This window comes from Rana temporaria, chromosome 5 (assembly GCF_905171775.1).
Source record: "Rana temporaria chromosome 5, aRanTem1.1, whole genome shotgun sequence".
In the NCBI taxonomy this organism is placed as follows: Eukaryota; Metazoa; Chordata; class Amphibia; order Anura; family Ranidae; genus Rana; species Rana temporaria.
Genome location: NC_053493.1, coordinates 23,815,388 through 23,959,566, shown reverse-complemented (window position 1 = coordinate 23,959,566; position 144,179 = coordinate 23,815,388).

Below are 144,179 nucleotides of genomic sequence, written 5' to 3'. Positions count from 1 at the left end.
TCTTCAACACAGACACCCCCATTCCACACAGACCCCTCCATTCAGCACAGTTGGACCCCCCTCCTTCAGCACAGACCCCCCCCCATTCAGCACAGATGGGCCCCCATTCAGCACAGACCCCTCCATTCAGCACAGATGAACCCCCCTCCAGCACAGACCCCTCCATTCAGCACAGATGGACCACCTTCCTTCGGCACAGACCCCCCATTCTGCACAGACCCCTCCATTCAGCACAGATGGACCCCCTTCAGCAAAGACCCCCCCCTTCAGCACAGATGGACCCCCTTTAAGCACAGACCCCCCTTCAGCACAGATGGACCCCCCCTTCCGCACAGACCCCTCCATTCAGCACAGATGGACCCCCCTCCTTCAGCACAGACCCCCCCATTCCACACAGACCCCTCCATTCAGCACAGATGACCCCCCTCCTTCAGCACAGACTCCTCCATTCTGCACAGACCCCTCCATTCAGCACAGATGGACCCCCCTTCAGATGGACCCCCCCTTCAGCACAGACCCCCCCATTCCGCACAGATGGACCCCCTTTAAGCACAGACACCCCCTTCAGCACAGATGGACCCCCCTTCAGTAAAGACCCCCTCTTCAGCACAGATGGACCCCCATTCAACACAAACCCCCTATGCCATTCAGTATCTCAGATCAGCCATCAGTGTGGCACAGGCACAGCAGGTTCACTCCCCTGTGTACACATAAACACTGGAGGGAGAGAAGGCTTCACTCTGCTCGCTGTGCCGGTGTGACATCCGGGGTATCTTCACTCTTCAACGCCTTCTCGGTTTTCCAGGGGGGGTCAATTGCCCCCCCTTGCCTTATGGAGCGGACACCCATGGACATTAATGTATGCAGGAAAGCCCCCTATCCTTGTGAGCAAACCAACAGTGGTGAAACCTGTCAAGGGAAGTTGGCTTTGAGTAGAGATATCAATGTATGCAGGAAAGCCCCCTAACCTTGTGAGCAAGCCAGCAGTGGTGAAACCCATCAAGGAAGGTTGGTTTCGGGTGGAGACATCAATGTATGCTGGAAAGCCCCCTATACTTGTGAGCAAGCCAGCAGTGGTAAAATGAATCAAGGGAGGTTGGTTTCGGGCGGAGACATCAATGTATGCAGGAAAGCTCCCTATTCTTGTGAGCAGGCCAGCAGCAGTGAAACCCATCAGGCAAGGTTGGTTTCGAGTGGAGACATAAATGTATGCAGGAAAGCCCCCTATCCTTGTGAGCAAACCAACAGTGGTGAAACATGTCAAGGTCGGATGACTTTGAGTGGAGATATGGTTTTGGGTGGAGACATCAATATATGCAGGAAAGTCCCATATCCTTGTGAGCAAGACAGCAATGGTGAAATGCATGAAGGAACGTTGGTTTTCAGGTGGAGACATCAATGTATGCAGGTAAGCCCCCTATCCTTGTGAGCAAGCCAGCAGTGGTGAAAAGAATCAAGGAAGGTTGGTTTGGGTCGAGACATCAATGTATGCAGAAAAGCCCCTTAACCTTGTGGGCAAGCCAGCAGTGGTGAAACCATCAAGCAATGTTGGTTATTGGGTGGAGACATCAATGTATGCAGAAAAGCCCCTTAACCTTGTGGGCATGCCAGCAGTGGTGAAACCGTCAAGGAATGTTGGTTATTGGGTGGAGACATCAATGTATGCAGGAAAGCCCCCTATCCTTGTGAGCAAGCCAATAGTGTTGAAACACGTCAAGGCAGGTTGGCTTTTAGTGGAGACATCTTCGTATGCAGGAAAGCTCCCTATCCTTGTGAGCAAGCCAGCAGTGGTGAAACTCACCAGGGAAGGTTGGTTTCGAAAGGAGACATAAATGTATGCAGAAAAGCCCCTATACTTGTGAGCAATCCAGCAGTGGTGAAACCCATCAAGGAAAGTTGGTTTTGGGTGGAGACATCAATGTTTGCTGGACAGCCCCCTATACTTGTGAGCAAGCCAGCAGTGGTAAAATGAATCAAGGGAGGTTGGTTTTGGGTGGAGACATCAATGTATGCAGGAAAGCCCCCTATCCTTGTGAGCAAGCCAACAGTGGTGAAATGCATCATGGGAGGTTGGTTTCGGGTGGAGATATCAATGTATGCAGGAAAGCTCCCTATCCTTGTGAGCAGGCCAGCAGCAGTGAAACCCATCAGGGAAGGTTGGTTTCGAGTGGAGACATAAATGTATGCAGGAAAGCCCGCTATCCTTGTGAGCAAACCAACAGTGGTGAAACATGTTAAGGTCGGTTGACTTTGAGTGGAGATATCACTGTATGCAGGAAAGCTCTCTATCCCTGTGAGCAAGCCAAGAGTGGTGAAACACGTCAAGGAAGGTTGGTTTCGGCTGGAGACATCAATGTATGCAGTCTTTTTTTTGACAAATCAATCATAGAAAGATCTAAGTTCCAGAGTGCTGCTTATATTTTTTATACTTTTGGCTGATTATCCAGAGAATTAATTATCCCGGTGTATATAGCAACAGCTGGCATACGGTTTATCATATATTTAAAATTCTGCATAGAGGCAGTATGATTCATGCCCTCCATGTCGAAGATTTCCCCGCATTCAGAGCCTGCCTTTTGATCACACAGAAAAGATGCCAATTAATAAGGATGTGATACTTAAATGCAGAATTAAAGCTGAAACCACAGGGATGAATGGTGAGGAATAGGCAGGAACCCCTCTGCTCTCCTGCAGTGACGGAATACAATTATCGTCTTATAAGAGAGCTGCTGGAATTTGTCATGAACATTCTCTCTCCTTCCTTCACTCTTACCACCGTCTATTGTCCAAGAGAGTAAGCCATGGAGAAACATTGGCCCGGATTCAGAAAGGATTTACCACGGCGTATCTCCAGATATGCCGTCGTAAGTCCAAATCTGCGCCGTCGGATCTATATGCCTATTCAGAAAGGCATTTACGTTAGAATTTCTCCAAGATACGACTGACGTAAGTCTCTTACGCCGCCATATCTTGGGTGCATATTTACGCTGGCCGTTAGGGGCGCTTCCGTTGATTTACGCGTTGAACATGCAAATGAGGTAGATACGCCGATTCAGAAACGTAATTGCACCCGTCAGATTTAGCTACGTCGTTTACGTAAGGCGTCGGTCCGGCGTAAAGTTACCCCTGCTATAGGAGGCGCAGCCTATGTTAAGTATGGACGTCGGAACAGCGTCGAATTTTACACGTTTCACGTCGTTCGCGTAAGTCGTCCGTGAATGGGGCTGGGCGTAGGTTACGTTCACGTCGACTAAGCATTGAGCGGGCGTAATTTACTTTGAAAATCGACGTGATACTGAGCATGCGCGCGCATGCGCCGTTCGTAAAGCGCGTCATTTACGTGGGGTCACCAATCATTTACATACAACACGCCCTCTACCAGCCTAGTTTGAATTAGGCACGCTTACGCCGGCCCATTTACACTATGCCGCCGTAACTTAGAGTGCAAGTCCTTTCTGAATACGGTACCTGCCGCTGTAAGTTACGGCGGCGTAGTGTATCTGAGATACGCTACGCCCGCCTAAAGATAGGCGATTGTTTCTGAATCTGGGCCATAATGTTTTTTTTTTCCATGAATTGATTTAAGATAGTGATGTGAAAATCAGGGCTTATCAGGCCTTTTCTGGCACTTTTTGTTCACAAGTAAAAATCTGCATTTTTTGCTTGAAAAATATTTCGAGTCCCAAAACATTATACAGTTGCAATAAAAAGTATGTGAACCCTTTTGGAATGATATGAATTTCTGCACAAATTGGTCATAAAATGTGATCTGATCTTCATCTTAGGCCCCGTACACACCATAGAATCCATCCGCAGATAAATCCCAGCAAATGGGTTTCAGCGGATAGATCCTATGGTGTGTACACGCCAGCGGATCTGTTTCTGCGGATATTTCTCCCCTGGGATGGATTCCAGCAGATCGAATATTCGCTGACATGCAGAACATATCCATCTGCTGGAGTCCATCCCAACAGATGGATCCGCTGGTCTGTACAGACTCACCGGATCCATCCGTCCGAAGGGATCCCCCGCATGCGTCGTAATGATTCGACGCATGCGTGGAATTCCTTATATGACAGCGTCGCGCACGTCGCCGCGTCATAATCGCGGCGACGGTGCGACACGTCATCGCCAGAGGATTTCGGCGCGGATTTCAATGCGATGGTGAGTACACTCCATCGCAGAGAAATCTGCTGAAATCCTCGAGAGGATTTATCCGCGGAAACGGTCCACTGGACCGTATCCGCGGATAAATCCTCCCGTGTGTATGGGGCCTTAGTCACAACAATAGACAATCACAGTCTGCTTCAACTAATAACACACAAAGAATTAAATGTTACCATGTTTTTATTGAACACACCATGTAAACATTCACAGTGCAGATGGAAAAAGTATGTGAACCCATGGATTTAATAATTGGTTGAACCTCCTTTGGCAGCAATAACTTCAACCAAACATTTCCTGTAGTTGCAGATCCGAAGTGCACAACGCTCAGGAGTAATTCTTGACCATTCCTCTTTATAGAACTGTTTCAGTTCAGCAATATTCTTGGGATGTCTGGTGTGATTCGCTTTCTTGAGGTCATGCCACAGCATCTCAATCGGGTTGAGGTCAGGACTTTGACTGGGCCACTCCAGAAGGCTTTTTTACTTCTGTTTAAGCCATTCTGATATTTATTTACTTCTATGCTTTGGGCCGTTGTCCTGTTGCAACACCCATCTTCTGTTGAGCTTCAGCTGGTGGACAGATGGCCTCAAGTTCTCTTGCAAAATGTCTTGATAAACTTGGGAATACATTTTTCCTTCGATGATAGCAATCCGTCCAGGCTCTGACGCAGCAAAGCAGCCCCAAACCATGATGCCCCCACCACCATACTTCACAGTTGGGATGAGGTTTTGATGTTGGTGTGCTGTGCCTTTTTTTCTCCACACATAGTGCTGTGTGTTTCTTCCAAACAACTCAACTTTGGTTTCATCTGTCCACAGAATTCTTTGCCAGTACTGCTGTGGAACATCCAGGTGCTCTTGTGCAAACTGTAAATGTGCAGCAATGTTTTTTTCTTTGGACAGCAGTGGTATCCTCCCATGAAATCCATTCTTGTTTAGTGTTTTACTTATCGTAGATTCGCTAAGGCCGCGTACACGCGGTTGGTCCATCCGATGAGAACGGTCCGAAGGACCGTTGTCATCGGTTAACTGATGAAGCTGACTGATGGTCTGATGTGCCTACACACCATCAGTTAAAAAAACGATCGTGTCAGAACGCGGTGACGTAAAACACAACGACGTGCAGAAAAAAACGACGTTCAATGCTTCCAAGCATGCGTCGACTTGATTCTGAGCATGCGCAGGTTTTTAACCGATGCTTTTGCATACTAACCATCGGTTTTGACCTATCGGTTATCAGTCCATCGGTTAAATTTTAAAGCAAGTTCTCTTTTTTTTGACCGAAGAATAACTGACTGATGGGGCCCACACACCATCGGTTTGGACCGATGAAACGGTCCTTCAGTCCGTTTTCATCGGTTTTGACCAACCGTGTGTACGCGGCCTAACAGGGATATTAGCATATGCCAGAGACTTTTGTAAGTCTTTAGCTGACACTCTAGGATTCTTCTTCATCTCATTGAGCAGTCTGCGCTGTGCTCTTGCAGTCATCTTTACAGGACGGCCACTCCTAGGGAGAGTAGCAGCCGTGCTGAACTTTCTCCATTTATAGACAATTTGTCTTACCGTGGACTGATGAACAGCAAGGCTTTTGGAGTTACTTTTTTAACCCTTTCCAGCTTTATGCAAGTCAACAATTCTTAATCGTAGGTCTTCTGAGAGCTCTTTTGTGCGAGGCATCATTCACATCAGGCAATGTTTCTTGTAAAAAGCAAACCCAGAACTGGTGTGTGTTTTTTATAGGGCAGGGCAGCTGTAACCAACACCTCCCATCTCATCTCATTGATTGGACTCATGGACACAGTTGGCTGACACCTCACTCCAATTAGCTCTTGGAGATGTCATTAGTCTAGGGATTCACATACTTTTTCCACCCGCACTGTGAATGTTTACATGGTGTGTTCAATAAAAACATAATAACATTTAATTATTTGTGTGATATTAGTTTAAGCAGATTGTGATTGTCTATTGTTGTGACTTAGATGAAGATCAGATCACATTTTATGACCAATTTGTGCAGAAATCCTGATCATTCCAAAAGGGTTCACATACTTTTTATTGCAACTGTGTATATATATATATATATATATATATATGTGTGTATATATATATATATATATATAGATAGATAGATAGATAGATAGATACACACTGTATATACAGTATATTATTTTCTTATTTTTTCTTTAGCAGAGACCCTAGAGAATAAAATAACAATTGTTGCAGTTTTTATGCCACACAGTATTTGCCCAGTGTTTTTTTAACGCATTATTTTGGGAAAAAATACACTTTAATCAATTTCAATAAAACAAAACACAATATATAACCACATTTTTGACAAAATATAAAAGATAATGATACGCTGAGCAAAAAAAATAGCTAACATGTCACGCTTTAAAATTGCGCACGCTCGTGGAATGGCGACAAACTACGATACTTAAAAATCTCCATAGGTGAGGCTTTAAAAACTTTTTACAGATTACCGTTTTTGATTTACAGAGGAGGTCTAGTGCTAGAATTATTGCTCTTGCTCTAACGTTCATGGCGATACCTCACATGTGTAGTGCAAACACCATTTACATATGCATTAGAGTTTCACGATTAGTCGTTAAAAAAAATCGCGATCTCGATTCAACTCCCCTCTCGATCTCTATGCAGCATTTCCCTGATTTTGTAACATTCATGCATTCATGTAACCAGTGAAAAGAGTTCTTTGCTCACTCAGCTGTCGGAAAAAAACTGCAGTCTGACAAGTTTTTCACATTTTAATATCTTTTTGTATTTTTTGCACAGTATTTATTTGTACTAATATTTTTTGCACTTTAATTTGCATATTTGCGCAGTAGATATTTACTTTTCAGTAGATCATTAGTTATGATATATTCATAGTATAGCACTGAATATTTTGTATGGTGAAGAGGACTCACGCTTTTTTTTTCTAATTGCTTAGATGTGCGACAACTAAAATTAAATAAAACAGAAAATAAAACAAGTGCAAATAATATTATGCCGGAAGAAAACTGCTTTAAAAGAAAAATATGTTTTTTTTTTCTTTCTTTTTTTTTTTTTTTTTACTGGATTATTCTGTATGACTGAAACATCAAAAAGAATTGTTGATAGAAGCACAGAGTCGTATCCCTTAGATGTGCAATATCACACAATACGCAACCCGTGACAGGTGGAGGAAAAATGTATTCTGCCAAAATAATTGTACAGCGCAGATCCCTGAAGAGCTCGGCGGAAAGCCCAAGTATGGCGGAATCTGTGCGAGGAATGCAGGAAAAATTCCTGACTACAGCATAACATCTCTGCTTAGAGCTTAGTACACCTGTAGAGTTTTTATTATTTTTTTTCTAACATTAGCAAATGAGTGTCCATTTATAAATGGGTTAAATATATCTAAAGCCACTTTTATTTTTTTTTTATTTTTTTTATTATTATTGTTATTATACAGGATTCATATAAAGCCAAGAGTTTGAACAGTGCTTTACAACATGAGGGCAGACAGTGCAGTTATAATACAATTCAATTAAGGAGAAATCAGAGGGTCCTGCTCATCCATACTAGTAAATGAGTGTCCATCTAAATATGGGATAAAATACTGTGGCCCAGATTCTTGTAGAATCGCGCAAAACTGCAGCGGCGTAACGTATGTCATTTACGTTATGCCGCCGCAAGTTTTACAGGCAAGTGCTTTATTCACAAAGAATTTGCCTGTAAAGTTGCGGCGGCGTAGCGTAAATCCCCCGGCGCAAGCCCGCCTAATTCAAATGAGATGGGTAGGGGGCGTGGATCATTTAAATTAGGCGCGTTCCCGCGCCGAACGTACTGCGCATGCGCCGTCCCTAAAATTTCCCGACGTGCATTGCACTAAATGACGTCGCAAGGACGTCATTGGTTTCGACGTGAACGTAAATGGCGTCCAGCCCCATTCACGGACGACTTACGCAAACGACGTAAATTTTTAAATTTCGACGCGGGAACGACGGCTATACTTAACATTGGTTGCCCCTCATATAGCAGGGGCAACTTTAAGCGTCGCAAATCTAACATAAACGTCGTAACTTCACTGCGTCGACCGCGCGTACGTTCGGGAATTCGCGTATTTTGCTTATTTGCATACTCGACGGGGGAAACGACGGAGGCGACACCTAGCGGCGAAAAAAAATTTGCATTCAAGATCCGACAGCGTAAGAGCCTTACGCCTGTCGGATCTAATGGTTATCTATGCGTAACTGATTCTAAGAATCAGTCGCATAGATACGACGGCCCAGATTAGGACTTACGACGGCGTACATTGCGTTGCGCCGTCGTAAGCCCTTTCAGAATCTGGGCCTGTATATCTAAAAGCAAGGATTTTATTTTATTTTATTTTTTTAATGAAAGAAATTGTCAAAAACCTGTCTACTGTTCCTATTTATTTAAAAAAAAAAAAAAATTGGTGAATGGGCCGGGGTACAATGTACCACATACTCATTCACAAAGAGGGGACAGAATCTGGGGGCCCCCTTGCTAAAATAATATTTATGTATTGATACATGTCCCCCAGGGTAGTATTCGGGCCCCCATACCCTTTTTTTATGGCCAATTACTTGCCTATAAGCTTTTAAAATGGGGACTGTTTATTTCTCGCGTTTGGCTCAGTAGAGTTTGCGGCTCAGGGCCAAACTTTTGGGTTCGGACCATCTCTACTCCTGACCCACCAAATGAAAAGAAAAACATAACAACAACAAAAAAAAAACATACTCCAACCCACTTCTGATAGCTCTGGTAGATAATAGCTGAAATAGATAAAAGGGTGGGGTCTCCTGGGTGGCGTAATTTACCATATTTGGTCAGTGCTTAGATTGAGTGTTTTTTTTTATTATTATTAATTCGTTTTAGCCAATGGAAAGCTAGTTATTAGACAAGACAATGTGTGTTTTTCAGGTGCTTCCATTGAAGTTTATTGGGGCCAAAACTCACGACTCTAACCCAAAATAATCTCATTTGCTCTTCTGAGCCATACAAGCATTACTGAATATCAAGGAAGCTTCAAATAACTCTTCAAACAACTCAGGTGTGAATGGAGCCTAAGGTGACAAAAGAAGGAGCAATTACTAGGAAGTAGCAATTGATGGTCAGATTTTGGAAGCAAGACGGGAATATATAAAAAAATATCCATTTTATTACAAAAATAGAAATTTAACAAAAAACAATAAAGATAATAAAACCATATAAATTGTATAGTATATATGGACAGTATCCTCTGTACATCGTCTACGCGTTTCGCTGTTGGACTTCCTCAGGACGAGCAGAAGGAATTTAACAATGTACGATATATTTCATTGTCTATAGCATCGTAATGGATATAGCCATCCAGAGTATCTCAGAGCATTCCAAAAAAGATGTATTGATATATCAAGAAGTAGTGTAGAGAGGTCAAAATATAATCGGAAAGTCTCCAAAAAAACATGGGGGGGGAGGGGCACCAGCAGGTACACAGAAGGAAAGAAAAACAAATCTGAAAGAAGTAGCCACAGAGCAGACAGTACAGTCTATGGAGCAGCAAACACATGGATGCCTAAAGGACGCAAAGTACCCCGTGGTAATAGCCTGTGCTGAGGAGCCTAAGGTGTTCCTCTATTTTATCTCATCGTGTTGGAAGGTATGGGTAAAGGGTTACAAATCCAGATGGACCAGGAGGAAACCTTCAGAAAAAAGCCATTCCCAGCCGATATAGAATTCAGCTCTCAGAATATTAGTGGATGGTTTAAAAAATATTTTTCCCTTGGCTGGCAATATCCCAGAGGTGCCCCAGTTGACCCTGTCTATTGGAGTTAGCTTGACTATAGCTTAAGAGAATGAGTGCACCTGACACCCTCCTCTGTGGAACAGAACCTGGACCCTTACCTTTTTCGAATAGTGGGCCAGATTCACATCAGAGATACGCTACGCCGCCGTATCTTACCTGGCTCTAAGTCGAATCCAGGAAGATTTCGCGCTGTAAGTTACGGCGGCGTAGTGTATCTCTCGGCGCGTATTTCAAATTGGGCGGGTAGGGGGCGTGATTCATTTAAATGAAGCGCGTCCCCGCGCCGATTGAACTGCGCATGCTCCATTTTGAAATTTCCCGCCGTGCTTTGCGCGAAATGACGTCGCACCGACGTCATTTTTTGAACTTCGACGTGAGTTACGTCCTTTCCTATTCACGGACGACTTACGCAAAAAAAAAAAAATCAATACAATTCGACGCAGGAACGACGGCCATACTTTAACATGGCAAGTCTATCTATACGCCACAAAATAGCAGCTTTAACTATACAATGGGAAAAGCCGACTAGCGACGACATAAGAGAATGCGACGGCCGCGCGTACCTTCGTGGATCGACGGAAAAAGCTAATTAGCATACCCGACGCGGAAAACGACGCAAACTCCACCCTGCGGGCGCCGAAGTATTGCACCTACGACCTGAAGGCGTACGAAGCCGTACGCCTGTCGGATCGAAGCCAGAAGCCATCGTATCTTGGTTTGAGGATTCAAACTAAAGATACGACGTGGCAAAGTACGCCGGTGTATCAGTAGATACGCCAGCGTACTTGCTCGGAGAATCTGGCCCAGTATTTTTAGCTGAGGGAAAGCTAGTTATTAGACAAGACAATGTGAAACAAGTGCTCATAACGTGTGTTTTTCAGGTGCTTCCATTGTAGTCTATTGTGGCCAAAACTCACGACTCTGTCCCAACCATTGAAGTCTATTGAGGCTAAATTTCACGATTCTGCTCCAAAAGAACTTCATGTGCTCTTCTGAGCCATGAGCTTCAAGCAACACTTGGCTCAGGTGTGAATGGGCATCATTGAATGTCATGGAAATTCTGATGTACTGTAGCTCTTCAAACGGCTCAGGTGTGAGCTGGGCCTAAGGCATTCCTCTATCTCAGTGGTCATCAACCCTGTCCACAGGGCACACTAACAGGCCAGGTTTTATGTATTACCTTGGGGAGATGCAGACTAGAATACTGCAATCACTGAGCAGCAAATGATATCACCTGTGATCATGGGCGTTCGCTGAAATTTTTTCAGGGGGGGGGCACTTCCGCAGCAGCGATACACATTTAACCCTTTCTTCAAACGCTAGCAGGGGTTAAAAGCCCTCCGCTAACGGCCGAATAGCGCAGCTAAAACGATGGTAAAGCAGCACTTTTTAGCGGCTTTACCAATAACGCATCCAGTTGGCAGTGTGAAATAGCTCTTGAGATAGTTCAGCCTCACCCCATGCCCATATAAATATAGCCTAGAAAATGTACAGACCCCCTTTCAGCACAGACCCCTCCATTCAGCACAGACCCCCACTTCATCACAGATGGACCCCCATTCAGCACAAACCCCCTCTTCAGCACAGACAGACCTCCCCTCCCCCCATCCCATTCATTACCTCAGATCAGCCATCAGCATGGCCGGGTCACAGCAGGTGTACACATAAACACTGGAGGGGGAGGCAGCTTCACTCTGCTCGCTGTGTCTGTGTGACATCCGGCCCGGGACCACTAAGACAGCCCGTGGCCGCGAGGCTCTTCAACACTTTCTCGATTTTACAGGGGGGGGTCAATTGCCCCCCCTTGCCCTATGGAGCGGACGCCCAAGCCTGTGATGTATTTCAGTTATCTTGCAAACCTGGCCTGTTAGTAGGCGCTGTGGACAAGGTTGATGACCACTGCTCTATCTTATCTCAGCATGTTAAAAGGTACAGTATGGATAAAGGGTTACAAATCCAGATGGATCAGGAGGAAACCTTCAGAAAAAGCCATTCCCAGCTGATATAGAATTCAGCTCATATTATAGAATTCATCCAATATTATTGGGTGGTCTAAACACAGATTTTTCCCTTTATCCAGCAATATTGGAGAGGTGACCCAGTTGACCCTTTCCATTGGAGTTGGGTGAAGAGTCACAGATGTAGATCTAACAGGAGGAAACCTTCTGAATAAGCCATTCTCAGCTGACATAAAATTCAGTTCTCAGAATATTATTGGATGATTCAAACACAGATTTTTCCCTTCACTCAGCAATATCGGAGAGGTGACCCAGTTGACCCTGTCCATTGGAGTTAGCGTGGCTCTAGCCCAGGAGAATAAGTACACCTGACACCCTCCTCTGTGGAACAGAACCCGGACCTTTATCTTATTAAATGTTAGGCAGGAATCAGACCAGAGGGCTCCCACAAGCCATCTCCTTTGGAATGCGCAGCCCGGAATCTTGTCATCTATACCTCCTCCATGCAGGAGTCATTAGCCCAGGGACAGAACATGATGCCGGAACACAGGGAGGGGGGTAATGTCTGGTTGTTAGCAAAGCAACCGTTACTAGCCCAGGGGCTCCCTGAATAATAATAATAACAATAATGTGCTGTGCTTACAATAGACAAATGTGCACAATCCTTTATTCCATCCTGCCCGGAATTCGTATACATTTACTAAATGGACTCCATAATTTATAAGATCTATAGCGTGAAAATGGAAAACACTGAAATGCTGGGTGATAATCATTATAATCCATTTGCAAGGAGATGAAGGACAATTCTCCATATATTTATCCTGGCCTGGATCTGAAGGGCTTTCTGGTATATCGAAAACACCCCACCCCCGCTATAATGGTGGCAGGCAGCTGAAAGAAGATGTAAATCTCCCATAATCGTCAGCATGTTAATCGCATTTCAAGAGTCATTTTTAATATTTATACATCTGCTTTTTTTATATAAAATAATACAGATGATCCTGCCATGAAGGTCCATGTGCAGACACTTCTTCGTATGGGGTGACAACGATCCGTCCCCGTCTCCCAATTGTTGTCTGCATTATAATTATTTTTATATGCTCTTCCGTTGGAGAGTACCAATGCACTATGGGCCAGATTCACAGAAGAGATACAACGGCGTATCTCCTGATACGCCGTCATATCTCTGTGTTCCGGCCGTCCTAACTATGCGACTGATTCATAGATAGCCAGAAGATCCGACAGGTGTAATTGTTTTACACTGTCGGATCTTAAGGATGCAATTCTAGGCCGGCCGCTAGGTGGCGAGGCCATTGCGGTCGGCGTAGAATATGCAAATGACTAGTTACGGCGATTCCCGAACGTCCGCGCTGCCCGTCGATCTAACTTTACGTCGTTTCCGTCGAGTTGCGCCGCGTAAAATTAGGGCTGAGCCCTAGTTGTTCTAAGCCATGTTAAGTATGGCCGTCGTTCCCGCGTCGAAATTTAAAAAACCATGTCGTTTGCGTAAGTCGTCCGTGAATGGCGCTGGACGCCATTTACGTTAACGTCTAAACAAATTACGTCCGTGCGACGTCATTTAGCGCAATGCACGTCGGGTAATTTACCCGACGGAGCATGCGCAGTACGTTCAGCGCGGGAACGCGCCTAATTTAAATGGTGCCTGCCGAGCGAAGTTTACAGGTAAGAGTTTTGAGAATCAAGCACTTACGCTGTAAACCTGCGGCGGTGTAACGTAAATCAGATACGTTACGCTGCCGTGGAGCAATGTAATTGTATCTGAATCTGGCCCTAAGAGAGGTATGGTCTACTGTTGTCAACATCAGGAAACCCGCCTTGAGAAATGTTATGGAGCCATTGCTGGAACGCATGTAGACTGGAAGTGACTGCAAAGAGGCCGCAGAGAATCAGCAGCTATGGCTAGGTTTAGACTGTAACAAAATTGTCACACCTCTGAAAATCAATCTGTGTTCGCATTGCTTTTCAGAGGTGTCTGACAGGGGGCGAGGAGGCTGCAACTGCAGCTGCAAGGCAGTTGTGACACTTACCTATTTGCTTGAATTGGTCGGATACAGCATCTGCACTGCACGCCAAACACAACAACAGGGATAATTTTTGCTGCTCCACAATGCTTTACCCCCATATGGCTGCCTTTGCAAGATAGGGGGAGCAGTTGACTATGCACTATTTAGAGACATTTGACCAGAGGTGAGGAGGTGTCAGGGCTGGGCTCAGCCCTTTCTTCTCTGAGCTCATCTGTTGATGATTTCCTGCTCGTCAGATCTTACTTAAGCCGTCCAGCCCAGATGATCTCTGCCTTCACCTGGTCAACATCACAGAGACTTTCTCCTGCATTCCTGTTAAAGACTTGCTTTGCTGACGTTCCTTCTGGCTCAAGATTCTGCTTGCTGTTCCACTACGCTGATTCCTGGCTTCCTGGCTTGTCTGACTATTCGTTCCGGTTACAGAACTTTGGCTATGTTTTGACTACGTTTGTTCTATTTACTTTTATTATTAAACAAATGTGATTTAACTGTACTTCTGTTTCGGCCTGATTCATGGTTTCTGACAGGAGGCTATAAGTCTCCTCCTGTAAAACACAGAGGGGTGCCAGACTAAGTTCAGTAGTAATATACTCCAAGTTATTGAAAGTAAGACAAAGGGCGACTCACAGTTTAATAGCTCAAATAGGCATGTCTCTGGACTCTCACAAGTGGTTCCGGTGGAGTAGCAGCATCTGGCAAAGGAGCTGTATGGATGGAAGGCTGTAGGAAGGGGCCACTCGTCAAATGAACCAGCACGTAACACAAGATGGTGCCGAACATGACGTGACGTCACTACGTAGTCCTTGCTGACGTAAAGGGTCGGTAACGAGTTTCAAAGCTTCTGCTTCTTTATCAGACCTGGCGCCATCTTGTGTTCCACGCTGGTTAATGCGGCGAGTGGCCTCTTCCTACAGCCTTCCATCCATACAGCTCTTTTGCTAGATGCCGCTATGCCATTGGGACAACTTGTAAGAGCCCAGAGACTGACCAGAACAACTCTTTACATGCTTATTTGACCTATTAAAATGTATGTTGCTCTTTGTCTTATTTTCAATAAATTGGAGTATATTAATACTGCACTTAGTTTGGCGTCCCTCTGTGTTTTTTGTGTGTACCTACAGAGCTGCTTGCTTCACTCTAACGCAGTTCAAGCATACCTGTCTAAGTGCATTGACACAACCACTGGTGCTTTTACAAACATCATCTGATACTATTGATTTTGAAATTATGGACTTTATTGTTCATGTTGTTATGCTTTTCTGATCAGTACTCTATGGCCCGGATTCACGTAGCACTTACGCCGACGTATCTCGAGATACACCATGTGCGTATGTCGTATCTATGCGCCGTGCCCATAGAACTAGATACGCCTGAAAATAGGCTTCCTCCGACTGATGTAACTTTCCTACGCCGGCGTATCTTGGGTGCATATTTACGCTGGCCGCCTCATTGCAAATATGCAAATGAGGGAGATACGGCGATTCACAAACGTAGTTGCGCCCGGTGCATCATATATGCGGTTTGCGTAAGGCTTACGTCCGGCGGTATGGACCAGGGAACAGTCGTCGTATTTTACGTTGTTTACATAGTAGTACGTGAATAGGGCTGGGCGTAGGTTACGTTCACGTCGTAGGCAGTGATTCGACGTATCTTAAGGAGTATTTTCGACGTGATTCTGAGCATGCGCACTGGGATGCTTCCACGGGACGGCGCATGCGCCGTTCGTTCGGCCCATCATTTGCATGGGGTCACGCATCATTTAAATGGATCACGCCCACTTCCACCTACTTTGAATTAGGCCGGCTTACACCACAGAATTTACATTACGTTGGCGCAACGTTGGGAGCAAGTGCTTTGTGAATACTGTGCTCGCCGCTCTGCGCTGCGTTGTGGATCACTGAAGGCCATACATAGGGGCTTTGATTGTAGATGGAAGAGAGTCATAGCATTGGCTCCTCCCGAGCCATGTCCACTGATATGTTTCTCCCCACCCCCTGGGCTTAGTCATAGAGGACCTCTATAACTAAGCCTAAGCACCAAACAGATTCTGATGACTCTTGGATAAATGTCCTGGATGCCAGCACCTTTTTTTTAGTATGGATCACTGGAGGCCATACATCAGCACTTTGATTGTAGATGTAAGACAGCCCCAACCTCAGCTCCTCCCAAGCCATGTCTACTGACGTGTTTGGCCATGCTCCCTGGGCTCGGTCATAGAGGACCTCTATGACTAAGACTAAGCACCACACAGATTCTGATGACTCTTGGATGAATGTCCTGGATGCCAGCACCCCTTATTGGTGTGGATCACTGAAGGCCATACATAGGGGCTTTGATTGTAGATGGAAGAGAGTCATAGCCTTGGCTCCTCCCAAGCCATGTCCACTGATATGTTTCTCCCCACCCCCTGGACTTAGTCATATAGGACCTCTATGACTAAGCCTAAGCACCACACAGATTCTGATGACTCTTGGATGAATGTCCTGGATGCCAGCACCTTTTTTTTAGTATGGATCACTGGAGGCCATACATCAGCACTTTGATTGTAGATGTAAGACAGCCTCAACCTCAGTTCCTACCAAGCCATGTCTACTGACGTGTTTGGCCATGCTCCCTGGGCTCGGTCATAGAGGACCTCTATGACTAAGCCTAAGCACCACACAGATTCTGATGACTCTTGGATGAATGTCCTGGATGCCAGCACCCCTTATTGGTGTGGATCACTGGAGGCCATACATAGGGGCTTTGATTGTAGGTGGAAGAGAGTTATAGCCTTGGCTCCTCCCAAGACATGTCCACTGATATGTTTCTCCTTACCTCCTGGACTTAGTCATATAGGACCTCTATGACTAAGCCTAAGCACCACACAGATTCTGATGACTCTTGGGTGAATGTCCTGGATGCCAGCACCCCTTATTGGTGTGGATCACTGGAGGCCATACATAGGGGCTTTGATTGTAGGTGGAAGAGAGTCATAGCCTTGGCTCCTCCCAAGCCATGTCCACTGATATGTTTCTCCCCACCACCTGGACTTAGTCATATAGGACCTCTATGACTAAGCCTAAGCACCACACAGATTCTGATGACTTTTAGGTAAGTGTCCTGGATGCCAGCACCCATTATTAGTGTGGATCACCGGAGGCCATACAATGGTGCTTTGATAGTAGATGTAGGACAGCCATAGCCTCGGCTGCTCCCAAGCCACGTCCACTGATGTGTTTTGCCCCACTGCCTGGTCTTAGTCATAGAGGACCTCTATGACTAAGTCTCAGGGGTGGGATGAAACACGTCAGTGAACGTGGCATGGGAGGGTACAAGGGTAAGGCCGTCTTCCATCTACACTACACCTGCCCAAGTTGTAGTGTAGATAGAAGAGGGCCTCAGCATTGGATCCTCCCATGCCACGTTCATGTCTGGAGTGTAGCGCCTTCACACCACACACATTCTGTTGCACACAGTTGCGCCACAGCCCGTTCATTGAAATAGATTGCATTTGGCAACAGTACTTCCCAAACTGCTGGACTGGATACTTTTTGCTGCAGCCACAAAGCAAAGCATTACGTCTGTCTTGGCTTAAGGGGGCCAGCTGAAGGGGCAGTAAAAATGCAGCTTAACCATTTTGTTTTTACTGCCCCTCATTGCAAGTCCAAATGAGCCCTAAGGAACAGTCCACACCTGAATCACACAGGAAAACGTGCCGCATTCCCGTGCATTGCGATTTTGCAGCCTGTTCATTTGAATGGGCTGCAAATCACACCAGAACACATAAAAAGTAGTGCATGCACTACTTATAAAAACGCACCACACCAAATTATATGGTAGTGCGGTACCACGCAATCTGGTGTCTGCAAATGTCCTGCGCTTGTGATCTTCTTTTGGGGTGCCATTAACCAGTGCCGATCCTGACCTCCCTGGGGCCCTAAGCAAAATGAAATGTCACATTAAAGTTGAGAAGCGGGGGGAGGGGGTGTTCTGCTGACATCTTACATTAAAGTGAGAAGCGGGGGGTGCTGACTTCTTACCTCTTCTCCCTTGCAGCCAGCGATTTGAGAAGCGGGGTGAGGGGCCGAAAATGACTTCTCACCAGGCGGGGGGCCTCTAGTAATATGGGGGGCCCTCCGCAGCTTTGCGGGGCCCTAAGCGGCTTGCATAGTGAGCCTATAGGGCGGATCGGCCCTGCCATTAATATTACATTGGAACTCGCAGGACTCACAAGGGTGGTGAGTTTAGGCGCGGTGCAGGAAACGCACACAGAACGTGCTTTCCCCGCACTGGGTTCTGGTGACCTAAGAGTTCCTAGGCTTTTTCCTCATCAACTTAGGGCCAGATTCTTAGAGTAGATACGACGGCGTATCTCCAAATACGCCGTCGTATCTCTGCGTCCGGCGGGATCTATGCGCCTGATTCTTAGAATCAGTTACGCATAGATATCTGTTAGATCCGACAGGCGTAAGTCTTTTACGCCGTCGGATCGCAACTGCATTTTTAAGCTGACCGCTAGGGGCGTGTATGCTGATTTACGCGGGAAAATATGTAAATCAGCAAGATACGCGAATTCCCGAACGTACGCGTGGCCGACGCAGTAAATTTACGGCGTTTACGTTAGGCTTTTCCCAGCATATAGTTGCCCCTGCGGCGTACCAATGTTAAGTATGGCCGTCGTTCCCGCGACAAAATTTTAAATTTTTGCGTCGTTTGCGTAACTCGTCCGTGAATGGGGCTGGACGTAATTTACGTCCACGTCAAAACCAATACGTCCTTGCGGCGTATTAGGAGCAATGCGCACTGGGAGATTTTCACGGACGGCGCATGCGCCGTTCGCGAAAAACGTCAATCACGTCAGGTCACAGAAGATTAACATAAAACACGCCACCCTGTCCCACATTTGAATTAGGCGGGCTTACGCCGGCCGATTTACGCTACGCCGCCGCAACTTACGGAGCAAGTGCTTTGAGAATACAGCACTTGCCCGTCTAAGTTGCGGCGGCGTAACGTAAACCGGATATGTTACGCCGCCGCAAACATACGCGCTCCTACCAGAATCTGGCCCTGAGTGTTTAGGGATCTGTTAAAGTGAGATTGTTTTGTATTTTCTTTTGTTGCGCTCTGCAGATATGTGATAATAGGTAAGTACGATATTACATTTGCATTCACCATCCACACCTGCCGCGCATTCATGTCATGATTAGAGATGAGCCGAGTGATTGAAGCTTAATTGATTTTCTTACAAAATGACGGATTTTACTGTGAAATTTCACTGAAGCAGAAACTTTTCGTTTCGCTCTCTTAGCCGCTTAGGTGGGGAGAGCAGAAATATTCTTTAATTAATATAGTGTGTGATGTGAGTAATGAGATTAAGGAGCGCCATAAGCCTGGATACATCCCCTGGAGCTGGCTGACTGTCCTGTCACTTGTCTTCCCGAGGCGCTTCCATTCACACGCATACAGGGCCGGTGCTACCACAAGGCAAACTAGGCAGCCGCCTAGGGCTCCCGGCCACTGATGTTCCTACTCTCTTCTTTCTGCAGCAAGCAACTAAGTCTCAGCATCAGCAGGCAGCCGCCACTCCATTCGCACATAGTGTGAGAGGCGCAGTGGTGGAGGAGGACTGTGTCCTGACTCTTGAATGAATGGAAGCAACAAACATAAAAAAAATGTGAGCGCTGGTAGGCTGCATTGATGGGAGCTGGAGAGGCTGCATTGATGGGCGCTGGTGAGGCTGCATTGATGGGCGCTGGTGAGGCTGCATTTGACAAACATTAATTGATGGGATCATTTGATACGGTAAGTGGACAATTTTCACACATAGAGCACAGCGGTAACACACATTTCCATTGTGGATTATTTCAGTTGCTCCACAAACAGTTTGTTGTATTTGCATGTGGGAGACGTTGGAGTGTCATCTTTTCATTAAACACACGGGGCCAGATTCTCAAAGGGCTTACGACGGCGCAACGCCATTTGCGCCGTTGTAAGTCCTAATCTGGGACGTCGTAGCTATGCGACTGATTCTTAGAATCAGTTACGCATAGATATCCATTAGATCCGACAGGCGTAAGGCTCTTACGCTGTCAGATCTTAGATGCATTTTTTTCCCCGCCGCTAGGTGTCGCCTCCGTCGTTTTCCCCGTCGTCTATGCAAATAAGCTATTTACGCGAGATTCCCGAACGTACGCGCGGTCGACGCAGTGAATTTATGACATTTCCGTAGCTTTTGTAAAGTTGCCCCTGCTATATGGGGGCAACCAATGTTAAGTATGGCCGTCGTTCCCGCGTCGAAATTTAAAAAAGTACGTCGTTTGCGTAAGTCGTCCGTGAATGGCGCTGGACGCCATTTACACTAACGTCGAAACCAATGACGTCCTTGCGACGTCATTTAGCGCAATGCACGTCGGGAAATTTTAGGGACGGCGCATGCGCAGTACGATCGGCGCGGGAACGCGCCTAATTTAAATGATCCACGCCCCCTACCTGGATCTTTTGAATTAGGCGGGCTTGCGCCGGAGAATGTACGCAACGCCGTCGCAACTTTACAGGCAAGTGCTTTGTGAATCAAGCACTTGCCCGTAAAACTTGCGGCCGCGTAGCGTAAACGATATGTGAACCATCTCATAGACAGCAATGGGAATTCTCCCCTCCAGCGGCACGAGCGTCCGGCGTCGGGCGTTTTGTCGCGGAGATGTGAATGGGGCCTAAAATAATTTTTGATGTAATTCACTTGATTCATCGCTCTTGGCAACAAGAGTTTCACTTATCCACACTTTGCCATCTGAACATTCACTATTGTTTGATTTTGCTTGATGCATATTGTTGCATCTGTTGCCTAATTATTTTTTTATAATTTTGTAGATGCTATAACTTTTGCGCAAACCAATCAATATACGCTTATTGCTTTTTTTGTTTTTTTTACCAAAAATATGTAGAAATATACATATCGGCCTAAACTGAGGTATAATGTTAGTTTTTTCTTATATATTATTGGGGAATATTTATTATAGCAAAAAGTACAAAATATTGTGGGCCAGATTCCCAGTACAAGTACGCCGGCGTATCTACTGATACTCCGGCGTACTTTCAAATTTCCCGCGTCGTATCTTTAGTTTGAATCCTCAAACCAAGATACGACGGCTTTTGGCTTCGATCCGACAGGCGTACGGCTTCGTACGCCTTCGGATCGTAGGTGCAATACTTCGGCACCCGCTGGGTGGAGTTCGCGTCGTTTTCCGGGTCGGGTATGCTTTTTAGCTTTTTCCGGCGATCCACGAAGGTACGCGCGGCCGTCGCATTCTCTTACGTCGTCGCTAGTCGGCTTTTCCCGGCGTATAGTTAAAGCTGCTATTCTGTGGCGTATAGATAGACGTGCCATGTTAAAGTATGGCCGTCGTTCCCACGTCGAATTTAATTTTTTTTTGCGTAAGTCGTCCGTGAATAGGAAAGGACGTAACTCACGTCTACGTTCAAAAAATGACGTCCGTGCAACGTCATTTCGCGCAAAGCACGGCGGGAAATTTCGAAACGGAGCATGCGCAGTATGTTCGGCCTAATTTAAATGATCCACGCCCCCTACCCGGATCATTTGAATTAGGCGGGCTTGCGCCGGAGGGATTTACGCTACGCCGCCGCAACTTTACAGGCAAGTGCTTTGTGAATCATTAGGCGGGCTTGCGCCGGAGGGATTTATGCTACGCCGCCGCAACTTTACAGGCAAGTGCTTTGTGAATCTTGCAAGCCCGCCTAATTCAAATGATCCACGCCCCCTACCCGGATCATTTGAATTAGGCGGGCTTGCGCCGGAGGGATTTATGCTACGCCGCCGCAACTTTACAGGCACAGGCTTTGTGAATCATTAGGCGGGCTTGCGCCGGAGGGATTTATGCTACGCCGCCGCAACTTTACAGGCAAGTGCTTTGTGAATCATTAGGCGGGCTTGCGCCGGAGGGATTTATGCTACGCCGCCGCAACTTTACAGGCAAGTGCTTTGTGAATCTTGCAAGCCCGCCTAATTCAAATGATCCACGCCCCCTACCCGGATCATTTGAATTAGGCGGGCTTGCGCCGGAGGGATTTATGCTACGCCGCCATTTGTGGGGAAAAAAAGAACGTTGATTTTGTTTGGGTGCCACATCGCAAGACCGCGCAATTGTCAGTTAAAGCGACGCAGTGCCGGATCGCAAAAAGTGCTCTGGTCTTTGGCCAACCAAATGGTCCGGGGCTTAAGTGGTTAATATTAAAATTAAAATGAATATTAGATTTTCTATACATAGTTTGAGACCATTTTTCCACAGCGTTTCTCACAGATGAGTGGGGAAGGGGATGCAGACGAGACAGGCTACTATTATTCAAGTCAGACCATCGCTGGTGTCAGGAGTTCTGCGTCCTTCACATAACGCCATTCCTATTAGCAGATGTCCTGATAACACCACAGAAAAAAGAAAGTCTCGCTCCTCGTCTATTGTGTAGATGTCTGCTGCCCGGACAGCCCATCCATTGCTCTCAGGTCAATGGAAAACACACAAACACTCCCTCCTCAATGCACGCTCTTCACACCCTCCCTGTTTACAGCCGTCATTGACCTCAATTTGTATTTTACTACTTATAGCGCCAATAAAAAAACGAGAGAAAAAAATCAATTTGATCCTCCACTATTTGGCCACTTAAACAGCCAATAAACCTAAAAACGGAAGTCACAGTTTTCAAAAAGCAATTTATAATAAGATTCAAGAGTGTAAAGGTGGCCTAAAAGAGGCAGATGTCTCGCCGGCAAGACATCTGTCTGTCCTCACACAAGACGCGCTCCGCCAAGAACCGCCATGACCTTCTTACCAATTCAACGGATGGACAGAATTCAGCGCACACATGGAAGAAAAAACCTTTTGTTGCACAATGGCTTAGGCCAGACTTTCTCAACCTTTTCAACACAAAGAATCCCTAAAAATAACTTTCCGGTCTCCGGGGCCCTTCTTAAAAAGACCAGGGGGTAGATTCATGTAGGAGATACGACGGCGTATCTCCAGATACACCGTCGTATCTCTGAGTGTGCGGCATCGTATCTATGCGCCTGATTCATAGAATCAGTTACGCATAGATTTGACTAAGGCCGGGTACTAACCAGCAAACATGTACGATGAAAGCGGTCCGTCGGACCGTTTTCACCGTACATGTCTGCCAGAGGGCTTCTGTACGATGGCTGTACTAACCATCGTACAGAAGTCCGCGTGTAAACAATACGCGGGGCGTGTGCGCGTCGTCGCCGCGACGATGACGCAGCGACGTGGGCGGGCCTGCCATTTAAAGGCTTCCACGCATGCGTCAAAGTCATTCGACGCATGCAAGGGACGGCGGGCGCTCGGACATGTACGGTAGGTCTGTACTGACGACCGTACATGTCCGAGCGGGCAGGATTCCAGCGGACGGTTTAAAAACACGTCCAGGAATATTTGTCTGCTGGGAAAAGGCCCGGCGGGCAAATGTTTGCTGGAATTCGGCCCGCTCGCGCCTACACACGACCAAACATGTATGCTGAAACTGGTCCGCGGACCAGTTTCAGCATACATGTTTGGTCGTGTGTACGGGGCCTAAGATCCAACCGGCGTAGGTCTCTTACGCCGTCGTATCTTATTTGCAATTTTAGGCTGGCCGCTAGGTGGCGCTTCCGTATATTTACACGTCGAATATGCAAATTAGGTAGATACGCCAATTCAGAAACATACGTTTGCCCGGCGCATTTTTTTACGTCGTTTACGTTAGGCTTTTTCCGGCGTATAGTTACCCCTGCTATATGAGGCTTATCCTATGTTAAGTATGGACGTCGTTCCCGCGGCGAATTTAGAAAATTTTACGTCGTTTGCGTCGTTCGCAAATAGGGCTGGACGTAATTTACGTTCACGTCGAAAGCAATGACGATTTGCGGCGTCATTTCGAGCATGCGCACTGGGATTCTTTCACGAAAGGCGCATGCTCCGTTCGTAAAAAACGTAAAATACGTGGGGTCACACTACATTTGAATAAAACACGCCCACATCATCCACATTTGAATTAGGCGGGCTTACGCCGGACCACATACGTTACACCGCCGTAACATAGGGCGCAAGTTCTTTCTGAATATGGAACTTGCGTCCTAATTTACGGCGGCGTAACGTATCTGAGATACGTTACGCCCCGCACAAAGATACTCCATTGTATCTGAATCTACCCCTAGATCTACAACTCATGATACATGAGTGTGATGGTCAGTGGGAAGAATGCTCCTTATGCCGCGTACACACGATCATTTTTCAGCATGAAAAAAAAAAAGTTTTTCGGCATGTAGAAAAAACGAAGTTTTTCCAACTTCATCATTAAAAACGACGTTGCCCACACACCATCGTTTTTAAAAAATGCTCTAGCAAAGCGCGGTGACGTACAACACGTACGACGGCACTATAAAGGGGAAGTTCCATTCGCCTTGGGGCTGCTTTAGCTGATTTTGTGTTAGTAAAAGACGATTCACGCTTTTCTGTTTGTTACAGCGTGATGAATGTGCTTACTCCATTATGAACGGTAGTTTTACCAGAACGAGCGCTCCCGTCTCATAACTCGCTTCTGAGCATGCGCGGGTTTTTAACGTCGTTTTAGCCCACACACGATAATTTTTTACAACCCGAAAAACAACATTGGGCTAGATTCAGAGAGAATTTACGCCTGCGTATCTATAGATACGCCGCGTAAATTCAAATCTGCGCCGGCGTATCTTCTTTCTATATTCAGAAAGCAAGATATGCCGACATTAGCCTAAGATACGACTGGCATAAGTCTCTTACGCCGTCGTATCTTAGGGTGCAATCTCACGCTGGCCGCTAGGTGGCGCTCCCGTCGTTTTCGGCGTAGAGTATGCAAATTACCTAGTTACGCCGATTCACAAACGTACGTGCGCCCGGCGGTAGTTTTTTATGTCGTTTGCGTAAGGCTTTTTCGGCGTAACGTTGCTCCTGCTATTAGGTGGTGCAGCCAATGTTAAGTATGGACGTCGTTCCCGCTTCGAAATTTGAATTTTTTGCGTAGTTTGCGTAAGTCGTTCGCGAATAGGGCTCACGTCGAAACCAATACGTTGTTGCGGCGTACTTGAGAGCAATGCACACTGGGATATGTACACGGACGGCACATGCGATGTTCGTAAAACACGTCAATCACGTCAGGTCATAACACATTAGCATAAAACACGCCCCCCCTTCTACATTTGAATTACGCGGGCTTACGCCGGCCACATTTACGCTACGCCGCCGCAACTTACGGAGCAAGTGCATTGTGAATACTGCACATGCTCCTGTAAGTTGCGTCGGCATAGCGTAAATACAATACGCTGCGCCGCCGTAACTAGGCGCGCAGGTACCTGAATCTACCCCATTGTTTAAAACGTCGTTAAAAAATGCAGCATGTTCGAATTTTTTTTTGTCGTTTATCAGAACCCGAAAAATTATGTGAAGCCCACATGCGATCATTTTAAATGCCATTTTTTAAAAACAACGTTTTTTTCATGCTGAAAAATGATCGTGTGTACGCGGCATTACACTTGTGGTCTTTGGGAATAATTACCACTCCCCCCCCCTTACAGATAGCTAAAAAGATCATTGGTGTAAGTGGGAACTTATTTGAGAGGCAGAAATTGCTCACTGCTCAAGGAACCCCTAGCAACCCTTGGAGCAGTGTTCCTCTACTCCAGTCCTTAGAGCCCCCAACAGGTCATGTTTTCAGGATTTCCCTCAGATGAAACAGCTGTGGTAATTACTAAGGCAATGAAACTGATCAAATCACCCGTGCAAAATAATGGTAAAGAAAACAGTAAGGGTCCTTTCACACTAGCGGACCGTTCGTCCGCTCATTACAAGTCCGTTAACGGACTTGTAATGAATCCCTATGGGGACGCGTCCGTTAGCGGATGGAGCATCCGCTAGCGTCCGCGTCAGTCGGGTTCCGCTTTTCCGAACGGAAGAAACCCTATTTTTCTTCCGTTCGGCGGAGCGGAACTGATGCAGACGGACAGATGGTCCGTCTGCATCAGGTTCCCCATAGGGGACAGCGGAGCAGAGACAGGGCGGTCCCTGCACTGTGTGCGGGGACCGCCCTATCCGCCGACAGCTGAGCGGGGATCCCCGCTGAGCCGACGGAGACACACGGAGCGGACCCGGAAACGGTCCGCTCCGTGTGAAAGAGCCCTAAAGGCTGCGCTACAAAGTGAGGAACCAATACTGTGATCAGCCCATCATGTGGCAGAGTGCATACATCAATAATGAAACATGTGACCATAAATAAAATATTAATATTAAGATCAAAATTTGTGCACTTAAAATAATAATTGAAAGTCCATATTAAACTAGTAGAGAACATTTTTGAAAAATTGGAGAAAGTGTAATCACATTCAATGATGGAAAAAATGAAAACAGTCCCAAATCTCAAAATCAAGGAAATGGTGGAATATTGAGGGGATGAGACTCAAAGTGACCATGAAAACAATGCCATCTGAATGAACCGCTTACCAGAGGCAAAAGGATGTCAAACCTATCAAGAAGTCTGCAACCCTCCAATCGATCAGTGACATCCAAAAACATCCCAGAAGATCACCAGTTATGTCCCAGAATATAAGAACACTCAATAGTGTAATACAGTACCAAAAGGTTTATTTAAAAAAAAAACATAAAATCACGAATAAATCGTATCCATAAGAAAAGCCGGCCGGCCTGCAGACGCCTGTCCACTGGTGATGACGTCAGTACGTCAACCTCCCGACGTACGTTTCGTGTCAGATACACGTCGTCAATGGGGCTATATACAAAATAATGGTAAGCCTGAAAACATAACCTGTTGGGGCGCCTTGAGGACTGCAGTTGAGAAACACTGCTCTGGAGGAACCCTAGTTAAGAAACCTCGGCTTAGGGGTTAGCACATCTGCCTTGCTGCTTTGTTCTTGCAGGCACTGGTGTCCTAAGTTTGAATTCCATCCAACCAAGACACTACCTGTATGTAGTTTCTACAGACTACAGTGCCTTGAAAAAGTATTCATAGCCCTTGAAAAATTTCCACGATTTGTTACAGCCAAAAACGTAAATGTATTTTATTGGGATTGACCAACACAAAGTGGAGTGGAAGGAAAATAATAAATGATTTTTTTTTTACAAATATGTGAAAAGTGTGGGGGGTAAATTTGTATTCAAAGTCATTACTTTGTAAAATCCCCTTTTTCTGTAATTACAGCTGCAAGTCTTTTTGGGGATGTCTCTACCAGCTTTGCACATCTAGTTAGGGACATGTTTGCCCATTCTTCTTTGCAAAATAGCTCAAGATCTGTCAGATTGAATGGAGAGCGTCTGTGAACCGAAATTTTCAAGTCTTACCACAGATTCTCAATTGGATTTAGGTCTGGACTGTGACTGGGCTATTCTTTTATTTTTTTTTCCTTTTTTTTTCCTTTTTTTTTTTTTTTCACTTCAGACTTCAACCTTATAGAGTATGCGTTTATACGCTCATGTTCCGTTAACCAGCCCTTAGCGCCTCTAATCGGGTTTCGCATCATTAGTGTGGTCTTTTTTCTTAAGTTGCTTTTTCTCTTACAAAAATATGTATATTGTATATTTTTATACACATATATATGTATTTTTTTTTTTTCCCTTTCTTTTTTTTTTTTTTGAGATATATGGCCCGGAAAATAAACAAAACAAAAAGACAAATAATTTTACAATTCCTTCACCTTATCCCCGTTCCTCCCTCCCCCCCCTCCCCCTATCTCACCATATACATTCCAAAATGACTTCTGATGCCTTCATCTAATTATAATTTGTCTTTAGGTCTCAGCCCTTAGTTTTTCTACATAGCTCCAAGATCTCTTAAATTCCCTCCAATTATCCCACTTCTTATCTTGAGCTATGTTATTGCCTTCTACTCCTTCTCTCATTTCTTCCATTCTATAGGTCTCTTCCACGGAGTCTATCCATTCCCAGATTGGGGGACATTCTTCCTCCTGCCATTTTCTCGGTATTATCCTTTTCGCGGCATTTAGTAGATGTGGGACTAGGGTTTTCTTATAATTTTTAGTTTTTTCCTCTCCCCCATGGAACAGTACTACCCAAGGGTCCAGTTTAATTTTTCCTTTTGTAATCTCTTCTATGCATCCCAAATTTTTTTTCCAGAATACCTCTACTTTAGGACATTTCCACCACAGATGGGCCATGGTTCCCGGGGTCCTACATCCCCTCCAACACTCTCCCGTTTGTTCGTCATTAAATTTGGATAACTTATCCGGGGTCATGTACCATCCAGTCAGGCATTTATAGCTCATCTCGGCTGTACGGCTATCTACTGCCGAGGAATGAACTAGTGTCAGCATTTTATCTATTGTGATCCTATCCCGTTTTGATCCTAATTCCCTCTCCCATTTTTTGACGAAAGGGGGGACCGTCCGCTCGTCCACCTTTAGCAGAATCTTATATAATTTTGAGATGGTTCCCTTGACCTTCTCTGATGTGCATAGTTTTTCCAAAACGGATAGCTGCTCCCCTGACCTCAGTGGGTGCGGCAATCTTTTTATAAAGTGGGCCAGCTGATGGTATCTCCATTCGTCAATTTCTAAAAAAAAAGTTTTTTTCTCTTTTAATTCTTGTAGTGTTGCAATGTGCCCATCTTTTATTACGTCTCTTAATTGAGTCGTGTCCTTTTTTATCCAATTTCCTCCAATCTGTGATTTACCCGGTGCAAAATAATCATTATTTTTAAGTGCTAATAGTGGTGAATTAAATTCCTTTTCTATTTTTTTATACATAGTATCCCAAATTTTTAGTGCATTTTTAGTGATCTCATGTGTATTCTTATCCAGTGTCCTATATTGAGGTGGGTTCCAAATAATCTTATTGAGACTTGCCTTTGACATTTCATTTTCGATGTTGACCCACCTCTTTTCCTTGCTGGCCCTAGCCCACTCCACTACCCTTGACAGGATCACCGCCTCGTAGTATGTTTTAATGTCTGGTACTGCTAGTCCCCCCTTTATTTTAGGTTGTCTTAGAGTCTGGAAGGATATTCTGTGTTTCTTGTTTCTCCAAATAAAATTCATAATCTGTTTTTTAAGAGCTGAGAAGAGTATTCCAGGCAAACGTATAGGTATCATCTGAAACTTATAGGTAATCTTTGGTAAAATTACCATTTTACAGAAATTTATTCGTCCTATCCAGGATAGTGGTCTATTTTTTATCCTCCCAATTTCCTCGACTGGGCTATTCTAACACATGAATATGCTTTGATCTAAACCATTCCATTGTAGCTCTGGCTATATGTTTAGGGTCGTTGTCCTGCTGGAAGGTGAACCTCCACCCCAGTCTCAAGTCTTTTGCAGACTCTAACAGGTTTTTTTCTAAGATTGTCCTGTATTTGGCTCCATCCATCTTCCCATCAACTCTGACCAGCTTCCCTGTCCCTGCTGAAAAAAATCATCCCCACAACATGATGCTGCCACCACCATGTTTCACAGTGGGGATGGTGTGTTCAGGGTGATGTGCAGTGTTAGTTTTCTGCCACACTGCGGCCCGGATTCACATACATTGGCGCATATTTATGCCGCCGTAGCGTATCTTTTTTACGCTACGCCGAACCAGCGCAGAGAGGCAAGCACAGTATTCACAAAGCACTCGCCTCCCAAACTGCGCTGGGTTTCCTCGGCGTAAGCCAGCCTAGGTGGAAGTGGGCGTGAGACATGCTAATGAGGCGTGACCACATGCTAATGATGGGCCGAGTGCCAGACAAGTACTTAAAATGAACGGCGCTGTCCCGTGGACGCATCCCAGTGCGCATGCTCAGAATCACGTCGGAACTACTCCCTAAGATACGACGGATCACTGCCTACGACGTGAACGTAACCTACGCCTAGCCCTATTCACGTACAACGTAAACTACATAAAATACGACGGCTGTGTTCCCTGGTGCAGCCATTTGCATGGATGCTGCTGACTTACACCTGCTTTATGGGGCATAACTTTACGCCGGACGTACGACTTACTACGACATATTATGCGCCGGACAGACAGACTTTCGTGAATCGGCGTATCTCCCTCATTTGCATATGTGAATAGAAAATCAATGGGAGCGCCAAATACGTCCAGCGTAAATATGCGCCCACGATACGCCGGCGTAGGAAAGTTAAGTCGGTCGGATGAAGCCTATTTTCAGGCGTATATAGTTCTGTGGGCACGGTGCACAGATACGACGGCGCATATTTACACTTACGTCGGCGTAAGTGCTTTGTGAATCTGGGACATAGCGTTTTGCTTTTAGGCCAAAAAGTCACATTTTGGTCTCATCTGACCAGAGCACCTTCTTCCACATTTGCTGTGTCCCCCACATGGCTTCTCACAAACTGCAAACAGGACTTTTTATGGCTTTATTTCAACAATTACTTTTTTCTTGCCACTCTTCCATAAAGGGCAGATTTGTGGAGGGCACGACTAATAGTTGTCCTGTGGACAGATTCTCCCACCTGAGCTGTGGATCTCTGCAGCTCCTCCAGAGTTACCATGGGCCTCTTGGCTGCTTCTTTGATGAATGCTCTCCTTGCCCGGCCTGTCAGTTTAGATGGACGGCCATGTCTTGGTAGGTTTTGTGAAGCCCTCGGGCTTTCACATTGAGTCTGCAGTGAAGGAGTTTTTCAGGCGGGATAGCAGCGCTATTTTTAGGAATTTTTAGCGCTGTACCGCCTGAAAAACTCCTCAATGTGAAAGGGGCCTTAGTCTTTGCATTGTGTGTCTGTGTGTAACACACTAAGCATGGACAACAGAAAGAGGAGAAGAGGACTGTCTGAGGACTTGAGAACCAAAATTGTGGAAAAATATCAACAATCTCAAGGTTACAAGTCCATCTCCAGAGATCTAGATTTATCTTTGTCCACAGTGCGCATCATTATCAAGAAGTTTGCAACCCATGGCACTGTAGCTAATCTCTCTGGCCGTAGACGGAAGAGAAAAATTGATGAAAGATTGCAACGCAGGATAGTCCGGATGGTGAAACGGCAGCAAGTTCCAAAGAAATTCAAGCTGTTCTGCAGGCTCAGGGAGCATTAGTGTCAGCGCCAACTATCCGTCGACATTTAAATGAAATTAAACCCTATGGTCGGAGACCCAGGAGGACCCCTATGCTGACACAGAGACATAAAAAAGCAAGACTACAGTTTCTCTGTTTTGATGAGACCAAGATAGAACTTTTTGGCCTTAATTCTAAGCGGTACGTGTGGAGAAAACCAGGCACTGCTCACCACCTGTCCAATACAGTCCCAACAGTGAAGCATGGTGGTGGCAGCATCATGCTGTGGGGGTGTTTTTCAGGTGCAGGGACACGATGACTGGTTGCAATCGAGGGAAAGATGAATGCGGCCAAGTACAGGAATATCCTGGACAAAAACTTTCTCCGGAGTGCTCAGGACCTCAGACTGGGCCAAAGGTTTACCTTCCAACAAGCACACAGCTAAAATAACGAAGGAGTGGCTTCACAACAACTCCGTGACTGTTCTTGAATGGCCCAGCCAGAGCCCTGACTTAAACCCAATTGAACATCTCTGGAGCGACCTAAAAATGGCCGTCCACCAACGTTTACCGTCCAACCTCACAGAACTGGAGAGGATCTGCAAGGAGGAATGGCAGAGGATCTCCAAATCCAGGTGTGAAAAACTTGTTGCTTCTTTCCCAAAAAGACTCATGACTGTATTACATCAAAAGGGGCTTCTACTAAATACTGAGCAAAGGGTCTGAATACCTAGGACCATGTGATATTTCAGTTTTCCTTTTTTAACCCCCTTAGCGGTATTCCCGAGCGTGACTCGGGGTGGATTTTCAATGCAATTATCGGTAACCCCGAGTCACGCTCGGGGTAGATGTGCAGAGCCTGCAGCGCGCGCTGGCTTACCTTTTCCAGGCAGGTTACTGTACTTACCTTGTCCCTGGATCCAGCGATGCATCCCCGCTGTGTGAGCGAGCGGCGTCCTCCATTCGATTCACACAGTGCCCGCGTGCCGCCAATCTCCGTTCCCTGCGATGTTACGACGCACGGGGGCGGAGACCGGCGGCAAATTCAAAAAAGTAAACAAACACATTACATACAGTATACTGTAATCTTATAGATTACAGTACTGTATGTAAAAAATACACACACCGCTTGTCCCTAGTGGTCTGCCCTGTGTCCTGCATGTACTTTTATATAATAAAAACATTTTTTTTGTGCCTGCAAACTGTATATTGTCCATAGCAACCAAAAGTGTCCCTTTGTGTCAAAAGTGATTTTAGAGCAGCTAGAAAACAGCGATAATAAATTATAATCACTTGCAGAATTGTGTGATAGCGATTTGTGGGGAAATACGTCATAAAAAAAATAAAAATAATGACAGCGACAATTCTGCAACTCAGCAAATTTCTGTGATTTTGATTTGATTACATTATTGAATAATGTTTATTTTTAATTTTTTTTATTTTTTTTCTTATTTTCCCCCACACTTCAGACTCAACCTCATAGAGTGAGCGTTATATGCTCATGTTCTGCGTGCCAGCCCATTGCATCTCTATATTGGTTTTGCATCATTAGTGTCGCTTTTCTTGTGTGGTGTTTTTTTTTTAATATATCTCCTTTTACTAGAGAAAGCATAAAGTTTACATTTACATAATCCCCCCCTTATCCTTCCCCTCCCTCCCCCCCTATCTCACCCAAAACAATCTCTTATACTTCTACTTCACTCTAATTTTCTTCTACTATATCTTTTAAGTATCTTCCCTTAACTTTTCTGCGTAACTCCATGATTTCTTAAAAGTCCTCCAGTTATCCCATTTCGTATTTTGTAAGATGTTGTTCCCCTCTAAGCCCTCTTTCAATTCTTCCATTTTATAAGTTTCTTCAACCGCATCTACCCACTCCCAAATTAAGGGGCACTCCACCTCTTGCCACTTCCTTGGGATAAGTCTCTTGGCGGCATTGAGTAAATGTGGTACAAGTGTTTTCCTGTAACTTTTTATGCCTTCTTCCCCCCCATGAAATAGGACGACCCATGGGTCCATCTTGATCTTTTTCTTTGTAATCTCTTCCACACAATCCAGTATTTTTTCCCAAAACCTCTTAACCTTGGGGCATCCCCACCAGAGGTGTGCCATATTTCCTGGTAAACCACAACCCCTCCAACAGTCTCCTGTCTGTCCTTCCTTAAATTTTTTGAGCTTATCCGGTGTCATGTACCATCCGGATATGCATTTAAAGCACATCTCCGCTGTACGGCTATCTACCGCCGAGGAGTGTGTCAGAGCCAGCATTTTGTCTATTGTGACCCTATCCCGCTGTGTCCCAAGTTCCCTTTCCCATTTTTTAATGAATGGAGGTACACTTTGCTCGTCCATTTCCAGTAGAATCTTATATAACTTTGAAGTGGTTCCTTTAGATTTTTCTGTGGAGCACATTTTTTCTAATTCTGTTAATTGATCTCCCGATCTTAACGGGCGTGGAAGGTCCTGAATAAAGTGTTTGAGCTGCTGGTACCTCCATTCATTGATCTCCATTAAATTATTTTTAGATTTTATCTCCTGCAGTGTTATTATGTGCCCATCATTCATTATGTCCCTTAATTGTGCGGTGTCCTTTTTGATCCAATTACCCCCTACCTGTATTTTACCTGGTGCAAAGTAGTCATTATTTTTTAGTGCTATAAGAGGTGAATTATATTCCTTCTCAGTTTTATTATAAACAGTGTCCCATATTTTAAGTGCATTTTTTGTTATTTCGAGTGCGTTTTTATCTAGTGCCCTAAATTGAGGAGGATTCCAAATAATCTTGTCCAACCTCACCTGTGATAATTCATTTTCTAAACTTACCCACCTTTTTTCTTTATTGGCTCTGGCCCACTCCACCACTCTTGTTAATACCACTGCATCATAATATCGTTTGACGTCCGGGACCGCTAATCCCCCCTTTTTTTTTGGTTGTTTTAGGGTCTGGAGTGATATCCTGTGTTTCTTATTTCTCCATATATAATTCATAATTAATTTTTTAAGTGCTGAGAATAATGTCTTAGGGAGGGCTATGGGGATCATCTGAAATTTATATAGAATTTTAGGTATAATAACCATTTTACAATAATTGATTCGTCCTATCCATGATATTGCTCTATTTTCCACCCTTTTTGTTTCTATTTTAATTTCATTTAGTAAGGGTATAAAGTTTATCTTATACATTTTTTTAATGGAATTTGCTAACAAAATCCCTAGACATTTGAGTTCTTTGACCCATGTGAAGTGGTACTTCGCTTTCAGGAATTGCTCTTCCAGTTTACTTGTGTTTATACTCATAATCTCCGTTTTGGTAATGTTTATTTTGAAATTCGAGATTTCCCCATAATCTCTACATAAATTTAATACGTTTGTGATTGATGTTTTAGGTTTCTCCAAGTAGAAGAGGACATCATCTGCAAAAGCAGAGAGTTTATGTTCCTCCTCTCCAATTTTAACCCCTTTTATTTCTTGGCAGTTACGAATCCTGGCGAGGAGAGGTTCCAATGAAAGCACAAACAGTAGTGGCGACAAAGGGCACCCCTGCCTTGTGCCGTTTTCCATTGAGAAGGTTTGAGATAGACTACCGTTAATCTTTATTTTGGCCGTGGGGGACTTATAGAGGGCTGCAATCCAATCCATCATTCTTAGTCCAAACCCCATGCCCTTTAGAGTGAGCAACATGAGTCCCCAGTCTACCCTGTCGAACGCTTTTTCTGCGTCTATCGACAGGAGTAGACCTGGGGACCCCATTGCCTTCATTCTTTGGAGTATCAAGAGTGTTCTTACTCCATTGTCTCTCCCCTCTCTACCTTGAACAAAACCCGTTTGATCCGGGTGTATCAATTTTGTCATTTTCTGTCTAACTCTTCTGGCCAGTACCTTTGCAAACAATTTTATATCTGTGTTTAACAAAGATATCGGCCGGTACCCTGAACAGCTTCCCGTGTTTTTACCTTCCTTTGGGATAACAGTGATAGTTGCCTCTGATGCTTCTTTACTTAATTTATACTCTCTTCCAAGGCCATTAAAATATTGGCATAATTTTGGGAGGAGAATCTCCTTGTACTTTTTGTAATACATCACTGTGAAGCCGTCCGGGCCCGGGCTTTTACCTACGGCTGAGTTTGTTAATGCTAGTTTAATTTCATTTTCTGTAATGGGCCTATCCATCCCTTCTGCCTCCATTTGACCAATTTTTGATATTCCTGCTTCTTTTAGGAATGTTGTGATCTTGTTTTCTTTCTCGCCCTTTTGCCAGTTCTTTTGTTCTACTGAGTATAATTTTTCATAGTATAATCTGAAGGTTTCTGCAATATCTTTTGTTGTATATAGGGTCTCGCCTTTTTCGTTTTTAATTTTGTCTATATAATTCCTTGATTTCTTTTTTGTACCATCCGAGCTAGGTGTTTGCTTGTTTTATTACCCCATCTATATCTTTCCCTGGCTATCAAGTTGAGTTCCCTTTTTGTTTCCTTATCTAAGAGTTCTTTAAGTTCGTTTCGCTTGCTTACTAGATTCAGATATAAACCTCGTTGCTTTCCCATTTTCTTGTGTTTTTGTTCGAGGTTAAAGATCTCTCCTATAAGTTTTTCTCTATTGCTACTCTCTTCTCTCTTTCTCCTTACTCCTTCGGAGATCAAGACCCCTCTTATCACCGCCTTATGGGCGTCCCATAGTGTTGCTACCGAGATTCCATCTGTCTCATTTGTCTTAAAATACTCTTCCAATTCTTTTTTAACCCTTGAAAAACTTTCCTCTTCGATTATTAGTTCCTCATTGAGTCTCCAGTTTTGGTAAGGCCTTTGATTCCCTGAGATGTTTATGGATATGCTAATGGGGACGTGATCCGAGATCGTCATGGTCTCTATTCTTGTCTCGACCACCATCTCCAGCATTCTATGAGCCACCAGAATGTGGTCAATCCGAGAATAGCTCCCGTGAACCTGAGAATAAAACGTGTAATCTCGTTGGCTTGGATTAAAAATCCTCCATGTATCCACTAATTGATTTCTATATAAACTTTCTTTTACTTTTCTTAGTTGTATGTCTTGGGTTTCTGGTGTCTGGTGAGTCTTATCTACTTTCGGATCCATACAAAAATTAAAGTCTCCTCCTAATATTAACTTTCCCCTTCTAAAGTCTTTTAATTTCCCTAATATTCCCAGCAAATATTTAATCGGGGAGGTATTCGGGGCATATATATTTACTAGGGTATATTCCAACCCCTCCAGTTTTCCTCTTAAAAAGAGGAATCTCCCTTCCGGGTCTGTCATTCTGTCTGTTAGTACAAACCGCGTCCCCTTCGCTATTCCAATTGCTATCCCTCTGGCTCTTTTGGAAATAGTATCTCCATAGTACCATCTGGGGAAGTCGGGGGAGTATATCTTTATGTTTGATCCTAGAGTAAGATGGGTTTCTTGTAAAAAGGCAATGTCTGTCCTATACCTTTTCAATTCCTTTAGTATCTTATGTCTCTTGGTTGGGCTATTGAGGCCTTTCACATTATATGATAGACATTTAATCACTGGCATCCTTGTTTTCCTTTCCTTGGGTTACGCTCTCTCCTGATTGTTTTGGTGAGATAGGGTTTCTTCCCTCCCTCCAACCCATCCCTCCGATACCCCCCTCCCTCCCGTCCCCTCCCTCCAACCCATCCCTCCCATCCCCCCCTCCCACCCCCCCTCTTTGGCCTATTAAAGACCCCTGAACCATCTTCCATATCTTGGTTCAGATCGCTCCAGGTGGGGCCCGAGACCGCCTCCCCCCTCCCGGTTTTCCTCCCGGGAGAGGGGGGGTGGGGCTGGACCCAAGCCAGAGATCCGAGAGAAGGCCAAACAAGCCAGAAAAAGAAAAAAAAAAAAGGAGAAAAAAAAGAGAGAAAAGCCAGCCGGAGGCATCAAGAGGAGCTCAAAGAAGACAAAAGTGTAACTAGAGAAAGCAAAGCAAAAAAGGGGGGGAGGAGGGGAGTTTCCATTTCCTCCCCTCTCCCTCCCACCTCCGCTTCCCCTCCTACCCCCAACCTGGTAGGTCAGGGACCTGAATATCCAATTTCCTACAGAATTCGTTTAAGTCCTCAGGAAATCTTAGTGTCGCCGATCTCCCCTCCTTTGTTCCAATTAGGCAAGCAGGAAACCCCCAGTTATACTTAATATTCAGGTCTATCATCTGTTTTAGGAGCGGTTTTAACAACCATCTCCTGGCCAGGGTTTCTGGGGCCACATCGGTGAATATCTGCAGCTCCGTCCCTTCAAACACTATCGGGGGTTGTCCCCTCAACTTCTTCCAAATTGCTTCTTTATCTTCATAGAATCTGAACCTTATTATAACATCTCTTGTTCTCTCGGAGGTCACTCTTTTCGGATTTCCTACTCGATGGACCCTTTCGATCCCAATTGGATTGTCTGTTGTTCTTTCCAATAGTGGATTAAATAACGTCTGCGTTATTATCCTGAGGTCCTCACCCCTCTTCTCTGGAATAGACCTTATCCTCAAGTTTTGTCTCCGGCTTCTGTTTTCTTGGTCTTCCAATTTGTAAAGAATATGCCTCTGTTGTAATTGAATCTGGTCCATCTGGGTTTTTAGCATAATTGATTCCTGTTCTTGTTTCTCTATTTGTTCCTCTACTGTTTCTATTCTGGACAGCATGTGGCCGAAATCGGTCCGTAAGCTCTGTATTTCACTTTTTATCACGTTTTCCAATCTTAACAACATCTCTGCCATTTCTCCTTTTGAGGGGGACTGGGTGTCTGCACTTCGTTCATCCATCCTACTGCTTTCCATTCCACTTCCTGTGGACCCTTCCTCCCTTAGTTCTATGGATGTTTCTCTGGAATTATCACTCTGGGGTTTCTTATTTTCTGCCTTTTTGACTTTATTTGCTTGTTGTTGCTTTGTTACCCCCTGGACACCAGGGACACGCGGACTTTCCCCTCTAGTCACGAATGGCCTTATTGAGCTTGTTGCTGTAGTATTGCTTGGAGTAGTTGGGGGACCCCCTTTTGTTGATCTACTCGTCATTCTGCTCATGTTAGTCTCCTTCCTTCTGATTCTCTTCCCCAGCTTGACCTCTTATTCCCGGCTGATTAATACGGAATCCAGTAAAGAAGGGGGAGGTCAGCAGGGGGTACCGGGCTGGGTTTGACCGGAAGTTTTACCCCCCCTTGTCTCCTACCCTGCCAAATATTATATTATTTGATTATTTAATCCAGGGAATGGGAATGCTCTCAGGGTGAGCATAGACCGTGACAGTGACAGTGACCCCCTTTCGGAGCAAAAGGGAGCGACCAGGATCCCCAGGAAAATGATCTCCTCAATAGAGAGAAGCGCATAAAATAATGCACAGCGGGGGGGGGGGGTCCGTCCCTTACCCTATATGCTACGCTTGGGGTTTTAGATCCCAAGCGTATGTGTCAGTTAGATCTATTTAAATTTCTCCACCCAGTCTTAAAATTAAGTTTTAGCAAATAAGATGTGAATACTAATTGCCAATGTTCCCCATTCCCCTCTAGTCCCCTTCTTCTCCCACCCCTTTATGCAGGCCTCCGGGACAAAAAAAAAAAGGGGACAGGAGAGAGAGAGAAAAAAAAAAAGGGGGAAAAACACCCCGCTCAACTGGTTATTAATCAGTCATCAATTATCATCCTTTGCTCCCACTATGGATTTCAATGTCCGAGTTTTTAAATTGCACAGATCATATCCTATAATGGTAGATCCCCTTGACTCATATCAACTTTCTTGGGGATACACTTTTCATCTTTGATCCCTCAGCCCACAGAGTGCTTTATGTAAGTGAGGGTTAAAAAGAGGGGAAAACAAAAGAAAAAAAAGGGGGGGCACTTTTAATACACTGTGTAAGATGTCTTGTACGCTGGGGTTACGTGTTTTTTTTTTTTTTTTTTTTAAAGCTTATTGTTATTTAATTAAGAGTCACTTTTTAACCCCTTCTTATCCCCAGACCGCAATCCAAAACTCCTCTTACTTATTCCTCCTTCCTCGTACAGTGTATTGCAGTATTTAATGTTATCCACTTTTTGTCTTTGGGCAGTCACAATCAATTAAGTTAATTTGAAGTTTATCAGACAATTCTTATGCTCAGTTTTTCATCCACCTTTAAAAACGCCCTTTACTTATCATGTGGCAATAAATAGTTAATGACAAATCTTTTACACTCTTCCTTCATAGCTTGACATTATTTTTTCCTTCCAAACCCTCCTTTGCTTTTCCACAAGGAGATTTACCTTACCTCTACATTTCCATCATCGTTTCTGTCCTTAAAAAAGCAGGTGGCTAAGATCTGACCTTATTTATTGTAGTTGAAGGTGTCCATCCGTGGGGTCGGCCGCCTCCGTCCTCACGTTGTATGTGCCTCTCCTTGCTTTAATGTCTGCTTTACCTGAAATGAGGGGGTTCCATGTGTACTCAATCACACCACCCACTGCGTGTCCAGCTTCCAGCTTCGCGCCGTCCTCTGTTCACCTGTCCCCGTTCCTTACAGGCTGTTTCATACGCCCACAGTGTAGCAGCGTGGCTTGGTGCAGCTTGGCAGCGTGTGATGATTCCTATGGGGCGATACACTGCGGTACTCAGCGTGTGGCGTGCTGGGATGACAGGGGTGACAGGTGCCTTCTCCTCCTCCTCTCCTCTCATTCATCGGCGCGGTCCGTCCTCCAGCCGAGCAGTCTCATTGCTGTTCTCTCCCCCCACCTACGAGCGTGCGCGCGTCCTCACGTACACGTGCACGTGCGCACCATGACGCTATTGAATAATGTTTATTATAATTAAATTATCATTTGTTATAATTATTTATTATATTATAATTTTATTATTTTGTGTTTCAAACTTTATCATACCCGAGATGCCTATTAGACTCTTGTTTGGACAGATTTAAGTGAGTTATTCCTAAGAATTGCAGGCCTACAGTATAAAACGCAGAATTTCCATGCAAAATAATTGTACCGCTTTTGGTACGTATATCCAGACAGAATCATACCGCCAGGGAGGGTAATAAATCTGCAACATTTTCAACAATTCTGTGTTTTTCTGTCAATATGGGGAGCTGTGCGTACAATAATGAGGGAAAAAAAATAACTTAAATGATTTTAGAAAATGGCTGCAATATAACAAAGAGTGAAAAATGTAAGGGGGTCTGAATACTTTCCGTACCCCCTGTATATATATATATACACACACACACTTTCTCTCCAGGTAGCTGTAGATGAACTCATTCTAAGCAGTGAAGATTTAATTCTAGACAGCTCGCTAGAAATGGCAAACAGATTGTCTAGTTTAAATTTTTTATGCTATTGCTTTCCTACAAGGTCTCATATTCACTTGCACAGAAAAATGATCTCTATTTTTTTTACGATTTCTGAAGTCAAAACTGGTAAATTTTTAATCACAATAAAAGTGAGATTTGTCTTCATCCGCTGCCACCTGCAGATTCCATCACCAAAGCTGCCATTCGGTTTTAGAATGTATTGTCGGCACATATAATGACACACTGAGATTACAATACTGCACAGGGCAAGTGAAAGAGCCCCGGGACAAAAAAAGAAAAGAAAAGAGGATAGAGTATGTGATTACATCCTTGTATTCTGCTATGAGGACATTGACTCTCTCTTTCCAGTGTGTCTCTGCTCTCTCTATTTCTGATTCTCTTTATCATATATGCAGTGGCGTATCTAGGGTATGACAGCCATGGCAAGTGCCATGGGCGCCATATGAAGGGGGCGCTGTTGAGTGGCTGGGCAGCAAGGCACTTACCAGGGTCTGAGGGTCTCTTTTTCCCTCCTCCCGAGCATAGGCAGGATCTCCTTTTCAGCACCTTTGCTAATGGACAATGGCAGCACTATCCCTGCTGCGTTCAGCCACAGCCCTCCCTGTTCTCCCAGGCTCTCCCATTCCATCTGGTCGGATTGGCAGCGCACAAAGAAGAAGGAGGAACATCAGTTTCTCCCTCTCTGTGAAAACTGAGGCCTTAAGTGATGAAGATTTCATCACTTCCAGCATTGGTTCTGCATTTACCTGGCCTTGGAGGGCAGAGGAGGGATCAGGGGTCTAATAAACCCCAGATTTCTCCATAAAGAGGACATTACTACCCAAGGTATCACAAGGGATGATAAATATCACTTGTTTTGTTAGCTTTTTTTTTTCTTTGTTAAGGTTATCTGAAAGATGGGTTTCAAATGTTTCGACAGGGCCGCAGTTTCAGTGCTTGCCATAGGCGCTATTTTCACTAGATACGCCTTTGTGTATATTTATATATATATATTAGAGCTGCACGATTAATCGTCAAGAATCGTTATCCTGCACCAACCAGAGAGCCACGCTGTACCCGCACCAACCAGAGAGCCACGCTGTACCCGCACCAACCAGAGAGGGAGTCACGCTGTACCCGCACCACCAGAGAGAGAGCCCCGCTGTAACCACACCACCAAAGCTCCCCGCTGGCGGCCGAAAAGTGCAGCTAAAACAAAGGTAAAGCATGGGGGGGGGGGGGCAGCATTTCATTCTTGGTCCCAGGCAGCACCATGTCTTGGGCCAGCACTGGGTCATTGTCTTGTTGGAAGGTAAACTTTCGGCCCAGTCTGAGGTCCTGAGCACTCTGGAGAAAGTTTTCCTCCAGGATATCCCTGTACTTGGCCGCATTCATCTTTCCCTCGATTGCAACCAGTCGTCCTGTCCCTGCAGCTGAAAAACACCCCCACAGCATGATGCTGCCACCACCATGCTTCACTGTTGGCACTGTATTGGACAGGTGATGAGCAGTGCCTGGTTTTCTCCACACATACCGCTTAGAGTTAAGGCCAAAAAGTTCTATCTTGGTCTCATCAGACCTGTTGTCAAAATAAATACACTTTTTTACTAAACTTGAAACACAAGTGTGGCGCTTTCATCCGTTTTTATGCTATTTAAATAACAAAATGACAGCAGAAGCTTTTTTCTTTTATTGTTTTTTCTTTTAACTTTTACTGCAATAAATAGTTCAGTTTTTGTTTTTATTATATATATATAGTTACAGAAAATTACAGCAGAAGCTATTTTCTTTTATTTTTTTCTCTTTTAATTTTTATTGCAATAAATAGTTCAGTGTGTTGTATGCATACAATTACAGCAGAAGCTTTTTTCTTTTTCTTTTTTCTTTTAACTTTTATTGCAATAAATAGCTCAGGGTGTTTTTACAGATTATATATATATATATATATATATATATATATATATATATATATATATATATATATATATATATATATATATATATATATAATATATATATAAAATATATACGGTATATAAAATAAATATACATATATATATATATATATATTTACAGTGTGTATATAATTCGTATAGTATTTTTTTTTTTAATGTGCATTTTGAAAGGCACTTCAATCCCTTGTAGACATTTGCTGAATTTAGACTATACACCTAAAATGTACAAATCTGTGGATTTTGAAGTCATCACCAGTCGTGTGATTAAATGGTGCGTCTTCCATTGTCGATCTCACAGCTCTGTTTGTTTGTTGGCTTTTCACCTTGACCTTTGACCTGCCGTTCAGCCAGAGATTACCATACGAGTCAAGTGCTGCTAAAGACATCTCATGGATCCAGGAACACATTTTCAAGGGTCTCAATGCCGAGACCACAAGCAAGATTGCCTAATACCTCCAGCTTTCATCCCCGATCACCCCTTATGGACCACAGCAATGTTTACATTTCCACAATCGATCTGTTTATTTGGTGATAATCTTTACATTACTTTTACAATACTTTAGAAAACAAATGAATACATACGTTGCTTTTTCAGGGGGAAAAAAGCCAGGTTTTCTTTTGGCAATCATTTTTTTACTTTTATACTTTCTATGAAATATTTATGAAAAACTTGTTGGCCCGGATTCACATATACTTACGCCGACGTGTCTACAGATACGCCGCGTAAGTGCACGGATTGCGCCGTCGTATCTTTACGCCTGAGTCTGCAAGCAAGAAACGCCTGAAATTTGGCTTCATACGACCGACGTAAGTTTCCTACGCCGTCGTATCTTGGGCGCATATTTACGCTGGATGCAAGGGGCGCTTCCATTGATTTACGCGCCGAATATGTAAATGACCGAGATACGCCTATTCACGAACGTACTTGCGCCCGTCGCTGCAATATACGCCGTTTACGTAAGGCGTAAAGTTATTCCACCTAAAGGAGCCGCATCCCATGCAAAGGTATGGATGACGGAACAGTCGTCGAATTTTACGTTGTTTACGTAGGACTACGTGAATAGGGCTGGGCGTAGCTTACGTCACGTCGTAGGCAGCGATTCGACGTATGTTATGGAGTATTTTAGACGTGATCCTGAGCATGCGCACTGGGATGCGTCCACGGTACGGCGCATGCGCCGTTAGTTCGGACCATCATTTGCATGGGGTCACGGTTCATTTAAATGGATCACGCCCACCGTCCACCTACTTTGAATTAGGCGGGCTTACGCCGAATAATTTACGTTACGTTGGCGCAACGCAGGGAGCCAGTGCTTTGTGAATACTGTTCTTGCCTCTCTATGTTACGTCGGCGTAGCGCATATGAGATGCGCTACGCCGGCAGAAAGATGCGCGGCTCTACGAGAATCCAGCCAGTTGTTTTTTTCCCCACTTTGACCAGTGTTAGTTCTAAAACAGTAGTTTTACCCTAAACAAGATGGCCCGGATTCACAAAGCACTTACGCCGACGTATCTCGAGATAAGCCGTGTAAGTGTAAATATGCACTGTCGTATCTGTGCGCCGTGCCTACAAACCTAGATACGCCTGAAAATAGGCTTCCTACGACCGACGTAACTTGCCTACGCCGTCATATCGTGGGCGCATATTTACGCCGGGCGCATTTGCCGCTCCCATAGATTTTCTATGCACATATGCAAATGAGGGAGATACGCCGATTCACAAACGTAGTTGCGCCCGGCGCATAATATACGCGGTTTGCGTAAGTCGTGCGTCCGGCGTAAAGTTATTCCCCATATAGGAGGCGCAACTCATGCAAAGGTATGGACCAGGGAACACAAGCCGTCGTATCTTTTGTCGTTTACGTTGTACGTGAATATGACTAGGCGTAGGTTACGTTCACGTCGTAGGCAGTGATTCGACGTATCTTAGGCAGTTGTTCCGATGTGATTCTGAGCATGCGCACTGGGATGCGGCCACGGGACGGCGCATGCACCGTTCATTTTAAGTACTTCTATGTCGCTTGGCCCATCATTTGCATGGGGTCACGCCTCATTAGCATGGCTCACGCCCACTTCCACCTACACTGGCTTACGCCGAGGAAACCCAGCGTATCTTTAAAGCGGGAGTTCACCCAATTATATATTTTTTTATCTTCTCCCGTTAGATGGATGCTCGTTTTGTCTAGGGGAATCGGCTAGTTGTTTTAAAATATGAGCCGTACTTACCGTTTTCGAGATGCATCTTCTCCGTCGCTTCCGGGTATGGGTCTTCGGGACTGGGCGTTCCTTTTTGATTGACAATCTTCCGAAAGGCTCCCGACGGTTGCATCCATCGCGTCACTAGTAGCCGAAAGAAGCCGAACGTCGGTGCGGCTCTATACTGCGCCTGCGCACCGACGTTCGGCTTCTTTCGGAAAATCGTGACGCGATGGATGCGACCATCGGAAGCCTCTCGGAAGACTGTCAATCAAAATAGGAACGCCCAGTCCCGCAGCCCATACCCCGGAAGCGGCGGAGAAGATGCATCTCGTAAACGGTAAGTACGGATCATATTTTAAAACAACTAGCCGATTCCCCTAGACAAAACGAGCATTTATCTAGGGGGAAATAGTGTCCTGTGCGGGTGAACCTCCGCTTTAAGAGCGAGTGGGAGCAAGTGCTTTGTGAATCCAGTGCTTGCCTCTGTGCGTTGCGCTGGCGTAGCGTAAAAGAGATACGCTACGGCGGCATAAATATGCGCCGATGTATGTGAATCCGGGCCGATATATATGTATGTTTTCTGTAATTTTCCCCATTTTTAAAATTACACTAAATTATGTTTCTGGTACAAAACATTGCAGAGATATTTGCAAGTGGGGAAAAAAAAAAAATATTTTTTTTTAACATTTTGCACATTTTCTTGTAACACAACAAATGACATTTTTTTTACTGGTAAAAAAAAAAAGTAATAGCTAATATTTTTTTGCCCTTTGGTTTTCTAAGTGTAGAAATGAAAATAGCTGCATTTTGACAGGTGTTCTTGCTGTGTAAAACATAGAAATTGCCAGCTGACATTTTGACAGCCGGTAATTGCCAGTAATAGCAAAGTAAAAGTGGCAGCAGGGGGTGCATTTGAAAAACTTTGTTGAATCTTTTCAGTACTTATCTCTTTTATAAGGCCCCATACTCACGACCAAACATGTCTGCTGAAACTGGTCCGCGGGCAAGTTTCAGCAGACATGTTCGGTCGTGTGTGGGCGCGAGCGGGCCGAATTCCAGCAAACATTTGCCCGCCGGGCCTTTTCCCAGCAGACAAATATTCCTGGACGTGTTTTAAAACCGTCCGCTGGAATCCTGCCCGCTCGGACATGTACGGTCGTCAGTACAGACCTACCGTACATGTCCAGGCGCCCGCCGTCCCTCGCATGCGTCGAATGACTTTGACGCATGCGTGGAAGCATTTTAAAGGCGGGCCGCCCACGTCGCTGCGTCATTGTCGCGGCGACACCGCGTCATCGACGCGGCGACACCGCGGACACGCCCCGCGTATTGTTTACGCGCGGACTTCTGTACGATGGTGTGTACAACCATCGTACAGAAGCCCTCTGGCAGACATGTATGGTGAAAACGGTCCGACGGACCGCTTTCACCATACATGTTTGTTCGTGTGTACCCGGCCTTCGTTTAAAATCATCACATGGTTAGGTTAACTCAGGGGTTAGTATAGGGGTTAAACAGGAATACATTTTATGTAAAAGAAATCAGTGGCCCGGATTCAAAGAGATTTGCGCTTTTTTTGCGGAGGCGCAGGGCAACGATTTTGCTCTGCGCCCCCGCAAATTTGCTCCGCTGCCCTCGATTCACGGAGCAGTAGCTTCGTAAATTGCGAGGGCGCGCCGGCAAAATTGCCCAGCGCTAGAGCACGCAATTTAAATGATCCCGTAGGGGGCGGGAATAATTTAAATTAGGCGCGCTCCCACGCCGAGCGTAGAGCGCATGCTCCGTCGGGAAACTTTCCCGACGTGCATTGCGGCAAATGACGTCGCAAGGACGTCATTTGCTTCCAAGTGAACGTGAATGGCGGCCATTCACGAATCACTTACGCAAACGACGTGAAATTCAAATTTCGCGACGCGGGAACGACGGGTATACTTTAGCATTGGCTGCCCCTACTATTAGAAGGGGCAGCCTTACGCTAAACACGCCGTACGGAAACGACGTAACTTGCGTACGCAGGGCTCGCGCAACATTGTGAATCGGTGTTAGTATGCAATTTGCATACTATACACTGAGCACAATGGGAACGCCCCCTAGCGGTCATCGCAAGAATGCAGCCTAAAATATGCGTGGCATAAGAGCCTTATGCCACGCAGATTTTAGGCTGCAGTCGGCGTTACGATGTTCCTGAATCAGGAGCATTCGTAACGCCGGAGCAAGTAAGCAATTGCGCTGTGTAACCTATGGTTACACAGGCACAATTGCTTCTTGAATCTGGGCCAGTGTCATTAATAGATTCATGGTTACACCTTTGCTCTACATATGAAAGGAACAGTAAAAACAATACATTGATTTATTACATTAACTCAATGGCACTTGCAGACTATCTGCAAGTGTCATTTTATACAGGAGCAGCTGCATTTTGAAAGTTGTTACTACTATGTAATACATAGAAAGTGCTGGCTGTCATTTTGACAGCCGATAATTGCCAGTAATAGTAGCAAGTGAGCGGTGGCAAGGGGAGAGGTGTTGGATGTAAGAGATGCATCGACCACATTTTGACGACTATTAGCACCAGTCATCATTGACTATTTTTAAAGTGAATGTAAAGGTTTTTTTTTTTAAATAACAAACATGTCATACCTACCTTCTCTGTGGGTTTTGCACAACGTGGCCCCGATCCTCCCTTTTCTGGGGTGCCCGGCAGCACTCCTGGCTCTTCCTTTTCATCCGGTGCCCATGGGGGCACCCATGCGGGCACGCTCACGAGTCCCACTCTCGTGATTATTGATAGCAGGACACCGCCCCAACCCCCGGCTCCAGTGTCACTGAATTTGATTGATAGCAGCCGGAGCCAATCTATGCAATGAGGACCTGAGACAGCGGGCTGGAGCCGCTGGGCTCATGCTGCTTGCTGGAACGACCGGGTTCAGGTTAGAAAAAGGGGGGGGGGGGGTCTGGGGGGGGGGGGCAGCAAAAGCACAGAAGGTTTTTCTTTTTAATGCATATAATGCATTAAGGTGAACAACTATGAGACTTTACAACCCCTTTAATCCTTATGCTGCTAGCATTAGTAAATAGATAGGAAGGTATATCAATAGCAATGCATGAATTTATGTTATTTCAGTGGCGGTGCGAGAGCCAGAGGGGGCGGCGCTCCAGCGCCCTCTATAGACGCACCGCCACTGCCTGCCACACGTTGCGGATTGTCCACTTGCCATATCACCTGCCACACGTTGCGGATTGTCCACTTGCCACATCACCTGCCACACGTTGCGGATTGTCCACTTGCCACGTCCCCTGCCACACGTTGCGGATTGCTCACCTGCTGTCAGGAAGGGCATGCCAGTGCCCAAAATGGCGGCCCGTAGAAGTCGGGCAGTGACTTCCGTTTCTGCGAGCGCGCCGTTGGTGCGCATGCGCGCACCTATGTGCGTGCACATGCGCGCGCCGCGGCGTGAACTCCCTGAGCGTTTGGCGCCAAGCAGGCTATTTAAACTGGGCCACTTCCCGGACTCATGGTGCTGTCCGTTCTATAACGTTTAGCGTACCTGATCCTGTTATCCTGATTCCTGTTCCGTTTATCCGACCCGGCTTGTCTCTGATGCTCCTGCTATACCGCGCAAAAAAGTGTGCGGTATACTCCGATAAATACGGTAGTTTGTTTTTACCTACAAGTGTTTGTGTTCTCTCTGTTTGCACATCTTGAAAAAGAAAAGAAAAACGTAAACGATCACGTAACCGTGATAAAACCTGGATGTATTCATGACACTTTAATGAAAAAATTTCTTGCAAAAATTGAGTTTTCTTTTTGGTTCGATCGGAGTTCAAATCTTCCCAGGCAGAACGATCTCCATCTACGGTTCCAGCAGGCATGGTAACAGCCCGGAGGAGAAACAGTTGTGTTCTGCAGAGATGAAACGCTTAAGTCTCGGATGCATCCCGCCCCCCCCCCCATACGTCTCTAGCTAAAGTACCAACACACCTGATGTGAGACTCGATCATTTCCAGTTGTATTTATTCCGGGGCGTATACATTGAAAATGCTGCAGTAATCAGATCTTCGCTCTCGTGGTAAATCCGAGATAAAATAAATGCTAATATGTTCCTCTTCAGAGTCCTCCATCCACCCAGCAGCTGGAGACAGACTTCCAGATGTTTAATTAATACTGTTTACCAGCGCGCCATTCCAGCGACTTCCAGGATCCGTGTGCATAAGCAGTAATTAACTCCCGAGGGGCAGCTTAACAAACGTGTGCCGCGATCAGTGTACACCCAACAACACGGAGAGCGCTAAAGACATGAAACGGACATTTTCGGCAATTAATATATCATTTACACTTAAAGGAAGGAACTGGCTCTGCGGGAACAACCAGTGACGGAAAATCTCAGAAAAAATGGATGTACAGTGGAACCTTGGATTACGAGCATAATCCGTTCCAGGAGAATGCTTGTTATCCAAAGCACTTGCATATCAAAGCGAGTTTCCCCATAGAAGTCGATGGAAACAAAGATAATTTGTTCCTCATTGACTTCTATGGCATGCAATACCGCATGTGGCCAGAGGTGGGGGAGAGCCTCGGAAATACTCGGGGACAGCTCGGCTGGTCTCGGGAAAGGTTCAGAAACACTCAGGAACTGAGTATTTACAAAATATTCCGAGGAATTCTGAACGGCTTGGAACAGCTCCAAACCATTCCGAGGGTCACTGGCGCCCCCCGCACTCGTAAACCGATGTTCTACTGTAAAATGTTTAAATGACAAACAAGTCATTCGTAATCTACAGCGGAACTTCAACCTTGGAAAAATGGAAAGAAACTGCGCTAAAACTAACAAAAAGAAGAAGAAAAGAGAGAAAAAAACTGCAACGTAGTCACAGTCTAATCCCTCCAGGTGCTGCGATTACCGTGTAAACAATAAATACAAGATATAAACATAAGAAAAATGTAAATCGCGCTACCTCAACCACCCTTCTTGACAAACACAAATGTATGCAAGTGGGTGATCTATAGTGATATATGTGAAAGGCTGGGTGCTATATCAAAAAAAAAAATACCTATAATGGCCACTGGGGTGCAGCCACCTCAAAATCCCTCAGCAATCATAGTGATGGTGATTTAAAAGAAAAAACAACTTCAACCGTCCCTTCAGTCTTACCCAGTTGTACCGGCTCCTCTCCTGTCCTGGACTGAAAGTGCTTGCTCTGATTTCACTGCACACTGTGAGCTTCTCATGTGCCTTAGAAGCTGCATCAAATCAGATGGAGCCCCACCTCATTTTCTGGTTGGAGAACGTAGAGCATCATCTAGAACAGGGTTCTCCAAACTTTCGAAACAAAGGACCAGTTTACTATTCTCCAAACTTTAGGGGGGCCACACTGTGACCATTGGGAGTAGAAATTGTCCTGGTGTCAGTGGGAGCAGTGGCGTAGCGTGGGGGGTGCAAGGGGGGACAACCGCCCCGGGCGCAAAAGTTAGAGGGGCGCTGTCACAAGTGTGGAGAGGAGGGAGCGCCAACAACAGATGGGACATAGTAACATATGCATGATGTCACCACTCCAGGCTTTACCAGTCATCAAGCATGCTCTCCACCGCTGTCTCACACAGTGGATCGTGTGACCAGACTGGAGCTAGATGAAAATAGGTAAGTCCATGGGTCAGGGGGGCGCCAATTACTTGCCTCGCCTCAGGCCTTGACAACCCACGCTACGCCACTGACTGGGAGTAAACAATGCATCTTTGCTTTACCTCAAGTGCTCTCCAAAACCTATACCCCCGTTCTTTTACAGACGCTCAAAAACAAAATATAATCAGGTTCTCCTTGAAAACATAAATTTGTACGAAAATACAAGAATCCAATTATAAGATTCTAACCAGGTGGTATTACACACTTCAGATACTACACAAATACTTCCCGACCACCACTGATAACTGTTGGAGATGCCAGGCGGACAAGGGAGTGCTTCTACACATTTTCTGGTGCTGACACACTTCTGAATGACAGTTCGGACGTTTACTCAGAAATTTACGGAACATCCGATTCCTGATGATCCAGCTTTCTTCCTGCTCCACACAACCACGATCTCAGCAAAACGCTACCAAAAATCGACAGTGCGTCATTTGCTGAATGCCTCTAAATCCTGCATTCCTCTACCGTGGAAAAAAAATACGCCGCCGTCCATCGGTACATGTTTGCGCAGAGTAGAGGAAATCAAAAAATTCGAAGATTTAGTCCTTACGGGTCACGACCCAAAATAAGCATGAAAAACATTCTAATGCCGCGTACACACAACCGTTTTTTGGGTTGTAAAAAATGAAATTTTTAGGCTTCATTTCCACGGGCGTTTTTACAGCCACTTTTTTTAGCCTTTTTTACAGCTTAAAAACGCCTGTCCATGTTTATTTTGTTGTTGTTTTTGGGCGTTTTTGAGCGTTTTTTAATGTTTGGCGTTTTTACAGCTCTATTGCTGGAGCCACAGAACGCCCTGGTCCCGCGTTTTTTTTACAGCTCAAAAACGCCTATGCCATTTGCAGCTCAAAAATGCCTATGTGGGCATGATGCCATAGAATAACATGGACAGGCGTTTTTAAGCTGTAAAAAACGCTCAGAAAAGTGGCTGTAAAAACGCCAGTGGAAATGAAGCCTTAATGGTCTAGAAAAAAATAACTTTTTTTCAACCCGATCATTAAAATGGCCTTGCCTACACACGATGGTGAAAAAAAAAATGCTCTAGCAAAGCGCGGTGACGTACAACACGTACGACGGCACTATAAAGGGGAAGTTCCATTCGGATGACGCCACCCTTTGGGCTGCTTTTGCTGATTTTGTGTTAGTAAAAGACAATTTGCGCTTTTCTGTCTGTTACAGCGTGATGAATGTGCTTACTCCGTTACGAACGCTAGTTCTACCAGAACCTGCGTTCCCGTCTCATAACTTGCTTCTGAGCATGCGCGTTTTTTTCACGTCGTTAAAGCCCACACACGACCGTTTTTTACGACGTTAAAAACGTAGTGAAAAATGAGAGCATGTTCGAAATTTTTAATGCCCATTTTTTACATCATGAAAAATGCTCTGGAGCCCACACACGAAAAATGGTCGTGTGTACGCGGCATCAGGCATGGAGGCTATGGAATATACTGTATTTATTCTATCTGATGAAGGTGTCTCCCTACTCGGGTCATGAATGAAGAACTAATATGGGCTCATTATACCATTTGTAACGGCGACTCATCCAAAACCTCCAGGTCTCCACCCCTTTCTGTATCCACATATTCTGTATCCCCAACTACTCCCCTCTTCTGTATTCTCCATCTACCTGATTATGAGTCTAGGATCCTTCCTTAGACACTGTTAGGTAGATTCAGTAAGAGTTAGGCCGACTTATCAGTAGATAAGCCGACCAAACTCAGAATCTACGCCGACTTATGTTTAAGCGTATGCTCAAACAGAGATACGCTTAAACATATCTAAGATAAGACGGCTTGCGCCGTCCTATCTTAGGTTGCAATTTTTTGGATGGCCGCTAGGTGGCGCTTCCATTGCGGTCGGCGTAGAATATGTAAATTAGTTGATACACCGATTCACGAACGTACGTCCGGCCGCCGCAGTAGTTTTACGCCGTTTCCGTAAGGCATTAGCAGGCCTAAAGTTATTCCACCTATTAGGTGGAATAACAATGTTAAAGTATGGCCGGCATTCCCGCCGCGAGCTTCGAATTTTTTACGTCATTTGCGTAAGTCGTCCGCGAATTGGGATTTACGTCGGTTACGTCCACGTCGAAATCAATAGGCCCGTGCGGCGTACTTAGCCGCAATGCACACTGGGAAATGTAGGCGCCCGGCCTGTAGGCCTGGTATGCTCTTGGAGGGGAACCCATGCCGGTTTTTAGTTTTAAATTTGGCGTGGAGTTCCGCCTCAAGATCATCAGAGCACAAGTCGGAGCATGCAAGACGGTGTTCCGACTTCAATAATATTCAATGGGATGAAGTAGGATCAAAGTCGGACCAAAGTAGTACAGGGAGCATTTTCAAAGTTGGACCGACTTGTGTCGGACCAGTTAAGACGGCTCTCATAGGGAAATATTCATTTTCACACATCATGTGACATAAGCGCCCAATGTCGGAGCGTTTGTCGCACCAGTGTGAACCCGGCCTTATGGCTACATTTATGTTAGTGTAAGATCAATGTTTAATTGGTACAGCTATTCAAATTTTCTTATCGCCAATATTTTTGCATAGCAGCGCTTTAGTAATTCATACACAGAGGTGATTAAATACCGCCTAAAGACATCTCAATTTGTGTGAATTTTTTTCGTTTGGGTACAGCGTTGCATGACTGGCCGCGCAATTGTCATTCAAAATGTGACAGCGCTGAAAGCTAAAAAAAGCCTGGGCAGGAAGGGGGTATAAGTGCCCAGTGGGCAAATGGTTAAAGAAAAAAAAAACATTTAAATGTAACAAAAGTAAAAACATGAAGGACCGGATTCACAAAGCACTTACGCCGACGTATCTCGAGATACGCCGCGTAAGTGTAAATATGCGCCGTCGTATCTGTGTGCCGTGCCCACAAAACCAGATACGCCTGAAAATAGGATTCCTATGACCGACGTAACTTGCCTACGCCGTCGTATCGTAGGCGCATATTTACGCTGGTCGCATTTGCCGCTCCCATTGTTTTTCTATGCACATATGCAAATGAGGGAGATACGCCGATTCACGAACGTAGTTGCGCCCGGCGCATCATATACGCGGTTTGCGTAAGTCGTATAGTTATTCCCCATATAGGAGGCGCAAGTCATGCAAAGGTATGGACCAGGGAACACAGCCGTCGTATTTTACGTTGTTTACGTAGTACGTGAATATGGCTAGGCATAGGTTACGTTCACGTCGTAGGCAGTGATCCGTCGTATCTTAGGGAGTAATTCCGACGTGATTCTGAACATGCGCACAGGGATTCGTCCACGGGACTGCGTATGCGCCGTTCGTTTTAAGTACTTGTTTGGCGCTCGGCCCATCATTTGCATGGGGTCACGCCTCATTAGCATGGCTCACGCCCACTTCCATCTACGATGGCTTACGCCGAGGGAACCCAGCGCAGTTTGGGAGGCAAGTGCTTTGAGAATTCGGTGCTTGCCTCTCTGCGCTACGTCGTATATTAGATGCGCTATGCCGGCATAAGGATGCGCCGATGTCTGTGAATCAGGGCTGAAGTTGTGTATTTACTGCAGGATCCAACATGTGAATAAGCTTGTATAATTAAATATCTGGCTCTTGCTCTGAAGTTGGTGGAAAAGCGCAATCTTTACGAAGGACTTTGTGAAAACTTTGTTTACAATTTTATGTTACAATTTTGTTACTTTGAAATGTTTATAAATATGAGCGGGAAGTGTTGATCAATTCATTACATTATGTGTTTGTATGCTATAAAAGACACCCAAACACCAACCCTCAGTCTTGGTAATTCTCCCCTGCAGGATATATAACCCGAGAGGTAAAAATCGCAGTGTAAAGAAAGCGCGCAGCCCCTGGGGGCCGGAGCTAATTTAAGGTATAAATGGCAGACTTGGAGAAAGGTTATGTGTGTTGACTAATGTCACATTAATTTAAATAGCCAATAAGAGGCAGACGTTGACCGAGGTTAATAGTGCAACGCTACGCTTGGCTTTGAGCGGGATGGAGGAGGAGATGTACATGGACACTAAATAAAATATGAAGACACCACAGATTATTTAACAAATATTACATTGTGCACATATGTGTCCTATTGTAATTACATGGACAGGGCATAAATAGAGATTAAAGAGAACCGGTCCCAACTGGGCTTGTGCAATACATATCACTAAACTTTGGTTTTAAAAAAAAATTATATTCAAGTATGTATTCTTAACCACTTGCCACCCCAGACAATTCTGTAATTTCTCTCCTAAATGTAAAAATCATGATTTTTTTGCTAGAAAATAACTCAGAACCCCCAAACTTTATATATAGATATATCTACAGTGCCTTGCGAAAGTATTCGGCCCCCTTGAACTTTGCGACCTTTTGCCACATTTCAGGCTTCAAACATAAAGATATAAAACTGTAAGTGGAATGAAATTTATTAACAAATAAAAAACTGAAAAATTGGGCGTGCAAAATTATTCAGCCCCCTGAAGTTAATACTTTGTAGCGCCACCTTTTGCTGCGATTACAGCTGTAAGTCGCTTGGGGTATGTCTCTATCAATTTTGCACATCGAACGACTGAAATTTTTGCCCATTCCTCCTTGCAAAACTGCTCGAGCTCAGTGAGGTTGGATGGAGAGCGTTTGTGAACAGCAGTTTTCAGTTTTTCCACAGATTCTCGATTGGATTCAGGTCTGGACTTTGACTTGGCCATTCTAATACCTGGATATGTTTATTTGTGAACCATTCCATTGTAGATTTTGCTTTATGTTTTGGATCATTGTCTGGTTGGAAGACAAATCTCCCGTCCCAGTCTCAGGTCTTTTGCAGACTCCATCAGGTTTTCTTCCAGAATGGTCCTGTATTTGGCTCCATCCATCTTCCCATCAATTTTAACCATCTTCCCTGTCCCTGCTGAAGAAAAGAAGGCCCAAACCATGATGCTGCCACCACCATGTTTCACAGTGGGGATGGTGTGTTCAGGGTGATGAGCTGTGTTGCTTTTACGCCAAACATAACGTTTTGCATTGTTGCCAAAAAGTTCGATTTTGGTTTCATCTGACCAGAGCACCTTCTTCCACATGTTTGGTGTGTCTCCCAGGTGGCTTGTGGCAAACTTTAAACAACACTTTTTATGCATATCTTTAAGGTACATCTCCTTTAAGATGCCGCTGTGTGGTCGCGCGTGACACCGGAGTCGCGCTCACGACCCTGCCACTTTCTCCATGAGCCCGACCAAGGGTCCCGCGGATCGTCTCACGGAGAGATAGAGCTGGGAGATGCTTGTGTAAACAAGCATCCCCCTGCTCTGCCTAGTGACAATGACACTGATCTCCGCTCCGTGTAGTCGGAGCGGAGATCAGTGTCATGTGACACACAGCCCATCCCCCCTACTGTAAGAAGCACTCCCTAGGAAATGCTTAACCCCTACAGCACCACCTACTGGTTAACCCCTTCACTGACAGTGCCATTTTCACAGTAATCAGTGCATTTTTATAGCACAGATCGCTGTAAAAATTACAATGGTCCCAAAAATGTCCGATGTGTCTGCCATAATGTCGCAGTCACGATAAAAATCGCTGATCGCCTCCATTACTAGTAAAAAAAAAATATTAATAAAAATGCCATAAAACTATGCCCTATTTTGTAGACCCTATAACATTTGCGCAAACCAATCAATAAACGCTTATTGCGATTTTTTACCAAAAATATGTAGAAGAATACGTATCGGCCTAAACTGAGGGGAAAGAAAATTATATATTTTTTGGGGATATTTATTGTGACGGTATTGGTATGATATCCCCGTCAACGTTCCCTTCTTCCCATAACGAAAATCACCCCAATATTCCACGAGAAGGAATATCCCTGGAGTCGCCCAGAAAGCCACACATGCCAAGCTTACTGCTGGAACAACACAGACTTTAATGTTATAACACACACAGCTTATATGTCATTTCCAAAACTGTTACAATGACAAATCTCCGCCCCCCTCTTACACAGTGGGGGGTCTTCAATACAGCTCCTTTGAAATAAAGATATTTCTTTGAACTAATCAGTATCTAGCCGGTTCGGCACCGCATATAGAGAGATAATTACCACAATGAAGCAATCAGCATAATTAACACAAGCCACTTAAACACAGATCTCCTTCACACAACACAATAGATCAATTAACCTTTAGAAATAGTGAGGGGACATTAGCACTTCAATAACCGGATGGTAATCACAATGGCAAGCAGGGAGAATTAAACTGAGACATATAGGCAAATGTATCACAATGGCCCCCCTTTTTCTCCCTGCTCCGGAAAACCCGGTTGGACCTTCCCTGCTCCAGTAGGGTTGACGGCTTTAGAGCTTTTAGTCCGAGGTTAACTCCGTTTGGCATGACTGACCTCCCTTGGCAACTGCTTCAGACTCAGGTATGCCACCGTGTCGTCAGATCACACGCCGGTCAGTCCCCAAGTCTTTGTGCGATCTGCAAAGTCACCAGAAGTCAGTGTGAAGACGGCGAATGGGTCTGTGCGCCGCCATCTAGGTGTCCCGCTATGGGAGGGGCAGGTTATGGCTCTGAAGTGACAGTCACAGGAGATTCATAAAAAGAAAAAGTTATATTTGTTGAAATGCTGTAGCACTGGTGCTCAGAGTCCGGGGGGGGGGGAGGGGACTCAGAGCCCCATAAGGTCAGCCACCCCCTGCTCCCTCCGCAGCCGCCGGTTCTCCTCTTTGAGCTTCTCCAGCTCCATCTCCAGTTCATGGAGCCTGGGGGGGTCAGCCCGCTGTGACCTCAGGTGGTTGTTCTCCTCCTCCATGCGGCTTATGCACTCCTCCAGCTCTATGTACTCACGGATCAGATCCTGCTTGCTCATGTCCTGCAGGCTTTCCACGTGGTCCTTCATCATCAGGAACTGGGTGGTGGTGTAAGGGGCCACCGGTGGGCCCTTGGCGAACATCTCGGCCCGCATCTGGGGCGCCCGCTGCGATTCCATCTCCTCCAGTCGCTTATTCTCCTCCCAGGTCCGCTGGTTATATGACTTCCAGGACCTCTTCTTCTTGGAGGGTAGCTGGCGGTGCCTCTTTCTGCCCAGCTCCCTCCAAGGCCCCTCCGGCTCATGGCTGTCGCCCATGACCAGCTGACAATGGTGTTCCCTGTTGTCCGTAATAACAGATTGTACCATGAGGGCTTCGTAAGGGGTGCCCAATGGTTCTTCCTGACCCAGCTCCTGGGGATCCCAAGCCGAGTCTACACAATGGGCTGCTGCTGGTGGGCGGTACCCAGGTTGAGACCAATTTGACCTGGTGTTGTCATTCATGGGGCAATTCTGCTTGAAGTGACCCAACTGCTTGCACCGGAAGCAGCGTTGTTCGTTGTCCTCCTGGCGTGGGTAGCGAGGGCTAGATGTCATTGGTCTGTTAGGCGGTTGGTATCTAGCGGCTGGTGGGTGTGAGGGCGCCGTTTGGTTGTGGAGGTTGTACCCGTGGTGTGACCTGGTTTGTCTTGCGAGTATCCGCATATTCATCCGCCAACTTCGCGGCCTCTGGTAGAGTCATGGGCCTGCGATCTCTCACCCAATCCTTGACGTCCGTCTGGATGTGATTGTAAAATTACTCCAGGAGCATTAGTTGCAAAATGTCCTCTGCGGTGGTGGCCTGGCTGTTGTTAACCCAGTTAGAGGCCGACAGGGACAACTGGCATGCCCATTCCGCGTAAGAGTCTTTCGTGGTTTTGCGTGAGTCCCTGAACTTCTGTCGGTGGGACTCTGGGGTTACTGCATAACGAGCCAAGAGCGCTTCTTTAACCCGGGCGTAGCTATGGATATCCTGATCTGGCACGGTCCGGAAAGCATCAGAAGCTTTGCCTGACAGTTTGCCTGACAATATTGCAACCCACTCTCTTCTAGCTATTCGGTGCAGGTTACATTGTCGCTCAAAATCCGCCAGGTAGTTATCAATTTCACAGTCCTTTTCATCAAAAGCTTTAAAAGCGCTAAACGGAATCTTCCTTGTGTCTGCTGTGCTGTACTCACTGTTCGGAGAAGGTGCGGCTGCTTGTTGGACTGCTGCCAGTTTTAACTGTAGTTCTGCGTCTCGTATTTGTTTAGCCTCCTGTAGTTCTGCGTCTCTTATTTGTTTGTCTCTTATTTGTTTAGCCTCCTTCGCTAACAGGTCCATCACTTTCAGCACCACATCCGGCGTTGGGTTCGGGCCGAACCACGCTAGCTTCTCTCTCATTAGCTTGTTGGCTGGCGATTCCTCCTCCTGAATCACTGGTGTCTCCATCTCTTGTACTGCTGGCGTTGCTGCAATCCCGTCCTCCTGGTCTATCTCCATTGATTCTGCTATGATGACCCGCTTGGTTTTGTTGCTAGCAATCCTTCCACGAACTTCCAGTAGTTCTTCCAGTGTCTGCTTGGAATCCGGGTGTGAAGGGGAATAGAAGGGAAAAATCCCACCGCTGCCAACCAATTGTGACGGTATTGGTATGATATCCCCGTCAACGTTCCCTTCTTCCCATAACGAAAATCACCCCAATATTCCACGAGAAGGAATATCCCTGGAGTCGCCCAGAAAGCCACACATGCCAAGCTTACTGCTGGAACAACACAGACTTTAATGTTATAACACACACAGCTTATATGTCATTTCCAAAACTGTTACAATGACAAATCTCCGCCCCCCTCTTACACAGTGGGGGGTCTTCAATACAGCTCCTTTGAAATAAAGATATTTCTTTGAACTAATCAGTATCTAGCCGGTTCGGCACCGCATATAGAGAGATAATTACCACAATGAAGCAATCAGCATAATTAACACAAGCCACTTAAACACAGATCTCCTTCACACAACACAATAGATCAATTAACCTTTAGAAATAGTGAGGGGACATTAGCACTTCAATAACCGGATGGTAATCACAATGGCAAGCAGGGAGAATTAAACTGAGACATATAGGCAAATGTATCACATTTATTATAGCAAAAAGTAAACAATATTGAATTTTTTTCAAAATTGTCGCAAAAAAAACGTGGAGGTGATCAAATACCACCAAAAGAAAGCTCTATTTGTGGGAAAAGAAAGGATGTCAATTTTGTTTGGGAGCCACGGCGCACGACCGCGCAATTGTCAGATAAAGCGATGCAGTGCCAAATCACAAAAAGGGGACCGGTCCTGTAGCAACAAAATGGTCTGGGGCTTAAGTGGATACTAAGCGATTGAACACCACTGATCACTGGGTTCTCACAGCTCCCCGAGCAGAGAGCTGCTCACTGTCAGTCTGCCTTGGAAGTAAGTCCTCAAAGATATTAGATAGGACCCAAGGGTCACAAAGTCAATGGCTGTTTCTATAGAAGCATGTGTGCAGGTTTTGTAAACGTATCCATCCAGTGGTTTGTGGAAATGTAAACCCAACAACCCATAGTTCCCATGCAGGGGGGAACATGCTCCCTGGATACGCATGACGATGCACCAACGGATCACCAATGGGGCAGAGAAGGTGGACGCCAGATACGCCTACCCGGTATCACTGGGCACAGGCCGGCTGCTTCAGAGTGGGGCGCAGTTTGGCATGTTCGCCCTGTGCTCTGGATGACCTTGTCCCGACACTGAGTATCACTTTAATGAATAAAGAACTTCAGTATTTGTATCTTTATATTTGTGCCTAGGGTTTGGCTTTAGTGGCGGCCGCACCTTTAGGGGCGCAGGGGCACCGCCCCCTAATCCATGTGCCAAGTCCCTAATATACATACAGGGCACCGGACGCATGGATTTCAATGTCTTTTATTTTTTGTAGCACGTGATTACAGCCTGAGTTGGCTTAAACAATGGTGGGCTCTGGGCGCTGGGCACTGCGCCGAGCCCACCCAGTTGTGTGACAATAGTGAATTGTCTTCCTGCTTCTCCTCCTGACCAATCAGGAAGCAGATCTTAAAGTGTTACTAAACCCAGTAATATGAAAATAGTTAATTCGTCCCCCCCACAGTGCCCTCGGCTTAGAAATCTTCTTTTTACATTAAAATACTGCCACTATATACCTTTTTGGGTGATCTGCATACCACGGTTACATGATAAACTGCACAGTTTCTCCAGTGCTGAGAGTTCAGGAAGGAAGAGATTTTCACTACAGCCTGTATACACGCCCACATGTGTTATGTTCTGGGCCTTCCCCAGATAGACAGTGCAGAAGGGGGAGGATCTGTGCATACAGGATCAAACAGCCTTTTTTACACAATGCAGAGGATTAACCCCTTAAGTTCCATAGTGAGTATAACAAGCATGCTATGCTGCATATACAGACTGATTTTACTGTTGTGGGTTTAGTAACAGTAGACCCGATTGGCCGAGAGGAGAACCGATCGCATTGGCAGGGAGCAAAAGCATGGGGGAAGCGGCCAAGGAGGAGACGCAGGGGGAAGCCGCTGAAGCTGCCCACAACCTGGATGGTGTAAGTGCGGGGCTGGTGAGCGGACGGGCAAGCAACAGACGGGGGGGTTTGTTTGCCGATCGACCGATCAACGAGGAGGGCAGTGTAATGTTTGATCGATCGACCGAACGAACGGGGGAAGGGGGGGTAAGGTGGTTTGCTTGCCTCCACCTCCCCCCAAAAATGGAGCACCAGCCGCCACTGTGCTTTAACCACTTAAGGACCGCCTAACACCGATATACGTTGGCAGAATGGCACAGCAGGGCACAATCACGTACCTGTACGTCCTCTTTAAGTGCCCAGCCGTGGGTCGAGCACGACCCGGTCCGAAGCTCCGCGGCCGCGGGACCCGCGGACCCGATCGCCGCTGGAGTCCCACGATCGGTCACAGGAGCTGAAGAACGGGGAGAGGTGTATGTAAACACACCTTCCCCGTTCTTCACAGTGGCAGTGTCACTGATCGTCTGTTCCCTGATATAGGGAAAGACGATCAATGACGTCACAAGTCCAGCCCCACCCTCTTACAGTTAGAAACACACATGGGGTCCCACTTAACCCCTTCAGCGCCACCTAGTGGTTAACTCCTAAACTGCAATTGTCATTTTCACAGTAATCAATGCATTTTTATAGCACTTTTTGCTGTGAAAATGACAATGGTCCCAAAAATGTGTCAAAAGTGTCCGATGTGTCCGCCATAATGTCGCAGTCACGAAAAAAATTGCTGATCACCGCCATTAGTATCATTAATAAAAATGCCATAAAACGATCCCCTATTTTGTAAACGCTATAAATTTTGCGCAAACCAATCGTTAAACGCGGATTGCGATTTTTTTTTACCAAAAATAGGTAGAAGAATACGTATCGGCCTAAACTGAGGGAAAAAATAAGTGTTTTTATATATTTTTGGGGGATATATATTATAGAAAAAAAGTAAAAATATTGCATTTTTTTCAAAAATGTCGCTCTATTTTTGTTTATAGCGCAAAAAATAAAAACCGCAGAGGTGATCAAATACCACCAAAAGAAAGCTCTATTTGTGGGAAAAAAAGGACGCCGATTTTATTTGGGAGCCACGTCGCACGACCGCACAATTGTCAGTTAAAGCGGCGCAGTGCCAAATCGCAAAAAGGGGCCTGGTCCTTTACCTGCATATTGGTCCAGGTCTTAAAGCGGAGCTCCACCCTAAAGTGGAACTCACGCTGATCGGCACCCTCCCCCCCTCCGGTGTCACATTTGACACCTTTCAGGGGGGAGGGGGGTGCAGATACCTGTCTAAAGACAGGTATTTGCACCCACTTCCGGCCACACGCTACGGGCAAAAGACGGGTTCTTCTGACTTCCCGTCTGTCCCCCGTTGTGTGCTGGGAACACTCGGCTCCCAGCACACAGCGTGTGAGCCAATCGGCGGGCTCAGCGCGACTCGCGCATGCGCCGTAGGGAACCGGGTAGTGAAGCCGGAGCGCTTCACTTCCTGGTTCCCTCACTGAGGATGGCGGGGTGAGCAGCAGAGAGACGAGCGATCGCTCATCCTCTGCTGCGGACGGCGCTGGACTCCAGGACAGGTTAGTGTCCTAATATTAAAAGTCAGCAGCTGCAGTATTTGTACCTGCTGGCTTTTAATATTTTTTTATACTGGCACATCCGCTTTAAGTGGTTAAAAATACATTTTACTTTCCTTTGCAGCGACTTATAATTTTTGTTATTTTAGACCAAATTACATGAATGAAAACCCAATTTCTGTACCTAGGCAACAGAAGAGAAGCAGGAAGAGGAGCCTCCGCAATGCCAAGTCAACAAATTGTAAGGTCAAGCCTCCTCTCAGGTCTCATTAATTGTGGTTTGCTGCAATACTGGCTTAAATATTACAGGTCTTTAAAAAAAAAAAAAAAAAAATAGAAAAAAAAATAAAGCAAATTTTCTGTTGATTTGTTTATGCCTCAAACAGGGGAGCTTATGTAGGAGGCTCACCATGACAGTGATAAATTAAATTACATATTTCCTTGTTTATTTGTCATAAACCTACAGCCGGGATACAATGATACGCCTTATTACCAGGGAAAACGTGGCGATACAGTTAGATTTCCCATGGCAGTCCATGCTAATAGGTATTTGTTTCCAATTTGTGGTTCCATTGTCTGTGTTAGCAGCCAGATATGCGCTGTGCATTCGTCTATCTAAGCAGCATAATGAGACAACATACAGCCGCAGTATTGTCCGTCTCTGTGGACCTCACATTTGCCCCCTTTTGGTTTTTTTTCGGAGGTGTTGGCAATTTTGCTGAAATTCTGAATTCTAAACTTGTACCGGAGGTTAAACGTAAAGACAGTCAATTATATTAATGATAATGCGCGTGGGCTGATTGAACAAATTAATTGCCAGCCCCAAATGCAATAAACTAACAAAACAAAATGACGTATTATTAAATGATATTTTCAGAAAAAATAAAATAAACAAAACAACCAAAAAGTATTCTAAAAGCATGATATCTTCTAGATCTCTAGTTTAATTTTAACAATAAGGTTTTACTCCACTTCATGACTAGGCCAGTTTTTGCTATTCAGCACTGTGCTATTTTATTTGGCAATTGTGCGGTCATACAGAACTGTAAGCAATACACCCCCCCGCAAATAGAGCTCTATTTTGATGGTATTTGATTACTGTTTTTTTTATTATTTTTTTACAATATAATGGAAAAAAATTAAATTGAAAAAATGTAAGTTGATCAATAATGGCATTGCAACTTTCTATATGATGGCCGCGATTCAGATACATTGTCGTATCTTTGAGCGGGCGTAGCGCATCTCATATGCGCTACGCCGACGTACCATTGAGAGGCAAGTACTGTATTCAGAAAGCACTTGCTCCCAAAGTTACGTCGGCGTAGCGTAAATGGGCCGGCGTAAGCCCGCGTAATTCAAAGTAGCAAGGCAGTGGGCGTGTTGTATTGTAATGAAGCATGACCCCATGTAAATGCATGGCCGATCGAACGGCGCATGCGCGCTCATGCTCAGAATCACGTCGCAAATACTCCCTAAGATACGTCAACTCAATGCTTTCGACGTGAACGTAACTTACGCCTAGCCCCATTCACGTACGACTTACGCAAACAACCTAAAATACAACGCAGTCCCGACGTTTCCGACGTCCATACCTTAACATGACTTACCCCTGCTTTATGAGGGGTAAACTTAAGCGGGACATACGCCTTACATAAACGGCGTAGCTAAATCCGACGGGCGCAAGTACGTTCGGGAATCGGCGTATCTAGGTCATTTGCATATTCGACGCGTAAATCTACGGAAGCGCCCCTTGCGGCCAGGGTAAATATGCACCCAAGATACAACGACGTAAGGAGACTTACGTCGGTCGTATCTTGCAAAATTCAGGCGTATCTCAGTTCCTGAATAAGCTCATAGATACGACGGTGCGCATTTGGACTTATGACGGCGTATCTAGAGATACGCCGTCGTAAGTCCTTTCTGAATCCGGGCCGATGTATAGAGTAAAGCCTTGTACACACGCACGCCGAGCGTGTGTAACGAGGCTTTCAGGTTTCTCAACAAGAAAACTGCCCAGAATCTCAACGAGAAAAAATAGAGAACCTGCTCTCTTTTTTCCTCGTCGTGATTCTCGCCAGTGTTTTCCTGCCGAGAAACCCGAGCGTCTGTATACTTACCTGTCGCCGTGGAAACCCGCGCCTGCTCGAAATGACTTAGACGCATGCGCGGTAGCTTCCAAGGGCAGTGTAGGGTGCAGCAAGATGGCGGCGACGGCATTGAATGTGACAAGCGCATGCTCGTTGTACGCGATGACGTCCCCTGCTTTGCAGGGAGAAGAAACAGCCGGTGTGCGGTTCACAGTAAACAGAGTTATGTGTGTTTGTAAACACAAAACTCTGTGTGTGTGATTGGCCATCAGCTGGCTTCAGGCGAAATCATTGGCCCATCAAAGAACATGTCAGGGCAGAACTGTACAACAACCAGAGGTGACGTCAGACGCCAGATCGGAAGCGATGCCAGACGCCAGTAAGGTCCGGAGATCAGTTTTATGGCTGCACCAATCTGGACGTTTGATGGGCAATATATAAAGCAAATTTTGTGAGTGTTTTTATGCTTGGTTTTAAATAAATAGTTTTTATAGAGGATTATACTATGTGAGTCATTCTTTTCTCTCATCAATATATGGAACGTATGGGTAGCTGACCGAATGCCCTTAAAGGAGCCGAATTGTATGAAAGGAGACCTCTGGGAATACCTTTTTGCCAATCAGTTAAATGAGAGGCAATAACTTCTGGTGTGGTGACATAAGGGAGCGGTGTCACACTTTATTTTTTTTACTGTGGTGGAGGAGTAATAAAAGTGCAGAAGTACTGAAATAAAAATATTGATTGGTCAAGTCTATGAAGATTTCATGGTTTGATTTGTGCATGCCTTTATGAATTTTATGTTTTTTTTATGGTTTTCGCTATTACAGACACTTTGATTTAGTTTTTTTTTTTTTTTTTGCACTTTTAAATGAAAGATATGTTAAGTTTGGCTGCACTACCAGAGAGACAACTTATTTAATATATTCTCTTTTCATTTTACATTTTTTTGTTCTCAACCCTCACACTTTGAAGTAACCACAAAGAATGAAGGCAGTTCTGAAGGAAAAATGGGGTCCAGCCCGCTACTAGCGAAATGTACCTAAAATAAATAAAGTGTATTTTTCACCTGTTTTCCATATTTAGAAGAGCCCACTTGGAAAAACAATTTAAAGGACTGTGCACAAGAAAGGTGCGATATCTCTTTAACCACTTGCTTACTGGGCACATATACCCCCTTCCTGCCCAGGCGAAATTTTAGATTCCGGCACTGCATCGCTTTAACTGACAATTGCGCGGTCGTGCGACGTGGCTCCCAAACAAAATTGACGTCCTTTTTTCCCCACAAATAGAGCTTTCTTTTGGTGGTATTTCATCACCTCTGCGGTTTATTTTTTCTTGTGCTATTAACCGAAAAAGAGTGTCAATTTTGAAAAAAAAAAAAAAACACAATTTTTTTTACTTTTTGCTATAATAAATATCCAAATTTTGAAAAAAAAAAATTCTCAGTTTAGGCCGATACATATTCTTCTACATATTTTTGGTAAAAAAATAATATAAAAAAAACACAATAAGCGTATAGTGACTGGTTTGCGCAAAACAAAATAGGGGACGTAATTATGTTTTTTTTTTTTTTACCAGTAATGGCGGTGATCTGCGATTTTTATTGGGACTGCGACATTATGGCGGACACATCGGACATTTTTGACACATTTTTGGGACCATTCACATTTATACAGCGATCATTGCTATAAATATGCATTGATTACTGTATAAATGTGACTGGCAGGGAAGGGGTTAACACTAGGGGGCGAGGGAGGGGTTAAATGTGTTCTCTACTAGTGATTCTACCTGTGGGGGGAGGGGACTGACTGGGGGAGGTGACCGATCTGTGTCCCTATGTACAAGGAACACAGAATCGGTCTCCTCTCCCTGATAAGATGTGGATCTCTGTATTTACACACAGAGATCCACGGTCCTGCTCAGTTACTGGGCAATCGCGGGCACGCGCATCGTGTTCCCAGTAACGCGGCGGGTGCGTTATTGCCCCCTTGCAGCTTCACTGCCCGGTTCCCAACTGCGCATGCGCGAGTAGCGCGGCGTGCCGTCACTGGTTCCTGCTCTCTCCTGGGAACAGTGTGTTTCCCAGGAGACAGCGGGGGGGACGGGAAGTAGCGTAGACTCCCACGGGAGTCTATGCCCGGAGGTGGGTGCAAATACCTGCACCCCCTCCCCCCTGAAAGGTGCCAAATGTGTCACCGGAGGGGGGGAGGGTTCCTAAAAGCGGAAGTTCCATTTTTGGGTGGAACTCCGCTTTAAAGTGTAGGTCCATCCATATTTGAAGAGGTAGTCTTACTGTTTACACCCAGATGCAAGGCAAAAATTCCATGAGGTCCTTCCAGGGGTATGATTAAAAGAGACAGTCATATCAAGCTTTAGCTACAGGCTTCCTCCTTCCATGGACATTGAAGATCATGTCCAATGTTCGCTGCTTTCCCAGTATCTTTAAGTGTAAGTCCATCCATATTTAAAGAGGTGGGTTTACTGTTAAGCCTCAGGGTTAGAAGCAGAACCAGAAATACTACTATTGGCGTCACAAAACTAAAGAGCTATAGGTCCTGCTCCTTCTACCCATCAATTTTAGTTGGAAAGCAAAAATTAACAAAATACTTACAAGATGCAAAGCAAAAAATGAATGAGGTCCTGTCAGAAACCATGCATCGGACCGAGACAGAAGTTCAGTTAAATCACACTTGTTTAATAATAATAATAATAAAAAGATAAACAGAGTAAGCGTAGTGAAAACATAGTCAGAGTTCAGGAACCGGATCAGATAGTCAGCCAAGCCAAATGTCATAGAGTCAGAGATAAACGTAGTAGAACACCAAGCAGGATCTGGAGCCAGAAGGAATGTCAGCCAAGCAAGTCTTCAACAGGAATGCAGGAGATAGTCTCTGTGATGTCGACCAAGGCGAAGGCAGAGAACAACTGAGCTGGATGGTTTAAGTAGGCAGGACTGACAAGCAGGATATCTTCAACAGGTGAGTCAGATAGGAGCTGGCAATTAGCCAACATCTGAGCGGCCAGCTCAGAGAAGGAAGGGCTGAGCGAGCCTTGACAGGTCCCTCCAGAGGTTTGATGAAAAGGCATAGTCATGTCATGTTTTGGCTACCAGCTTCCTCCTTCCATGGGCACTGAAGAACATGTCCAAAGTGACCTGCTTCTCCAGTGTATTTAAGATTAGGTCCATTCATATTTGAAGAGCTGGGTCTTACTGCCTGACCCCAAGGTTAGAAGCAGAACCAGAAATGTTACTGTTGGTGTCCCAGAACTAAGGAGCCCTAAGACCTATTCCTTCTTCCATCAATTTTAGTTGGACATCACATATTTACAAAATAGTTACATTAAGATGCAAGGCAAAAACTCTGCAATGTTCTTCAAAGGGTATGATGAAAAGAAACTGTCACGTCATGTTTCGGTTACCAGCTTCTTCCTCGTATGAACACTGAAGATCATGCCCAATGTTCACCTTTTCCCCAGTGTCTTTAAGTGTAGGTCCATTCATGTTTGAAGACTTGGATCTTACTGTTAGGCCTCAGGCCCCGTACACACGACCGAGTTTCTCGGCAGAATTCAGCCAGAATCTCGATCAGAGCCGTATTCTGCCGAGAAACCCGGTCGTGTGTACACTTTTGGCCGAGGAAACCGACGAGGAACTCGTCGAGCCAAATAGAGAACATGTTCTCTATTTCTTCATTAGTCAATGGGGAAACTTGGCTCGCCGAGATCCTCGGCGGCTTCACAAGGAACTCGATGAGCAAAACAATGTGCCTCAGGGTTTGAAGCAGAACCAGAAATACTAGGCTCCATGCACACTGGAATAAAAAACGTTGCTTCTACAGGAGTTTTGTGTTCTGCCTGTAGAAGCAACTCAATATTATCCTATGTGTCCATACACATTAGGACGTTTACAGGCATATTTTTGAGAACAACGTTTAGAGGCAGGAAAAAAAACTCTTCTCATTCGCGTTTCTCATTGGAGCTCACTGGCAGAAAAAACGTAAAACTCTCCTAAAATCGTCCGAACTTTGTACAAAAGATGCTCTATATGGAAGTTTTTTACTCCAAAAAGAACAGACATTTTTTTAAGCCCAGGGTGCATGGAGCCTTACTGTCGGTGTCACACAACTAAAAAGCACTAGGTCCTACTCCTTCTACCCATCAATTTTATGTGGACACGAAGGCCCGGATTCAGAAAGCCCGGCGTAACTTTGTGCGGGCGTAGCGTATCTCAGATATGGTACGCCGCCGTAACTTAGTGAGGCAGGTTCTGTATTCAGAAAGAACCTGCGCCCTAAGTTACGGCGGCGTAGCGTATGTGGTCCGGCATAAGCCTGCGTAATACAAATTATCCAGGCAGTGGGCGTGTTGTATGTTAATGAATGGTGACCCCACGTAAATGACGTTTTTTACTAACGGCGAATTCGCCGTCCGTGGACGTATCCCAGTGCGCATGCTCCAAATTACGCCGCAAAGCCTCATTGGTTTCGACGTGAACCTAACTTACGCCCAGCCCCATTCACGGACGACTTACTCAAATGACGCAAAATTATACGCTGGCCCGACGTCCATATCTAACATTGGCTACGCCTCATAGAGCAGGGGTAACTTTACACCAGAAAAAGCCTTACGTAAACGACATAAAAAAATGCGCCGGGCGCACGTACGTTTCTGAATGGGAGTATCTACCTAATTGACATATTCTACGCGTAAATCTACGGAAGCGCCACCTAGCGGCCAGCGTAAATATGCAACTAAGATACTATGGCATAAGAGTCGGTTGTATCTTAGTCAAATTTCGGCGTATCTTGCTTTCTGAATAAAGAAAGAAGATACGCCGGCGCATCCTAGAATTTACGTGGCGTAGCATTAGATACGCCGACGTAAATTCTTCCTGAATCCGGGCCCAAATATTTACAAAATGTCTACCCCAAGCTACAAGATAAAAATGTCATGAGGTCCTTCCAAGGCTATGATGAAAAGAGACAGTCATGTCATATTTTAGTTACCAGTTTTCTTTTTCCATGGACACCGAAGATCATGCTCAATGTTGACTGTTTTCCCAGAGTGGTTAATTGTAGTTCCATTCATATTTGAAGAAATGGGTCTTCTTGTCAGGCCTGAGGGTTGTAAGCGAAACCAGAAATGTCACTGTTGGTGTCACATAACTAAAGAGCCCTAGGTCCTATTCCTTCTACCCATCAATTTTAGTTGGACATCAAAAATTTATAAAAAAAAATTACACCAAGATGCAAGGCCAAATTTCCATGAAGTCCTTCCAGGGGTGTGATGAAAAGCGAATGTCATGTCATATTTTAGCTACCAGATTCTTCATCTCATGAACACTGAAGATCATGCCCAATGTGCACTGCTTCCCCAGTTTCTTTAAGTGTAGGTCCATTCATATTTAAAGAGGTAGGTGTTACTGTCAGGCCTCAGGGTTAGAAGCAGAAACAGAAAAATTACTGTCGGTGTCACAAAACTAATTTGACCCTAGGTTCTACTACTTCGACCCATCAGTTTTAGTTGGACATCAAATACTTATAAAAAATTTACACCAAGATACAAGACAAAAATTCCATGAGGTCCTTCCAAGGTTGTGATGAAAAGAGACTGTCATGTCATGTTTCCTCCTTCCACGAACACTGAAAATCATGTCCAATGTCACAGTGGGCCATATTCTCAAACAAGTTACGCCGGTGTATCTACTGATACACCGGCGTAAATCGAATTTCCCGCCGGCATATCATTGTTTTGTATTCACAAAACAATATACGCCAGATTTAGGCTAGGATCCGACTAGTGTAAGTCACTTACACTGTCGGATCCTAAATGTAATTCACCGCCGGCCACTAGGTGGCGTTTACGTTCAGGTCTCATTTGTTTATGCAAATGAGCCTGACACACCGATTCCCGAACGAAATCGCGTTGCGTAACCGTCGCTTACGTCGTTTGCGTAAGCGTAAGGTTACCCCTGCTATATGAGGGGTAACCTTACGCCAGTCCCACGTATGCCATGTTAAGTATGGCGTCGGGTCCGCGTCGTCTTTTCCCGTCGGGTACGTCGTTTTACTAAGTCGTTCTTGAATACGACTTTACGTCAATGACGCACACATCGGCATCATTGACGTTTTCCGTCGAGAACTGGAGCATGCGCACTGGGCTATTTTAAGCCTGGCGAATGCGCAGTTCGAACGGCACGGGGGCGCGCTTAATTTAAATACAAGCCGCCCCCTTGGAATTACGCGGGGATCACCGGGCCAATTACACTACGTCGCCCCAAACTACGGAGCAAGTGTTTGGGGAATACAGCACTTGCTCTTGTAAGTTGGGGCGGCGTAGTGTAAATGGCTTACGCGCCGCCGCCGCAGAAAATACAAGAATCTGGCCCAAAGTCATTAAGTGCAGGTCTATTCATATTTGAAGAGGTGGGTCGTACTGTCAGGTCTCAGGGTTAGAAGCAGAACCAGAAACATTACCATTGGTATCACAACACTAAAGAACACTCTTAAGCCTGAGGTCCTACTCTTTCTATCCATCACTTTTAGTTGGACATCAAATATTTACCATAGGAAGGAAGGTTTAAGAACTTTCTATTAGTTGGAAGTTCATTTTCTTGACTGCCTCATAGCGAAGACCGATTTAAGCTCCCAAGGTGCTCATTAGTTTCCAGGGCCATCATGGTTTTACTCAGTGGAAATCTATAATGTCCAATGAATATTTTATTAAAGCTCATGATGCAGTGACAGTAGCAGCCGTTGAAGGAATGGATTGGCGTTATGCGTTTTCCTGAGCTCAATGAACAGAATTGAGAAAAGAGTGAATAGATATTGAGTGGATAAACTTCAATTCCTTAGACTTAAAGTTTTAGGTTATTTCTGTGTGGGCAACTTTCTCGTACTCTTTAACCACTTCAGCCACGGAGGAATTCGCCCCCTTCCTGACCAGAGCACTTTTTGCGATTCGGCACTGCGTCGCTTTAACTGACAATTGCGCGGTTGTGCGACGTGGCACCCAAACAAAATTGACGTCCCTTTTTCCCACAAATAGAACTTTCTTTTGGTGGTATTTGATCACCTCTGCCATTTGTATTTTTTTGCGCTAAAAAACAAAAGATTAGCGACAATTTTGAAAAAAAAAGTATATTTTTTTACTTTTTGCTTCAATAAATATCCCCAAAAAATATATAAAACAAAAAAAAAAAATCCTCAGTTTAGGCCGATACGTATTCTTCTACATATTTTTGGTAAACAAAATTGCAAAAAGCGTATATTGATTGGTTTGCGCAAAAGTTATATCGTCTACAAAATAGGGGATAGATTTATGGCATTTTTATTAATATACTTTTTTACTAGTAATGGCGGCGATCTGTGACATCATGACTGTGACATTATGGCGGACACATCGGACACATTTGATGCTATTTTAGGACCATTGTCATTTTTTTCAGCGATCAGTGCTATAAAAATGCACTGATTACTGTGTAAATGTCGCTGGCAGGGTAGGGGTTAACCACTAGGGGGGCGAGAAATGGGTTAAGTGTGCCCTAGGGTGTGATTCTAACTGTGGGGGGGGGGCTGGGCTACAAATGACATGAAATTGATCACTGCTCCCGATGACAGGGAGCAGTGGATCACCGTCCTGTCACTAGGCAGAACAGGGAAATGCTTTGTTTACCATCTCCCCATTCTGCCTCTCTGTGACCTAATCGTGGGACGTCAGCGAACATCGAGTTTGCGGTGCCCGCGTGCACAGTCATGGAGAGTGCGGCAGGCGCAAGAGCATGCCCACCGCGCGGTTTCTTAACCACTTAAGGACCCCTTCACACCGATATACATCGGCAGAATGGCACGGCTGGGCACATCAACATACCTGTACGTTGCCCTTTAAGCCCAGCCGTGGGGTCGTGCATGCGCTCCGCCAGTGCGAGCACGCGACCCGGTCCGAAGCTCTGTGACCGCGGCCGTGGGACCCGCGATCGGTTCCCCGGAGCTGAAGAACGGGGAGAGCTGTAGAGCTTCCCTGTTCTTCACTGTGGCGCTGTCATCGATCGTGTCATCCCTTTCATAGGGAAACACAATCAATGACGTCACACTTACAGCCACAACCCCCTACAGTTAGAAACACAAATGAGGTCACACTTAACTCCTTCAGCGCCCCCTTGTGGTTAACTCCCAAACTGCAATTGTCATTTTCACAGTAAACAACAGTGGCGGCTGGTGCTCCATTTTTTTGGGGGGGCACAAACAAAACCCCAACCAAACCCCCCCCCCCCCAATGTCACTCACAGACAATGTGACCTGCATTTAGACAGAGGGATAGATTGGATAGGACAGATAGATAGATAATTAGATAGATAGATAGATAGATAGATAGATAGATAGATAGATAGATAGATAGATAGATAGATAGATAGATAGATAGATAGATAGACAGATAGATAATCAGACATATAATTAGATAGAGATAGATAGATAGATAGATAGATAATCAGACAGATAATTAGATAGAGATAGATAGATAGATAGATAATCAGACAGATAATTAGATAGAGATAGATAGATAGATAGAGAGATAGATAGATAGATAGATAGATAGATAGATAGATAGATAGATAACCAGACAGATAATTAGATAGATAGATAGATAGATAGATAGATAGATAGATAGATAGATAGATAATCAGACAGATAATTAGATAGAGAGATAATCAGACAGATAATTAGATAGATAGATAGATAGATAGATAGATAGATAGATAGATAGATAGATAGATAGATAGATAGATAGATAGATAGATAGATAGATAGATATATAGATAGATAGATAATCAGACAGATAATTAGACAGATAGATAGATAATCAGACAGATAATTAGATAGAGATAGATAGATAGATAGATAGATAGATAGATAGATAGATAGATAATCAGACAGATAATTAGATAGATAGATAATCAGACAGATAATTAGATAGATAGATAGATAGATAGATAGATAGATAGATAATCAGACAGATAATTAGATAGATAGATAGATAATCAGACAGATAATTAGATAGATAGATATATAGATAGATAGATAGATAGATAGATAGATAGATAGATAGATAGATAGATAGATAGATAGATAGATAGATAGATAGATAACCAGACAGATAATTAGATAGATAGATAGATAGATAGATAGATAGATAGATAGATAGATAGATAATCAGACAGATAATTAGATAGATAGATAATCAGATAGATAATCAGATAGATAGATAGATAGATAGATAGATAGATAGATAGATAGATAGATAGATAGATAGATAGATAATCAGACAGATAATTAGATAGATAGATAGATAGATAGATAGATAGATAGATAGATAGATAGATAGATAATCAGACAGATAATTAGATAGATAGATAGATAGATAGATAGATAGATAGATAGATAGATAGATAGATAGATAGATAGATAGATAGATATATAGATAGATAGATAATCAGACAGATAATTAGACAGATAGATAGATAATCAGACAGATAATTAGATAGAGATAGATAGATAGATAGATAGATAATCAGACAGATAATTAGATAGATAGATAATCAGACAGATAATTAGATAGATAGATAGATAATCAGACAGATAATTAGATAGATAGATAGATAGATAGATAGATAGATAGATAGATAGATAATTAGATAGATAGATAGATAGATAGATAGATAGATAGATAGATAGATAGTCAGACAGATAATTAGATAGATAGATAATTAGACAGATAGATAGATAATTAGATAGATAATCAGACAGATAATTAGATAGATAGATAGATAGTCAGACAGATAATTAGATAGATAGATAATTAGACAGATAGATAGATAATTAGATAGATAGATAGATAATCAGACAGATAATTCGATAGATAGATAGATAGATAATCAGACAGATAATTAGATAGATAGATAGATAATCAGGCAGATAATTAGATAGAGATAGATAGATAGATAGATAATCAGACAGATAATTAGATAGATAGATAATCAGACAGATAATTAGATAGATAGATAGATAGATAGATAGATAGATAGATAGATAGATAATCAGACAGATAATTAGACAGATAGATAGATAATCAGACAGATAATTAGATAGATAGATAGATAATCAGACAGATAATTAGATAGATAGATAGATAGATAGATAGATAGATAGATAGATAATCAGACAGATAATTAGATAGATAGATAATCAGACAGATAATTAGATAGATAGATAGATAGATAGATAGATAGATAGATAATCAGACAGATAATTAGATAGATAGATAATTAGACAGATAGATAGATAGATAATTAGATAGATAGATAGATAGATAGATAGATAGATAGATAGATAGATAATTAGATAGATAATCAGACAGATAGATAATCAGATAGATAGATAGATAGAGATAGATAGATAGATAGATATAGATAGATAGATAGATAGATAGATAGATAGATAGATAATCAGACAGGTAATTAGATAGATAGATAGATAATCAGACAGATAATTAGATAGATAGATAGATAGATAGATAGATAGATAGATAGATAGATAGATAGATAGATAGATAGATAGATAGATAATCAGACAGATAATTAGATAGATAGATAATTAGACAGATAGATAGATAGATAATTAGATAGATAGATAGATAGATAGATAGATAGATAGATAGAGAGATAGATAGATAATTAGATAGATAATCAGACAGATAGATAATCAGATAGATAGATAGATAATTAGATAGATAATCAGACAGATAGATAATCAGATAGATAGATAGATAGATATAGATAGATAGATAGATAGATAGATAGATAGATAGATAGAGAGAGAGAGAGAGAGAGAGAGAGAGAGAGAGAGAGAGAGAGAGAGACAGAGAGACAGAGGGACAGAGATAGATAGATAATCAGGCAGATAATTAGATAGATAGATAATTAGACAGATAGATAGATAATCAGATAGATAGATAGATAGATAGATAGATAGATAGATAGATAGATAGATAGGTAGACAGATAGATAGATAATTAGATAGATAGATAGATAGATAGATAGATAGATAGATAGATAGATAGGTAGATAGATAGATAGATAGATAGATAGATAGATAGATAGATAGATAGATAGGTAGATAGAGAGAGAGAGAGAGAGAGAGAGAGAGAGAGAGAGAGAGAGACAGATATAAGAGAGATATAAGAGACAGATATAAGAGACTTGTAAAGCATGGCTGTAGGTCGCAGAGCTCCCTCCCTCCCTCACACACAGGAGATGTGTGTAATGAAGGCTCCAGCACAGATCGGGTGAAGCATGGCCCCCCCCCCACTCTTCATCACAAGCTGACAATACATCCAGCAAGGAAGTGTGGAAGGAGTGGACACTGGACAGACACTGGGTTAAAAGAATAAATAAAGGGTTTTAATAAGAATATTTTACTTACCTCCATGTCCTGGAGCCAGAGAACTGAAAGTGACACAGCCGCCCGCCCGGGAAAAGCACTGCTTATTTCCTAGCAGTGCAGAAGGAACCAATGTGAGGGGCTGGAGAGACACAGGACCGATGTGATTGGCTGGAGTGGCGTCCTGCACATAGCCACAGAGCTTAAAAAAAAAACTTGCAAATGAAACGTCCTGCTGCAGCATTGGCAGGACGTTTCAATGATGCCTATGCCTTAATATCCCACTGTTCCCGGCGCCCAGAGCCCGCCCCGAACACTTTAAAGGACCTTTTTTTTCTTAAAGGGCCAAAAAAAAAAAAAATTTTTTTTTCATTTTTTTTTTTTCATTTTCTTTTGTTAATGGCTTTGGGGGGGGGGGGGGGGGGCGGCGCCCAGGCGCCCCCTATGGACGGGCCGCCACTGGTAAACAATGCATTTTTTTTTTTTTTTTTTTCAAATTGTTTTTATTAAAGTTTTTACAACATACAGGAAAGAAAAGATTACAACAGACAAGACAGAGACATACAATTACACAGCTCAAATTGTGCATATAGTATACAGGAAATTTTGTGCTACAATTCACTACCACAGTGCGCTTCAGTTGCAATGACAGGCATGTAGGGAGCAGGGGTGCACCCAGCCATCAGCATGGCACAAACTCACATGTCGACACCTGAGACTAGTCCATATCAGCAGTGGGACCCAGGCTAAGTGATAGGGGTGCTGGTTATATATAAAGATCAGCCGGCAGTTTCCGACTCAGCTAACCAGGCTCGCCAAACTTTATCATATTTCTGTGGACATCCACGGTTGAAATATGTATCTTTGTACAGGGGGAGGCTGGAGTTAACCAGACGTCTCCACTGCATCAGGGAGGGGGGTGTGGGTTTCTTCCAATGCATAGCAATATTCTTACGTGCATAAAAAAGTAGCAGGCTTATCAGTGTACGTTTAGCTGAGGATGGAACAATGTTTTCAACGATACCCAGGAGGCAGACCTCCATTGCCAGGGGCAATTGAACTGCCGCAACTTTGTTAACCAATGTTAGCACCTCCTCCCAATATTGTTTCACAACAGAGCATTGCCAAAAAATGTGAGAGAAATCGCCAGGGGAGGCGCTGCATCTCCAACACTCCGGGGAGTGCGCAGGGTTCATTTTATGAAGTCTATGCGGGGTGAAGTATGCTCTATGCACAATTTTAAATTGCACTAGTCTGTCCCGAACCGAGACCAGGGTGTTAAAGGGGAGGTCCCACACGTCATCCCAATCGTCCGTATCCAATGTGGGTATGTCACTCTGCCACCTGGATCTCAGCCCGTCCAAGGGAGGGAGAGACACAAAGATCAGGTAGGAGTACAAGCGCGAAGTGGGCTTTGCATCACAACCAAACCTAAGTGTTCTCTCCAGCTCCGACTGGGCCACGATGCATGATGACCGAGGAAATTGTGCTGTAAACGCATGTGTCAGTTGGTGATGTCTGAAAACATAATGTGGAGGTAGATTAAATGTGAACCGGAGCTCCTCGAAGGGCATCAACTCATTTTGCGAGACAATGTGTGACATCAACTTGATGCCGCGTCTAGACCACGCAACAGGATCTGGAAGTCTATAGAAGTGGTCCAAGGTTGGGTTCAGCCAGATAGGAGCATTGGGGGAAACCTCGGTGGGTTTGCATTTTTCAATCGCTAGTCCCGTCCGCCATGCCCGTAGTGTGGTAAGCATGGAAGGTGTAAGGGGGTACGGCGCGCGTGGGCCCCGGAACAGCAAGAACCGGAGGGCCTCCAGCGAACCGACCACCGAGGCTTCCAGGGCAGTGGAGGTGTTAGTCCCGTCCGGGCATAACCACCAGGCCGCGGTCACCAACTGGGTCGCCAGAAAGTATTTGTAGCAGTCGGGGAATGCCATTCCCCCCTGCGTCCGAGGCCTCATTAACGTTGCTAATTTATATCGTGGCGGGGAGGCGCCCCAAATGAAAGAGGAGAAAATTTGGTTTAGTTTGCAAAAGAAGGACTTGGGCACCCACTGAGGGGAGTGGCGGAAGAGGTATATAAACTTTGGGACGATTTTCATCTTAAGGAGATTTACCCTTCCCCAAACAGATAGCGGGAGATTTTCCCAGGCCTTAATCCTCGACTGAGTCTCCAGGAGGACTGGGGTCAAATTTAATAAGATAAAGTCTGTGGCCAAGGCTGAAACATGTACTCCTAGGTACTTAAATGAGTCAACCCAACAGAGAGGATTATCAGGTGGGGAAGTAGACCTGGCTGCCTGGTCAATCGGGAAGAGCAGCGACTTGGACCAATTCACCCTGAGTCCAGTGACCAAGGCGAACGCATCCAGCACCGTCAGTGCACCCCGCAGCGAGGGACCAGCGTCATTTAAAAATAACAGCATATCATCCGCGTACAGGGCCACCCTCTCCTCCAGCAAGCCCACACGGAGTCCTCTAATAAGTGGCGAAGTGCGGAGAGCCTCCGCCACCGGTTCAATGGCAAGGGCAAAAAGGGCTGGAGAGAGAGGGCAACCCTGCCTCGTTCCCCGATAAAGCCTGAAGGGGACAGATAGTCCCCCATTCAGACGCACCGAGGAGGTGGGGGCTCTGTAAATTACCTGAAGCCAGTCGATAAACCGTAAGGGGAATCCCATTCTTCGCAACGTTTCCCATAGAAAAGGCCACTCGACTGTGTCGAAGGCCTTTTCGACGTCCAACGAGGCCACAGTCCTCGTTCCCACGTTTAGGTGCTGGGTATGTATGTTGGTGAAAAGCCTCCTGAGGTTCACATCCGTGGACCTCCGGGGCATGAAGCCCGTTTGATCTGAGTCTATTACCGTGGGCAGCATGGGGTATAGTCGAAGGGCAAGAAGTTTAGTCAGGATTTTAAAGTCGGTGTTGAGGAGAGCAATGGGCCGGTATGAAGCACACAAAGTTGGGTCCTTGGGAGGTTTGTATATCAGTGTCAAGTGTGCATGGTACATGGACAAAGGGAGATTCCCGTCTGTCAGGCTTGAAGTGTAAAGCTGGGCCAACAGGGGGGCCAAAAGGCCCACATGTGCCCTGTAAAAATCTAGGGGGAGCCCATCTGGGCCAGGCGCCTTCCCCGGTGGGAAGGACTGAATGGCGTTTTGTACCTCGAGGGCCGTGATCGGTCTAACTAAAGTCTCCCTCTCCCCGTCCGAAAGCCAGCCTAGTGCCAACGGGTCCATCAAATCACTCAGGGACTCGGGTCGGAAATCTGTGGGCAAACTGGAAGAATACAATGACTTATAGAAATCCCCAAAGGTTTGGAGAACATCTTGTTGGGAGGACACGGTTCCCCCCTTAGGAGTCTGAAGGGAAGAGATTGTAGTGAGGGGTTGATCGTGCTGGGCCATCATAGCCAGCAGGCGACCATTGCGGTCCCCTTGCTCAAAGGCCCGCTGCTTGCCCTTGTGGATTTCCAGGCGGGTTGCCTCTGCCAGGTGCAGCTGCATGTCCCGTTGGGCCACCATCAGGAGATCAAAGTGGTCCGGGGTGGGGTCCAAATTATATCTGTCAGTGCTGTCAGCGGCGATGCGTTCTAGCTCACGAGTCTGGGCCAAGTGTTGTTTTTTGACATTGGCTATGGAGGAGATGTAGTGCCCTCTAGTGTATGCCTTAAAGGCATCCCAGACAACTCCGGGGGAGGAAGTTCCTGTGTTATGTACCCAGAACTCAGAGAGTAGGGGGGTAAGTTTTCAGCTATGTCAGGGTGAGTGATCCACTGCGCTCCCAGCCTCCAAAGCGCAGCACTGCGCGATGTCGGCGACCGGAGCTCTACAACCAAGGGACTGTGATCTGACAGCCCGCTAGATAGATATTCCGCCCCCAACACATCCGCTAACAGTGCGGGGTTGGAGAAGGCCAAATCTATCCGAGACGCCGTCTTGTAGGAAGCCGAAAAACACGAATAAGCCCTCGCCCCTGGGTGCTTCCATCTCCAGATCTCCTCCAGACCCATCGCCTGAGCCCAGGCAGGCAGGTCTAGGGATCTATGTTTAGGTGGCATTGGTCTATCTAAATCCTGTGACAGTATAGAATTAAAGTCCCCCATTATCAGAACCCTCCCCGGACAGAACGGGGTAATCTTATCCATCACTTCGTACAGTAAAGCAGGCGAGAAGGGGGGGGGGATGTAGAGGTTAGCAATGATGTATCTCTGAGCCCAGAGCGTGAAGACCAATATCACGTATTTACCTAAGGGGTCTGTTCGGACCTCCTCAATCACACAAGGGAAATTTTTGTGGATAAGGATTGACACCCCCCTGGCATAGGTAGAATAAGTAGCATGTATCGCCCGTTGAACCCATGGCTTTTTAAGAGTTAGGATCTTGCTGCCCATAAGATGAGTCTCCTGAAGCAGAACGAGCTGGGGTGAGCGGGTTTTTAGGTATTGGAAGAGGGTGGCACGTTTGAACTTGGAGTTTAGGCCCCTGACATTCCAAGAAAGGACGGAGAATGAGTCAGGTGAGCGATCAGCCATTCGGTGGAATAGGCGGATAATGGAAAGGATAGCTATCTAGGTACACCCCAGGGTATCCCAGGGGCAGCAAGATCCCAAGCACATAGCACTGTACATTGCAAATATCCATGTATGGCACATTTAAAAGGCAGTAAAAGTCATTGAGCTTATCACACTGAACATACAACAAGAAGAACAACATTCCCAGGCACTGAGTGCCTATCCTACTATGTCCCGGCCCCCGAACAACGGTCAGGAGGGGCGGGAATAGTTTTTCCCCAAAAAACAGTCAAAAAAAAGGGTGTAAATGAGCCCCTAAAAATTGGGGGCCCTACACAACAGGCGCCAGGTCGCCTACTTGGTACCCGGGCAGCGGGTATAGCACAGACCGACGGTCGGTGTCCAGGCTATTGATATCAAACGTGTCCAAACGCCAAAACAAGTGTGGGGGAAGAAAACTCAAACACAACAGCGGGGGGGGGGGGCGATTTACACAGGGGGGGGGGGGGTAGCAACCTGGAGTGCCACCACGTCCTTGGGCCGAGAAGAAAAAAAAAAAAAAAAAAAGTGTATCCTAGCTTGTGCACTGAGCAGCCACCGCTCCTATGGATCATAAGAGAGCTGAGTCCTGAACATACCAATGCATAGCTGCCGCTTCCCAGAGTCTATGAAGGAGGGGGGGGCCTGTGGGAGGTCGGGGTTACATAGGTAGACAGGGAGAGAAATGATGGAAGGTAATAATTAAAATACGAGGCAAAAAAACAATACAATTTGGGAATGGGACCACCGGCATATGCATAGGGAGCAGGGAGAGGATGGCGAATCTAGAGTCTAGTGACAGGAATCATCGCGTGTAGGCCAGTCTACCCGCATATCCACCAGTATGGGAAGTGGGGGGGGAGGGGGGGGCAGCCCCGGTTACTGCAAAACAGGCCTGTGCGACACATATGGAGGGAACAAAAAATAAAAATGTGAACAGCAATAAAAGCAAAAAAAAAGAAAAAGAAAAAGGATGCATCCAGGGGATGGGAGCCAGTGCAGGCACAGGGGCAGTATCGGAGAGGTGGCAATGACATCTCAGGGGGAGCCAAGTGGGCAACAAAGGAGGATACTTGCCACGAAGTGAAGATCCTCAGCGACTCTCCAGCCACGACATGGCCGCCTCTGGATCCATGAAGAAGCGTGTGCGGTCCCCGTCGATCACTCGCAACTTGCTGGGATAGAGTAGGCTAAATTTGAGGCCTTGATCCCTCAGGCATCTTCTCACCTCTGTGAAGGAGCGGCGTCGGTGCTGCACCTCTGGAGAGTAGTCAGGGAACAACATGATCTTGGCCCCATTGTAGAGCAGGTCTCTCTTCTCTCTGGCAGCAGCAAGGATACGGTCCCTGTCCCGGTAGTTCAGCAGGCGGAGGAGGAAAGGCCGAGGAGGGGCTCCCGGGATCGGAGGCTTGGGGGGGACCCGGTGAGCTCTTTCCACAACGAAGGTAGGCGGCATGGCCGGCAGGCCCAGGAGGTCAATCAGGAAAGTCTCAGTAAATTCAGCAGGCCTGGGGCCCTCCGCCCTCTCAGGGAGGCCAAGGATCCTAATATTATTCCTCCTGAGCCTGTTTTCGGTGTCTATAGATTTCTCTTGGAGGGCCTTAACCTGGAGTTGCAAGGCATGCAGGTCTCTGGAGTCAGCTCGTGTGGAATCCTCCAGCTGTGAGATGCGGCCCTCCGCCTCCGTGAAGCGGGCCCTAAATTTGTCCATGTCATGGCGGATCAAGCTGACATCCGCAACTAGGTGGTCAATTTTGACCATGACTGAATCCCGACCCTCCTTGATCGCCGCCAGAAGCTCAGCATGCGAGGCGGCGTGGGATGGCTGCGGATTATGGGAGGCTGGAGAGGCAGCCGACATCTCCTGTGCTGGAAGCCTCGTGGGCAAGATGGCCGCCGCGGCTCGATCCCCTGTCCCCCCGGAGGAGCGTAGCTTACCCGGAGACAGTGGAGGGGGTCTCGGAGTACCGGGTGCCTTCCTGCGCCCCAGGGTGTCAGGCTGATGGATACTGGAAGAAGGAAACAGCGCTGAAAAACTGCCCAGGATAATGGTAGGAGCGGAGCTCAGCTAGCACACGTCTGGTCTCGTTCACATCCCGGCCACGCCCCCTAAACAAACAATGCATTTTTAATGCATTTTTTGCTGTGAAAATGACAATGGTCCCAAAAATGTGTCAAAATTGTCCGAAGTGTCCTCCATAATGTCGCAGTCACGAAAAAAATCGCTGATCGCCGCCATTAGTAGCAAAAAATAAAAAATTTATAAAAATGCAATAAAACTATCCCCTATTTTGTAAACGCTATAAGTTTTGCGCAAACCAATCGATAAACGGTTATTGCGATTTTTTTTACCAAAAATAGGTAGAAGAATACGTATCGGCCTAAACTGAGGGGAAAAAAAGTTTTTTATATATTTTGGGGGGATATTTATTACAGCAAAAAGTAAAAAATATTGCATTTTTTTCAAAATTGTCGCTCTATTTTTGTTTATAGCGCAAAAAATAAAAACCGCAGAGGTGATCAAATACCACCAAAAGAAAGCTCTATTTGTGGGGAAAAAAGGACGCCAATTTTGTTTGGGAGCCACCTCACACAAACGCGCAATTGTCTGTTAAAGCGACGCAGTGCTGAATTGTAAAAACCCCTTGGGTCAGTTAGCAGCATATTGGTCCGGTCCTTAAGTGGTTAAGTAACCAGGCACTACATAAGTAATTTTCTAGCCAAAAAAAAAACAGTTTTTAACTTGTAAACACCAAATCTCAGAAAGAGGCTCGGTCCTTAAGTGGTTAAAAAACTTTTCAAAAGTATAGAAAGCCAACATTCATCTATACCTGTGTTGCTGGAGGAATATTGCAGCTTCATGACGCTTTGATATTTCGGATAATTTCGGCTTCCCATTTTTCGAGCTCAGACCAGAGCCGTGATTTGCATGGGGACAAAGTCTAATTAAATCTTGCAGGGCCCCTGTCAGGCAAACATTACCGTTGAAATGAAAGGACCATTCTGGGGAACAACCCAAGGTCTTCCTATAAATGGTCCTTTCATTTCAAACTGCCAGGCTGAGCGCAGGATACTAATAATTATGAAACCTTCCAGTAGGTGAAAGCAGCAATTTCTGCAGGAAAATATGACATAGAAAGAGAAAGGTTTATTGAGATAACTGCTATTAACATTGGAAAAGGGTTTCCTTTCTGCCCAAAACAAAAGCTTGTCCTGGAAATACAAATTATTATGTGAAACGGCAGAAAATGAAAACGTGTCACTGGAACCTGGACTCACAAACATGGGCGGTTAGATGTCTTTTTTATGGTTGCTTTCTCTTGAATTTTCTTGTACAATGTGAAAGACGAAGTTACGCCGAGTAAATAGATACCTAACTTGTCACGCTTTAAAATTGCGCACACTCATGGAATGGCGCCAAACTTCAGTACTTAAAAATCTCCATAGGCGTCGCTTATTTTTTTTGTTACAGGTTATCAGTTTAGAGTTACAGAGGAGGTCTAGTGCTAGAATTATTGCTGGTGCTCTAACGCACGCGGCGATACCTCACATGTGTGGTTTTAGCGGGGTTTTACATATGTGGGCGGGACTTACGTGTGTGTTCGCTTCTGGGCGCGAGCTACTGGGGGTAGGGGCATTTAATTTTTTTTTTTATATAATTAAATTTTTTTAATCACTTTTATTCCTATTACAAGGAATGTAACATCCCTTGTAATAGGAATAGTGGGGTGGATTCAGGTAGGGGCGCGCAAAACTGCGGCGGCGTAACGTATGACATTTACGTTACGCGGCCGTGTAAGTTTTAGTGCGTAGGGTTCAATATTGAGTTGGCCCACACTTTGCAGCTATAACAGCTTCACCTCTTCCGGGAAGGCCGTCCACAAGGTTTAGGAGGGAGTCTATGGGAATCTTTCACCATTCTTCCAGAAGTGCATTTGTGAGGTCAGGCACTGATGTTTGATGAGAAGGCCTGGCTAGTAGTCTGCACTCTAATTCATCCCAAAGGTGTTTTCTTTCAGGTTGAGGTCAGGACTCTGTGCAGGCCAGTCAAGTTCCTCCACCCCAAACTCATTAATCCATGTCTTTATGGACTTTGCTTTATGCACTGGTGTACAGTCATGTTGAAACAGGAAGGGGTCGTCCCCAAACTGTTCCCACAAAGTTGGGAGCATGAAATTGTCCAAAATGTCTTGGTATGCTGACTCCTTAAAAGGGGGGATTATGGTGTGGGGTTGTTTTTCCGGGGTTGGGCTTGGCCCCTTAGTTCCAGTGAAGGGAACTCTCTTAATGACATAAATGTAGCTTGAGTACAGCGCTGCATGACCAGTTAAAGTATCGCAGTGCTGAATAGTAATAAATGTCCTGGTCATTAGGGGGGTAAAATCTTCCGGAGCTGAGCTGGTTAAACCCGACATGTACAGAGCACAGTGAGATATGATTAAATGGCTGTTCTGGTTGTTGAATAGGGAGAATGAGGTTCTAATTTATATACTCGATGTTAGCTTAGGAGTTTCTACAGATAATGAATGACATGTCGCCGCACGCTCCTGTGACACGCTGTGAATGGGAAAAAAATGAAAATCAATGAGTTACTGACGTCTCATCACTGACTGCGGCTCAGTTGGCGATCACAAGAAATGAATGGGGATAATGTAAAAATTGACGGTTCTCGGCTTTTACTGTGAACTCCAATTCTCTGAGTCAAATCTTTGGCCTGAGATGTGGTAGACGTGGATGTGTCTGATAGATAAGCTACTAAGCCCCGTTCTTAGTCAGTATTTGTTTTAAAGGATATGTTCACTATTAAAGTGTTATTAACCACCTAACCCCCGGACCATATTGCTGGTCAAAGACCAGAGCACTTTTTGCGTTTCGGCACTGCGTCGCTTTAACTGACAATTGCGCGGTCGTGCGACGTGGCTCCCAAACAAAATTGGCGTCCTCTTTTTCCCACAAACAGAGCTTTCTTTTGGTGGTATTTGATCACCTCTGCGGTTTTTATTTTTTGCGCTATAAACAAAAATAGAGCGACAATTTTGAAAAAAAATTATATTTTTTACTTTTTGCTATAATAAATATCCCCCAAAAATATTTAAAAAAAAATGTTCCTCAGTTTAGGCCGATACGTATTCTTCTACATATTTTTCGTAAAAAAAAATCGCAATAAACGTTTATTGATTGGTTTGCGCAAAAGTTATAGCGTTTACAAAATAGGGGGTAGTTTTATGGCATTTTTATTAATATTTTTTTCTTATAGTAATGGCGGCGATCAGCGATTTTTTCCGGTACTGCGACATTATGGCGGACACTTCGGACACTTTTGACACATTTTTGGGACCATTGGCATTTTTATAGCGATCAGTGCTATAAAAATGCATTGGATTTCTATAAAAATGCCACTGGCAGGGAAGGGGTTAACACTAGGGGCGGGGAAGGGGTTTAGTATGTTCCCTGGGTGTGTTCTAACTGTAGGGGGGGTGGCCTCACTAGGGGAAATGAGTGATGAGGCACACTATTCCTCCCACTGACATCAATGATGAGGCACTATTCCTCCCACTGACATCAATGATGAGGCACTATTCCTCCAACTGACAGCAATGATGAGGCACTATTCCTCCCACTGACAGCAATGATGGGACACTATTCCTCCCACTGACAGCAATGATGGGGCACTATTCCTCCCACTGACAGCAATGATGAGGCTCTATTCCTCCCACTGACATCAATGATGAGGCCCTGTTCTGCCCACTGACACCAATGATGAGGCACTATTCCTCCCACTGACAGCAATGATGAGGCACTATTCCTCCCACTGACAGCAATGATGAGACACTATTCCTCCCACTGACAGCAATGATGAGGCACTATTCCTCCAACTGACAGCAATGACGGGACACTATTCCTCCCACTGACGGCAATGATGAGGCACTATTCCTCCCACTGACAGCAATGATGAGGCACTATTCCTCCCACTGACAGCAATGATGGGGCACTGTTCTGCCCACTGACACCAATGAAGGGGAACAATTGTTCTCACTGATACCAACAATAGGGCACTAAAAATAAGAGACATTGGGGAGACAAGCCATAGACCACATCCTCATGGCGATTTTCATCCACGCACTTCTGAGACAAGCCGAGAATCGTCAAGCCGTCTTTTCTAGCACATAGTAAATAGCTTAATCTTAGCGTAAAATACATCTTCAGGGTCCTCATGGAAGCTCTGGCTGTGTAATTGGCAGTTATCAACTTATCGAAAAGACATAAATGAGAAAACCCAAGATCCGCCGTAGCCGACATTCTTATAAGAACCGGAATGGTCTCTCTCAGCAGCGGGAGATCATTTATTGGCAACTAAAAAAAAACCCTGCTGTTACCGACCTCCAGCTGGGAGGCTGATTAAACTCTGCGGGAGGCGAGGGAGAGTCAGCGCCTCCGGAAATCCACCAATCCAAGGGAGACGCTGACAAGGATCCGCGCTTATTTTTCATGTTGCTGAGAAGGAGAAATGACTGCGGAGTCCATAGAGCCGAAAATCCCGGGAAAAGGTCTCTTTATTATATGTGTGGTGATGAGACATTCCATGATTGATTTCCAATTCTTTTCCATCTCAATTATTTCAATAAATGTTCCTTTGATTATAAAGAGGAATTTCACGTGAAGGCAGAAAATTTCTATTTATCCCCTCAGTGGGGCAGATTCACAGAGCAAGTACGCCGGCGTATCTGCTGATACGCCGGCGTACTTTCAAATTACCCGCGTCGTATCTTTAGTTTGAATCCTCAAACCAAGATACGACGGCTTCTGGGTTTGATCCGACAGGCGTACGGCTTCGTAACGCCTTCGGATCACAGATGCAATACTTCGGCGTCCGCTGGGTGGAGTTTGCGTCATTTTCCGCGTCGGGTATGCAAATTAGCTTTTTCCGACGATCCACAAACGTACGCGCGGTCGTCGCATTCTCTTACGTCGTCTCTAGTTGGCTTTTCCCGGCGTATAGTTAAAGCTGCTATTTTGCGGCGTATAGATAGACTTGCCATGTTAAAGTATGGCCATCGTTCCCGCGTCAAAATTAGAATTTTTTTTTTGCGTAAGTCGTCCATGAATAGGGATGGACGTAAGTCACGTCTAAGTTAAAAAAATGATGTTGTTGCGACGTCATTTCGCGCAAAGCACGGCGGGAAATTTCGAAACAGAGCATGCGCAGTTCAATCGGCGCGGGGACGCGCTTCATTTAAATGAATCACGCCCCCAACCGCCGATTTGAATTACGCGCTGAGAGATACACTACGCCGCCATAACTTACGGCGCAAAATCTTCCTGGATTCGACTTAAAGCCAGGTAAGATACGGCGGCGTAGCGTATCTCTGATACGCTGCGCCTTTCTAAATCTATGTGAATCTGCCCCAGTGTTTTCTGCAATGCTGGACGCTAAACTGGACCTCCAATCAGATGTATTATTTTCTTCAGCGTTTTCTGCAATTCTGAACGTTACACTGGATAATAGACACGTGCGATTCCTTTTTTCCCAAATTAAAATTCACACAACTTTTCTGTTATTCAGGAATTTAGAGGTATGTGAATTTCAGAGTTACAATAATAACAAAATTAAGCAAATCTGAAATAATGAATTAATATTTTGGAAAAAAAAATCGAATTGAATCGAATTTGAATAGTTTTCAAATCGAATTTGAATAGTTTTAAATTGAATTTAAATTGTTTTTAATAATTTGAACTTGAAAAGTTTTTGGTTTGAATTTAAATAATTTTTGAATCGAATTTGAATAGTTTACGAATTGAATTTGAATAGTTTATGAATCGAATTTGAATCATTTTTTAATCGAATTTGAATAGTTTTTGAATCAAATTTGAATTGTTTTTGAATCTAATTTGAATAGTTTAGAAATTGAATTTGGATAGTTTACGAATCAAATTCTAATTTAGGAGAATACAATGTAATCGAAATCTGTGTAATTCTAAGAGAATATAAAAGAATAGAACATAAAGGAATTGTATAGAAAATAATTAAATAGTTTTTAAATCGAATTTGAATTTTTGTTTTATCAAATTTGAATAGTTTACGAATCTAATTTAAATTGTTTTCAAATCAAATTTTAATAATTTTTTAATCGAATTTGAAAATGTTTTGAATCAAATTTTAATATATTTTTAATCAAATTTTAATGGTTTACTAATCAAATTTGAATAGATTTTTAATCAAATTCTAATTTAAGAGAATAAAATCTAATCAAAATGTATCTAATTCTACGAGAATAGAATAGAATAGAAAATAATAAAATCGTTTTCGAATCGAATTTGAATTGTTTTTGAATCAAATTTAAATTGTTTTTGAATCGAATTTGAATTGTTTTTGAATCGAATTTGAATAGTTTTCAAATCAAATTTGAATAGTTTTTGAATAAAATTCTAATTTAAGAGAATACAATCTAATCTAAATCTATCTAATTCTACGAGAATAAAATAGAATAGAAAATAGTTGTATAGAAAATAATAAAATCGTTTTCGAATCAAATTTGAATTGTTTTCAAATCAAATTTGAATAATTTTTTAATCGAATTTGAATAGTTTTTGAATCAAATTTGAATAATTTTTTAATCGAATTTGAATCGTTTTTGAATCAAATTCTAATTTAAGAGAATAAAATCTAATCTAAATCTATCTAATTCTACGAGAATAAAATAGAATAGAAAATAATTGTATAGAAAATAATAAAATCGTTTACGAATCGAATTTGAATTGTTTTCAAATCAAATTTGAATACTTTTTAAACTGAATTAGAATAGTTTTTGAATCGAATTTGAATAGTTTACAAATCAAATTTGAATAGTTTACGAATCGAATTTGAATAGTTTACAAATCAAATTCTAATTTAAGAGAATAAAATCTAATCTAAATCTATCTAATTCTAAGAGAATAAAATAGAATAGAAAATAATTGTATAGAAAATAATGAAATCGTTTTCGAATCTAATTTGAATAGTTTTCAAATAGAATTTTAATAGTTTTCTAATCAAATTTGAATAGTTTATGAATCAAATTCTAATTTAAGACAATAAAATCTAATCTAAATCTATCTAATTCTACCAGAATAAAATAGAATAGAAAATAATTGTATAGAAAATTACGAATCGAATTTGAATAGTTTTTGAATCAAATTCTAATTTAAGAGAATACAATCTAATCTAAATCTATCTAATTCTATGAGAATAAAATAGAATAGAAAATAATTGTATAGAAAATAATAAAATCGTTTACGAATCGAATTTGAATTGTTTTCAAATCAAATTTGAATAGTTTTTGAATCAAATTTGAATAGTTTTTGAATCAAATTTAAATCGTTTTTGAATCGAATTTGAATAGTTTTTGAATCAAATTTGAATTGTTTTTGAATCAAATTCTAATTTAAGAGAATAAAATCTAATCTAAATCTATCTAATTCTAAGAGAATAAAATAGAATAAAAAATAATTGTATAGAAAATAATAAAATAGTTTTTGAATCGAATTTGAATAGTTTACAAATTGAATTTGAATAGTTTTTTAATCGAATTCTAATTTAAGACAATAAAATCTAATCTTAACCACTTCAATACCAGGCACTTATGCCCCTTCCTGCCCAAGCCAATTTTCAGCTTTTTGCCCTGTTTAAATGACAATTGCACGGTCATGCTACACTGCTCCCAAACAGAATTTTTATAATTTTGTTCCCACAAATGGAGCTTTCTTTTGGTGGTATTTGATCGCCTCTGGGGTTTTTTATTTTTTGCTATACAAATAAAAAAAGACTGAAAATTTTGAAAAATAAATAAATCAGTTTTTCTTTTTTTTCTGTTATAAACTTTTGTAAATAAGTACGTTTTCTCCTTCACTGACAAGGCAGCACCAATGAGGCGGCGCCAATGAGGTGGCACTGACGGGCACTGATATGCGGCATTGATGGGCACTGGTAGGCGGCACTGTTGGGTGACACTGATATGCAGCACTGATGGGCATTGATATGTGGCACTGATGGGCACTCATGGGTGGCACTGATAGGCGTCACTGATGGGCACTGAAAGGCTGCAATGATGGGTACTTATGGGTGGCATTGATAGGCGGCACTGATGGGCACTGATTTGTCGGCACTGCTGGGCACTGATGGGCAGCACTGATGTGCACTAATGGGTATCGATACATGGCACTAATGGGCACTGACATGCGGCACTGATATTCAGCACTGATGGGTATCCCTGGTGGCACTGGCACTGGCAGGGATTTTGAATGTGCATTGATTGGCAGCTGCCTTGGCACCGATTGGCATTCCCTGGTGGTCAAGGGGGCATACCTGGTGGTCCAGTGTGGATGCCCATCCCCGGTGGTCTTGGGCGGCATGCTGGTGGTCCTGTGCAGTGATCCGAGGGGGGGGGCTGCACTGATAAACTATCAGCACAAATTCTAAATTAAGAGAATAAAATCTAATCTAAATCTATCTAATTCTAAGAGAATAAAATAGAATAGGAAATAATTGTATAGAAAATAATAAAATTAAATAGTTTTCAAATCAAATTTGAATCATGTTTGAAGAGAATAAAGTAGAATAGAAAATAAAGTAATTGTATAGGAAATAATAAAATAGTTTTGGAATCTAATTTGAATAATTTTCTAATCGAATTTGAATAGTTTTTTTAATAGAATTTGAATTGTTTTTTAATCTAATTTAAATAGTTTTCAAATCGAATTTGAAAGTTTTTGACTCAAATTTAAATTGTTTTTGAATTGAATTTAAATTGTTTTTTGAAAACAAATTTGAATTGTTTTTGAATCGAATTTGAATAGTTTACAAATCTAATTCTAATTTAAGAGAATAAAATCTAATCTAAATCTATCTAATTCTAAGAGAATAAAATAGACTAGAAAATAAAGGAATTGTATAAAAATTACAAAATAGAATAGAATAGAAAATAATGTAATAGAAAATATAGGACTAGAACACAATAGAGTAAAACAGAACAGAATGCAAAATAAAGAAATTGAAACAAATGTAATAGAAAAAAAAGGGATAGAATAAAAAAACAAAAAAATAATAGAATAGAAATTAAATGAACAGAATAAAATAAAATAGAAAATAAAGAAATAGAATAGGATACAAAAAATTATAGAATGTAATATAATAGAAAGAATATAACCATCTTCTGAAATTCTAATTTCAAATATAGAATGCATTTAAATTCCAATAGAAAAGAATAGAAAATACAAGAATACAACCATATCCCAAAATTCAAATAACATTAATTTGAATAGAATAGAAAAGAATAGATTCAAATAGAATAGAAAAAGAATAGAATAGAATAATATAGAATAGAAAGAATATAAGCATCTTCAGAATATCGCATTTCAAATAGATTTGAATTTCAATAGAAAAGAATAGAGTAGAAAATAAAATAGAATATATAAGAATAGAATAAACAATAGAAAGAATAGAAAAAATAACAATCTAATCATTTTCGAATATAATAGAAAAGAACAGAATAGAAAATAAAAGAATATAATAGAAAAAACAATAGAATAACATGGAATATAAAGAATATAACCATCTTCCAAAATTACAATTTCAAACAGAATAAAATTAGATATGATTGCAATTCAAATAAATTACATGCAGGTTTTAGTTTTTTTTAAGCGGGTGATTAGAACCGGCGGCACCGGCCACCACTGCATCCAACGCCCTGAAATCGTTCATTGCGAAACACATGCTACATATCGCATCACCGGAATGAGAGCAATAATTCTAGCGCCAAACCTTCTTCATAAAACTAAACTGATGACCTAGAGGGGGATTTTAAATCATCACCTATGGAAAATATAGGCTATTGACATGTTGGGTATATATTTACTTGGTGCAACCTCTGCTTTTATATTTTACCAAGAAATTGGGTAATTTATTGCATTTTTGTGCTCCCTAAAATGAACATAAAAAATTGGAACTCCCACTATTTTATTCTCTAGGGTGTCTGCTTTCAGAAAATATATCATTCTTTGGAGGTTTCATATAATCTTCAGGCCTAAAATTATTTTTTAACCACTTGCCGACCAGCGCACGCACTTTTACGTCGGCAGAATGGCACAGACAGGCAAATGGGCGTACTGGTACGTCCCTTTAAATTTGCCGCTGTGTGGTTGTGCTGCAGAACGGGGGGGATGCTTATGTAAACAAGGCATCTCCCTGTTCTGCCTTGTGGCAGGACAGTAATCTACTGCTCCCTGTCATCGGGAGCAGTCATCAATGTCATATCACTTGTAGCCCACCCCCTTACAGTTAGAATCACTCCCTAGGACACACTTAACACCTTCCTCGCCCCCTAGTGGTTAACCCCTTCCCTGCCAGTCACATTTACACAGTAATCAGTGCATTTTTATAGCTCTGATCGCTGTATAAATGACAATGGTCCCAAAATAGCGTCAAAAGTGTCCGATGTGTCCGCCATAATGTCGCAGTCACCATAAAAATTGCTGATCGCCGCCATTGCTAGTAATTTTGTAGACGCTATAACTTTTGCGCTAACCAGTCAATAAACGCTTATTGCAATTTTTTTTACCAAAAATATGTAGAAGAATATGTATCGGCCTAAACTGAGAAAAAAAACGTTTTTTATATATATTTTTGGGGATATTTATTATAGCAAAAAGTAAAAAATATTGCTTTCTTTCAAAATTGTCGCTCTATTTTTGTTTATAGCGCAAAAAATAAAAACCGCAGAGGCGATCAAATACCACAAAAAAAAGCTCTATTTGTGAGAAAAAAAGAACATCAATTTTGTTTGGGAGCCACGTCGCACGACCGCGCAATTGTCAGTTAAAGCGACGCAGTGCCGAATCGCAAAAAGTTGCCTGGTCCTTTGGCAGCCAAATGGCCTGGGGCTGAAGTGGTTAAACATGTGTGCAAAAAACGCAAAAAATGCCTCTGGCTGTGAAAAGGTTCAAGGATAAGTTCACCTTCAGGAACATGTTACATGTCCCTATAAAAAAATTAAGTCAAGCTGATGAATGAAACGTCATCAACAGTGATAGATGCAGTGGCGGTGCGTCCATAGAGGGTGCAAGAGCGCCGCCCCCTCTCGCTCCTGCACTGCCACTGAAAAACAATACATAGATTCATGCATTGCATGAATCTATGTATTGTCGCCGCTGCCGTCCACTATTCAGATGGCCGGCCCCCTGGCGAGCGCCGGCCTTCTGAATAACGGCAGCTGGTTGGCTTTGGAAGTGTCTATTAGAGCCAGCGGCTCTGATAGGCTTTCCTATTACAGCCTGAGGGCTGTAATCGGCTTCCAAAGAGTTAACCATGGTTCACACGGGGGGTGCGTCCCTTGGTTAACACTGACACACATCTCAGCCAATCAGGTTCACCGAATCTGGTGACCGATAACCTGATTGGCTGAAGCAACATCAAGGGCGGGACTACATTGAGGGATCATGGAGGAAGATCTGAGGATGGCTGACCAAGAAAGGTAAGTGCCAGGCGGGGGTTGGGCAATCTGGCAGCATTTTAGGGGCAAACTGGCGGCAATTGATGGGCACAGTGGAGACAATAGCATGGCACAGTGGCTGCGTTTGGCATGGCACAGTGGCAACAATTGATGGGCACAGTGGCGACAAATGGAAATGTGATAAGTGATAGCTGATAAATCTTTGACAAAAAAAGCCCAAAATGATGTATCAATAAATTCATGCACGGTGATACTTGATCCGAACACCCCAGAAGCAGTGAGAGGATAAGATAGAATAGGAAGATGCCTCCACCTCTAGAACGCACCAGATTTAAGTGATCCCTCTTTACAGGAGATCAACAGCGCCTGTGGCTTATTACCCAGCCTCGGGTCTCTGTGCTGTGCATCAAATCCCTCTGCCTCTTCACCAATACTTGTCCTCGTATCAGTGTTACATGATCAGTGAGTCCATGTAAAAACAAAAGGCTTGCATAGTGTAGATCCTTATTAATTTATTAAAGTAAAAAAAATAGATTGCACTTACAATATAGTTGATAAAATCGGCATATAAAACATTTAAGCCGGCCGGCTCTCGATAACTGCCCGTTACTTCCGGGACTTGCGTATACGCGGTGACGTCAGCACGTAGCTCCTCCCTACGCGTTTCATCACACCCAACGTCGTCTCGGGGCAGACATGTTGCATGTCCCACCGTTAAGATTTGTTAGTTAAATTAAAAACTGGCTCTTAACTTTCGTAGCCGTCTCCTAGATTCAAAGCCAATTTGTCAGGCCCTGCATTTGCATGGACTACCGCAATGCAACCAGTGTTGCCAACCATCCGTATTTTTACGGACAGTTCGTAAAACTGGGCACTTTTTTCCCCCGTTCGTAAATGTCCGTGGTTGCGGGAATGTGCCAGTAAAAATAGCCGAGATCTGTTCGGCTTGGAACTGCGCATGGAGATTGGAGGCAGGGGGTGATTGGAGGCAGGGGGTGATAGTGGCTGCGGTGGCACCGCAGAGGGGGATGGAGGCAGGGGGAGATTGGAGGCAGGGGGTGTTAGTGGCAGGGGGTGATTGGAGGCAGGGGGTGTTGGTGGCACCGCAGAGGGTGGGGGATGGAGACAGGGGTTGTTGGTGGCACCGCAGAGGGGGATGAAGGCAGGAGATGATGGAGGCAGGGGGTGTTTTGGAGGCAGGGGGCCTGGGGGAGATTGGAGGCACCGCAGAGGGGGGTGAAGGCAGGGGTGTTGGTGGCAGAGGGGGATGGAGGCAAAGGGTGATGTGACTAAATAATTTGCCCTTATTATAGCGAAAATGACAAAAATATGTTTTTTTACCTTAATATCTACCTTAAATCATATTGCTATTTGCCTAGAATACTTGCTTGTAGCCTAAATACTGAAATTTGCACCTAAAAATTTAATTTAGTAACTTTTGTGAAATGCCAGTAAAAACGTGGCTGCGCCCGAAAATTTCGGGTGTCATGCCAGTAAATTTCAATCTGGTAGGTTGGCAACACTGAATGCAACGCACATCAACGCACAAACAAAGTGTGTAAATTCACCTGTGTTAGCACATCACAGGAAGAATAGATCAGTGTCCTGTCACTAGGCAGAACAGGGAAATTCCTTGTTTACATGTTCTGCAGCTCTGTGACACGATTGTGGGCACCCGGTGGACATCGAGTTTGCGGGTTCCGCGAGCACGGGCACGGAGCATGCGGCGGCACGTCCCTTTGCCCAGCCGTGCCATTCTGCCGACGTATATCGGCGTTAGCCGGTCGGCAAGTGGTTAAAGTAGATATTAGGGCAAAAAAACATATTTCTTCTTTGGTTTTCATATAGTAAGTCATAGCCATATTTTTTTACTGGCAACTTTTTCTTGTCACTGGCATTTACTGGCAGGAGAAAAGTGCCAAATTTTTTACTGGCTGCCAGTAAAAATCCTGGCGGTTGGCAACACTGGTGTCTCGGCTGTTTTTTTAAATCTAAAATTAGAACTATTGTAGCCCCGGCACAGTGGAGTTCCTATTTAATGTACTTCCAGACACATCTGCCTCCTATTGTATAATAGAAATACATTTTCCTCCGGGGTCAGACACTGAAATTTTACATAAATAAATGTGATTTCAGCTATTGTGCAGGGATACAATGGGCAGCCCGTCCCCGTCCTACTCCCAGCACCCCGGATGGCTGAGAGGCACAGGAATAATTCAGCACTTTATAAATAGCTGTGACATTTCTGGGCTGGGAATAAATATTTAGCAGCGGAGGAAAAAAAATAAATTACACAGACAGAAAAAGATAGAAAATCATTATTCTGGAAGTCAATAAGAGATTGTGGATGTTGGAGAGGAGAGTTAGGAAGTTCAAAATACAATAATTACTGAAGGTCTCTTCATTGTTAAATCACAAAGTGATTGTTAGTGGTTAGAAAGGACATCAAAATATCTGATTCAGGGCTTATTATCTCTATCTGGGGGTATTGACTATAGATTTGCCAAACTGGTGATGTTGGGTAACATACGACCAGCTTTCTGAGACTCCCCCAGTACAGGTCTCTTCCAGTACAGATCTTACCCCCCTAGTACAGCTACCCTCCCACCAGTACAGATCTTCCCCACCAGTATAGCTTCCCCGAGTACAGCCCCCCCCCCCCACCAGTACTGCTCCCTCTAAGTACAGATCTCCTCCCTCCCACTAGTAAAGATCCCCTCCCCCAGTACAGATCTCCACCCCCAGTACCCCCAACACAGATTTACCTCTCAGTACAGACCCCCCCCCCCCCCCGCAGTACAAACCAAATTCCCCCAGTACAGATCTCCTCCCTCCCTCTAGTAAAGATCCCTTCCTTCAGTAAAGATCTTTCCCTCAGTACAGATTTCCTCCAGTATAGATCTCTCCCCCAGTACAGAGCCTGAGCCCCTAGTACAGCTACCTTCCCACCAGTACAGATCTCCACCTCCAGTACCCCCAACACAGATCTACCTCTCAGTACAGATCCCCCCCCAACGCAGTACAGATCTCCAAAGCCAATTCCCTTCAGTACAGATCACCTCCCTCCCTCCCTCTAGTAAAGATCCCCATCCCCGGTACAGATCTCTAGTACAGCTACCCTCCCACCAGTACAGATCTTGCCCCCCGCTACAGTACAGATCTCTTCCTCAGTACAGACCCCCCCCTAATACAGCTACCCTCCCACCAGTGCAGATCTTTCCCTCAGTACAGATCCGCTACAGTAAAGATCCCTCCCCCAGTACAGATTCCCCCTAATACAGCTACCCTCCCACCAGAACAGATCTTCACAAGAACAACTTCCCCCAGTACAGATTACATCCCCACCAGTATAGCTCCCACCAGTACAGATCTCCCCCAAGAGTACAGATCTCCCCCACCAGTATAGTTTCCCCCAGTACAGATCCCCCCCATTCGCAACGGGGAAGCTGTGTTTACACACAGCTCTCTCCGTTCTTCAGCTCCGGGGACCGATCGCGGGACTCCAGCGGCGATCGGGTCTGCGAGTCCCGCGCCCGTGGTCACAGAGCTTCGGACCAGGTCGCGGGAGCGACCCACGGCTGGGCTTTATGCAATCAGGTACGTGATTGTGCCCAGCCGTGCTATTCTGCTGACGTATATCGGCGTTAGGCGGTCCTTAAGTGGTTAATCACTGGACCACAAACAAGAATCTAACAGGAGTCCATAACACACAGATCAGTACAGATCAGTACAACAAAAACCTCCCTACCCAAGAGAAACTTCCCCCTCCCACTAGTAATGATCCCTACGGATTTACCTGTAGAGAGTGTACCGCTCTAAGCCCTACACCACCAGTAGATCGCTGCCGCCCTGTTACACTGACAGGTGCTGGCTCTGCACTAATCCATGGAGCAAAGAAACCATCCTGGACTGCCGCACTCTACAAAAGCAAATTTATTGTAAAAAATGACAAAAAAAGTATAAAATCCAAACAATGCAATGCAAATGCAAAATCATCCAAAAATTAAGCAAATGTAGCCAAAGCCAAAAGTGGACATGCAGAGACAAGGACTAACTGACGCGTTTCACATCGTGGTTAGATGCTTACTCATAGCTACAACACAGATCTACCTCCCAGTACAGAATCACCCAGTATAGATCACCCCCAGTACCCCCAACACAGTGCTACCTCTCAGTACAGATTCCCCCCCCCCCCCACAGTAAAGATCTCCGAAAAACTAAATCTCCCCAGTACAGATATCCTCCCTCCCACTAGTAAAATCCCCTCCCCCAGTACAGATTTCCACCCCCAGTGCCCCCAACATGGATCAATCTCCCAGTACAGATCCCCCCCACAGTACAGATCTCCAAGCCAAATCCCCCCAGTACAGATCTCCTCCCTCCCTCTGGTAAAGATCCCCTCCCTCAGTACAGATCTCCACCCTCAGATACACCACCAGTACAGGTCCCTCCCAGTACAAATCTGCCCCCCCCACCAGTACAGGTTCCCCCAGTACAGGGTAGTAGATTTTTTTTGTGGGGGTCAGCTTTGACACCTTTACAGAAAATCGGGACTGTTGGCAAGTATGCCCTTCTGCCACCACAGAAGTGATTACGTGACTAAATCGCCGGGTAAAAAAAATCATACCCGACGATGCCTGTAGGTGCAGGCATCATATCGGGATAAGTGCTGAAAAAACTTGAAAGCTGATTGGTTTCTATGCAGAGCTGCACCAGATTATGCACTCTCCAGTTTTAGTAAATCTATGGGTGGGAAGTAGATCAATGACATATAGGGAGGGATTTACTAAAAAAAGGAGAGTGCATAATCTGGTGCAACTCTGCATAGAAACCAATCAACTTTCAAGTTTTATTGTCAAAGCTTCATTGAAGGCACTGAAGCTGGAAGCTGATTGGCTGCCATGCACAGCTTCACCAGATTTTGCACTCTCCCGTTTTAGTAAATCTACCCCATATTGTCACTGCTGATACTGCTAGCTGCTACAGAAAGAGTTAGTTGGGGTCCCCCATCAAAATGTTGCCATGAGGCCCAGGGGCAGCCCGTCCAATAAGGGCGCACGGGCGCCGCTGCACTCCTGTCTATCACCGCTCCATCCATGCGTCTGGCCTTTTTCCTCATTCTGGATTCCAATGGGCGTTTTTTTTTAAGCACCCATTAGAGCCAGAGGCTAGAATAGGCTTCAATATAGGGTGAGCTCGGGTCGCAGAGAGTACGCTCCAATCCCACCCAGGTGTGTTACAACAGCAAATCAATATTCGCAGTTGTAACACTGATCCTCCTCCTGGCCAATAAGGAAGCGGGTTTTGACACCGGTCACTAGGGGTGCAACGGATCAAAAAACTCACGGTTCGGATCGTTCCTCGGATCAGGAGTCACGGATCGGATCATTTTTCGGATCGGCAAAAAAAAAAATCTCCCCCACTGTAATATCCACATCTCCCCCCCCCACCAACTATAGTACCCCTTCGGTGCAGACACCCCCCCCCATCCTCTTAGTACAGAGACCCCCCCCCATCCTCTTAGTACAGAGACCCCCCCCTCCTCTCAGTACAGTGACCCCCTCCTCTCAGTACAGTGACCCCCCCTTCTCAGGACAGTGACCCCCCCTTCTCAGGACAGTGACCGCCCCCCCAGCTAGTACCAACAGACGATCGGCGTGTCCCACGAGTGCGGGCTCCTCCTCTGTGGGTGTAAACAGAGGAGGTCCGCCACCGGGTGTACCAAGATGGCAGCGGCTCCGGAGCTAGGCCGAAGCCGCGGTCTTTCCTAATGTTACGGCGGCGGCTCCGGAGCTAGGCCGAAGCCGCGGTCTTTCCTAATGTTACGGCGGCGGCTCCGGAGCTAGGCCGAAGCCGCAGCCTTTCCTAGCGTTATGGTCGCGGCTCCGGAGGTAGGCCGAAGCCGCGGCCATAACATTAGGAAAGGCTGCGGCTTCGGCCTAGCTCCGGAGCCGCCGCCGTAACATTAGGAAAGGCCGCGGCTTCGGCCTAGCTCCGGAGCCGTGGAAATCCGCGGATCACAGTGTGTTCCGATCCGAAGGGGGCGACCCGTTCGGATCACGGATCAACTGTGATCCGTTGCACCCCTACCGGTCACCTGATTAGCTGAAAGGACAGGCGATCCTATTGGATGCCTAGGAGGAGGAGGGGAGAAGCTGGAAGCCGCCATGGAGGAGAGGACACAGAGCCGCTGCACCACGCTGCCTGCCACCCACCATGATGGGGTAAGTGCTGGACCGACCAGCAAACAGCGGGGGGGGGGGGGGGTTGATTCCACTCGGGGGTGGGTGCTGCTCGGGATGGGTGCTCGTTTGCTGCCCCCCCAAAAAAACACCAGCCACCCCTGATGGGGCCCCGTGTTTATAGTTAGGCCCCTCTTGCACAGTCATTACTTCTCCTAATGAAAGAAGACAATAACTGGTGAAGAAAGTTCATAAACATGAAGGACGGCCAAAATCATCCTTTTCCTATTTTAATATATATTTCTCCAAGGGCTTCTCAATTGCCATTGTCAGAGCGGCAGCTGCCAGCTCATTCTGCTCTCACACACACCAGCGTGATAGGCTTTAATAAAACATTCATGAAGCAGCTACACCAGTTTGAACTTCCTATCGTCTGCAATAAAATAGGTGTGAAAAGCCCCCCAGAAGGGCCCGGCCCCCCCTCTCCTTCCCTCCTCCCCCCCCCCCCAGGACATCACAGCACATTGCTGGTAAACAGGAACTCACAGATACATTGGCCAAGTACTGCTGGGTATGGAATCTATTATTCCGGTAGATGGAGGGGTCAGCAAAATGATATCACTATTTCTTTATGTAACGACAACTTATACTGTAGCGCTGTACAATATAGGATAAGTATAGAATAAACACAGAGCTGATATAATGAGGTCTATATATAGAGAGACAGACATTGGTATTGTTTTGGATGTTTTTAAATATTTAATGGCAATTTTGCTAAAAATGTTTCCAATTTAGGAAAAAATGTTGGTTGTACATTTCCTGAAAGTATACATTCCTAGTCAGGTATATATTATTATTTTTTAATTAAGATAAAGATGGATAAGGAAATTGCTTTATTGTATATTTATAAGTATAACATGTGTTTTCATTTTTAGAGAAAAAAAAACTCAGCCTTTCATATCACTTTGAGGTATTAACCATATAATAGTATTTTTTATTTTTTATATTTATATGTACATTATATTCTGTATATATATATATATATAGAGAGAGAGAGAGAGAGAGAGAGAGAGAGAGAGAGAGAGAGAGAGAGAGAGAGAGAGAGAGAGAGAGAGAGAGAGAGAGAGAGAGAGAGAGAGAGAGAGAGAGAGAGAGAGAGAGAGAGAGAGAGAGAGAGAGAGAGAGAGAGAGAGAGATAAACACAGTATCTCACAAAAGTGAGTACACCCCTCACATTTTTGTAAATATTTTCTTCTATCTTTTCATGTGACAACACTGAGGAAATTACACTTTGCTACAATGTTGTGTAGTGAGTGTACAGCTTGTATAACAGTGTACATTTGTTGTCTCCTCAAAATAACTCAACACACAGCCATTAATGTCTAAACCGCTGGTAACAAAAGTGAGTGCACCCCCAGAGGCGGCTCTAGGCTTTGTGAGGCCACAATTCAAATGGATGTGATGGGGGCGTGTTTTATGTTAATACGTCTTGACCCAACGTAAATGAATTTTTTTCTAAACGGCACATGCGCCGTCCGTGGGGGTATCCCAGTGCGCATGCTCCAAATTAACCCGCAACAAGCTAATGCTTTCGACGTGAACGTCATTCTACGCAAAGCCCTATTCGTAAACGTTTTATGCAAACGACGTACACAACGGAAAATTCGACGCTGGCCCGACGTCCATACTTAACATTGGCTACGCCTCATATAGCAGGGGTAACGTTACGCCGAAAAAAGCCTTACGAAAACTACGTAAAAAAATGCGCCAGCCGGACGTACGTTTGTGGATTGGCGTATCTTGCTAATTTGCATACTCAACGCGGAAATCGACGGAAGCGCCACCTAGCGGCCAGCGTAAATATGCACCTTAGATCAGACGACGTACTAAGACGTACGCCAGTCGGATCTAGCCCAGCTTCAGGCGTATCTTGTTTTGTGGATACAAAACAAAGATACGCCGGAGCAACCTAGATACGCCAGTGTAACTGCTTCGTGGATCTGGCCCAAGGTCTTTACAGATTACATGCATTTGCTCCCGATAAGGCGATATAGTCGCCGAAACACGTTGAACCAGCGGGTCATTTAAGCCAACAGGCCACGTTAGATGCATTATGTTATTATATATGATGTGATTCACTCATTTTTAATGTTAAAGGGTCACTAAAGGAAATATTTTTTTTAGCTAAATAGCTTCCTTTACCTTACTGCAGTTACTGGTTTCATGTCCTCATTGCTCGTTTTTGCTTTGAAGTGGCTGTAATTCTGCTCTGATCTCCACACTTCCTGGTTGTCTATTTCCTTATAACCATCATACTGGGAGCTTTTCACGGTGGTCTAAGCTGTCATTACTGTGTGTCTAAAACTTAACAGAACCAATCAGATTCATTTTAAAAACAAAACACTGCCCTGGATTTGTTTGTTTTTGTTTTGTGTGTCTCTTTAGCTCACAGGAACATGAAAACAGTTTAAAAGTGAAACTAAACTGCAGTCACATTATATGATTGATTTTCATCTATTTGTAATCATTTTTAAAAGGAATCAGTTAACTTTTATGTCTCTGTACCCTGTAAACAGTCATTTCAGCAAAAACATTTTTTTCCTTTAGTGACCCTTTAACTTACTGTATATCTTTTTATGGAGCCAGCTGGCCAAGATATTTGTGTAACTTCTGTATATTTTCAATAAACCTTTGTCTTTGATCTGATATGTTGTTCCACTCATGTGCCTCATTTACAGTCCCACACCTCCCCCTCTTGTTTTCAGTGGATTTATAATGTTCACACCTTTTATATTCTGTACTATAATTGCAGCAATTTATTTGTACGTATTTAATAGAAATCAACCATCGCAGTTATGTTACTACCTTTGCCATTATTTCCTACATTAGGTTGATGATGATGACAATAGGAAGAGCGGCTTTAAACAATTAGAGTGATTCATTTCGCAGAGGCAGCGCCATGCTCGCTAAACAAAGCTTTTAGTGTCATGCTCATTTCTTACAAATCTGTATGATGTGACAAGATTAATCCAAATCTTGTTTCTTTTTCCTTATTCTGCTGCTATTCGAAGCTCCTTTTTAAATCGCTTGCCCTTTGCATAACCTTTGGCAAAATGTAATAATGAACAAATGGTGGAAGGTTACAGAGCTTAAAGACAGCCACTTACAATACTGCTTTTTTATATAAGATTTCAAGTTTTCAGCTTTAAAGGGAACTTGTGACTAGGCAATACACATTCACAGACTTACATATCCACATATTCTTACCACGTAGTTAATGAGCTTTAGAACAAGTCCTCACTGACCTCAGTAGCTGCGGGCACTGTGGAGTAATTCATCACCAAACAATCACAGCAGAAGCACTGAAATAGGCCAGGTCAATTCTCTCAGCAGCTCAGCTCCCCCTACATCACCAGCAGAGACTCATGTACCCCTCTCCTAACTGTGACTCGTTTGCTCAGTTTACCATGCTCCCTCCTCCTAGCCAGCACCAGGACAAGTTCACCCATTGCATTGAAGCACTGAGGTAGGTCAATTTATTCTCTCAGCAACCTCATTCCCAGCACAGACCCAGCAGCTCAGATCACCATGCCATACTCTCCCCATAGGGACTCAGTATCTCAGCTTCCCCTCCCAGTAAGTGCCAGGACAAGGTCATCCAGTGCACTAAAGCACTGAAATAGGCCAAGTCATTCTCTCTTATCAGCTCAGTAAACCCCATCCCTGGCAGAGACTCAGATGCTCAACTCACCATGCTCCACGCTCCTAACTATGACTTAGCAGCTCAGTTTACCCTGCTCTCCCCTCCCACTCAGTGCCAGGACAAGGTCATCCAGTGCACTGAAAGAGACAAAGTCATTCTCTCAGCAGCTCAGGAAACGCTCCCCCAGCAGAGACTCAGCAGCTCAGCTCCCCCTGCTCCCCATTCCAGTAAAGACTCAGCAGCTCAGCTCACCCTGCTCCCCCGTCTCAGTAGAGATTCAGCTACTAAGCTCACCATGTTCCCCCATCCCAGTAGAGATTCAGCTACTAAGCTCACCATGTTCCCCCATCCCAGTAAAGACTCAGCAACTCAGCTCACCATGCTCTCCCATCCTAGTAGAGACTCAACAGTTCAGCTCATCATGCTCCCCCATCCCAGGAGAGACTCTGCAACTCAGCTCACCCTGCTCCCCTGTCCCAAGAAACTCAGCAGATCTGCTCACCCTACTCCAGCATCCCAGTAGAGACTTAAAAGCTCAGCTCACCATGCTCCCCCATCCCAGTAGAGACACAGCAACTCAGCTTACCATGCTCCCCCATCCCAGGAGAGACTCGGCAACTCAGCTCACCCTGCTCCCCTGTCCCAAGAAACTCGGCAGATCTGCTCACCCTACTCCAGCATCCCAGTAGAGACTTAAAAGCTCAACTCACCATGCTCCCTCATCCCAGTAGAGACTCAGCAACTCAGTAGAGACTCAGCCTGCTCCCCTATCCCAATAGAGACTCAGCAGCTCAGTTCACCATGCTCCCCCATCCTAGCAGAGACTCAGCAGCTCAACTCTCCCGTCCCTGTAGAGACTCAGCAGCTCAGCTCCCTCTGCTCCCCCATCCCTGTAGAGACTCAGCTGGCTCAGCTCACCATGTTTCCCCCTCCCAACTGTGACTCATCTGCTCAGCTCACCCTGCTCCCCCATCTGGAAGTATGCAGAGATGTTGTGGGTTTTTTTCTTCTTTGTATTCTCTTCCTCTACCTGTCTCCTTATACTAAACATGACCAGTGCCAGACTGGCCAGAGACAAAATGAAAGGCAGATTGCTTGTTCCTAATGAAGGTCAGATGAGGCTGGAAGTAGAGCAACTGAATCATGGGTGTGAGGGAGGGGGCAGGTGGAATTGAGCTGCAGAGTTGCTGCTGGAAGGGGGAGCTGAGCTGCTAGGTCACCGCTGGGTATGGGATGCAAGTGTCAATAAGCTACTGATTAACTGCTGGGAGGGGGAGCAGGGGTAGTTGATTTGCAGAGTCACTGCTGGGAGCTGAGCTGCTGAATTACTGCTGGGAGTGCAGAGCAGGGTGAGCTGCTGAATCAATTCTGGGTGTGCAGAGCAGGGTGAGCTGAGCTGCTGAGTCACTGCTGGGTGTAGGGAGCAGGGTTAGCTGTTGAGTCACTGCTGGGTGTAGGGAGCAGGGTTAGCTGCTGAGTCAATGCTGAGTGTGGGGAGCAGGCTAAGCTGAGATGAGGAATCAGTGCTAGGAGGGGGAAGCAGGAGGAGCTGAGCTGCTGAGTTAATGCTGGGAGAGGGAAACAATCTGAATCTGACAAAATGCTTCACCTCGCTCTCAAGTCCCAATGCACAGCTGGAATCCCCTCAAGATAATTCATGTGACAAATAAAAATGATTGAAATGTTAAATATGGAGCAAAGTCTTTTGTCTTTTAAAACTAGTATGCTGAAGGTCCATGGCAAGGTTTATGAAAGATCTTTACAGCTTTACAAAGCAGGTGGATAGCTATCCCCCACCCCACTGGACACCAGCACCCCCTCCTGGACACAAGGAGTGTTAACAAGCCACGTTACTTATCCATAGAGAAAGTTTATACATCCTGTGCCCTTTGCTCCTTTGATGTTGTTTCCACCGTATTGCAACCTGAAATGACTTCTGTATTCTACAAAAATCTGATAAACCTTGAAGGATCCCGGAGACGCTATGACATCAGTGTTTTATCTTTATTGTACCGTTACTGTACGGCGGAGATTTATTGCTTTATGCTTTGAAGGTTTTCATATTTTTGGAGTCTCTAACCAGAGATTCTCATAACTCAGGAATATGATCTGACTGTCACAGCCGGCAGCGTTTTGTCTCCCGATAACTCCGTCTTAACTGCCGCTGATTAATTGGCTGGAACTATTCCTGAGCTGGGATATGTACTGGTATCAGAACTTGTCATTAGTCCACAGTAGGCGGTCGCATTGTAAACTTTTTATTTCATTTCATATTTCAAGTTTTCAGTAAATGTTAGTGAATTAAAATGACAGTCCCTTCTATCCCTATTGGTGAGAGCTCTGTGCTGAGTTCCTGGGTCTTCACACCTACTGCGCCCATTATGAGGGGCTCCCACCATCCCTGTGGTGAGTTCCTGGGTCTGCGTACCTACTGTGCCCGTTATGAGGGGCTTCCACCATCCCTGTGGTGAGTTCTTGGGTCTTCACACCTACTGTGCCTATTATGATGAGTTCCCACTATCCCTGTGCTGAGTCCCCAGGTCTGTACACCTGCTGTGCCCATTATGACAGGTTTCCACTATCCCTGCAATGCATTGCCAGGTCTCTACACCTGCTGTGCCTATTATTAGGAGCTCCCACCATCCCTGTGCCAAGTTCCCAGGTCTGTAAACCTTAAGTACCCATTATGAGGAGCTCCCACCTTCCCTGTGCTGATTTCCCAGGACTATACACCCGCTGTGCCCATTATGAAGGGTTTCCACCATCCCTGTGCTGAGTTCCCAGGTCTGCACATATGAAGTGCCCATTGTGAGGGGCTCCCACCATCCCTGTGCCGAGTTCCCAGGTCTGTACATCTGCTGTTCCCATCATGATGGGTTTACCCCATCTCTGTGCTGAGTTCCAGGTCTGTACACCTGCTGTGCCCATTATGAGAGGTCCCTACCATCCCTGTGCTGAGTTCCAGGTCTATACACCTGATGTGCCCATTATGAGAGGCTCCCAGCATCCCTCTGCTGAGTTCCCAGGTCTGCACACATGAAGTGCCCATTATAGGGGCTCCCACCATCCCTGTGCTGAGTTCCCAGGTCCGCACACATGAAGTGCCCATTATGAGGGGCTCACACCACCCCTGTGCTGAGTTCCTAGGTCTGTACACCTGCTGTGCCCATTATGAGAGGCTCCCACCATCCCTGTGCTGAGCTCCTGGGTCTGTACACCTGCTGTGCCCATTATGAGAGGTTCCCACCATCCCTATGCTGAGCTCCTGGGTCTGTACACCTGTTGTGCCCATTATGAGGGTTTTCCACCATCCCTGTGCTGAGTTCCCAGGTCTGTGGGGGCAAACAAACCCCCCCCCCCCCCCCCCCCCTACAGGTGGTACTCACGTGTTCGGGCTCTGTGTTGGCGCTGATGCAGAGCACGGAGAGATTTCTCCAATGAGGGCAGCCATCTCCCGGATCTTCCGGTATATCCTGTATATCCTATCCCTGCCCGGCCAATACAGTCGCATCTCCTCTCGGCCAATCGGATCTTATGACCCGCTTCCTGATTGGCCAAGAGGAGAAGCAGGAAGATGATAGCAAATGAATATTTATGAGGGGCTTCCACCATGAGTTCCCGGGTATGTACACCTGCTGTGTCCATTATGAGGGGCTCCCACCATCCCTGCACTGAGTTCCAGCATCTGTACACCTGAAGTGCCCATAGAGGATGTTATACCTGAAGGGTTTCACATGTACTGGCACTTTAAGGCTGGCTCCACCCAGCAGTGATGACAAGGGTCAAGGGGCATAGTAGCCATCTTAGAGAGACCACATGTAGGAAGCAGAGTGATATGTAATGTCCTGAGATGCATGTTGCAGTGTACAGGCTGTACTGAATAAACATCCATTGTTCCAGCCCAGAGTCTTGTGTCCCTCACAACACAGAGGATATAACAGTGGCGACGAGGATGGGATTTACAAAGTGTCTATCAGTCTGAGAGAGAGACAAAGACATTGTGGATTGTCACCTGGATAAAAGCAATCACAGATCCCAGCAGGAAAATGTCATTAATCGGGACATTAAAGTGGTTGTAAACCCTCGTAGCCAACTTTATCTTAAAAACTAGCCATTAACACAGGCAGCTGATCGATGCCTGTGAAAGTGTACTCACCTCTGTATTTAGCTCTAAAATCGTAATTTTTGTTTTAATGACGTCACCGCGCTTGCGCACTTTCCCCCCTAAACACCGGCATCTAAAGTCAGCCGGTTTTTCATTTTAATCTATTCCGGAATTGACACTGAGCAAACTTCCCCTCTGTCAGGCACAGAGGAGAAGTCTCGCGTTCTTTCATTGCGTTTTCTTCCTGATACTCCCCCGTGTGACTGAACAAGACGTCACACAGGGGAGTGAAACAATACAGCAGCCGCAGACTGAGGAACGAGATCGAGGCTTGGTTTAAGGCACTACGGCGCATGCACGAGATTTTGAACATGGAATCTGTAAGGGCAGAAGTGACAACAGATAAGGAATCATTAAGCAGCACAAACAATGGCGCTTTCAATACCCGGAAATAGAGCGAATTAGAACAGGAGGAAAAAGGTATTTGCAGCCCTCGTTTTTGCTAATTTTACATGTACTATGCAATGCAGTGCGCTTATGTAACATATTAATTGATAAAGAGAAATAATCGGCGGGGGTTTACTACCGCTTTAAGTGAGTTTGATGGAGAACAGACATCCTGGACTTCCTGGGTTGAGAGACTGGAACAGTATTTCAGTGCAAATGCCATCCCAGACAACAGGCAAGTAGCAGTGTTTCTGACAGTGGTTGGGGCCAAAACATATGACACTCTGAGGGATCTGCTTTCCCCTGTAAAACCAGCAGCTAAGGCATTGGCAGAGCTGCTGACACTGCTAGAGGATCACTTCCAGCCTAAACCATTAGAGATTGCAGAAAGATTTCGCTTCTATCAGAGGCAGCAACAGACAGGTGAAGAGATTAAAGTTTATGTGCTCGCCCTTCGCAGACTAGCCTCGACCTGTTCTTTTGGGGACTACCTACCTACTGCACTGAGAGATAAGTTTGTCATGGGACTGAATTGTGAGTCAACACAAAAGAGACTGTTAACAGAGAAAGACCTTACCCTTACAAAGGCAATTGAGATAGCTTCAGTGATGGAAATGGCTGTGAAAGATACAGAGGAATTGAACCCCCAGAGCAGAAGGGAAGAGGTGAAGCAGGAAGTTTTCAGAACAGTAGTCAAGCCAACTGTCGCAAACTGGAACTACAGACCCCCACCAAGCCGGGGGTCAGCTTGCCACCGTTGTGGCAATACAGACCATGACCACAAAGTCTGCCGGTTTAAGGATCAGACATGTCATAATTGCGGTAGGACCGGCCATCTAAAACGAGTTTGCCGTAGCAAGAAGGTGCGAGATAAACAACCTCTGAACCCCAAGACTAAGACATATATGGTGGGAAGATATACATCATCATCTGAGTCAGAGGATGAGCAAGTGCTCCACAGGTTAGACATACATCATATGCATTCAGCACCCTCCGCAATGACTGTAGATGTAACCATTGAGGGAAAGAAACTCAGGATGGATGTAGACACAGGAGCAGCAGTTTCAGTTATCACCCAGAAACAATGGAGACAACTTCAGACCCGAAAAACTGTCCGCCCAACACCAATCAAACTGCAGACATACTCAAAGCAGATACTCCACCCACTGGGTTACGCAAAAGTAAAGGTATTGTACAAGGGTCAGACAAAGAGACTGCCATTATATATCCTAGAAAATGGGGGACCCCCTCTCTTTGGGAGAGACTGGATTGCTCACTTTGGTATGCCAGACATCGCCATAAGTCCCTGTAACACCGTTACCATTCCATTAGGAGATAATGAGGGATGGGTGGTGTCCCTGAAGCAGCGGTTCCCAAAGATTTTTGATGACCAGTTGGGAAAAATAAAGCATGACTGTGTGAGACTCAAGCTGAAACCCAACGCTCAGCCTAAGTTCTTCAAAGCTCGGACAGTACCTTTTGCACTCCGAGCAGGTGTGGAAGCAGAACTAAGTCGGCTGGAGGAACAAGGTGTCATCTCAAAGGTAGAGCACAGCGAGTGGGCATCACCAGTTGTACCGGTAAAGAAATCGAATGGGGACTTGCGCATTTGTGGCGATTTCCGCATGGCACTGAACTCTCAACTGGAAATAGACCAGTATCCCCTACCCAGAGTAGATGACATTTTTGCCTCTCTTGCAGGAGGTCAAAAGTTCACCAAGCTTGATCTCAAACAAGCATATTTACAATTTGAGGTCCATCCTTCTTCCCGCAAGTTTCTGACCATCAACACCCACAAGGGACTGTATCAATATAATCGGATGGTGTTTGGGGTAGCCTCTGCCCCAGCCATTTGGCAACGAAAAATGGACGAGATTTTGGCGGACATTCCTTTCACTCAGTGCCTGCTAGATGACATGCTCATTACAGGACTGACCGACCAGGAACACAAGCAGAATGTGGAGCTTGTGTTGGCGAGACTCCAAGAACAGGGTCTGAAAGTGAACTTAGCAAAATGCCAATTCATGGTGCCTAAATTGGAGTTTTGTGGCCACCTTGTGGATGCAGAAGGTATACACACCACGGAAGCCAAGGTTGATGCTTTAGTCAAAGCTCCAGCCCCAACCAACGTCCAGCAGCTGCGATCATACCTTGGCTTGCTGAACTATTACCACAAATTCCTGCCAGATCTGGCACACACCTTGTTTCCGTTGAACAAGCTTTTGGAGAAACACTCCAGATGGGACTGGTCGGCTGCATGCCAACGTGCTTTTGAAGTTTCTAAGCGGAAGCTGTTGGCGTCACGCATGCTCGTGCACTATGACCTCCAGAAGCCTCTCACCTTGGCTTGTGATGCCTCACCCTATGGTCTGGGGGCGGTACTATCTCACATCTTACCAGATGGGTCAGAAAAACCAGTGGCATTTGCCTCCAGGTCTTTGACAAAAGCAGAAAGCAATTACTCACACATTGACAAAGAGGCTCTTGCGCTGATATGGGCAATTAAGAAGTTTCATCTTTACCTGTATGGTAGGGAATTCACCATACTGACGGACCATAAACCACTCCTTCAGATCTTTAGCCCTGACAAAGGCATCTCCCAGACTACTGCGGCCCGCCTCCAACGCTATGCCCTATTCTTGGGGGCATACAGCTACAAAATTCAGTATCGTGGTCATGATGCCAATGCTAATGCGGACGCTATGTCCCGACTGACAGGGAGGTCCATGGACTCTTCTCCACCGGTCAAGAGTTGTCGTTACACCAGCCTGTCCTTCTTGTCTTCTGGGGAGATAGCAGCCCATACAAACAAGGATACCTTTCTGAAAACCATACTCTCCTGGGTACGTTCCGTTGGCCTGCAACTGTCACACAGGAGTATGAACCTTATTTCCGTAGGCGTATGGAATTAACTGTGGCTGGCAACTGTGTTTTATGGGGAGACCGAGTGATCATTCCACAGACCCTCCGGAGACACATTCTGGACTTGCTACATACTGGTCATCCCGGGAGCACACGTATGAAACAAAAGGCCAGAGGCTATGTGTGGTGGCCAAACCTAGACTCAGATATCACAACATATGTGAATGCTTGTGCTGGATGTGCACAAACGGCAAGAGACCCTCCTCGAGGGTGCGTCCAGCCCTGGACTTGGCCCACGGTTCCTTGGTTTCGCCTACACTTGGACTTTGCAGGCCCGATCAGAGGACACACCTTCTTGATCATAGTGGACTCCCATTCAAAGTGGCGGAAAATAGAGGAAATAAAGCTTAAAGGGGTTGTAAAGGTAAATGTTTTTTCACCTTAATGCATCCTATGCATTAAGGTGAAAAAACATCCGACGGTACCGCCCCCCCCCCCCCCGAACCCCCGTTTTACTTACCTGACCCCTCGAAAGTCCCGCGCGCGTCCACGTGATCCTCTTCGGTTCCCAGCCTGCCCGTTGATTGGCTAGGCTGGACGGATTGATAGCAGCGCAGCCATTGGCCGTCGCTGCTGTCAATCACAGTGGATGACGTGGCGCACCGGGGGGCGGGGCCGAGTGATACAGTCGGCGGCTATGCCCGCCGCTGTATCACAGGAGCACGCTCACAAAAGCTTTCCACCAAAAGTGGAAAGCTTTTGCGAGGAGGAGCCGAGACAGCTGCCGAGGGACCCCAGAAGACAGGGTTAGGGTACACTCTGTGCAAAACAAGCTGCACAGTGGAGGTAAGTATAACATGTTTGTTATTTAAACAAACAAAAAAAAAATCTGCCTTTAGTGTTCCTTTAAGGCTTTAACTTTTTTTTTACTTTTACTGCAAAAACGCTCTTAAAACGCTACTACAAAAAGCTATTACTAGAGTTTTTTATCCAGCGTAGTATGCATGGAGCCTAAAAAAAGAAAACAAATGCAGCCATCACATCTAAGAATTGGTAAGCTGCAATATAATACAATATAATAAATGTTTTCTTTTGGGTTTAATAGCACTTTAATGTCTTCGTCCAATTTTCTGCACGTGACATAAAAGCTCTTTTTGCTGCGGGATAAGAAGAACCGCGCACCAATAATTTCCTCCTGAATTCCCCCCAATCCAATTTAATGCATTGCTATTTATCTTCTGATATTGGCGGCAGAACGGCTCTGAGCCCGGACAAGGCAATCACACCGGGTGAAATGTCAATGTGATGAGCTCCGGGGATTTAACATCTAAAAAATATATATATTTAAGCAAAAAAGAAACAGATATGGAGGATGTAACCTGTGGAAGACGACATTTTCTTGTCACTTCAGATCCGGCTTTACAAAGATAAGGGCCCAGATTCACAAAGGACTTACGACGGCGTATCTCCACGTACGCCGTCGTAAGTCCGAATGTGTGCCGTCGTATCTTCGCGCCTGATTCATAGAATCAGATACGCCTCACGGTTGCCAAGATATGAGCGGCGTAAGTTTCCTACGCCGTCGTATCTTGGGGTGCATATTTACGCTGGCTGATAGGTGTCGTTTCCGTATATTTCCACATCAAATATGCAAATGAGCTAGATACGCCGATTCACGAACGTACTTGCGCCCGGGGTATTAAAATACGCTGTTTACGTAAGGTGTACGCCCGGCGTAACTTTACCCCTCATAAAGCAGGGGTAAGTCATGTTAAAGTATGGACGTCGAAAACGTCGGAACAGCGTCGTATTTTACGTTGTTTGCGTAAGTCGTACGTGAATGGGGATTGGCGTAGGTTACGTTCACATCGACTGAGCATTGAGCCTGTGTAATTAAGGGAGAAAATTTGACGTGATACTGAGCATGCGTGAGCATGTGCCATTCGTAAGGCGCGTCATTTACGTGGGGTCACGATTCATTACCATACAACACCCCCCTCTACCAGCCTACTTTGAATTAGGCGGGCTTACGCCGGCCCATTTACGCTACACCGCCGTAAGTTGCGGCGGCGTAGCGTAAATAGGATACGCTACACCCGCACAAAGATGCGCCTTCCTAGGTGAATCTGGCCCCTGGAGTCTGACATTTTTTTTATTCCCAAGACCAGGGAGAAGGTGGAAATAATTGAATTAAATAATGAATTCCAACATTAAATGTGAAATTAAAGAGAATAGTTTTGGGTATTTTTTTTTCATTTAAAGTGCACCCCAAAAGCAGAGCTGCACCTAAAAATAGGATTACAACTAATAGCCCATTAAATGATCGAAAATAACCTCTGCAGTACTTTTTTCTGTCACTAGATGTCCTCAGTCTGCTGACCATTACTATTCAGCCTATTACCTCTGAGCTCAGGTTGTCTTGGACCCACCCCCACCCTGTGATTGGACAGTGAAAGGAGAAGCAGTGCAATAATTAGCTTGCTTCTTGTCAGCACATGAGATTGATTGGCTCTTGCATTAAGGCAGCCCATTCAAAATGAATGGGTCAGGCCTCGTACACACGGCCGAGGAACTCGACGTGCCAAACACATCGAGTTCCTCGGCCAGTTCAGCACTGAAGCCGCCGAGGAGCTCGGCGGGACGAGAGCTCCCATAGAACAACGAGGAAATAGAGAACATGTTCTCTATTTCCTCGTCGAGCTCCTCGTCGGCTTCCTCGGCCGAAAGTGTACACACGGCCAGTTTCCTCGGCAGAATTCAGCCAGAAACTCGGTCGGAAGCTGAATTCTGCCGAGGAAACTGGTCGTGTGTACGGGACCTAACTCTCATGTGAAGACAGGGATCTAATGTGAAGAGGGGGAAGTCTGATGTAAAGGGAAACTGTCATGTGAAGAAGGGGAATCTGATGTGAAAGGGGGACTCCGATATAAACAAAAGATGTAAAGTGGAAACTCTGATGCAGGGGTGAATTTGATGTAAAGGGGGAACCTGATGTAAAGTGGGACCTTTGATTTGAAAGGGGGAATCTGATGTAAAGGGGGTGATCCCATGTGATGTGGGGAGACTCTGATGTGAAGGGGTGGGGGGATAACTCTGATGTTAACGGGGGAATCTGATGTAATGTGGGGAACATGATGTGAAAGTGTGACCTTTAAATTGTAGGGGGGATCTGATGTAACAGGATAATCCAATATGATGGGGAGAGACTCTAATGTGAAGGGGGGGGGGCTGATGTAAAGGAAGGGTTTGATGTAAAGGAAGAACTCTGATGTGCAGGGGAGGATTTTATCTAAAGAAGTGAATTTGATATGAAGGGAGGACTCTGATGTAAAGAGAAAATTTTGATGGGGGGTATCTGATATAAAGGGGGGCACTGATATCAAGAGGAAAATCTGATATGAAGAGGGAAACCGGATATAGAAGGGGGATCTGATGTGAAGGGGGACTCTTATTAAAAAAGGGGGAACCCCTTATATGAAAGGGGGGGTGATCTAATGTGAAGGGAATCCGATATAAAGGGTAAATCTGATCTAAAGGGGGGACTCAGATTAAAAGGGGGAATCTATTGTGCAAGGAGACTCTGATATAAAGAAGGAACTTTGATATAAAGGGTGAATCTAATGTAAAGGGGGAACTTTGATGTGAAGGGGGAACTCTAATGTGAAGGAGGGACACTAAAGTGAAGGGGGAACTATGATGTGAAGGGAAGGGGAAACTATGATGTGAAGGGAGGACTTGAATGTAAAGGGGGGACACTAATGTGAAGGGGGAACTATGATGTGAAGTGAGAGATAAGAGGCGCTAGCACATCTGTGTATACATAACAATAAAAAAGTGACCGTTGTAGTGGTGAGTAAGTGTCAGAAAAATATACAAAATTTATCAAACAATCAAATAAATACGATTATAAGTGATAGCCCCCAAATGGGGAAACACATATAAGTAAGAATAAATAGTTGATGATCGTGCAAAAAAAGTCCATAAGTGAAGTAGATGAATAACAGCTACTTGAAGGATCGCCATAGAATAATACCATTTATTTTGAATTAAAATAAAAAAAACAACGCCAAATGGCCTCTAACTTGAAGGGGTGCCTTGCCCCGGCACTGAGGTTGAAGGCGTTGGTAGTGAATTGGGAGAGAGAGATGATCCCACGCCAGCAATGGAGCCTGCAGAGCCGCGTATAGCGTGCGTTCCAGCTCTCTGGGAAGGAGAGCCAGCGGGACCAGGAAGTACATCAGTCGTGCGTGACCTGTACGCCTCGACGTACGTTTCGTGATTGCCACGTCGTCAGGAAGCCATGATGTGAAGTGGGGAAGTCTGATGTAAAGGCGGGGCTCTTATGTAAAGGTGAACTCTGATGTGACGGGGGGACTCTGATGTAAAGGAGGGACTCTGACCTGAAGGGGGGGCATTGATGTAAAGGGGGGGCTGATGTAAAGGGGTGACTCTGATGTAATTAGGGAACTTTGATGTGAAGGGATGATCAGATGTGATGGGCAGACTCTGATGTGAAGGGGGGACTCTGATGTAAAGGAGGGACTCTGACCTGAAGGGGGGGCATTGATGTAAAGGGGGGGGCTGATGTAAAGGGGTGACTCTGATGTAATTAGGGAACTTTGATGTGAAGGGATGATCAGATGTGATGGGCAGACTCTGATGTGAAGGGGGGAATCAGATGTGAAGGGGGACTCTTGGCTCGGATGTAAAGGGAGAACTGCTGTAAAGAGGCGGGGGGCGCTGAGGTAAAGGGGGAAATCTGATGGGGGGTGAAGGGGGAACTCCGATGTCTTTTGGTGAATGTTGCTGATGATGCCTTAGCAGACAGAGCAGTCCAAGTCATAGGGAACAATGTTTTTTTTTCAGCTGCAGAGGGAAATCCTTCCCTCCTACATCAGGAATTTCCGTTGGCTTAAAATAAATCTGAGAACATTACCGATTGCCATTACCCTTTCCCAATGTTGTGGATGCCGGACCTCATCCATGGATGACACAGCCGTATACACCGCCAGCACCACACACATAAATACATTATTCATGTCAATTAAAGAACATTTGTATCCATGACTCAGAATAACATCTAACTGAATATACAGATAAAGGAAGACAAGTTGGACACAACTTCATGTTACAATCTGATGCAATATATTTCAGCTGGAAATATTCCTTGGTTTTTATTAGCGATCCTGTCTCCCTGTCCTGGTTGAATTACATGGTGATCATCAGGCTTTAAATGGCCAATGGGGGGGTAGGTAATCGGCCAGTCCTAGAGTTGCCACTTTTTCTTCAAGTCAAACCCGAACACCATAGGCGTGCGCACAGGGTGTGCCAGGTGTGCCCAGGCACACCCTACTCACCCCATGCACATTAGTATTATCGCTTTTTCAACTCTAGAAATAAAAAAGTGAGTGGTACCAAATATCCTTTCTCAGTCCTCTAGCCATTGCCCCCCCCCCCCCCCCACCCCCTTCCATTTTATATTTGAGTCAGATTTTGCTCACATACAGAAGATAACATACATCATCTCCAGGTTCGCATTGTCTTGGCTCCTGCTGTATTTTGCCTCCAGGAAACAAGTTTCAGAATTGTCATAATAAAAGAAATACTTTGCTATAAGTTATAGAGCTTCCTGTGGAAGATAAAGCATTAGCATACTGAATGCATGGTTAACGACAATGATGAGGGCCATGGGTGATTAATAGGATAATATATATGCAAATCCTTTCCCCTTTCAAGGTGATATTTTATCAGGAGAGCACATTTATCGCTCCTGTCTGATTTCATTGTGAATAGTATTGAAGTATTTGCACAGATCCAGTTGTATGTGCAGGACAAATTTCGGTTGTATCTACTCCAACGTCATACCAGAGCTGTCACATGACAACGGTGGGCATAGGAGCGTAGGGATGGCTTTACCAGACAGATGATTTGTGAATTAGTGTACACCGGAACCTTGGATTACGAGTAACGCGGTTAACGAGCGCTTCGCAGTACGAGCGATGTGTTTTTAAAAATCGAGTGTTGTGCGCGATTCAGGCCAAAGCGTGTGCAGTACCGCGTTTGGCCTTAGGTGGGAGGGGTGCGCCAGAGCCAAGCAGACCCGAACATTACTGATAGCAGCCGATCAGGGGCCGTTCAGAAATGCACGAAAGGCCCGAGGCCAGCACGGCTGGCCTCGGCAAATCTCGCAAACAAAGTCTTTCCGATGTCAGCCGAGGTGTCCTCAGGCCTTTTTGGCCGTTTCCAAGGCTCTGTGGCGCCCCCCGCCTCTGGCCGCATGCGGTATTGCACGCCATTGAAGTCAATGCGGAACTAATTATTTACGTTTATATTGGCCCAGATTCAGTAAGCAATTGCGCCTGCGTAACCATAGGTTACGCAGCGCAATTGCTGACTTGCGCCGGCGTAACGAGTTCTCCTGATTCCGAGAACTCGTTACGCCGACTGCAGCCTAAAATCTGCACGGCATAAGGCTCTTATGCCACGCAGATTTTAGGCTGCATTCTTGCGTTGACCGCTAGGGGGCGCTCCCATTGTGGTCAGCGTATAGTATGCAAATTGCATACTTACGCCGATTCACAATGTTGCGCGGGCCCTGCGTACGCAAGGTACGGAGTTTCCGTACGGCATCTTTAGCGTAAGGCTGCCCCTTCTAATAGTAGGGGCAGCCAATGCTAAAGTATAGCCGCCGTTCCCGCGATGTGAAATTTGATTTTCACGTCATTTGCGTAAGTGATTCGTGAATGGCGCTGGACGCCATTCACGTTCACTTTGAAGCAAATGACGTCCTTGCGACGTCATTTGCCGCAATGCACGTCGGGAAAGTTTCCCGACGGAGCATGCGCTCTACGCTCGGCGCGGGAGCGTGCCTAATTTAAATGATTCCCGCCCCCGGCGGGATCATTTACATTGCGCGCGCTTACGCCGGGCAATTTTGCCGGCGCGCCCTCGCAATTTACGGAGCTACTGCTCCGTGAATGGAGGGCAGCGCAAAATATTTGCGTGGGCGCAGGGCAAAATCGTTGCCCTGCACCTCCGCAAATATAGCGCAGATCTCTTTGAATCTGGGCCATTGACTTCAATGGGAAAACTCGCTTTGATATGCGATTACTATGGATTACGAGCATTCTCCTGGAACGGATTATGCTCATAGTCCATGGTTCCACTGTACAAAGTGTGTGATTGCCCCACTCCTGCTGAAAAGTGTAAGAGGGGTGACAACAGTTATCATAATTTGCAACTTGACATAATTTGTGACAGAGGCAATGTTAACCTACAGATCCCCGTTGTGACAGGGGAGTAGAGAGAGATTGTCTGTTCCTAGTGATTAAGAGAGATCTCTCTCCTCCTCCAATCACTCCCCTCCCCCCACAGTTAGAAACACCTCCCAGGAAACACATTTAACCCCTTGAGCGCCCCCTAGTGTTAACCTCTTCCCTGCCAGTGACATTTACACAGTAATCAGTGCATTTTCATACCACTGATCGCTGTATAAATGTCAATGGTCCCAAAAATGTCAAAAGTGTCTGATCTGTCCTCCACAATGTCGCAGTCCCGCTAAAAATCGTAGATCGACTGCCATAAATCTATCCCCTATTTTGTAGACGCAATAACTTTTGCGCAAATCAATCTATATATACGCTTATTGTATTTTTTTTTACCAAAAATATGTAGCAGAATACATTTTCCTCACTGGTGCTGGGCCCAAGACATTTTCTGCCCTTGCTGGCCACAATCCTGCCCTCCTAAAGTTTGAAGGACAATAAACTGGCCCTTTGTTTAAAAAGTTTGGAGACCCCTGGTCTAAACTGATGAAGAAATTTGTTTTTGTTTTTCAATTTTTTGGAGGATATTTATTATAGCAAAACGTAAAAAATATTATTTTTGTTTCAAAATTGTCACTCTTTTTCTTGTTTATAGCGCAAAAAAATTTTTTTGCAGAAGTGATCAAATACCACCAAAAGAAAGCTCCATTTGTGAGGGAAAAAAGGGACGAAAATGTTGTTTAAGTCCAGTGTCGCACAACCGCGCAATTGTCAGTTAAAGCGATGCAGTGCCTTATCGCAAAAATTGGCCCGGTCATTAAGGGGGCAAATCCTTCCGGTCTGTAAGTGGTTAATCAGCGATAAAAGGCCTAACTGGTGTATACCTAACTTTTATTTCACCTATAGGGATATGGGAGTCTGGTAAATGTGAGTGTGGCTTAGGTGCCCACTGTTCTTCTACCCCCCCCCCCCCCCCCTAATTACAATACAGCACTGTGCTCCACTTTTATTATCCCAAACATAAAAAAGGCACTATTGATTAACAAAACAAAATAATCCACAAAAAGAAATTAAAACCCCAAAATACCATCCCTAAAGCCAAAGGAAGAAAAAAAAAAAAGAACAAGTAATTTAACCAAAAATAAAGGTCTTACCAACATAAACAAAAAAACAATGGGCCAGATTCACGTAGGTGAGCGGCGGCGTAACGTATCAAGTTTTCATCGCAAGTGCCTGATTCACAGAGCACTTGCAATGAAAACCTACGCCGGCGACCTCCGGCGCAAGGCGGGCCAATTCAAATGGGCGTGTGCCATTTAAATTAGGCGCGCTCCCGCGCCGGACCTACTGCGCATGCTCAGTTTCGCAATTCCCGTCGTGCTTTGCGCGCCGTGACGTCATTTTTTCGAACGGCGACGCGCGTAGCGTACTTCCGTATTCCCAGACGTGTTACGCAAACGACGTTAAATTTTAAATTTCGACGCGGGAACGACGGCCATACTTTAAACAGCAATACGTTTGCTGAGTAAAGTTAGGGCAGGTCAAACGACGACTAACTTTGCGACGGGAAACTAAACTAGCAGCGACGTAGCGAACGCGAAAATCCGTTGGGAATCGCCGTAACTCCTAATTTGCATACCCGACGCTGGTTTACCACGCAAACTCCCCCCAGTACTGCATCCTAAGATCCGACAGTGTAAAACAATTACACCTGTCGGATCTTATGGATATCTATGCGTAATATGAATCAGTCACATAGTTAGGAAGACCCTAAAACAGAGATACGACGGCGTATCAGGAGATACGCCGTCGTATCTCTTTTGTGAATCTGGGCCTATATACCCAAAAAATAAATATAAACCCTAAAATACCACCCCTTGAAACAGAAGCCTCCTCTGTTTTATAGGGTAGTCTTGCAGCAAGAAAATATTTAAAATAAGTTTGCCATGGACAGGTTAAAAGTGAACATTCACCTCAAACCACAAGTGAGAGACAAAAAGCTCTCAAGATTAAAAACAAAAGAAAAGGTCAGGAGAATGGTTGATTGCCCAAAGAGCTAACAATCTAAATTAAAGTACAGTTTTCTAACTGGTCTAATGCCGCGTACACACCATCACTTTATGTGATGAAAAAAAACGACACTTTCTGTGAAGTAAAAAATGACGTTTTTGAAACTTCAATTTTCAAAGACGAAGTTGCCTACACACCATCGTTTTCTCACAATGATCTTGCAAAGTGAGGTTACGTTCCACCACGTTTTACCATTGAAGCTCCCTTCATAAGTAGCTTCTGGGCATGCGTGGAGGAAAAAACGTCTTAGAAAACGACGTTTTTTGCTACACACGGTCAATTTCTGTGAAGTAAAAAGTGCACTTTTGAAAAACGACACATAAAATTGAAGCATGCTTCAATTTTTTTTGGTCGTTTTTTACAAGACATAAAACGACGTTTTCCCCCACACACAGTCAATTAAAGTGACGTTTTTAAAAACGTCATTTTTTTTCATCACATAAAGTGATGGTGTGTACGGGGCATTAATCTCTCCCTGTGCACTTTGTCAACTTTCTCTATACTTTCCTTACAACAGCTTCCATTTCATTGATGCTCTGGCGATTCTGTGCTACCTTTTTATAGTTAGGGGACTGGCTAGGGTTGCCACCTGTCCAGGATTCACCCGGACAGTTCGGGTTTAGAATCATGCGTCTGGGTTTCAGACCGTGTAAAATCCAGACACATAATTCGGACTGGACTATGGCTTCCCAGAAGGGTTGCTGGCTGCAGTTGTCTAAGCTGAAAGTGTCTGTCAGGCCCCGTACACACGGCCGAGGAACTCGACGTGCCAAACACATCGAGTTCCTCGGCGAGTTCAGCCCTGAAGCCGCCGAGGAGCTCGGCGGGCCGAGTTCTCCCATAGAACAACGAGAAAATAGAGAACATGTTCTCTATTTTCTCGACGAGTTCCTCAGCGGCTCCATCGGGCTGAAAGTGTACACACGACAGAGTTTCTCGGCAGAATCCGGCTCTGACCGAGTCTCTCGCTGAATTCTGCCGAGAAACTCTGTCGTGTGTACGGGGCCTCACACTCTCTTTCACACTGCCCAAAGTCAGCACTAACCCCCCCCCCCCCCCCCACACACACACAGATGGGAGAGGATAGAGGGCTCGATCTGCACCCCTTCCTTCCGCCCCTACCGTTCTGTGTTATCCCACGCTCCAATCCCTGGTGCTGTGCCTCAGAAAAGAAAAGTTGGGGGCCAGCAATTTGAAGCCCAGCAGCCTCAGATATATCGGAATGAAAGGTGGTGAGTGAGCTCTCCATCCATTCCTGTGTGTGACTGAAGTCTCCCCCTCTCTCTCCTGCCTATGTGTGAGTACACTAAGGTAAATCAGGGTTCTCAGAGCACCCCTTACATCAGAGCTCCCCTTTACACCAGAGGCCATGGTTTTCCCCTTACATTAGAGTCCTCTCTACATCAGAGTTCTCAGTGTTCCCCCTTAAATCAGGGTTTCCAGAGCATTCCTTATGTCAGAGTTCTGCCAGTTCAGATGTAAAAGGGAACTTTGTGGATTCAGATGTAAAGGGGAACTCTGTGGACTCTGATATAAAGAGGGACTCTTGTTATTAAATTCATATGATTAAAAATGTTATTTAGTAGCAAAATATATGTTTTGTTTATACTATAAAAAAAAATAACAAAAAATGTTGTGCCCCGCTAAAGTGTTCGGCATAGGTGTGCCCAGTCTATTGCATTAGGGTGTGCACCCCAATGCACAAACACATATGCAGTGTCAGTAGAGCAGTAGACAGTGTCATAAGTTCAGAGATTGGTGTCAGTAGAGTAGTGGACGGTGTCATTAGTTCAGAGATTGGTGTCAGTAGGGCAGTGGACAGCATCAGTAGTTTTTATTTTTATTTTATTTATTAGTTTTAAAAAATGTATTATTATTTATTATGTTTTTTGAATTTTTTTAGAGCCGGATCACACTGGGGCGACCTGGGATCCGACTTCAAGTTGCCCCAAGTCGCGCGGTCGAGAAAATGAATGTAAGGCCCCGTACACACGACCAAACATGTATGCTGAAACTGGTCCGTGGGCCAGTTTCAGCAGACATGTTTGGTCGTGTGTGGGCGCGAGCGGGCCGAATTCCAGCAAACATTTGCCCGCCGGGCCTTTTCCCAGCGGACAAATATTCCTGGAAGTGTTTTAAAACCGTCCGCTGGAATCCTGCCCGCTCGGACATGTACGGTCGTCAGTACAGACCTACCGTACATGTCCAGGCGCCCGCCGTCCCTCGCATGCGTCGAATGACTTCGACGCATGCGTGGAAGCCTTTAAATGGCAGGCCCGCCCACGTCTCCGCGTCATCGCCGCATCATCGTCGCGGCGACGACGCGGACACGCCCCGCGTATTGTTTACGCACGGACTTCTGTACGATGGTGTGTACAACCATCGTACAGAAGCCCTCTGGCAGACATGTACGGTGAAAACGGTCCGACGGACCGCTTTCACCGTACATGTTTGTTCGTGAGTACCCGGCCTAAGTGAATGGAGCTGTCTTAATGTAAACTACTGAAGTCGCTCCGACTTCAGAAAAGGTTCCTGTACTACAATCCGACTTGTTGGCAACTTGTACCCATAGATTTCAATGGAAGTCGTCTCAGAAGTCGGATCACTGTCTTAACTGAAGCAACAATACAGGAAGAGAACATACATTTCTCAGGCAAACCCCTTCCTCCCACAGAGCTGATTGTTGTTTGATTGGCCACTGGAAAGCCTCCTGTCCTGGAGGCAGGGCTGGACTGGGACAAAAATTTGGCCCTGGACTTCATCCAGACTGGCCCACTTTGACAGGTCTCTCCCACAGCGGCCGGACAACTCCCGAACCCCCCCCCCCCCCACCCGGCCACCCAAGCCCCCTCTCCCCCTTCACTAGACACTAGCTGTTCTACTTTATTAGAGTAGAATGGCTGGTACTGATACTCTTATAGGCAGTACCAGTGGGGAAGCTAGACATTATTTCACCCGGGGCAAAGAATCAGTTTGGTGCTCCCCCTTATGGGACAAGATTAGGCAGAAGTGAGAAACTCCCAGGCCATAGCTGTCACTGAAGCCGGCCCACTGAGCCATCGGCCCACCGGGAAACTCCCTGTAGTCCCAATGGCCAGTCCATCCCTGCCTGGAGGCAACTTGAAGTTTCCTTGTATGTTGCCTGATGATTCATACACAAGTCGTGTCCAAGTTGCCTGCGCACAACTATGATTTAGATACATTTAGAAAAAAAACACAAGTTATAATCTTGAATAGACAGGGCATAGTCCAGACCTCAATCAAAATCAGTTACTGTGGCATGACCTTAACAGAGCCTTTGATATTAAGAATCCCAGACATGCTAATTAACTAAAACAATTCCTTCTAAGTACTGTGCAGCATTGATAGTAGCTTATAGGAAATGATCTTGAGCGGTTTCTGATGTTAAATTAAATTCTGCAAAATGATTAAAAACTTGACCCTTTCAAGATCCTTCAAGATGTTTTCAATGGAGGTGATTGAGGAGCAGAATGGTTTATGCACTATTAATATAAACCAGTTTTATTAGTCTATTATTATAACATAGTTAAACATAATTGCATTTAGAAGCTAATTATACCAAATCCATTTTTAAAGGTTCACAAACTTTTGTTCTTGCAACTGTGTGCCGATTTTTAAATTTTCTTTTCAACTCAATGAATAAAAGTAACTCAACAGCTCATTTAAAGCCCATTGTACCCTTAAAAACATCAATAATTACCTATACCTACCATCAATAATTAATTGGCTCCAATGCATTTACCAGAATGGCAACATTTTGCCCAAATTTTATAGAAATTTATGGAAATAAAAACTCATCCTCAGTATAATGCTCAGACACGGCTCCTTTTACAGTGAGCCATACATCTTAAGAAGTGTTTTATTCATGCTCAGTGGACGCATCACATTTAGAGATTATATAGCATACATACAATGGTCTTCTCAGAATACGCATGAATGCTATAAATGTATAGCTATTGCTGGTAGCTATCACTGTAGGGCCTGCAAAGGACATGACAGAAATTATTGATAACCCTTCTTAAAGAGCAATACCAATCAAAACTGATATTTCAGTCGTAGATCCCGAAGATCTGAATCACTCGACAGTTTCTTATAACCTGGGAATTTAGTTGGTGAGATCTCTGCACAGAAATCCTGGACATCTAATATGGAAATATGGAATGGAAATAATGATGGGCTCCAACCAGTGGTGTAACTAGAGACTTCATGAAGGGTCGTCGTCCCCCCCCCTCCCGAAAAGCCTGATTTTGATACATAATTTTTTTTAAGTATAAGGTGGGTGGGCCATTTACACAGGTGGCGGAGTACACGGACGGGTTGCAGGCCCCCTGGCCCTGGCAGCATTTCAGGGCCCAGTCGCAACTGCGACTGTTGCGACCCTGAAAATTCCCCCCAACACAAATGCCCCTCCTCCCAAAAAGTCACCCCACCCCCCTAGCACAAGTGCTCTACCCCCTCAAATTTCCCCTCTGAGTACACATCCTCACCCCCACACTCCAAGTCCTCCCTCTTAGCACAAATCCACCCACTAAATTTCCCCTCCTTGCACACATCCCACCCCCAAACAAAAATTTCCTCTCCTAGCACAATTCTCTTCCCCCTTCACCAAATCACTACTTCTAGCACAAATGCCCCCAAATCCCCCTCCTAGCACAAATCCTCTTTCCCCATTCAACACAAATCCCCCTAAATCACCACTCCTAGCAATTCTTACCCCCTGCCACCCTCCCCCAATTGCCCCTTCAAACTCAAATTCCCTCCCCCTAAATCTCCTTGCAGCGCCCCCCCCCCCCTCCACCCCACATAAAACCACAGTGTCCAGGGAAGCTGCCCCTTCAAACCGCACATGTGAGGTATCGCCGCAATCGTTAGAGCGAGAGCAACAATTATAGCCCTAGACCTCCTCTGTAACTCAAAAGATGCAACCTATAGAATTTTTTAAACGTTGCCTATGGAGATTTTTAAGGGTAAAAGTTTGTCGCCATTCCACGAGCGGGTGCAATTTTGAAGCGTGACATGTTGGGTATCATTTTACTCGGCGTAACATTATCTTTTCACAATATTAAAAAAAAATTGGGCTAACTTTACTGTTGTCTTATTTTTTAATAAAAAAAAAGTGTTTTTTTTTCCCAAAAAAGGTGCACTTGTAAGTCCCCTGCACAAATACGGTTGTGACAAAAAGTATTGCAATGACCGCCATTTTCTTCTCTAGGGAGTTAGAAAAAATAATAATTATAATGTTTGGGGTTCTAAGTAATTTTCTAGCAAAAAAAAATATCTAAAAATTGTAAACACCAAGGGGTAGATTCACAAAGACTTACGACGGGCGTATCAGTAGATACGCCGTCGTAAGTCCGAATCCCCGCCGTCCCAACTTTAAGCGTATGCTCAAACTGAGATACGCTTAAATGTTGCTAAGATACGACCGGCGTAAGTCTCCTATGCCGTCGTATCTTAACTGCATATTTACGCTGGCCGCTAGGGGCGTGTACGTTGATTTACGCCTAGAATATGTAAATCAGCTAGATACGCCAATTCACGAACGTACGCCCGGCCGTCGCAGCAAAGATACGCCGTTTACGTAAGGGGTTTTCAGGCGTAAAGATAAACCACCAAAAACATGGTGCGGCCAATGTTAAGTATGGACGTCGGAACCGCGTCGAATTTTTCAAATTTTACGTTGTTTGCGTAACTCGTCCGTGAATGGGGCTGGCCGTAATTTACGCTCACGTCAAAAGCATGACGATTTGCCAACGTCATTTGGAGCATGCGCACTGGGATACGTCACTAGTATTTTACATAGAACACACCCCCAACCAGCCTATTTTGAATTAGGCGGGCTTACGCCGGCCCAGTTACACTGCACCGCCGTAAGTTACAGCGCATGCGCCGTTCGATTGAAACGTCATTTACGTGGGGTCACACTTAATATACATAAAACACGCCCACAGCTTCAACATTTGAATTAGACGGGCTTACGCCGGCCCTAATACGCTACGCCGCCGTAACTTTGGGTGCAAAATCTTTGAGAATACCATACTCGCCTCTCAAAGTTACGGCGGCGTAGCGTATAGGAGATACGCTACGCCCGCCTAAATGTATGTGAATCTAGCCCATAATGTTTGGGGTTCTAAGTAATTTTCTAGCAAAAAAAAACTATTTTAAAATTGTAAACACCAAGTATGAAAAACAGTGGTTAAGTTGGGCAGTTGGGGGGCGGTAAAGCCCCCTAGATGCAGTGTGAATGAAGAGCTTGCCCAATTAACAATTATGTATGAAGCCTAAGGACCTGTAAAGCCTTATGCCCCGTACACACGATTGGGCTTTTGCCCGACCAAACTCACATCGGAATTCCATCGGAGGAAAAGAGAACATGTTCTCTGTGTAAACTCTGATGGAATTCCTCGAATATCCAATGGAAAAACTCAGCTGGGCATACACACGGTCGGAATTTCCGATGGAAAAATTCCGTCAGACTTTTTCCATCGGAATTTCCCATCGTGTGTACGAGGCATAAGGCTACGACCCAATTAATATTTGTGAATTTTCTCTATAACATAACAAATCTTCACTTTTTGAGTGCAGGTTCACTTTTTCCTACTCTTCTCCCCTGTATGTAATCAGTGCGCCATTGTGCTTGCTCTTTACTTAATCCATTTATTTGTCTGTGTGATTGAGTACGAGTCCGATGTGTAACTTCATCAAATTAGGAATTCTCCTGCCATTCCCATTTGTTAACCTAATCAGCCAATGAATTTCAGGCTCATTAGACAAAAACAGTACACAACACTATTACATCCACTCAGGCAATTACCTGGCTTAATTGAGTGCAGATGGTTTTCAGAGAACTAATTGTAAATATGCTCGTCGCCCCTTTGAGTTGATAGGCATAATTGTTACAACCCGAGACGCGCGGCCATATTTGGGGTTTTATAATCGCATCAAATTCTTCTGTGATTTGCAGAGAAGGAAAATAAACTGTCATGTACAGGCCGTCGTGTCATCAATATTGTGCGCTTCCGTAATCGCTGCCCAGACTGGAGGAAAAGTACGGAGAGGCTCCAAGGGCCATCTACCCAATAGGCGCCGGTAGAGTCAGGCTGGGGGCTACAGAGCGGCCCTGGCATATGAAAGTGTTCTAGCCCAGGATAAGGATCACCTTCAGCTCAGTATAATTGGGTTGGCAAAGACTCTAACATTCACTCTGTAGGTTGCAAAAATATCTATTCATTTCCATCCAGTGGCGGCTGGTGCTCAAAATTTTTGGGGGGGGCGCAAACAAACAAAAAAAACAATTGCAGCCTCACTGTGCCCATCAATTGCAGCCACTGTGCCCATCAATTGCATCCACTGTGCCATCAAATGCAGCCACTGTGCCATGCCATCAATTGTCGCCACTGTGCCATGCCATCAAATGCAGCCACTGTGCCATCATTTATCGCCACTGTGCCCATTAATTGTCACCACTGTGCCATGCCATCAAACGCAGCCACTGTGCCATCAATTGTCGCCACTGTGCCCATTATCACCACTGTGCCATGCCATCAAACGCAGCCACTGTGCCATCAATTGTTACCACTGTGCCACCAATTGTCGCCACGGTGCCATGCCAAACGCAGCCACTGTACCATCAAACGCAGCCACTGTGCCATCAATTGTCGCCACTGTGCCATCAATTGTCGCCACTGTGCCATCAATTGTCGCCACTGTGCCCTCAATTGTCACCACTGTGCCATGCCAAAGCACCCACTATGCCATCAATTGTCACCACTGTGCCCATCAATTGTCGCCACTGTGCCCTGTAAAATGCTGCCAAATTGCCCCCCGCCGCCTGGCATTTACCTTTCTGGGGTCAGCCATCCTTCTTCCACCATCCCTCGATGATGCTTCAGCCAATCAGGTTGCCGGTAACCAGAACCGGTGAACCTGATTGCCTGAGATGCGTGTCAGTGTTAACCAGGGAACGCACACCCCCTGCGTCCCCTGGGTAACTATTTGGAAGCTGATTACAGCCCTTGGGCTGTAATCGGAAAGTCTATCAGGTGATAGGCACTTCCAAAGCCAACCAGCTGCTGTTATTCAGATGGCCGCCGCTCACCAGGGGACCGGCCATCTGAATAGTGGGCGGCAGCGACAATACATGGAATCATGCAATGCATGCATCTGTGTATTGTATTCAGTGACGGTGCAGGAGCGAGAGGGGGCAGCGCTCCTGCGCTCTCTATGGACGCACCGCCACTGTTTCCATCACTGTAGTATGTGGAAACATACACTATATTGTCAAAAGTATTGGGACACCTGCCTTTACACACATGATCTTTAATGGCATCCCAATCTTAGTTTGTAGGGTTCAATATTGAGTTGGCCCCGCCCTTTGCAGCTATAAGAGCTTCAACTCTTCTGGGAAGGCAGTCCACAAGGTTTAGGAGTGTGTCTATGGGAATGTTTGACCATTCCAATCTTTTTGTAAAATATAAAAGATGATGTTATGCCGAGTAAATAGATACCTTACATGTCACGCTTTAAAATTGCGCACACTCATGGAATGGCGCCAAACTTTGTTACTTAAAAATCTCCATAGGCGAAGCTTTGAAATTTTTTACAGGTTACCAGTTTAGAGTTACAGAGGAGGTCTAGTGCTAGAATTGTTACACGCGCTCTAACGCATGCGACGATGCCTCACATATGTGGTTTGAGCGGCGTTTACATACGTAGCGCAAGCTACCGGGGACAGGGGCGTTTTACTTTTTCTTTTTTTTTTACTTATTTATTTATTTTTTACACTTTTAAAAAAAATATATGTTTTATCACTTTTATTCCTATTACAAGGAATGTAAACATCCCTTGTAATAGGAATAGTGTGTGACAGGTCCTCTTTATGGAGAGATGCGGGGTCAATAAGACCCCCCATCTCTCCTCCAGGCTGGAAAGCATGAGATCGTAAAAAAAAATTCACTGATCTCATGCTTACTAGCCCCAATTGCGGCTTTGTTTACTTCCGGGTACCGGGTGTGACGTCATCACATCGCGCCCGGGCCTCCAACGGTCATAGAGATGACTGGTGACAATCTGGTCACCAGTCATCTCTATGTTTCCTATCCGGCGCTCGGCGATTCTTTCTCCGGGCCCCCGATGGCACAGGAGAGCCCGGAGAGGCACCGGATGGCGGCGGGAGGGGGGGGATGTCCCCTCCCGCCGCCTATAAGAACGATCAAGCGGAGGAACCGCCGCTATGATTGTTCTTATGGTGTGCAGGATCGCAAACAATGATATCCGAATGATGCCTCTAGCTGCACCCATCATTCAGATATCACCACACAAAGCCCAGGACATCATTTGACGTCCACCTGGGATAGAAGATCCCCTCTGTGGACATCATATGACTATGTGCGGTACGGAACTGGTTAACCACTTAAGGACCGCCTCCTGCACATATACGTCGGCAGAATGGCACGGCTGGGCACAAGCACGTACCTGTACGTCCTCTTCAAGTGCTCAGCCGTGGGTCGCGCGCCCGCGACCCGGTCCGAAGCTCTGTGACCGTGGCCGCGATACCCGCGGACCCGATCACTGCTGGAGTCCTGCGATCGGTCCCCAGAGCTGAAGAATGAGGAGTGCTGTGTGTAAACACAGCTTCCCCATTCTTCACTGTGGCGCTGTCATTGATCGTGTGTTCCCTGATATAGGGAAGCACGATCAATGACGTCACACGTCCAGCCCCATCCCCTACAGTTAGAAACACATATGAGGTCACACTTAACTGCTTCAGCGCCCCCTAGTGGTTAACTCCCAAACTGCAATTGCCATTTTCACAGTAAACAATGCATTTTTATAGCATTTTTTGCTGTGAAAATTACAATGGTCCCAAAAATGTGTCAAAATTGTCCGATGTGTCCGCCATTATGTCGCAGTCACGAAAAAAATCGCTGATCGCCGCCATTAGTAGTAAAAAAAAAAATATTAATAAAAATGCAATAAAACTATCCCCTATTTTGTAAACACTATAAATTTTGCGCAAACTAATCGATAAACGCTTATTGCGATTTTTTTACCAAAAATAGGTAGAAGAATACGTATCGGCCTAAACTGAGGAAAAAAAAGTGTTTTATATATTTTTGGGGGATATTTATTATAGCAAAAAGGAAAAAATATTGTTTTTTTTTTCAAAATTGTCGCTCTATTTTTGTTTATAGCGCAAAAAATAAAAACGGCAGAGGCGATCAAATACCACCAAAAGAAAGCTCTATTTGTGGGAAAAAAAGGACGCCAATTTTGTTTGGGAACGTCTCACAATTGTCAGTTAAAGCGACGCAGTGCCGAATCGCAAAAACTGTCCGGGTCCTTTACCTGCATTTTGGTCCGGGTCTTAAGTAACGCTGTGCCGATTCGCAAAAAAATGGCACAGTCATTGGGCAGCCAAATCCTCCGGGGTTAAAGTGTAACTCCACTCTTGAGAATAAAACATTCCCATCTTGGTGATCTCTGTACATTGCAAGGAATTTTACTTTGTTGCAGATTCCTACCTTTTGTAATTCTGAAGAAATAGCTGTTTGTTTCTCTTTTTACTAAAATTGCTATTTCGTCCCCGTCCCCCCCCCCCCCCCAAAAGTGGAGTTACCCTTTTATTTTATAATGGCATGCATCTTTAAGAGGAGATGATTTCTCAGATTACTAGTTTTTTGTTTTATATTTGAAGGCGTCAAAAAAAAAACACCTTTGTGGACAAATGCCATCCCTGCGATCAATTGATGTGAAGGCCGAGGAAATTATTGATGACATTTCAGCTCGGGAATGGAAGCCATCACTCGGATTCTGTAGGTTATTGCCGCGGTTTCTAAGATTCCCACTTCCTCCTCAGACACGTCTCTGGCTGATTACAGATCAATACGCTTATGAAATCTCCTCAACAGTCATCGGATTTCAAGCGACATGTACAATGCGTCGCCTCCATTAATCCTTTAATAATACATGTCGGTGTTTGTTTGTGGCTTGGAATACAGAAGCGTTGAATTGACATTCGCGGGTTATTTTCCTCATCTACAACTTCTCCGGGGCCAATGTGGGCAACTTGGATCACCGAGTTCTCTCCAGCTTGAGAACTATAATTCTCAGCATGTCCTTATCAGCTGGTATGCTGTGATTGGTGGATTCACAAGCCTGAAGGCGGGTGAGCTCTGTATTCATTGGCCGAGGGGTAAGCAGAGTTTACGGCTGTCAGGAAGACTTGAGACAAGATCAAAGCAAAGGTTCACTTTAAAGCCGAAATCCGAGATTTTCAGCTCATGTTTTCCCCTCCTCCTGCAGTCTCAAATGGGGTTCCCGTCACATCAGAATACCCCCTTAACATCAGAGTCCTCAGTACCCTCACCCCCCTTTCCCATCAAGGTTCTCCGCCCCCCCTTTCACATCAAGATCTTCCACCCCCCTTTCACATCAAGGTCCTCTGCCCCCCTTTTCACATCAAGGTCCTCTGCCCCCCCCCCTTTTCACATCAAGGTCTTCCACCCCCTTTCACATCAAAGCCCTCTGCCCCCCCTTTCACATCAAGGTCTTCCACCCCCCTTTCACATCAAGGTCCTCTGCCCCCCCTTTCACATCAAGGTCTTCCACCCCCCTTTCACATCAAGGTCCTCTGCCCCCCCTTTCACATCAAGGTCCTCTGCCCCCCTTTCACATCAAGGTCTTCCACCCCCCTTTCACATCAAGGTCCTCTGCCCCCCCTTTCACATCAAGGTCTTCCACCCCCCTTTCACATCAAGGTCCTCTGCCCCCTTTTCACATCAAGGTCCTTTGCCCCCCTTTTCACATCAAGGTCTTCCACCCCCCTTTCACATCAAGATCCTCTGCCCCCCCTTTCACATCAAGGTCCTCTGCCCCCCTTTTCACATCAATGTCCTCTGCCATCCTTTTAACATCAAGGTCTTCTGCCCCCCTTTCACATCAAGGTCCTCTGCCCCCCCTTTCACATCAAGGTCTTCCACCCCCCTTTCACATCAAGGTCCTCTGCCCCCCTTTTCACATCAAGGTCTTCCACCCCCTTTCACATCAAGGTCCTCTGCCCCCTTTCACATCAAGGTCCTCTGCCCCCCTTTTCACATCAAGGTCTTCCACCCCCCTTTCACATCAAGATTCTCTGCCCCCCCTTTCATATCAAGGTCCTCTGCCCCCTTTTCACATCAAGGTCCTTTGACCCCCTTTTCACATCAAGGTCTTCCACCCCCCTTTCACATCAAGACCCTCTGCCCCCCTTTCACGTCAAGGTCCTCTGCCCCCCTTTTCACATCAAGGTCCTCTGCCCCCCTTTTCAAATCAAGGTCTTCCACCCCCCTTTCACATCAAGATCCTCTGCCACCCCTTTCACATCAAGGTCTTCCACCCCCCTTTCACATCAAGGTCCTCTGCCCCCCCTTTCACATGAAGGTCCTCTGCCCCCCTTTTCACATCAAGGTACTCTGCCATCCTTTTCACATCAAGGTCCTCTGCCATCCTTTTCACATCAAGGTCCTCTGCCCCCCTTTTCACACGAAGGTCCTCTTTCCCCCTTTCACAACATAGTCCTCTGCCCCCTCTTTCACATCAAGATCTTCTGCCCCCCCTTTCACATTAAGGTCCTCCCCCTTTCACATTAAGGTCCTCTGCCCCCCCCCCCTTCACATCAAGGTCCTCCGCCCACTCCTTTCACACCATAGTCCTCCGCCCCCCCTTTCACATCATAGTCATCGGGCCCCTCCCCCATTTTGCATCATAATCCTCAGCCCCCCTTTCACATCAGAGTCCTCAGCCCTCCCCTTTCACATCAGAGTCCTCAGTTCCACCTCTCCTTTCATATCACAGTCACTTTTCTCTCCCCCTTTCCTATTCAATTCAAAGAGGGGAGGAGGTAAATATAATCAGTCCAAGCCACATGGGGGAGTGGAAGCACAACTCTGGGAAATACAATTGTTATGGACATGCAATAATGTCTGGCAGCTTACCTTCTCCTCCATGCGTCCATTAGAGGCCTGACTCTCTTTCTGGCTGCCTTTTATCATCTCCTCCTCCACCCAGGCCATCCCAGGAAGTCTATATTAACTGTTGCACTGCAGGTCTGCTTTGTTGTTTAACTTTGTTTGTTAGCTTGTGTTCCTGTCTGCCGTGTGCTACATTTACCTTTCTGTGTACCGATTTTGGCTCGTCTCTGACTACTCCTGTTTGCGTGTGACACTGACCTTTGGCCTGTCCCTTGGTTACCCTTGTCTGCCTGTTGCCCCGACCTCGGCTTACCCATCACTATCCATTGTGTCCTCAGTGGCTGCTTCTCCTCTCTCCCTACAGGGCGTGACCTGGGGGACCCCAGGGGCCGCGACCTGGGTTCAGTTGCAGCAAAGGCCATCCTCACCACCAGAGGCTCTGGTGAACAACTGCTGGACCTTAGGCCCGCGCCCTGGGGAATCTTGGGCTCACGTTTCCTGTCCATCCGCAGCAGTCAGCTATTGAGTTCACTACCTTGCGGTGCACCCCTGTCTCCAACGGGGTGCACTTGTCACTTGGCCACAGGTGACCTGACAACAATGTAAAACAGGGCACAGTGTAAAATTCAGCTTGAACTGCAGAGCCTGTAAACAGCCTGCAAGTAGAGATACACAATTAAAAAGGAGCCTAAATTCACCTGTTGGCTCAAAAAGAGAATAAAATATATTTTTATGCATAAAATAAAAAATGGCCATGATTAACCGCTTAAGGACCACCCCGCGTACATATACTGCGGCAGGGCGGCCCTTAAGCGAAAAATCACGTACCTGTACGTGATTCCTCTCCTGGGGCACGCGCGCACGCCACCAGTGCCCTGCTCCTGCTGTGATTGGTCAATCAGCAGGTCCGACGTCTGCGATGGCTGCCGGGAACTGCCGATCGTTGACAGGACGAGGCAAGAGGGCAGTCTGTGAGGGAAAAAAATGGAGATCTTGTGTTTCTGCTAAGCAGAAATACAGATCTCTGTTTTCCTCCAGAAAGCACTCCCTAGGAGCACGCTTAAACCTTTGATTGCCCGTAATGTTAACCCCTTCCCTGCCAGTGTCATTTATACAGTGACGGTGTATTTTTTTTAGCTCTGATCGCTGTATTGATGTCACTAGTCCCCAAAAGGTGTAACTTAGTGGCAGATATGTTTGTCGCAACATCGCAGTCCCGCTAAAAAAAGCTGACCGCCGCCATTACTAGTAAACACAATTTAAAAAAAAGTCCATAAATCTATCCCATAGTTTGTAGACGCGATGGTGTTGATTTACTAAAGGCAAATAGACTGTGCACATTGCAGTTGCTCCAATATTAGTAAATGAGGTAAGATTTCACTTTGCAAAGAGTACCTAATCACGTGCAAGAAAAATTAAAAAAAAAACACATTTTTGCTTGCACATGATTGGATGACAGAAGTCAGCGGAGCTTCTGCTCATTTACTAAGCTCTGGCACAACTGCACCTTGCAAAGTGCCTTTAGTGAATCATCCCCCATAACTTTTACATGACCAACCAATATATAGTGGAACCTTGGATTTACGAGCATAATCCGTTCCAGGAGAATGCTCGTAATCCAAAGCACTCGCATATCAAAGCGAGTTTCCCCATAAAAGTCAATGGAAACGAAAATAATTAGTTCCGCATTGACTTCAATGGCATGCAAATAATATAGTGTAAATTATTGCGCTGCTAAATATGCATGTATCAAGCTGCTATACACAGCTACTGAAAAACAAGAAGCACATTCAATGGCATGCAATACTGCATGTGGCCAGAGGTGGTGGGGGTGCTGGAGAGCCTCGGCTGAACTCAGAAAACCTTGGAAAGGCTTGGGAATGGACTATTTCCGAGTTTTTGCAAGCATTTCCGAACAATTTCGATCGGCTCCGCTCGGACCCCGGCATCCCCCCACATCAGGCCAAACGCGGTACTGCACACCGCAGAGGCTTAAATCCTGCTCGTTTTAGGAGACAACACTCGCAAACCGAGTCAGGATTTAAAAAAAAAAACAGTGCTCCTATTACGAAACGCTCGTTCACCGCGTTACTCGCAATCCGAGGTTCCACTGTACGCTTATTGGGATTTTGTTTATCAAAAACATGTAGCAGAATACATATTGGCCTAAATTGATGAAGAAATTCGTTTTTATTGGATATGTATTATCTCAGAAAGTAAAAGATTTGGGGCCAGATTCAGATAGAGATACGACGGTGTATCTCCTGATACGCCGTCGTATCTCTGAGTTCCGTCCGTCGTATTTATGCGCCTGATTCATAGAATCAGGTTACGCATAGATCTCCCTAAGATCCGACAGGTGTAAGTGACTTACACCGTCGGATCTTAGGCTGCAATCTCACGCTGGCCGCTAGGTGGCGCTTCCGTTTGTATACGCGAGGAATATGCAAATGAGGAGTTACGCCGATTCAGAAACGAACGACCGCCCGGCTTTTTTTTTTACGTCGTTTCCGTTCGGCTTTTTCCGGCGGATAGTTACCCCTGCTATATGCGGCGTATCCTATGTTAAGTATGGCCGTCGTTCCCGGGTCGAATTTTGAATTTTTTACGTCGGTTGCGTAAGTCGTTCGCGAATACGGATGGACGTAATTTACGTTCACGTCGAAACCAATGACGTCCTAGCGACGTCATTTAGAGCAATGCAAGCTGGGAAATTTAGCGGACGGCGCATGCGCAGTTCGTTCGGCGCGGGGACGCGCCTGATTTAAATGTTACACACCCCCTAGCCGCGGAATTTGAATTCCGCCGGGGGATTTACGATACGCCACCGCAACTTTTGAGGCAAGTGCTTTCTGAACTTGCCTCAAAAACTTGCGCCGGCATAACGTAAATCAGATAGGTTACGCGGATCTAAAGATCCGCTGACCTATCTGAATCTGGCCCTTGTTTTTTTTCCAAAATTGTCAGTTATTTTTGTTTATAGCGCAAAAAATAAAAAACGCAGAGGTGATGAAATACCACCAAAAAAAAAACTAGTTTTGGGGGGAAAAAATACATCAATTTTATTTGGGTGCAACGTCGCACGACCGCGCAATTGTCAGTAAAAATTAACGCAGTGCTGTATCACAAATAATGGCCTGGTCGGGAAGGGGGTAAAACCTTCCAGAGCTGAAGTGGTTAAATTAGATTAAAACCACAATCCATTCCCTTTAATTCTCCCTACCTGTGCTCTGTAGACCAGAGAGCGCGTCCTCAGTACATGAACATCACAGTTCTTGCTGATGAATGGAGATCTGGGTTAATGTGCTTGCCTGGCACAGAATGGAGTCCATTCATTGTGACCTTACATTTTCCAATGATGCAAAGAGCAAGTCACCCAGATGCCAGCATATATACACGCCACGTCAGATTTGGGTGATAATTAGATCAATCACAAAGTTAAAAGCCTCATTAGTCCACTGTCACAGTTAGATCCAGATTTTTACAAATTGGCTCTCTATTGATTTCAAGATGACATTACAGTACTTGGGATTGAAGTACCGTATATACTCGAATATAAGCCGAGGCACCTAATTTTACCACAAAAAAATGGGAAAAACGTATTGACTCGAGTATAAGCCTAGGGTGTCCATCTGCATGCCTCACTTTGCCTCACTGTGCAAATGCCTTACTGTGCCCATGCCTCACTGTGCCTATGACTAGACTGACATTTAACATGGGAGTCTATGGAAGGCAAGGATGGACTGTCCATTGGGACTACAGGGAGTGTCCCGGTGGGCCGATGACTTAGTGGGCCGGCTTCAGTGACAGTGGACCGCCGCCCTCCTCCGCTCCTCTGTCTCTGCCTTCCCGCAGAGCTCACCTCCTCTCCCTCCCCGCAGCGCTCACCTGGGAGGACAAAGAAGCAGGGGGAGGACCGGAGGAGTAGGGGGGACAACAGAGGAGCATGGGGGAAGGGGACAGGCAGATGACTCAACAGCTATGGCCTGGGAGTTTCTCACTTCTGCCTAATCTTGTCCCATAAGGGGGGGCACCAAACTGATTATTTGCCCCGGGTGAAATAATGTCTAGCTTCCCCAGTGGTACTGCCTATAAGAGTACCAGTACCAGCCGTTCTACTCTAATAAAGTAGAACGGCTAGTGAAGGGGGAGAGGGGGTTTCTGTGGCCGGGGGGGTGTGGGAGTTGTCCAGCCGCCGTGGGAGAGACCTGTCAAAGTGGGCCAGTCTGGATGAAGTCCAGGGCCAAATTTTTGTCCCAGTCCAGCCCTGATGGAAGGGGTGCCCGGCTTTGAAAAATCGGTGCTCCTCGGCCGTAGGTCCCCCAGCCACCAAACTTTGCACACTTGTAGTGTACCTGGACAGGCCTCTCACACCGACCTGGCCTCAGGGTATCACTCGGAACTTTGAGAGAACAGGCCTCTGCCACAGACCTGGCCTCAGAACTTAGGTTGTGGAGACTATTCTCCTCAGTAAACTTCTTCTTGCCCAAATCTTTCTCAGGTAGTTTCAATTAGGTTACCAACTGACAGGTGGCCAGCATCCACCCCCTCAGTGTCCGGTTACCTCGATCCCCGGTGGATTGTCTAGGCCCTGTTGGACCGCCAGCCTCTCATTGGCGCTCCTCAGACGGACTCCCCACCGAACAGCTACACTTGCTTGGGATCTCCTCAGAGTTGGGGCCCAGTCGATCACTGGAGCCCCGCCACAGCTTCAAACGTTCCGGGCCAACATGGTCCCGGAACCAGGAACACCGCGTGGCACGCGCTAGGGTGACCACGTGTCCCGGATTGCCCGGGACAGTCCCGCATTTTGCAGGTCTGTCCCGGGCACATTCATTCCAGGACAATACAGTGTCCCGGAATGAAACTGACACAGCCATCCCCCCTGCGTCAATCTGATGCCCCCAAAAAAGGCCGCCACATCACCGCTTTACTCACTGACAGTACTTGTCCTGGACAGGAATGCCTGGAGGAGCACAATCCCCGCCCCCTGCTTGTGATTGGAGAAATCATAAATCCCGCCTGAATGAATGAATGAATGACTTGTATAGCGCTACACATGCAAACTGAATCGCCTCTGGGCGCTATTCCAGCCAGTGTCTGCTTGGCAGGTGCGGTCGTTTACCCCGTAGGATCATGACACGCTAGGAACACACAGATATACATATATATACTGGGCCAATTTTGGACAAGATCCAATTTACCTACCAGCATGTCTTTGGAGCGTGGGAGAAAACCGGAGTACCCGGAGGAAACCCACGCAGACACAGGGAGAACATGCAAACTCCAGGCAGATAGTGTCGTGGTCGGGATTCGAACCAGCGACCCTTTTGCTGCTAGGCGAAAGTGCTACTCACTACACCACTGTGCTGCCGCCTCTTGTGTCCAATCACTGTGCTGTGATTCGCTACAGCACAAACTGATTTTTGGGAAAGGGGGGGGTGTCCCTGAATGGTAGTTTGGAAATGTGGTCACCCTAGCACGCGCACCCCGGCCTTGTAGGCCATATCGCCGGGGAGCCGTGATGTGTGGTCACCCTGAAGGTGGGTGCCACACCCGGAACAAGATTCCCGCCTAATGGCATCTGCTCCAGAAGTACCCTCCCCCAGCATGCCCCGCGAGGGAAAAACCCTTCTCATTGGCTGCTGGCAAAAGGGCACTCTAGCCTGGACTTCACTGGCGCCACCCGTCGCTCCGGGGTGGTATAACACCCCGCCAACAACAGAATGAGCCCACAGCACAGTCGAAGCAGAGACCCAATTTAGACAAATCAACTGGATGAGAGCTAACTAACTCTCTCATCCCCTTTAAATTTAGAATAGAACCTGTACCTGAAAGTACACAGGCGCTACATAGATAGATAGATAGATAGATAGATAGATAGATAGATAGATAGATAGATAGATAGATAGATAGATAGATAGATAGATAGATAGATAGATAGATAGATAGATAGACAGTATCTCACAAAAGTGAGTACACCCCTCACATTTGTGTGAATATTTTCTTCTATCTTTTCATGTGACAACTCTGAAGAAATGACACTTTGCTACAATGTTGTGTAGTGAGTGTACAGCTTGTATATCGGTGTAAATTTTCTGTCCCCTCAAAATAACACAACACACAGTCATTAAGAGGGATCCCACGTGCTACTTTTTTTTTTAAAGTCAGCAGCTACAAATACTGCAGCTGCTGACTTTTAATAAGGACACTTACCTGTCCTAGGAGCCCGCAATGTCGGCCCCCCCCGAGGCCGATCGCTCGATCCTGGCAGCTCCCGGCCCTGCCATCCTTACTGAGGGAAACAGACAGTGGAGACTTAGGGCTTCACTGCCCGTTTCCTACTGCGCATACGCGAGTCTCGCGGCGCTTTTGTGAATGGGCGGCTACTTTCTGGGATACACACAGTTCCCAGAAGGCAGCGCGCCCCATTCCCCAGAAGACATCGCGGGGAGGACGAGGAAGAAGACCTGCGACAGTATTGGAAGAGGCAGATTAGGAACATCCGCATAGCAACCGCCATTTCTGGTAAGTAAAAATTGTTTTTTTCATTTTTTTGCAGGATTTTGGTGCATTTTTTGTTTTTAGGGTGGACCTCCACTTTAATGTCTAAACTGCTGCCGACAAAAGGGAGTACACCCCTAAGTGAAAATGTCCAAATTGGGCCCAATTAGCCATTTTCCCTCCCCGGTGTCATGTGACTCGTTAGTGTTACAAGGTCTCAGTTGTGAATAGGGAGCAGGTGTGTTAAATTTGGTGTTATCGCTCTCACTCTCTCATACTGGTCACTTGAAGTTCAACATGGCACCTAATGGAAAAAGAACTCTGAGGATCTGAAAAAAATACTTGTTGCTCCACATAAAGATGGCCTAGGCCAGGGGAGCCCAAACTTTTAAAGAGCAAGGGCCACTTAATCGATTTGGTAACCGGTCGCAGGCCACAATGAGCGGAGAGGGCCACTCTGCTCTCTTTTTTTTTTTTTTGAGCGGATTGGATTGGAGGTAGGCGTTTGTTAACGGACACAAGTCCATTTATATCTTCCGCTCCTTGGAGGGTCCGATTTGGTTGGACTGACCGTGTGAAAGGGGCCTAAGGCCGCTTCCACTGATGCATGGTTGTTAACCCGCATTACGGGTACAGCACACTTCACCAGTGCCTTTCCTGCAGGTTAGCTGCACTTTGCCATAGACTTCTAGGTGTGGTGCACTTTCAGAAAGCTCACCAAACTCGCAGGTAATAGCAGTCTATGGCTCAGTGCAGGTAATCCGCAGGTGCACTTCTCTGCACCTGTGGATCAGTTTGAAAGCAGCCCAGTAACCACTGCAGAACAGATATGCACATACTGTATACACTGTAATTTTAGTAATAAACTTACCTTTAATAACAGTATTCTATTCTATTCCATCCCAGAGCAAGAGGTCGCGGGCCACATCAGAGGGCTTCGCGGGCCACATGTGGCACCCGGGCCACTGGTTTGACATCCCTGGCCTAGGCTATAAGAAGATTGCCAAGACCCTGAAACTGAGCTGCAGCATGGTGCTCAAGACCATACAGCGATATAACAGGACAGGTTCCCCTCAGATCAGGCCTTACCATGGTCAGCCAAAGAAGTTGAGGTCACGTGCTCAGCGTCATATCCAGAGGTTGTCTTTGGGAAATAGACGTATGAGTGCTGCCAGCATTGCTGCAGAGGTTGAAGGGGTGGGGGGGTCAGACTGTCAGTGCATAGACCATACGCCACACACTGCATCAAATTGGTCTGCGTGGCTGTCCTCCCAGAAGGAAGTCTCTTCTAAAGATGATGCACAAGAAAGTCAGCAAACAGTTTGTTGAAGACAAGCAGACTAAGGACACAGTTTACTGGAACCATGTCCTGTGGTCTGATAAGAACAAGATAAACTTATTTGGTGTCAGATGGTGTCAGGCGTGTGTCGCGGCAACCAGGTGAGGAGTACAAAGACAAGTGTGTCTTGCCTACAGTCAGGCATGCTGGTGAGAGTGTCATCTCTGAGTGCTGCCGGCACTGGGGAGCTACAGTTCATTGAGGGAACCATGAATGCCAACATGTACTGTGACATACTGAAGCAGAGCATGATCCCTTCCCTTTGGAGACTGGGCCGCCGCACAGTATTTCAACATGATAGGGAGGGAGGGAAGGAAGAAAGAACGGAGGGAGGGAAGCAAGAAAGGAATGGAGGGAGGGAGGGAGGGAAGGAAGGAAAAAAGTATAGAGGGAGGGACAAAAGAATGGAGGGAGGGAAGGAAGGATGAAGCGAGGGAGGGAAGGAAGGAAGGAAAAATGGAGGGAGGGAGGGAAGCAAGGAAGGAATGAAAAAAGATGGAGGGAGGGAAGGAAGGAAGGAAAAAAGATGGAGGGAGGGACGAAAGAATGGAGAGAGGGAAGGAAGGAAGGGAAGAATGAAGGGAGGGAAGGAAGGAAGAATGGAGAGAGGGAAGGAAGGAAGGAAGAATGGAGGGAGGAAAGGAAGAATGAAGGGAGGGAAGGAAGGAAGAATGGAGGGAGGGAAGAAAGGAAGGAGTGGAGGGAGGGAGGGAAGGAAGGAAGCAAGAAAGGATGGAGGGAGGGATGAAAGAATGAAGAAAGAATGGAGGGAAGGAAGGAAGCATGGAGGGAGGGAAGCAAGGAAGGAATGGAGGGAAGGAAGGAAGGAAGGAGGAAGAGACGAAAGAATGGATGGAGGGAAGTAAGGAAGAATGGAGGGAGGGAAGGAAGGAATGGAGGGAGGGAGGCAAGGAATGGTGCAAGTGAAGGAAGGAGGAATGAAGCAAGGAATGGAGGGAGGGAAGAAAGGATAGAGGGAGGGATGAAATAATGGAGGGAGGGAGAGAGGGAAGGAATGAAGAAAGTAAGGAAGGAATATTGGAGGGAGGGAAGGAAGAATGAAGGGAGGAAAGGAAGGAAGGAAGGAAGAATGGAGGGAGGGAAGGAAGAAAGGATGTTGGGAGGGAAGGAAGGAAGAATAGAAGAAGGGAAGGAAGGAAGTTGGAATGGAGGGAAGGAAGAATGAAGGGAAGGAAGGAAGTTGGAATGGAGGGAAGGAAGAATGAAGGGAAGGAAGGAAGTTGGAATGGAGGGAGGGAAGGAAGGAAGGAAGAAAGGATTTGGGAGGGAAGGAAGGAAGAAAAGAAGAAGGGAAGGAAGGAAGTTGGAATGGAGGGAAGGAAGAATGAAGAGAAGGAAGGTAGGAACGATCTAAGCAGTGTTATAGGAAACAGAAGCTATTAGAGAGAAAAGGAAGGATGAAAGGATGTTGGGAGGGAAGGAAGGAAGAATAGAAGAAGGGAAGGAAGGAAGTTGGAATGGAGGGAGGGAGGGAATGAAGAATGAAGGGAAGGAAGGAAGTTGGAATGGAGGGAGGGAGGGAATGAAGAATGAAGGGAAGGAAGGAAGTTGGAATGGAGGGAGGGAGGGAATGAAGAATGAAGGGAAGGAAGGAAGTTGGAATGGAGGGAGGAAGGGAAGGAAGAATGAAGGGAAGGAAGGAAGTTGGAATGGAGGGAAGGAAGAATGAAGGGAATGAAGGTATGAACACAGTAGTGTTATAGGAAACAGAAGCTATTAGAGAGAAATGGAAACAGCCCAGAATTATTACCCTGTTAATTTGGAGCTGTAGGGAGCGATTTGAATAAAGCACACTCCTGAAGGACGGATAATTTGCTGCTGAAGAAACACGCACTAAGCACTGACATTTGCGAACGCTGGATTGGCCATGTGGGATGCGTTTTGGGGCACATCAGGCAACAATTAATAAAGAGCGCAGAGTGAATTATTGCTGAACTGCTCTGATGCTGGAGACCTGGGCCCGGGACACAGAATAACATCTATTAATAACGATATCGGTAAATGAGAGCTGAGAGAGTTTAGCAACCATGGGAATTTAAAAACACGATAGATCATAAAAAAATACCCAGTTGGGGAATTGTTATGCTGAAATATAGTAGAAAACTTATGAATGCCATCACATTTCACATTCAATGACACCTGTTATGGCTATTAGGACAGGCATATTAAAGAAGCTCTAATCATAAAACACACCCAGTGATAAGATCTGTAAATATAAAAGATCAGAGATGTTGTATAATAATTGCAGTTGGTACAACATTAAAGGGAAACGCTAGACACAATAACTAAAGGAAAGAAAACATAACTATAGTTTTCACCTTTCTAATGCCGTCTTTCTCAACTTTTTTTAACATGGACGAGCCCTTAAAAGAGATGTTTTCTCTTTTTTAACCACTTGAGACCCGCGCTATTGACAAAAGACGTCAACAGCGCGGCTCTCAGGTGCCAAGTGGACGTCTTTGGACGTCATTTGAAGTGCATTACCCGCGCGCCTCTGGGGGGCGCGCAGCGGGTAAACACTGTCCCGGCGCATCGCTGGGAAGCCGATGCGTGTACCTGGCGGCCCCGATGTCCGCCGGGTACACGTGATCGTCGGTAACACAGCAGGGACGTGGATCTGTGTGTGTAAACACAGAGCTCCACGTGCTGTCAGAGGAGAGGAGACCTATCTGTGTCCCTTGTACATAGGGACACAGCATCGGTCACCTCCCCCAGTCACCCCCCTCCCCCCACACAGTTAGAACACACCTAGGATACACATTTAACCCCTTCCTCACCCCCTAGTGTTAACCCCTTCACTGCCAGTCACATTTATACAGTAATTAGTGCATTTTTATAGCACTGATCACTGTTTTAATGTGAATGGTCCCAAATTTGTGTCAAAAGTGTCCGATACGTCCGCCACAATATCGCAGTCCCAATAAAAATCGCAGATCGCCGCCATTACTAGTAAAAAAAAAAAATAATAAAAAAAAATCATAATTCTGTTCCCTATTTTGTAGGCGCTATAACTTTTGCGCAAACCAGTCGCTTATTGCGATTTTTTTTTTTTTTACAAAAATACGTCGAAAAAGACGTATCGGCCTTAACTGAGAAAAAAAATCTTT